The sequence below is a fragment of the Apteryx mantelli genome, chromosome 25, assembly GCF_036417845.1.
Source record: "Apteryx mantelli isolate bAptMan1 chromosome 25, bAptMan1.hap1, whole genome shotgun sequence".
Classification (NCBI taxonomy): Eukaryota; Metazoa; Chordata; class Aves; order Apterygiformes; family Apterygidae; genus Apteryx; species Apteryx mantelli.
In genome coordinates, this window is record NC_090002.1 from 7,845,471 (window position 1) to 7,984,639 (window position 139,169).

A 139,169-nucleotide genomic window follows, 5' to 3' on the forward strand; every position below is an offset into this window, starting at 1 on the left:
GGTTAAGCTGGTAAGAGCCACATCCAGGATCACAAACATACTTACCCCAAGAGACAAGGTACAACCCACGTCAGGGCAGCTCTACCAACGTCCAATGTCCAACGTCCAACAGGAGCAATGCAACATCCTTCTGTCCTTGGCTGTAGGAGCCCTTAGAGCTGCTGAGATTTGCCCGTCCATGCGGCAAGCGGGTAATGGGAGAGAGAGGGTGGTGAGAGGAGGGCAGGGACCCCAGGAGAGCCTTGCTGCTCATGTTCAGGCAGTTGGTCATCAGCACATAAACAACACTGTGGCGCTGGACTGGTACTTCCAGCCTGGGTCAGGCCTATGGCGGCTCAGGAAATCTTCCAGCACTCCCTCCTCCTCCTCCATCTCTCCCATGCATTTGCCTTTCCTCAGACGGATTCTGCAGGAAGCAAAGACCAGTAGGGAAATGCAATGGCCTTCACGCCTCCCCTGTTTGGATCTTGCTGCTGTGGTTGCTGGCTCCCCTGCCCCTCACTGCTCCCACGTCCGGGCAGAAGCACTCGTGGCTCTCCTGCACCTAGCAGGGCCTTTAAGGGATGGGTCGCACAAGACTTTGCCAAGCACTTCAGTGATGCAGGGTCTCTGTACGGTCCTGCCCACCAAATCCACCTCGCCTGCCCCTCTGAGAGCCAAAACAAGCCACTCCACGGTGCTGTTTTTTCCAGCACCCGGCTCCTGTATGCAATGCCCTGGGTGCCCCACAGGAGTAGCTTGAGCTCTCTGAAACCTCCACATTTTATACAGGAGGAGAAATGCCCTTCCTGCTATCTGCTTCTATCTAATCTCTGTATCACTGCACTCAGTCAAAATATTGACACAAGCACAGAGGAGTTTGTGCCCTTTCTCTGGTGAAACTACAGAGCTATTAATATATCTGCTAATGAGCTCCAATGATAAAGAGCTTCTAAGAAACAAGTTTGGATCCCGGGAAAGAGAGGCGTTATCCGAGCTTCCACCTACCAGGGTGTTCGCTGTTGGCTGCGGAAGTTCACTTGTCCCAGGTGCCAAGGGATATATTCCTTTCTGCCACAGACTACAATTTATAATACTCTAATTATTTTTTTTACCTGAGTGAATAGCCTCGCTTCAGGATTTAGGGGTCATTTGGATGTCATGGCTAACCTAATCTGGCCTCACATTTGATTCTGACGTAATCATAGGTCTTTGTTAAACCTTATCCATCTGCAAGGAAGATTATTTGCTTCTTCCATGTATCCCTCATCAGGTTTCCCAGGGGACAACCAGCCCTGTTTCTGGGTCTCTGCAGCTTTATCCTCAACTGATCGGAGTGACCAGTCCGGCCCTGCAAGTACCAGCAGCAGCAAGAGACAGAACAGCCTGTCCCCATGGTGGCTTCAAGGTCACCACATACTGCAAGCAAAGCAATCTCCACTGCCAGGGGCTAACCCTATATTTGCCTGATTAGGTCCTGATAAGCATCTCTCCAGCTTGGCTTAGCAGAGCCTATCAACAAGTGGCGACCGGAGGCAAGAAGTTGTATCACCTCTGTTAATAGACACACAGAGCATTTTCTAGTGTTGCAGCTGCAATAGCGTTTGACAGCACAGAGCAGAACGGGCTTTTTGAGGCATCCTGGTGCCTGGCATCCCTTGGGGAATTCCTGTCCCCAGAGCTGTGAAGAGAGCACTTAGAGCTGTGTAATGGCTACACAGTCGGCATTTAAGACCAATCCCGGTTCCCTTGTGGTACCCCTGTCCCCCACACTGCAACCCACATGGTGTTTCTTACTTGCAAAGCAGAGCTCCTGCAGGAATCAGGCTCAGGACACCCTGTCCCTCTTTCTGTCCTTATGGACAAGGAGGACAGGAACGGGGGTGCAGCTGAGGAAGAGAATTTGGGGGATGGCAGCTGGCTGATTTTCAAGGCACAAAGTCTGCAGCCTCTGGCTGAGTCCCGAAAGCCTTGCAGAGGGGACAGAGCATTCGTCATTGCCACCTTCAAGCACTGCCAAGCATGCATTAAATAACTCACTAAAGATAAAAGCTGAGACTCACTCCCATAGCCTTTAGGGGTTGACAGTATGTCATAACACTTTGCAGGAAACATAAATAAATTGACTTTAGATTTGAACCAGACCAGGGGTAGATTCCCTGCCATTTCTCCATGCTGAGTTCACGGAAATCTGCCCAGAAGCTTATAATGTCACTTACCTTGCTGCAGTGTCCTGGTGAAGGAGCAGTTAAGAGACACACAACCCATCAGTCTGTGCTCAGTCATTACTCAACAAACTCAGGAGAAGGCCAGAGACAATATGGGACACCACAGTTTATTTGCAACAATAGAGGATGAGAACACTTTTACACAGAAACCCCAGAGAGACAGAGAGGCTATACAGGTACAAAGAATGAGATGATTTGTCCACAGAAACCCCATAGGACTCTACGAATGCTCACTAAGGTGTATGTGGCCAGGAGGGCAACCAAATATCTTCTGTTCAGATGCTCCTCCATTCCTCTACGCTGACAGGGCGAAGCCGACGCGGTTGTTAGCCATGTCAAAGACAGAATAATACTGCTTGAGGAAGACATCACCCAGGATCCAGAGCAGCTGCCCATTCTGGGATGGCAGGTAGGTGGCCTCAATCCCAACAGTGCAGTAGCCATTGTCCTGTAAGGGGAAAATAGAGTGAGGTGTCAGATCCCAAAGATATGCCAGGACCCTGCCAGCTGGATTGCGTTTGGGGGGAGCTCAGATAATACATACATTGATGATGTAGGCAGAGGGGTACAGTGGGAACTGAGCTCCGTTGATGATGAAGGTGATGGTGGGCAGGTTCTGGACCTCGTTGCAATCAACTGCATACTGTGGAGAGAGGGTGAAGAGGAGATTATGGCTGTAACAGCACAGAGAGAACAGCACTGACTGGGAGAGGAGAGTGTTAACTACAAACCCTCCAAACAGGGACAACATACACTTTTTATAAAGTCCAGGCAGTGCCACGTCTCCATGTCCCTCCCTTACATGCAAGCAGCCTGCAGCATCATGCTCCTGAGATACCACATGAGTTTTGTAGGATCTGTTCAAACCCAGGATATCTTGCTTTCTATGCAAGCCTCCCCCCTGCTCCTTTCATTTCTCCAAAGCAACCCCAACACTTACACCGTAACTGGTCTCCTGGGCACCCACAGCCTGAAGGAAGTAGGCCATGTACTGCTGGGGCACTGTGAGCAAGAATGTCCCCGTGTCCACGATGGCCTGGCAGCCCTGGCTGCACCAACCCGTCGCTGACTGTCCAATAGCAAATCTAGAAAGAGAAACAGAAGGACATCACTTACAAAAACCCAGTGGCAATTAAACTTTTCTCAGCTGGATCTAAAAGTCCAGGGAGCCTCTGAAATTCAGTGCATCAACTCCTGCTTTGGGCCACGTTTGCTGCAATAGTTCCCAATTTATCTGGAGGACAGCTCTGTAATGCTCTCATTCAGCCTCCAGCACGGTGGGGCTGAGCTGCCTCGAGTGAATCATGCCCATCACACTGATGTGTGGTTGTATGAACGCAACTCACTCATCAATTGCAACCTGCTAGTACGACTCCTGGGTCACTGGTGCCCACATAATCTCTCCAGAGAACAGCTGAGTGTCAATTCCTCCAAGAACGAGCTCTCCCCCATAATCATAGGTAGGCTGGCTGCAAAGACACAGAGCGAGAGCATCAGAGATCAATAATTCAGTGCCATACACATACGTTAGTGAGGGACAAATTCATACGGAACTTGCATGGGGACAGTCAGAGGGAGACTGGCATGCATGGGATGCGCTGAGAGCCAGGCAGGTAGGCATGCACAGGCAGATTTTACCGAGAGAAGTAGAAGCTGAAGATGGGCTCGGTCAGCTGGTTCTGCAGCAGCATGCCCTGCAGAGCGGTGGGCGTTCCTCCCACTGCCAGTGAAGGGTAGGCCATTCCCAGGATCCCGTCAAAATTGGCATAGTAGAAAGGCTGCGTTGGCTCGTCCTCACTGAGCCCAAACTCCTGGTTTGTTACCCTAATGCTCTGGATCTGGAGGGAAAGGAACACCAACTTCAGCCTGTGCTTTCAGGCAAAACTGGAGCAATGATCAGATGTGATGACCAATGCTCTAAAAGACCAAATAAAGCACACTGCAAGGTCACAGCTGGTTAAAACACTGCCAAGCAGCTGGGGAAATTAGCAGGAATCATGCTGATTAAAACAAAGTAAAAAAAACAGCTGGGTAATTTAAGGTGGCAATGACTATCTTATATTGGTTCTACCCAACTCAGGCCCTGGTTTACCCAAGTGTTGTCTGCACAAGACAAGAGATCTGCCCTTAGCCATCCTTCAGGCTCTTTCCATCATGGTATTCAGCTGGTTCTAGGGACACAGCTCCCGCAAAGATGCGGGACTGTGCAGGGTAAGGTGTACTTACTGTTAGAGTGTCATAACCCAGCAGAACTGTCAGTGCGCCGCTCCCGTAAGAGAGGGTGTAGGTCTGACCGTTGTTGGTGAAGGTGGAGGACTGGCTGGGGTTGAACCTTGAGTGACTTGCTACATGAGAGAGAAGACAGCAAGCTCCTAGACATGTTCTCTTCTGACCACGGTATGATTTAACCATCAGTGCTGCACTGATAGCCCTGCCAGGATAACGCTTCTAAAGCGACTTCCCAGGGAGGGAACAAGTCCTGAATAACAGAGCAGGGTGTTTGTCCGCCTTGCAGTTATTTCTAAGATAGTGTTTTTGCATGCAGTTTTATCTCTCTCTCTCAAGGGAACAGCTGTTGTGATCATAACCACATTAGCTACCCAGTGTGAGCAAACCCATCAAGTTAAATCCCCACTGCTCTCTTGCAGTCAGTAAGTCATAATCAAATGAGATCTGCTGGAGACTGGGACAATAGCTCCCTGATTCATAGCTTTGTTTGCTCCTCAGTCTAGCCATGAAATCTTAAACACAGGCATTGTGATTGTCAACACACTGAGGACACTCACAACGGCTGTAGAGTTTGGGACATCTTCATTAGCCAACTGCATAAGGAAAGAGGGATCTGACGTGTATTTCCCAAGAAAGCACCAGACGGGCATTAGCTGATACAGGGGACCAGCTATCCCAGGCAGTATGCAGGATAATTTGGGGTCTGGCACTGCGATTCTCCTCTCGTCTGATCAGAATATGTTGTGTCTCTCAGGGTGTTTTACACAGAACAAGCATCAGCCACTTTCAGCAGCTGGAGGTACTCACTGCAGGCCGACGTCTGGCAGTATATGGACGGCACCCACAGGTTGGAGGAGCCGGTGTCAAAGAGCACCAGGAAGTTCTGTGGAGGGGTCCCAATGCTGATCTCCCCAAAGTAGGAGGACTGCAGAAAAGAGAGGATATCTCTGAGGGTGGAGTGTTGGCCCAAGGATCAGGAACAGAATCAGACTTTTGCCTCCGAGCCCTGTGCCGGGATCCCAATCACACTTCACAGATGCTGGAGAACACCAGGCTGACTCTTACAAATAACAAAGTAGGTGGGAAGGGACTGAATGCAACCCATGCTTTTTTCTCACAAACACAGTAATATTAAATATTCCTTTTGTTCATCTGGCTGTATTTGATTTCTTTTCAAATTTCTCAGTGCTCACAATCCAAAACATACAGACCTTTTCCAGGTACAAGAAGAGAGTGTGCTGCATTTTGTTGCCTTGTGTCACAAAAAATGGTCATGTGGTTTAGCCAGGTCAATCTAAGTGCTGAAGGTTTCTATAGAAATGTATAGCTTTTCTTAGGTAGCTGACTTGGCTGGGGAAAACTTTTCTAAAGTCTGCTCTAGAAGCATAAAAAAGAGCAAAGAAAAGAAATCTCACACTCCTAGTGGCCTATGAGTAAGCAGATTGCTTTAACAGCTGGAAAGAAAGAGGGGAATGAGGGTGTGATGGACAGACAAACAAAGAGAGAAGAACCTGGATTACTTACACCCAGATGGCTGGCCATTGGCTCATACACAACAGAGTCCTCATTGAAGCGATATTTCATGGCTGGATCATACTTAATTTTTTTCAAGTAGTCCTCCAGCACTCCTGCCTTCCTCATTTCCTCCCGTATAGACTTGACTTTCTTCAGCTTGACTCTGCACAGAGCAAAAAAATTTAAAAAGCAGGGAATCAGTAGAACATGTGGACCTTTCCAACTTCTCTCTTCTTTGGGCTCCCCTAAACCCTGTCATGATGGGCTTCCCTCCGCTTGGCTGCTTTGTACTACTCTGGGCAACTTCCCTCCAAGCAAGGAGCACAGCCCGGACTAGGACCGGTGCTGGTGTAGCCATGATGATCCATGAAGATACATGAAGCAAGATTCATAAGGAAAGGCATTAGCCCTGGTTAGAGTTCTGGGGAAGCTGTGCAGCACATGCACCATTAAAAATGCAGCTGGTCTCTATTATCTAAATTCTTCTCACATTTATTCTTGTAGCTTTTGCTCCAGGAAACCCACCTCACAAACCCCTCTGAGAGCTGGAGGCACACCAGGGCCAGGATGAGCCACTTCATGGTTCAGGAGTTGTCCAGTGGTCTGTACACACCGACTCAGAGACTGCAGCAGGCTGTTCTGAAGTCTCCTGCCCAGACTTCCAGGTTTTATACCTGGGAAGCAGTGACTCACTCCCTTATCTGTTGACCTCCATTTTCCATTACTATGATCCATGTCCGCAGCATCAACAGTTTCTTTGTGTTTTGGCCCACGAGGAGTTTGAGAAGTTTGCGTCCTTAGCAGGGCATTAAGATGAGAACAGAGCAACTCACCTCTTTGATAGCAAGAACAAAGTATTAACATCTGATAATAGGCAAATTCTTATCGCAACAAAGAGAGGAGTTACCAAAATGTCAACATACTGTAGCATTATTTATTTCTTCAAAACCTGTTCAATCTTTCCCAAAACAAAGGAACTCCTTCCAAGCTGTGGAAACACGTTGCACTTCTGTCTCCTTTCCAGCCAACCAGTTGGACCAACTTCCGTCTATGAAGATGTTCTAGTGTGAAGCAGAAATAGCTATTAGTTAAAGTTTTTCAAAGACATGTTGCTTTCCTCACCAGAGTACATTGCAAAGAGCTGTAGATGGCTTTTTGCTCCCAGTCCCAGAGGCTTAGCAAGCCAGTGCTTTGCCCAAGAGGTTCATTCTCCTGAAGCTTCCAGCACAGTTTTATCTTCTTGTCTTTTTTTCTCCACTTCTTCATCAGCTTCACAGTCCTTCACTATCCCAGTGCAATGTATTCTCTCCTCCAAGTATGGCTAGTTTCCATATGCTATACAGCTAGATCCTGCCTCTGCTTTCACATGTCTATTTTGGACAAAAATCACATATTTTTCTATTAGTTTTTTTTAACTCTGTGGAGCAATTAATCTTCTTTTTGTCCTGTGTTAAAAGGCAGGTGTTTTGCCTACCTGCATCAGATGACCCACTCCCAAAAAAAGATTTGTGGTGCTGGTGAGCATGCTGCAGTAGTCCTGCTGTCCTTCACACCTGCATGTAAAGACAGGGAAAATTGTTTGTTTTTCTTCTGTGGAAGAAAGAGAACCATAAACACTGAGATTTCCCAAAGTGCCAACAAACACAGAAAACATACCAAAACATTTTCAGTTATAACCTGAACTTTTTCTAGTAATAGGAAAATTGAGGGAGACATTTTCCATTTTCCTCAAAACGTTTTGTATAAACCCATAGTTACAGAAATTCCTATAGAAATATAGCCTGTAGCATGTTACTGTGTGACACAGGAATGTTGTTCATGGACAACCCATTCCCTTAATGCCTTCATTGCCGCTGGATCCAGGGCTTTGGCACAGCATCATGAGCAGTGCCCTGCTCCGTGCAAATCTCAGACCAGGATGGACAACAGCCACTCCTGGCCAGGGGGCTCAGCGCAATTTGCATTTCCACTGAGACCATGGAAGCTGCCGAGTGCTCAGCGCTTTTGGAAACCTGCCCAGAAATGCATAACAGGCAGTTTAAATCAATGTTTTATACCCATTCAGCAATTGTCGAGGGATAATCAGGTTGTGAATCCCACAGCTAAATAACTGCTCTCCATCTCTGCTCAACGAGCTCTGAAGGCAGTTTGACACACAGCCGTTTAATCAGCAGCAATAGCTTTGGAGAGCGCTGATTGCCCCGCACACGCTGACGGGAGGCTAAGGAGGGACCTAAGGTCCATTGAGAACGAAATGAGCTATCTGGAGAAACACAGCACAAAGCCATCAGTGTGCAATGCCACAGATGCTGGGCCAGGAGAAGTCTGTCTGGCTCTCCAGGCAAGCGGGGACAAGCCAACATTATCTAGGAGCCAGTCAGGCCTGGGAAGGGAGCAGGGCAGCAGCCCTTGTGCTAAAGCCTTCTTTGGAGGAGCAGATTGCAGCTGAGCTCAAGGCAGAAACTCCGGTCTCTGCCTCACCTGCGTGATATTTCTGGACACTCACACTGCAGCACGTTCTCCAGGACACCTCCACAAGCTGCAGCAGAGCCTGGCCAAGACAAGCTCCTGCATGAGAGTTGATTCCTCTGCAACCAGCTCCCATACACGACGCCCCAGTGACCTCCTCAGACCTCGTTTAAGCCTCCAATCTGAGCAGCTTGCTTTTTTCCACGTGGGGGAAAAGCCTGTTCTCCATTATCTGCCGATAGCTCAGTGTCACTATCGCTGTGCTCATCCAGTGTCAATGCTTTGCACATATTTTATTCCCTCAGGAGTACTGGGGAGTGTGTGTCCTTTGCTGGATATTGAGACTATAATAAGGCAATTATCTTGTTTGCTAGCAGGACTGATAGAAAGATCAACTTATTAAGATTGGATAAAAGGCAAATTCTGGCTGAAAGCAAAGAGCAGTTATCAAAACGTCAATATTCTGAGTGTTATCTGCAGGTTCCCACAGGGATTCCGGCTTGCCAAAAGACAAAGGAATAAGGTGCCCTCTACAGCACACAGAAACACATTCTACTTTTGTTGCTTTTTGACCCAAAAATTAAATAGCATTTGTATGCTGAGTCATTTAGTTTAAAGGGGAATCAAGAATTTAGAGTTTCTGACATCAAAAATTGTGTGGGCTTGAGCAGAGCAGGATTCAAACAACTTATTTCTCCCCCCAGCTCCAAGCCCCTTTGAGCAGCTACTCACCCAAACAGACCTCTAATGCAGGACTTCTCCTCAGGGCCAAAGCTCTGCTAATTTCCCTTTCTTTGCTTATAGCTTCTTTTCTGTGTTGGTTTAATGCTTTCATCTCACATGCAAACATGCTCCAGTCCAGGGAATCCTGTTTCCTCTGCTCACCTGATAACAGCAGACCCTCTTTACATCCCATGGCCAACTCCTCCACCTCTCCTGGGACACGAGCTGTGCAAAAACAGCAAATGAGATGAGCTGTGAGTAGCAGGTTTCCCTGCCACCTTGAGGGCTTAAACCATCAACTTTCAACACAAGCCAACAAATCCTGTCAAACTAACAGACCAAACAGCCACTGAAGAGGCGGATATTCTACAAAATTCCCATCTCCCCAAACCCACTACCTCTCACAGAGCATTTCACAGGATTAGGAATGGGATCTAAAGGAAGATGAGGCATTCAGCCTCCCCCATAACCCAGAGACTTCTCCCACCTGCAGACACCACTGACCAGTGCAGGCTGGGGAGAAAAGCCTTTTCACAAAGAGATTGCAATCACTCTTAACTCCTCCTAGTCTACTCTAGTCTCTGCTCTACTGACGACAATCCCATAGAGAAGTGACTGGTCCCAACTCTAGGACAACTTACCACCCTGATTCCTGGGCCTTTGCCCCAGTCACAAGATACTGCTATTTATCTCAACAAATGGTAGCATATAACTTAAACGTGAATGTGGGACTGCCAGGAGATTCCCCTGGTCATTAGACAAATCCTGTTGCTCTCACAGCACCACGTCAGCTAAAACCTTCCCTGAAAGTGCCAAATCCCACCTTGCTGTTAGCGAGCAGAAATCTGGGTAAACCCAATTTTCCATGCCCTGTAACTCCCCTTGCATGTGCTGGGAGATGTGCAGATGGAAAGGGGCAAGGGTTATCAGGCTCATGAAAAGGGGAGAGGTGTGAAGTTATTTAGCAAGTGTTTCAAGCCCGAGACATTCCTTTGTATAATATGTGACCACTTTCTATGTGTCTTTTAGCTAAATAACATCCTTGTGCTTAGCTTAACTTTAAGTTTGCTCCTGCTTAGGATAGGCTACTTGCAGTAAGTCTGGCTGTGACATCTGCTTTTACCCTCTGTTTTGTTGAGCATGTTCTGGAGAGGAAACCTGTTGGAGTTTTTCTTGTTCTATTTTGTATCCCCCCTCCAAAAAATCACTTTATCTTATTTTTATGGTGTTTTTATTTCTTTGCAGTTGCTTTTGGAAAGAAACCCATACTTTCATCATACAGATTTCACAGGAGAGAGGCTGTAAATTTTGCAGACATGGAGGAGGGGAAGAAACTCCAGATGCTCTGACACACAGAGGCACGAGGGGCTGTGATGTTAGGTGAGGGGAAGGAGCCGGTTCTGCTTACACAGCAGTGGCAAAGCCCACTTGGTTGTTGCCCAGGTCATAGATGGAGTAGTAAGACCTCAGGAAGACATCCCCAAGAATCCACAGGGGCTGCCCATTCTGGGATGCCAGGTAGGTAGGTTCAATCCCAACGGTGCAGTAGTCGTTCTCGCTCTGTTGAGCAGAAATAATTGTTAAAAAGCTCCAGCTCCAGAGCTCTGGCCACCGCCCACCAGCCATCCACCAGGTATGTGTTACACAGGCACAGCTGTGGCCAGTGCACCCACATCCAGATGGCAGCTCTCCCTTAGCAGGAGAGCTTCCGTGCAAGGCAGATGCCATGGAGAGAGGCACACAGGAGCCGGATGAGCCATGAGATGACATACCTGGAGCACGTAGGCAGAGGGAGGCAAGGGGAAGCTGGTGCCGCTGATGACGAAGATGAGGGTGGGCAAGCTCTCGGTGTCACAGCTAGCCACGTACTAGAGAAAGAGTAAACCACAGCTAGTTTATATCTGGTGCACTTGGTACAGGCACAGTTCAGTGTTTCCCAGGATACGTGACAGGCTCTCAGAAGAAGCTGTGACCCAGGAATAGAACCAGGAATCCAGACATCCAAATTTTATATATTCTGTCATTTCCCCTGCAGAGATTAGGGCAAAACCTGGAAGATTTCCTATGTCCCTCCAATCCCACTGCTGATCGGCATCTGCCTGCCCCAGATGACAGATACATCTCCCATTTCTATTTCATCTTTTGTCCAGCCTGGTCTCCTTACCTGGCCATTGTCATCAGCTTGAGCTCCAATGTACTGCATCAGCTCAGAAAAGATCTGCTGAGGAGCAGTGAGGAGGGAGGTTCCTGTATCAACAATTCCCTGGCAGCCCTGGCTACACCAGTTGCTGGTCTGTTCACCAACAGAGAAACTACAGAAACAGAGAACAAGCTGCAAGTAAAACATGCTCAACTCTGCTGCAGAACGAATGGAGGACAGGGGCACTGTGTATGAGGAATGTCCAAATGCTTCCTACATCTGCACCTTAAAAAGGATGAGTTTCTATGGTTATATGTAGGCAGAGCCAAGAAGAGACCCCAGAGCTCAAACTGTCCAAGATATGAAGTCTCTGAATCATGATCCAGAGTGACTGGACCTGACAGAAAAGTTCTTGTTGTAGCCACAGGTCTAAGAACAGCTAAAGCTGGTACAGAGGAAACAGGAGAAAGTCCCATTTTACCTTTCAATCCCAATCTGCCAGTAGGTAGTCTGGGTGACAGGAGTCCAGGTGATTTGGCCTGTGTACAGGCTGGAGTCAACACCTCCCAAGACAAGCTCACCCCCTTGGCTGCCCTCCTGCCTGCAAGAGAAAAGCACAAGCAAAATACCTGGTTATTTGAGGTGACTGACAGCCACCAACACCAGCCCATTGGAAGGGGATACAAACTAGTAAACAGAAGAGGGAGGGGTAAACACTGAATGAACAGGAGAGCAGGAATGAAGTGTAAACCACCAGGTTCTCCTGAAGGTATTGGAGATCCATGAGGTTTGCAGTAAAAGGGAATAGTCTTGGGAAGCACAAAGGCAACATAAGGTAGAAGGAAAAAGGGGAAGAGCCACGTCCTTACCCACTCAGGTAGAAGCTGAAGATGGGGGCATCAAGCAGGTTTTCCTGCAGCAAGCCCTGCATCACAGTTTGGGCACCCCCAGCAGAAAGGGAAGGGTAGGCCAGACCCAGGATGCCGTCAAACTGAGCATACACAAAGTTGCTGCCAGGCTCAGTCTCACTCAGGCCAAACTCCTGGTTCGCGATGGAAAGGCTCTGGATCTAGGGCACGAAAGAAAGCAGGCACAGTTTATCTGAGTGCAGCACAGGGCATCACTACCCAAGGACAAACAGCGGGTGCACCGGGACAGCCAGGCTATGTACCAGGAGCACTAAGCTGAAATAAGTGCCTGCCTGACCAAAGAAGGGCTTTGCCATCCTACTACTATGCCTGAAAGCCATGTACCACATATATGAAATAAGAGACTTTCCATTACAGCCAAGCAATAGAGCTCCCCCTTTTGCTCACAAGGGAGCATTTTATATTTCTAGAAATGAACAACCCAGGTTTTTCCAGGTACACGCTCTGGACATGCATTTCACAGGCCACGGGATATGGGCAGGTGGCCTTGTTTAGTGCGCTGCTGCTGACCAAAATGCAGAGCAAAGCCAGAGGCGCCCCTTCCTCCGCCAGCTGAAGTGTCACTTACTGCAACAGTGTCGTAGCCAAAAATGCCAGTGAGGCTGCCAGATCCATACTGTATGGAGAAGTACTGATTCTGAGTTGAAAACGTGGAGGACTGGCTGGGGTTGAACATAGTGTGGCTGGCTAAATTGGAAAAGGAAAACAGAAGAGCATGAACTTTCAGCTCATACAAATGAAGGCTGCAGACTCACAGCCAGATGGGGAGACCCTGATCAGAGACCATCTTCAGTGCAAGGAACAGGGGACTCTAATTTGAGCATAATTTGCCATCATCCTCCCTGCACAGGAGTTACTCACTGCAGGCCTCGCTCTGGCAGTACGTGGATGGCACCCACAGGTTGGAGGAGCCAGTGTCGAAGAGCACCAAGAAGTTCTGGGGGGGGGTCCCAATGCTGATCTGCCCATAGTAGGACATCTAGAGGAAAGGGGACATGTTTTTCAATCCCACATTACTCTTTGGCCAACAGCACCGCTAGGTGCACGTGCTACTTCTCAGCCCATGCAACCACCAGCATTACGGGATTGTGGGTTCCCAATGACAGTTCATGGGGCTGGAGGGATTGCCAGTTCAAGCTCTTCCTTGATAATTTAGACATTCTTGCTCTAGGAGATTCAATTAAAATAACAAGGTAAGTTTTGCCTGGTGCACAGCATTTGCTCTCTGCTTGGGTTCTCTAACCAAGAAAAGCAATTGGTGGAAGCCGGGATGGCACAGGCATGTCTGAAGCAGCTGTGTTTATGAACTGTTCACAAGCATGCTCATTCTTTACACAATGCTGCACGAGCTGGTTTCAGAGTATTTCCAAAACAGAGAATATAGCACACAGCTGAACAGCTCCCATCCACATTAAAATAAATATTCCTCTTTTCCTACGCAACTATAAGAACTGCTCCTGAAATAAACAGTTGGGCTCGAAATCTGACATGTAACTTCCCAAATTTCTCTCTCTATTCCTGCTCCATTCCTCCCATCTATACACTTACTTTTCCTCCCTTATTTTTAGCAGCCAGTGGATACTCACATCCATGTTATTAGACAGGGGCTCGTAGGCAGTGGCAAAGTTATTGAAGAACTTGTAGGCAGGGTCATAGTGGCGGTGTTTCTCCAGGTATTTGTGGAGCACACCCTTCTCCTTCATTGTTTCCCTTATGGACTTGCCTTTCAGCAAAGGAACTCTGCATGCATGCAATTAGCAAAAAGTCATCAAATCAGCGTGATATCAAGTGGCTCTTCACTTCTCATCAGACCCCCTAATTTTGACTCCTCCTATTCCTTTTCCATCCTCTTTCCATTCCTCCCCTGCCTGATTATACTCCTGTATACAGATTTTTCCAGTGTGTTGATTTGCAGCAGTTAGGGTGTCTCTAGAGGAATATGGTCTAGTCTGGCTACTGGAAAAGTCCTGTGCTTTGGATCCTGATCCCTTCAACTGATGCAAAATGAGTTTGACCTCAGGCCTACCATGGCCATGACCCTTATTAGCATGACCTCTTTGGGATACAATAAGCAGTATCAGGGAAAGCCAAGAGTAAGGGAAAGACAGTCAGAAATTGCTCAGCGTTAATGTGAAAACCATGACCACTTTCTAAAGCCTAAGCCATAATAGTAATAGTAAGCACTGGTCCAGGACAAAACCTAAGACTCCCAACACACATCTCACATCGCTACTCTTTCTGACTCACCACCATATTGGAAACAACTAAAATGCTCATGTGGTTATTCCATGCTTACCTCAACAACCCCTCAGAGAGGTGGAGGCAGACCAGGACGAGGATCAGCCACTTCATGATGATCTTCTCTTGCAGGCAGTTTCTGAAGAGAGCTCCAGTCACCTTGCTTTTTCCTGGATCCCACGCTGATGCTGGAGCTCTGCAGCAAATCCTTATATACCCAAAGGTGGTCCTCATCTCCTTGCGTCACTACACACTCACATGCCTTAAGTTTATCAATGCATCCATAACATTTACACGAAGTATTTACCCCACAGTGCTAAGGACTATCAAGAAAACTCCAGGTCAAATACAAATACAAATGCTGTTTCATTTTCAAGCTATTCCTTGAACAAAGAAGTTGATAAAAATGACTTGATAAGAGTAACCCAAACCCACAAGAGGGAAGTTCACTACTAACCAACTTCTTTTTGATTTGATAGGGATATCTGTCTTTCTCAAAAGACAAACAAAAGAAAAATTTCATTGCGTTTTCCTGAGATAGGATTGAAAGAATAACACAGGTTATCATCAGTTTTACAATTTCTTCCATTTCCATTCCAGTTCTTACCTCTAGCGCTTTAGAAAGTCATGGAATGACCCCGAAAGAAAGAAACACACAGGCTTGGTTTGGAAAGACACTATACACAAAGGCATGCTCGCTTAGGAAGACAGAGAAGGCCCCATTAGCTGTTCTTAAATTGACTCCTGCTGGGGAAAGAGTTTTCAGGAGGAATTTTTATAAGCCATGGAACTAAATGGCATGTTTTACCAAACAATTAGCCCTCATGTGCTGTAGAGCTTAAAAAAAAAACAAATAAACTCTTTGCACAGAGCTATTGGCAGAGAACCTATGTAAAGGCCCCTGCACCTGGAGTGGATCAGCACAGCTAGCAAGAGTGAAACAGCATCTTGTTCAACGCTGGTTTTAGGAGCTAAAGCACTTCATTCCCACCAGCCCTCAAATTCCATCCCTTCCAAAATATTGCCACAAGTTCCTCATGGTGGAAACAGCATGGCTTAAAGGATGGGTACTCCAGAGAGCATTAATACTCTCACTACATTTAACCTCTATTCATCAAATTGCAAGGAAACTTTGAGTTTTCTCATCCACACTCTTGTAGTCAACTGTAAGCAATGTCTCTGCCCCAAAATGAGGTTCCATGAAAGAGTAAATGATTTCAGAGCCTCAGCTCCTGTATCACACAGGTCAGAAACCCTCATCCAAACCTTTCTGCACCAAGTCCAATTTCCAGCTCAAACAAGCAGCAGGTAGAATTGTCCTGCAAAGATATACCATGGGCAATCAGCCAACAGAGAGGGAAAGATGCCTGTCTGTGCACCCATGCCCGTTTCTTTTTTATTTATTTTTTTAAACCTACTGAACTATTTTTTTATAATTTTTCCTGTTAGCAAAATCAGACTGAATTGCTTCCTTTCCGTTTTCCTCTCCAAACCGTCAACAGTACATTCTTCAGTCTGTCATCATAACTAAGAAACACTCCATCCTGGGATGCACATTTACCTCCATCCGTGGGAGCAGACAGGGGTGCTGGGGGTGATGGAGAAGTAATATGGTTGCACAGAGCTCTCTACACAATCTGCCCTCTTCTCCCTTCCTGTCCCAGGGACCTCAGCAGTTCAGTTTAGGAACACGTCACATGGCAAGCATTCTGTTCTCTGGCTTATCATCAAAAGGACAAACAATATCTTTTCACTCAAATGAAATCTTATCATCAAGGATCAGAATAAACAGTAGAAACTGTTCACCCCCCTGACCAAAACAAGAGAGGAATGGAAAGAACATGATTGACTGGAGATATCAGATGACCAATATTCCCAAACAGACCCAAGTTGTTTTTTATGGAACATGTGTCTCACCTTCAAGGTCCATAAGAGCACAGATAAGGTATCTGGCTGTGCCCAGTCATGATGGGAGATGCACTGCTTACTGTCCACCTGCAAAAACAACATATTCTAGTAAAGAAGTGGAGGTGGAGGACAATGGAAAGAAGTGGGATTTGGGGTGGGGGCAGTACCCAGGGCCCCTGTGCAATGCCTTAAGCACCACATTGGGTAAGCAGGAATAACGCAACCTGACCCAGCACTCATTTGGTGAGTGTCTTAATGCACAAAGATTAAAGTCCCTCAGATTTTCCATCTTGAATAACATAGGCATACTCGTGCTTACCCATTCTGACAGTTTAAGGTGCTTAATTAACACTGTCAAGGTTTCCAGGAACAAAGTGAGGGATAAAATTATCTAAACTGGGTTTTTTGGTGTATACTTTCCCAATCCCATTTTTTAAGATTATTTTGCTCATTTTTGTGTCTTTGCTTAATGCTGAACAAAGATCTTCACTAAACCATCTACGAGAATAGATTAGAGATGTGTAATTTCCTAGAACTCAAGTTGAATAGTATTCGTTTTGTTTCCTTCTTCCTGAAGATCAAGCTCTTGAAATAAAGACAGCCTCAGCTTTGCTTTAAAAACAGTTCTAATACCTAGATTTATTTGCAGAAATCAAAAATATGAGCACTGAAGGCTCAAACAGCAAAAGTCAGGTGGAAAACTCCCAACCTTTTAAAATTAGAGCTCATAATATTTAAGCTATTTTTTGAAAGAAAGAGGAAGGAACCTGATGCAACTTTGAATGGTTGGTCCTTGTTGGGTATAGCATAGCTTACACAGCAGTTATATGCAGGTTTGACCTACTCTGTTCCAATTCACAGATGATAAGATGTTCAAATGCTAAAAATTTACAAAGTGATAGCTGGAAACCAAAGAAACTGACCCTGCAAATCAACCCTCGTCCTTGCCCTCATCAGACTTTCTTTAATGGTGCCTGCTTGACTTGGAACAGCCTCTAAAATCCCACAAGCCAAAAATCTCCCTCTGCACACACAAATTCAAGAATTATTTTGCTTGTGTGGCCATGCTCTTCCTGCCTTTTGGGCATCTCTGTGAGCATAACACAAGAAAGATCCTCACTTTTCTGAGGAGGCAGTCATCATTCGCATTCTGTATCGCGTCTGCTGTTGAGAGACGGCAGAACAGATCCTCGAGGTAAAACCAGTATTAATGCTTCATTACCACTGAGTCTGAATCCTTTACAATATGTCTAATGTAGTGAGACTAGCCAGATAGAAGAGCGCAACCACTGCTCCAGGTAGAATACATAAGGACATAGACTGAGATACACCAATTATTCCTTCAGAGAAGGGAGCCCTGGAAAACAAAGGTTGCAAGCAGTCCAGACTGAAGTGCTCAAGGACAACTCTTCATGAAGACTTCAGGGGCGGAGCAGCAAAACCTGCTGAGGGCTGGGTTTAAAGAGTGAGAGCTGCCTGTGGGATCCAGGATCAAAGGGGGTAAATTGCAGAATGCAAGATGCATGACTTCTGGCCTAGCTATAGAGAGGCCAGGAACCACAGGGCAAGAGAGGGTCTACGTAATCCTATCCAGATCCTGGGAGCTTTCAATTTTAAATAAAAACTAAAATGCACTTTGAAATGTGACGATTTTCTCTTTGCAACATACAGAAAAGACACCATCACCAGATAATCATCATATTCCATTTATTCTGTATACATTCATAGTGCACGTTAATGTAAGACATGAGCACTCCTCGGGTAACATAGCACTGCTATTGTTCTTTGCCTTTAAGGTTACACCCGGATGAAATATAAAGAGGGACTGAATGCATATCCATAGAAACAACCTGAAGAAGCATTTACACAGCACGATCAACCTCTATGGTCAGAGCAACTCTGAATCCCCGGTGGCCAGAGCCCCGAAGCACCTTTGTTTTTCTGCCACATCAGAAATGCTCAGTATCAAAGACACCAGTACAAGTAACAAGGAGAATCACATGGGAGTAGAGTTTGAGATTACACAGTTGCATCTGGGCCTTCCAACTTTAAAATCACCTTCAGTTATGAAGGAAAAACAAATTAGATCCCCTCTTTAGAATTAGCCTTTTCTATACCTTGGCCTGTAAGTGCCAACTTCAAAGCTTTCAGGATTTCCCCTAATGTATTCACTTCTGGTCCTGCTCAGTAACAGGAGTCTAAACCTGTTCTGCTACCTGTGCATGGCATTTCAAGATGAGCCTAGCTTGGTTGAAAAACAAGCTCCCCACAAAGACTGGCTGCACGACCCCACAGAAGCTGTTATTTGAATTACTATGAGGCAACGCATTCATTAACAATCACTCATTAATGATACTTCACAGGGAAGACACCAGCAGAGAGGGCTGAGTAGCATTACGCAGAGGGACAGAGAGAAGACTTTGGCAGAAAATGGCTAAGAGAGCGTACAGCAGTACTACAAAGCCCTGATACAGCACTCTCGCCCCCAGATCAGAAAAGCGTCATAGAAAGGTCAGTACCATTCTCCTGATTTTGCCATGGTGAAACTGAGACGTGGGGACGGGACACGCTCTGCCCACAGCCGCAGAGCAGGCCAGGGCAGAGCCAGAGCAGGATCAGAGGTCGAGAGCGTGAGCGAGAGCTGGTGCAGCACCTCCCCGCCGGCCGTGCTGCACAGACCGCATGCACCTCCCAACGAGAGGTGCGCACATGCAGGTAGCGGCCCTGCTAGCTTGAGACAGGAGTCTGGGAATCAGAGGTATTTAGTCAGTCATTTCTCACTGGAAATAAAGACAGCAACAGCTGAAGCTGGTTTGTTTTTCCTCCCAGTGAGCAGCATGGCTTAGGTAATAAAAATAACACTTAGTACTTCAGTAACAACTAACACGTTCAAACCTCTTTGCAAAAATATCGATGCCTTAAACCTCACAGTTTGGCCTCTCCTTTGCTGTCCTCTCCCTGTAAGGCAGGTACAGCGCACAAATGCTCATATCTTCTCTCCCTAGGAGAAAAAGCAGGCACATAGAATGGGATGAAAGAAGAAACAAAACCCCTTCCACAATAAGAGACAACTGAGAGCCAGGAAATGCTATATCCCTAATAAGAGATTCTTGGAAAAGGAACAGGTAAAAGATCTATTTATGCAATCACCAGGGAAGAAATATCCAGAGAAATACCAGAGGAGAAAGTCCAGCTGATTAATTCAAAAACTCAGACAAGAACCACTTAAAGAGGTTAAGTCAAACTCTCTCTGCACAGCACACAGCTCTTCAATCTTGCAAGCAGGGGAAAGGAGACCAGCAAGGATGCAATCCAGGCTCCAGTGGGGCTACGCAAACCTGCTAAGCAGCCAGGTACAGAACCTGGCAGTTAGGTCCATGCTGCCAGGCCCTCACTGCTATCCAGGCTGGCTTCATGTCACTGCCTAGATCTTTCCTTACAAACCAAAGAAAGTCTCAGCAAACACAACAGCTGAACACTGCTCCTTCTTCCAAGCTACCATTCACAGGCGGAACAGGTCAGCACAAGGGGCAACACTAGCATGAACCATCTGCCTTCCAGAACCAGGCTTGGGAAAGCAACAGATCTCATGGTTTCAGTTCAGCTTCAGGGACTAACTCCAGAGAAAAGGGTTTCAGACATACATTTGCATATTCATTTCCTCCTAGTCAACTGCGTGGCATCAGTTAGATGCACGGAGGCCTGGAGGAATCCCTCAATCTCACCACCAGATGTACGGATGTGACCACAAAGGGTGAGGTATTCTGCTCTGTGGAGGTCATCTTGGTTGTGCGGGGTGTACCATGGCTGAAGGGGAGAGTGACAGTCAATGGTTATCCCTAATTTAATTCCCCATCTAAGAAGTAAGCATGCACATATATAATTAGCATGCATCCATTGGGAAAGTCCAGCATACTCGCATGTAAGGCTCAAAGCAACATCTGTAAGAAAGGAAACCATTATACAGAGACAAAGGCAGAATTATGCGATGGTAAAATGAATTCTAGCCACCTGATGGAATACTCTCTTAAATAGCCAATCGGTCACAGCTGTGACTCTACCAAATTTAGTGGCATTACCCCTTGGGGGAATCTGGCGCACAAAAAGTAAATTAAGCAGGGACATGAAAGAGGAAAGCAATCTTTGGAAAGTGCCATAAAAATACAACACACTTCATAAACATGATTTTCAACCAAAAGAAAATAGTATCAGGAAAAGACTCCGAAGAATTACCAGTAGGAATCACTATTCCTAATGCCTGTTACCCAAATCAAAGAGGAGGGAACTGAAAAAACGAGAAAATACTAATTCAAATGCCCTAGCCCTTTCAACCTGCCACTGATTTTTTCTCCCCGAAACTGTTTCAAGTCTGGCCACTAGAGGAAGCTGTGAGACTGGAGAGCACCGCTCAGGTTTTAATATTAGGGAGAAATCCAAGATAACATCACTTCTGTTCCTGATGCTCCAAGAACTGCTGCCTCAGAGTTCAAACACAACTCCAGACTTTTCTTCCATTTTCACATCACCTGCGAAACTGAGCATCAAGAAGTTTTGAAAGGATCCTGCTCTTGTGAAGTTATCCACAAAAATGAAAAAGTAAGAAAAGCACTGGCACATGAACATGGTGTGTCCCCTGAAAGCCATAAATGATAAGTGGTTCCCTGCATGAGGTCTCCCATTTAATTGCTTTAACATTAATCAAAACAAACCCAATACAAACAGATAGCTGTGACGAGCTTTACGTCCCCTAAGCTTTCTGGGAGCCTGCAATATCTCACGAGCAAAGCCTGCCGAGCCAGCAACACTGCCCCCTCTACTCAAGGCCACAAGGGAGAACAGGAAGCAAAGCAGAAGACAGTGAAGCAAGACTATCAGACTACTATTCCCTGAAAATAGCAAACACAGAAGCAGCCAACACAGGCCCTCCTTTCACCTTACAGATGAGAAAATTTAATTTTTCTTCTCCTTTTTTGAATAGGTGCAGCATGCACTCCTATAAACAGAGTAAGAAATGTCATAAGGGAACAGCGGTAACGTATTTGCTATGTACACACACAGCTATTTCATAGTGGTCTCCTTGTCACTACTGCTTTCTACGTCCTTGTGAGGTAGGGGAGCATTAGCTTCACTGGAAGAAGAAAGGGAGGCACAAGCCAGGCAACATAATTGTCCAGGGGACGTGAAAGTGGTTTGAATGGTCAAGGCCAGCTTTCCCAAATCCAAAGCTAATTTAGAGCCACCTAAACGGGATTCCCCTGGGACACACTGGGAAGCCCAGCCTCTGCTAGGCCTACAGAGAGGAAACATCAGCAGTCAAGCTGTGCTGTCCCAAAGCCCTGAGCTCCCGACAACTACAGACCCTCACACCGGCCTCACCCCGCCGGAGACCCGCAGCAGCCCCGAAGGCCACCAGTGCCCACAGGGAGCAGCCAGTGACACCAAGAAGAGAGGCAGCCCAGGCCTCTCCTACCTTCTCCCTGGACAGGTGAGCAGTCAAGCAGCAGCGGCTTCCTTTGCATTTAACCAACCTGAAAACGTGGCAAAAAGCCTCTTCCATGTGGGTGGGAAAGGGCCCTGACATCTTGCTCCATGTAAACGTCAAACATTTCATCCTTTTTTTCTTTCTGGGGGGAAGAAGGGAATACATATTTTGTATTTCTCAGCTCAGGCAGTAACACTGGAAAGGCAGGCTTATATGGAGGCTCCCAGGGCACTGACCCTTGCTGTCATGTCAGGGTTCCTACTGCTGTCCCAGAGGGTGATACTTAGAGCTCGTAAACTCTTTATTTAAATAGCTTCCTTAAAGTTTAATACAGTTGACTTTTCTTTTTTCAAATAAATAATTTCTTTTTTCACTTCCCTAAACAAAACCTAGATTTAGGGGGATACATTACTTGTCTTTTTTCCATTAAATAAAGTTATTTGGCATACATATAAAAATATATTACTCAGGTTTCCTTTCAGTTATAAAACACATAATGGTTGAGGTGGAGAACAGAATGGAAGACAAGCACAAGGACTTCCCCCAAAAAAGAAAAATCACTGAATTTCAGCACATGGTGCACTTTGGTTTTACACTGCAATAAACAGCAAGCCAAGAAATTTGTGCTCTGCAGACTCAGGCATGGCATTAGTTATATTTTTATCACTTTTCTTAAATGTACAGCACATGTCTTTGCTCCCAGAAAGGTCACATTCCAATATGATACTATAGCACTTCAGAAATCTGGAAATCAAGTTTCTGGACATCAGAATCAGGTTACAACTGGACGATCAGGGAGGAAAGTGAAGAATATGGACAGCAAAAAGGTGGGACTCCAAACGCAGAGCACTTCTGTCTCATAGAAACATCTAACAGTGGCAAAGAGTAACCCAGGAAGGGATTAGGCTGCAGCATGTCGCCAGGCACAGAATGGCAGTGGAACATCCTGCAATGGGAGAGAAGCAGAGACCCTACACAGCACCTCACACGTAGGCCTGACAGCTCAGCTTGTATTCAGCCCTTGTCTCAGTAGATAAACCCACTTCAAAGGCCATAGATTTATCCAAGAGCCCAATTTAGCCCTTCCAAGTCTACAGTTGTATGAAACAAATTGCACATTCAGTCAAAACACTGATCAAATATTTCGCGTGGATTCAGCCAGGCATGTGGGTGTAGGCAACAACTTTGATGTGACTCCAAGCTTGGCTGCTTTGCAGCTCCGCTCACACTCGCATGTCTCCCGTACCATTTCCCACCCACCCTGCGACAGTGAGCCCCAGTTAGCAAGTTTTGGATTCACAGCTGCTCTTTTCCCCCCCTTTGCAGTCCAGCAAAGCCACAAACTCTGTTCCGAGATCTGTTCCCCAACAAAGGTTGTGAGCTGCTGAGAGGACGTGTTTCATACTGGCACCAGCTTTCGCAATTATCAATTGCGATAAATAAACAAACAAATAAATAAATAAGAGAATAAACAAATAAATAAAACAACAAATCAACAGCTGCCAAAAAGAATCTTTAAAAACCAGAACAGGTAACATACTACTGAAGATTTCTAAACCAAGCCTCAAACTTCTCTCTTATTTGCAGTCTTCCCATTCTCTTTTTAAGCAAGGTCTCCTCAGGAAACCAGGTTTATGTGATCACAGTGTCTATGTCCATGTCTGTCTGTCCTCCTCTGTTAATTTCTGGAGATGCCCAATTCCAATCAAATCTGAGAAAGGGACAGAAGAATCAAAGACTTCTATGGGCTTCAGGAAAATAGGCAACAGAGAAGAGGGGAGACAGCAGTAGCGACTTGAGAGGGAGAAAGACTGCACCAGGAGCTCCCATGTCATCAGGGACCAGAGAAACCACAAGGGAAAAAACAGACTTTGGAATGATCCCACTGCAGAGGCTGCTTCCCCTGGAGCTCATCAGGAGTCACAAGGCATGAAATCCCCAAGAAACGAGCTCAATTTGCAGTCAAGCTCCTAAAGCAACTTGCTTTTAGGAACGCTCCTCCACCATGCTACTGCCCTGCCTCTACAGCCAGGCTGTTGGCACCATTCAAGGAGCTGCCAGGAAAGCAGGAGAGTTAGCCCTATTCAAAGTTGTATCCACACAGTGCCAGTTCTACTGCTGGCACCTTCTGCTCCTCTCTCCAGAAAGAAAATTTAACCCTCAAACAACGTCTTCAAAAATCCCACAAGCCTTTAAAAACAAACTACACAGAAAGAGTGGAGAGGGGAAGACTGACAAACAGACTAGCCTTAACATCAGCTGTAGGAGCCATCCCATGACACCAGGTAATGGGGTAAACAGGAAAGCAGAAGGCAATGGCAAATGGAAGTCACACCGGGCAATACACTGAAGGGCAGATACCGAAGCCACAACACAGTGCTTGCACTTGGCATTCCCCCTTACAGAGGCAGGTCAGTGCTGTTATGTCGAGTTTTCCTTGAAGTCCCATCATCTCTTGGCAGGGCCCTTTGCAAATTGGACATGGCTGCTGTCTTTTTTAGGTCAATGACCGCATAGGAGTCCGTCCGGCGGGCTTCGTGGGTGGCAGGAGGTGGGGCATGGGGGACCAGCGGGTTCTGATGTCCCTTGTGCGGCTCAGCCTCCAGCTCCACCTGGATGTAGTTGAGCTGCCGTGGCTGCTCTGGACAGGGCCGGGGGAAGTCGAAGTTGAACACACTGGACATGCAGTTGCGACGAGGCTTTGGCAGGAAGCCACTGAGCCGCAGGCCACTGCCCCTGTGCAGCGCAGTGTTTTCCGAGTTCATGTAGTTCTGCAGAGGATCATCTTCACCAGCCTCAGGGTAGCCATTGGGGGAAGGTGTCAGTCCATCCCCAGTGTCTGTGTCCTCCTCCCCTCGTTGGAGCGGCTGGCACTCCCACACTGGAGGCAGCGATGGCAAGTTCTCATAGTGTAGCAAAGCCGTTCTGCGATGGGAGCAGCCGGTTAAGCCCAGGTCCTCCCGGGTGAGTTTCAAGCGCCCACCTCGGCGGAGAGACGTGCTGCTGGGGGGCAGCAAGCCGTTGACATTCTCATAGACGCACTGGGGTGAAGGACACTCATCCTCACACTCGTTGTTGTTGTTGTTGGGGGCACAGAAGTGCATCCTGCACTCCCGGTGGTGCTGACAGATGCTATCTTGTTTCACCATGTGCCTGTAGGTGGATGTGGGACCTAACACAAACTTAACCTCCCCTGGCTGCAGAAAGACCTGGGGATTGCGGTCTTCTAGAGAGCAGCTGTGGTTCCTATGGGGGAAAGGAGGGTGGACTTCAGGCAAGGAGTGCATACAATGTCGGCCCCTCAGCTCCTGATCACCATTGGCTGTGTTCACGTAGATGTGGGACTGCAAGGAGAGAAGCAGAGGGACAGTGAAAGGAGAAGAGAAGAGAAGAGATGAGAACACAGCAGGTTACAGCAGCTGAGAAAACAACAGGAAAGGGAAAGAGTTGGGTGGTTGATGGAGTAGAAAGAGAGCAAAGAATTTCAGAACTTGAGAAGATTTTGGGAAGCAAAAGGTCATTGGTGGATTTGTGGATTGAAGGAGGGACAAAAAGGAGTCCAACTGTAGAAGATTCAGATCATCTGTTTCATGCTAGATACACATATATGGGACAGAACAAAAAGCAAAGCCACCAGCAAAATATTTTACTGAGCAGTTTACACTGCAGCTATTGCTGAATTCACAGCTACCTAGGTTTACCTGACAACGTTGAGGACCATAGGATCATGTAGGGCAAATCTTAAAATTCTAAAACCAAGAAAAGAGATCTGAACACCAAAAATAAAATGCAGAGTCTCAACTTGGGCACGCATCTGCATATCAATTTAGAGGTTGTAGTAACTGATAGACAGAGCAACATGACCTGGACTCGCATAGAAAATTAAGTGCTGCTGTTAAATAATAGCCAAGGCAATATCAGTGGATTAAGGAAGCCAAGTCAGTCCATCACAATAGAGTGTTTGTTCCAGTGAAGCATGAGAGAGCAGAAGCCTCCAAGACCAAAATGAAGCAAAAGAAACAACGAATGATGAGGTATGAGGATCCCCTGAGCTTTGCTGGAGGAAGAGAAGCCTAGAATTGCACAGGACTGCTAGAGAAACATGCTTGTTGTTCATTGCTTGCAATAAAAGAATTTAGGAGATCCATGTTTACCTGCTCATCAGGCCCAATGAGAGCATGAGTAGAGTCTTCACCCACAGAAGAATGCCTCAGGCTGCTCACGGAGGGGGGGCGAGCTGTGGAATAAGATAGGGTTTCTCCAGGGAAGCTGGGAAATCCATTGGGAAATCCTGGGACAGTGTACCCCAGATCTGGGAGAGAGTTGAGACAGATAACGATTAGAGCATTAATTTGATACAAAATACAGAGGTGGCTGCATTTTCACAATGAGCTGGTCTCTTAAATGCACCCTGGAAGGCAGAATCAGCTTGTCTGGAGAAGTCTTCTACCATGAGGCTCATAGTATACATACAAGGGCTAGGCCCCCTTGTTTAAATTTAAGTCACTCCTAATGGAGGCAGGAATTGAGCAAACCTGAATTCTCCCAGATGTGTTTTCCTTTAGGAACCACCTGATCCTTGTAGGTACTATTTAAAAAGGCCACTTGGCAGAGGTCCAGATGAAAACCAACTGAAGGCTGACAACTTGCTTAACTACTGAAGGGCTTTTTTTTGCCATTTCCTTGGAAACAAAATATCACATTGCAAACAAGTGGGGCCTTAAAAAAACATGCTGCGTGGGACATGCACAGATGCAAAGAGACAGGTCAGCTGCGAGCCAGTACATGGGAGAGACCCATGGGCTGGAAAGGGCAGCTTTCACACAAGCAATTGCAGATATTGCTCATGTCTCTGCATTCCCCCTCTTCTCCCCAGATACTGAAGAAGCCTTACTGTTGGGTGTCTGGGGAGTCCGGGAAATCTCCCGCTCTGTGGGGTGACTGTTCCTGGTGATGACAACAGGCTCTTCCACTACGTTGATACTATTACATTGCATCAGGTCCTGAAGCAAATTAAAGATCTCCTCTGCTCTGGAACACTTAAATGCAAAAATCCCTGCACAGTAACGAAGAAGAGGGTCAAAAGAGCAAAAAAGCAAGCCTGCTTTAACAAGAGTATAATTCTGGGCTATAAATAAACAAGTATGATTGATTTTAACATGTTTAACGCAATCAATCCCTGCAACTCACAGCCACAGGAGAACAACTAACAACTCAGTGGATTAATGAAAGATCAGACATTTCTGTAAGTCGTGAGAATGTTCATCCTTTCATTGGACAGGATAAAAATTTGTTAGGAGGACGTAAATCCTCATGCTTTAAGTCATAAACTGAATAGATATATAAACAGGAAAAGAGTCTCCCTTTTATTATGCAATGACTGGGTAGAAAGTGTCTTGCATCTTTCTTTAAGGCCCATGGCACTAGCCACTAGCCAAAGCAGGACACTAAAGAGAGCTGCCGGGACTTGGTAAGGCAGTTCCTAGACTCCTTACAAACACGCTGACAATTCATAAGGCAATATTTTGTAAGCCACTTTCTATATGCAGCTGCATCCTGATACAACATTCCTGCATAGCATAACCTATTGCTGCAGCAAAGCAAATACGATGCCACAACTACCATCTGAAAAAATGGTGCATTACTAGAAGAAAAAGACCACCTCAATTATCTTACGCGGATTGATCCTACAAGAGCAGAAGTGCGAAAGGGACAAGCTAACTGGTCTTGTTCCATCTCTAATCTTCTATTTTAACTCACTTGGCACCCAGTCCAATTCCCATTGCCAGTGGAAAGTCTTTCCAGTGACCGACGGGAGCTGAATGGGGCCTTGTGGAGTCTGCACCTGAGGGAGGGACAAGAGCACCATATTTCAAAAAAATGTATCAAAATAAACAGTGGCTCCCCAGCTGAGCAGCCCAAACCAGACCTGGTGTGCGCAGAGCTAACCAATCCCAAGCTGGCACGCACACACATGCACAAGAGCCATAGCAACAAGAACAGCATGGCAACAACAGCTCCTACCCCAAAGAAAAATGTTTAAAATACTCCAGCCAAAATATAGCTGTATGTGCCTTATTTAAGATGGGGAGCTGCAGCGGGAAGGAATTCTCCAAATAAAATGAACTGAGCAGAAAAATTTCCTGCAAGGAAAGGAAGAAACTAATCAAAATACGGTGGCATCCATCCGATTTTTGTCTGCATTAAGACTGATGAGTTAGCATGTGTCTACTGAAAGATCTTCTAATATATGAAGAGCAAATAGCTCTGCTTTATCATCACTATCTGGATCTAAACGAAAAAAGCAAGGCAGAATTCTAATTACTGATCTGCATCCTGCAAAGGCAAAACAGACAACCAAAGACGAGCAATTCCCATTGCTGGCAACTGATAAGCACACAATTCCAGGAGAGGAAAACCCCACTTACATAAATATTAAAAAGGAGCATACGGCATTACAGATTTGCGCAGCACTTCACACAGACACTGCACAGTCATGTGCTGCCCTTCTGGATAAGAAGGAGTTTGCAAACACATTAGTAGAATGAAGAAACACAAACTTTTTTTTTTCCCATTGGTCCTATGTGCCAAGAAAATGCTCAGTTTTTTAAAAGCAAGAGAGACAGACTGGTAAAGGGACTAATAGGCACCATAGTAAAATTGAAGTCTATTCCCAGCTCTGTGATGACTTGGCATGTACTCCTGGGTGAGTCACTTCCCTTCTCTACACACAGCATCCCCATGCATAAGATCTGTAAAACATAAAACTCCTTTGCCCCCATGTTACAAGTTGCTGCCAAACAGAAAATACAAAGCATTAAGTAGAACTAGTACTAACTAAGGCAGAGAGAATACACTGAGAAATACAAGAATGTGTTTAAACTACTACTGCTACTGATGTGTATGTGGAAGCTCAGAAATTAGCAAATCCTAAGAGACCTGGAAAAGATGCAGATCATGCCCTTTTACTTTCTCCCTGGAGTTGAAAGATGCTTAATAAAGCTTTAGTCTTGCAAAAAGCACTTTCTAGCTCCTAGAAGAACATCTCCAACAACCCCTCCTACCACAGCTAAACATGCTTAGCTCCAAAGCACGGAGCTGGCAGTATAACTAATATCCTGTCCAACACTAAATATGTCTCATCCAGTTAAAACTTGAACTCAAGCCTGTTGTACCGGTTACCTTATGAGAGCTGATACCCTAGTGAAATGAGACTGCTAGATTTCTGCCCAGGTCCTGAGTCTCAATATTGCTAGCGTTAGTGTTTTAATTGGGAGTATTAACCGTATGCGTAGGCACATTCCCGTATTCTGGGGGAAGAGAGGCTGCAAATGAACGTGCTGATTTGTTAGATTCAGGGACTTGGGAAGACATAAGTGTCAACTCACTCGAGCTTCCTGGGAATGGAAACTGCAGAGCTCCTTCCCCCAGGAAACACAACACTCACCCTGCCCTGTCTGGCAGCGACGTCCGCTCTCAAAGGAGAAGAGGTTGGAGTCATAGCCATAGCGGCGCAAGCAGAGGTAGGGCCACCTGACAGCATCTCGCTTGTGAGTGTGCAAGATGAGCTCCGTCTGCGTCAGTTCCATAATCCCAGATCCCAGCTCGTTACCTTCATCGTCCACGTTCGTTACCTGCAGAGGTGACACTGCTCGCATCAGGAAAATCTGTGCACTTGTACCCAAAAAAGTGTTACAGGTTTAAGCCCACCCACGAAGATACTGTAATTCCCATGGACTCCCCCTTCGTTCACTAAGATGCATTTTTTTCAGTTGAGAGCATGAATTCATTGCTGGCAGAAGGCGCCAAGTCGGCAGCCTTGGAGACTGTACGCTTGGCAGTTCAGCTGATGTCTCTCAACACAGACACTGGAAGACAGCCCTGAGCAATAAGAAATTTCTCTCCAGTTCTCCATTTCCTTGCTAAGGGAGAATCTCAGAGCAGAGGCAATATCTGAGACCTATTTTTCAAGCAAGGTTTCTTAATTAAAAACAAACAAACAAACAAACCAACAACATATTTGCAAATCTCATCACATGAAAGACCTCATGTGAAAGAGCAGACGTTTGCTTTGCCTTCCTGCCTGGTGTCCAGCCCAGGCTGGGCTTTTCTAGTAGTTGTTGATGTCACGGATTCCCCTCTGAGGATGAAAGTCCAATAGGTACCTTAAATTTGGTGGGATGGTTGTCTGGGATGCTGTCCCTGCACAGACAACTGTAGCAGCTCCCCATGACGTCAGCATAAGAGGTAATCCCTGGGAGTGGACACAAAACAGAGGACAATCATATCTTCAAACCATCTCCTCCATCCTCTCAGAACATACAGCATTTACACCCTGTATCCTCCTTAATCACCCTGCACATGGCCCAGTGTGTTTGAATCTCAAACTTTGTTTGCTTTGAAAACTCTTCAGTGTGTTACTCAATTAATGGACATCACATAATATAAGGCTGATTAAGAATAACAGCTCTCAGGTGCTACTTTATTCACTTGTTCATTAATTTGCAATATAGTCTAAGATATTCCATTTCACCCCTTACAGGAGAGCTGTACCAACAAACAGGTATAGCATGAACTTACCCAAAGCACTCCTGTGGGGATTGAATAAAGTTTGTAACTTTTAATCTCACTTGGTTCTTACCATTAGGCAACTGTTTGATCTTTTTGGAGGAGTGGGAAGAAATCCCACTACTGTCCCTCTATCTCCCTTGGGACTTCATGGTAACCAGGCGTTAGAGTCACCCAGAACACAAGGGAAACTGCCCCATCTTCTACCTGACAAGGAGAATACAATCAAACAGATCAACAGATAAAAGACAGAGAATAATAATAGAAATTTGGGGGAGGGTTGTCACTGAATTTCCCTCAAATATCACACGGAAGCAAAGTGTACATTTTTTTAAATTGACTACCAGCATTTAAATGAATATAGAAAATAATTCTGCATAGACCACTCCTAAAACACACAGCACGTCTAATACAGACACCAGGTATGCACATGTGCACTGTTATTGCACAGCTAGTGAAAATTATCCTTCAACACTATTTGTGCCAATTTTCTAGCAAATGAATGTCATTAAGAACTCAGCACAGACACTCACAGGACTTGAAACCATTTGCATCCCAATGGGCAAAGCCTACAAAGTATGTTCAAAAATGTAACTTCTGAAAAACATGCAGTCTATAGCTAAAAAACCCTAAAAATAAGAGACATTTTACTTCTTAACTTTGAGATCCTGTCGAGGAGGGCAGTTTATCAGAGCTATCGTAATACAAACAAAATACTGAATGGCAGATGGCTTTAAAGATGTAAGGAATCACACACATCTGCTGCTTAGGAATGTGAAGACATCTTCATTAGATGGAAGGTCCTTAAGGGTCAGAGAACAAGCAGCCTTAAAAGCAAATGAACACAACAGCTGTTGTATGTTGAACTATGAAAAGGAACAAATGCCAGAAAACAAAAAGAAGCAGCTATCTAGTCTTTTTCAGAGAGTGCAAGCACGCAGGAGTTACAAACGCTAGTAGTAAGAAAAACTGGTATCTCTGATGCAGTTTTAACAAACTTCGCGTCAACTCTAGGGCGCTAGAACCAGCAGCAGATAGTACAACATGATGCCATGCTTTATTTGGCAAGAATAGCTAATGATCTCTCCATCTGAGGCGTGAGAGAATAAAGCCATATGGATAACCAGCCTGGCACTACAACAGTAAGTAAAATGAAAAGGCTATTGGAAATCTCTCACTCTGGCATGCCAGAGTCTGCCTCACCAGTCGCTCCAAATTAAACAGTGAATCACGGAGTTGTATCTGTGCACAAAACCACATTACACAAACTGCCCTCAGACTTCCAGACAGCGCGCAGCCTGACTGCACAGTGTCGTGAAGGGATGGGGCAGAGCTGGCAGTGAACTGACCAAGGGGTCCCACTTCATTTTTGGCATCAAAACACAATCTAAATTACCTTCCATGGCAATTTCATATCACATTGCCTTAACTTTGACCCCTGAAGAATTCCCAACCCTGTCCTAATCCTTCAAAGTCCTCCAGAACCTGACAACTTCCTTTTGAGCAAGTTGGAGGAGCATCGTCCCAAATCAGCTGGCCGCCTGCCTTTTCGCGCACACCAGTCACCCCAATCGTAATAATGCCACACGTTCCCTGCTCAGCAGGGCATCCTGTTCAAGTTGCCCTATTTGTTTTTCTAGGCTCAGTATGGATTTAATCTCAGATGACTTTACAGGCTTTGATCAATAATTTAGCAACAGATTCCTCTCTGTTTCATCTAATCTGGTCACTAGGGGCCTTGTTCTCCACAGTTTCTGTCCTTCCATTCCCACCTTATCAATTCTCTTGGTAAAAAATATCTTGCAGAAAACACATTACCTTTGCCCCCTCTCACTTCTTTATCCCTCTCTCCCTCTGGTGCTTCCTTCGCCCCTCATCTCTCTAACCTGTGAGGGGTTTAGGAAGGAGTGCTGTGGCCTATCCTGAATTGTTATTATGGTTGGAACTGAACAAATGAGAAAAAACATAGCGAGATCCCCAAGGACTCCCTTGGTACTTCCAGCTACTCCTCACTTGAATTATTTTAGCCACATCCCTTTCATACAAATACCGAGAGTCTCAAGACTCCAGTCCCTTGCTCGGTGCTTTCAACACACACCTTTCTGATGGCTGCGTTCACAACTTCAAAGCCTTTACTGCTTGAACCAAACACACTACCAGCACCATATACTTCTCTGAAAGCAAGAGCACATGCCTCCCAAGATCAGTAGTCCCATTCCCCTCCACTGTCTCCCAAGTTACCAGGACCCAAACCTAGATCCTCCTAGACATCTTCACACCCCTCCTCGGCCCACTCTCCAAACCAGAGCTCACCTCTTCCTATTTCATAGCCAGGTTGCTCACTCTCCTTGCAAACCTTCTACGGAGACGCCCTCCACACCTCCAAGCCCGCAGAAGACCCTGCCATGCTTCTGTGCTCAATTATCCTAAAACCTAGCAAAGCAGAAGAGGGTCCGTCTAATCCCAGGTGACCCAGGCACCTGGTCCAAGCACCCCAGTCGCGTGGCACTGTGAGCAAAGCGCACCAGGGGGCAAACCCACGCTGACAGCATTGCACGAGGATTCTTGGCGTGCAAACACATCCGGCTCCCCATGAGCACCCTTCTGATGGCCGGTATCAACAGACCCACTTCCCCCCTCAGCAGCCACCAACATGGGGGGAGGAGGAAAGGGGCTGCAAGCACGCCCTGTCCCGCAAGAGGGGCTGCTGTAAAAGAGAGGGGGGTGTGAGAGCCGGGGGCGAGGAAGGGGCCTGCGCAGCCCCTGGATGGTCAGGGCAAGGGGGCACCAGGACGGGGCCAGGCACTGGGGAGGAGACGGGGGGGGGGCACAGGGCTGTGCGAGGGGGCAGCGGGGAAGGGGATGCGAGGGAGCGATGGGGCAACCGGGGGAGCGCGAGGGGCAATGGGGGCGCACAGGGGGCTGCGCAAGGGGGCAGCTGGGGGCGCGCAGGGGGCAACGGGGGGGCAAGGGGGCAGCTGGGGGTGCGCAGGGGGCAACGGGCAAGGGGACAAGGGGGCGCAGGGCGGCAATGGGGCAATGGGGCAGGGGGGCAATGGGGCAGGATGCCCGGGGAAGACGTGAGCGGGGCCGGGACCAGGACCGGGGGGGAGGCGGGGGGGAGCCAGGCCCGGCGGCCCGGGCGGGGGTCGGTACCTGAGGCGCTGCCCGGCTCCGCCGTCCGGGAACCGAGGGCCGGGCCCGGCGCGCTGCGCCGGCCCCCGCTGCCGGCCGGCCCCGGCCCGGCCCGTGCCCTGCCCGGCCCGCCGGGTCCGGGTCCGGGTCCGGGTCCGGGACCGGGACCGGGACCGGGACCGGGTCCGGGACCGGGACCGGGTCGGGCCCCGCCACCGCCGCTTCCCCCCAGCCCGGGCAGGGGCCCGCCGGGAGCAGCGAGTCCACCGGCCGCCGCCTAGAGCGTCTCCGGCTGGGAGGACCCGGCAAAGCAGGCGCGTGGCCGCTTGGGGGCGCGCGAGGCGCGCGGCGCCCCGGCGGTGGGGGCGGGGCTTGGGCGGGCGGGGGCGGGGCCAGGGCAGGGACTGAGGGGGCGGGGCAAGAGGGGGGCAGTGGGGCAGGAGGGGGTGACAAGGGGGCAGAGGGGGTGCTGGGGTTCCCATGGGGCAGGAGGGGTGCTGGGGGGCAGGAGGGGTCGCTGGGGGGGCTAGTGGGGCAGGAGGGGACGTGGGGCAGGACGGGGTGCAGGGGGGCAGGAAGGATGCTGTGGGGTGGGGGGCGGGAGGGGACGTGGGGCGGGATGGGGTGCAGGGGGGCAGGAAGGATGCTGTGGGGTGGGGGGTGGGAGGGGACGTGGGGCAGGACGGGGTGCAGGGGGGCAGGAAGGATGCTGGGGGGTGGGGGGGCAGAAGGGGACGTGGGGCAGGAGGGTGCCTGCCCCCCGGCCCCCCCCCCCCCCCCCCGTCATCCCAACCCCATGGGAGATGCCCCGTGCGGGGCCGTGGGGCCGGTGGCACGGTGCCTTTCCAGCCCCACACGCGGCGGCTCCCCGGCGTCCAGCTCTCCGCCGACATCGTGGAAGGGGGCTGCCGTGCGAGGCGGGACACAGGAGGAATAACGTGCCGTTTCGGGAGAGCCCGCGTGGTCCCGCTCCTCCCTCTCGCCGCTCGCACCGCCATTTGCAGGCGAGTGCGGTTTGGGGTTCCCGTGCAAAGCCGGGGAGCGCTGCCTTCGCCGACCTGCTCCGCCTTAGCCGCAGCCAAGCGGCAGGGAGGATCGGCAGCCAGCATCCCGCTCCGCTCCGCAGGCACGCGCTTGCCTGGGAGGCCTCGTGCAACTTCCAGGGCGGTGGCTGGGGTCGAGCAGAGCCTGCTCCCGCCCGGGCAGGCTCCGAGCCGCTCGAGCCCCTTTGCCCCGCTGGTCCCGCGAGGCAGATCGGAGCGTCACCGCGGCGCTTTGCTTTCGCCGCGCGCACGGCTGACGGGCAGCACCCGGCGCCCGCTGGAGGGGCCCTGCCGCGCCGGGGTGCAAAGTCCAACGCGGCTGAGACCGGCCCGCCACCAACCCCAAACACGGCGGATTAACTTCCCCGGCGGAGAGCCGGGCCCTTAAAGGCTCCCCAGATGGGATGCTTCCGAGGGGGAGCGGACGGTGGCAGTTTGCAGGGATGCACCCGCTGCTCCTTTTTCCTGCCCGGGTGATTTTGCAGATCGGGAGGATACAAAGCGTTAAAGACCCGTTGCAATAACCCATGCACAGACACCAGCCCCGCACGGCCTCTCCTAGCAGCGCTGCCGCGGGAGCCTGGCCGCGGGAGCGGGCTGGAAAATCCCATGGCGCGTGGAAGCGCAGAAAAACAAGCTACCCTGAAAGGCAGGCTTCGGAAAGCCTGGTAAACGTCGCCCCGATTCCCGCCCCAGCGCAATTGCTGCGGCTGAAGCGGGTCTAAATGGCTTTTGGGAGACACATCAGGTGTTCAGGGCTTGGGAAAAGTAGGACGTCCCGCCTTGCCCCCGGCTAAGCGCTTGGTGCGAGCCCAGCCGAGGGCCCTGCGCCTCCAAACCGGGGCGTAATGACACTTCCCCTCTTTCATGCGGCTCCAGCTCGTTCTGATCTAGGGAGGCAAACAAATCACGGCGGATCATGAAAGCCATCAAAACGGCAACCTGGGGTGAACTGAGCCGCGGATGCAGGGAAGGGCGCGGACGCTCGGAAAATGAGAGGCGCCGAGGAAAACAGATGTCACAGGAAGAGCTCGTTCCCCTCTAGGGTTAACGCGCACCCCCCCTCCGCCAGCCTGCGCTCTTCCCCTCCCTGCCTGCGCTGCCATTCCCTGCCATTGGCTGTCTCTGTAGGTTTAGGCTAAAAAGCCTGTAATTAGGACCCCAGCTGACACAGATCCAGTTTCCTGGGCAGGCAGATTAAAAAAAAAAAATTGTTTCCCTAACTCAGCTTGGATGTTTTCCTTTCGCTTTGCGAAGTTCCCCCCGGCTCGGGCTCCGTTCCCGCGCCTCCGCCGCAGGAGGTAGGGCGAGCCGGGCGTCGAGGGCCGCCGGAGCGCGCGGCGCCGTGGCCGGAGCCGGGCCGGAGCGGGCGGCGGAGCCCACCGCGGCGGCGCAGGTAGGTGAGCCACATGGGCGACTCGAAGCCGGGCGGAAAGGGCTTTTTTTTTGGTCGTTTTGTTTTGTTTTTTTCTCGCGCTGCTGAGGCCGTTTCTCGGGGCAGTTGGAACGGCGGGACACGCTCCGATGGAGCTAGGGTCGTAGAAGAAACTATTGGGAATCAGGGGGAACCGGGCAATTCCCCATCCGGGGATTGTTGCAAACGGGAGGACTAGAGAAGTGGGGGGAAAATTGAATTCGGGAGGGATTTTGGCTGGTTCCTCCGTGGGAAAAATAAACCGGGGGAGCAGAACAGTATCGCTGCCCCCTCCACCCCCGCGGTCTTTGTCTGCAGCAAACGTCTCTTGAAAGCACGAGACGGCGTCTGCTCTATCGCCGCCGGATCTCGGCCGTGCTGGGCTAGCTGGCGGCTCGCGCGCCCCTGAGCACGCAGGTGGATGCACGCGGCGGCAGGGCTTTCCCTCGGCTCCCGCGGCTGGAAAAGCCTCCAGCCGGCGGCTGCACCCCAGCGCGAGAGGTACCCATGGCAGGGGGGGGTTGTCGTGCTGGCAGGGGAGCTGCGGCCGCCTCCGGGACGGAGCCGAAGCCAGGATCAAAACGCGGCGCCGTGGGGGCGGCAGGTCTCGGTTCCCCTTGCGGATATACGAGTGACTGAGTTACAGCGGGTTAATGGGTTACTGCCGCGCCGGGACGGGGCGCCCGGACGTGCCTGCGCTCTCGGGACAGGGGGAGACACAGCGAGAAAAGCCCTTTGCAGCACCGGTGCATCCCCGCGGAGCAAACAGGCCCCGGCGTTGGCCGAGGTCTCCTCGAGCGACGTGGTCCCAAAGCGGGTGCCTGCGCCAGATGGAGACTGCGCTTGCCAGGGCTCGGTCACGTTGCGGGATTAGCTGATCCGGCTCGTCTTACCCCAAAGGGGAGATGCACCTTTACTGTGCTGCATCTCGCTTTGCAAGCACCTTCGCTGCAGCTGCACTGACAGGACCGCTAGCAAAACCAGGGTGAGGCGTTGCATGCACAGCTCCGCGTCCAAAAGCTGCCGGCGATTTTGGGCGCTTGCAACGAGATCTGGCCTTGTCGGTGATGGCGAGCAATCGCGTTCCCTGGCGGTCGCAGAGCTGAGGAGGGTTTGGTGCTGCTGCAGAACAGGCCACAGGTGCCCGAAACTGGGTCTCGTAAAATTGAGAGGTGACTCTGGAAAACCAACGGCTGCAGCAAAGAGGCAGGTTAGACCCGGTCCGAGCTGGGAGCCGGAAACGAGGAGGGTGCGCTGAATGCGAGTGGGCCGGGGCGGCCACGCTGCAAGTTCACGTTGGCACCTTGGCGGCAGAGGGCTGGGAGCCCGCATGGTCCCGCTGCCAGCCGGCGCCGGGGCTGCTCCCGGAAAGCGAACCGAGATTAACATCCCCGTGAATTTAGCCTCTCTGACCCCAGGAACCGCGGCTGCTTCGCCAAGGGCTGTAACTATTGTGGGAAACGCGCTCCGAGCGGCAAAGGAAATCCTCCGGGGCCACGGAGCCGGCAGCGCCCGGAACAGCACCCGGGAGCCCAACAGCCGTCTGCAGCCCGGCGAATGTCGCGAGGGTCCGAGCGCGGCCGCGGGCAGCAGAGCGCGCCGGCACAGCCGGTCCTCGGGGCGCGCGGGGCCGGTCGCGGGCGAGAGCAGGCAGGGCGAGGGGACAGGGAGCGGAGGAGCCCGACCTGTTGGAGCTGCCTGGCTCCTTAGCATGGGAGGCGCTTCCCGCTGTCACCGTCTGCTGCTAATTACAGGGAACCATCGGCAGCCCAGACGGCCGCCGTCCCGCGTAATCGCATCAAGCCGAGCCGGGCTGGGCTCTCCAGCGCGGCCCTGGCGCTTCCCGGCAGCCGTCTCTGCTCTCCCCCAAATTGCCCCACTGGGCTCCCTCCTGGCAGCCCTGGCACAGGGTGGCCCACGTGGCTCCCAGCACAGCTCGCCGTGCTGGGCATCACCGCCGGAGACCCGCTGGGATAGGGGCTGATCCCAGCTTCAAGCAGGACTCCCGCTGGGCGACAGCTCCGGGAACCCCCCGGCGGCGAGGGACCACGGGGGAAGCCGGCTGCGAGCTGCGCTGCGGCAGCGCAGCGTCCGCAGGCTCTAATTAGCCAGATGAGACACGTGCAGCTCGGAGGCTTAATAAACCAGGCGATACCACCCATCTCCCGGCGGAGGGAGAAGCACGTTGCCCACCGGTGCCAAAGACGGTGGCAGCGGAGCTGGGACTGGAGCCGGGCTCACAGAGGCGCTGGCTCAGCATCCCCAGGGACGCCCGCTCCCCTCCTACCCCTGCCCTCCGGACGGCCGTAGAGCGGGGCTCTCTGCCGGTCCCCTAATGCCGGCGGTCCTTCGGCGCATCAGCAAGGCCCGGACCCTCTCCGGGCTGCGGATTCGGTGCTCAGCCCTCTTCCCCCCGCGCCGTGCAGCCCTCCCCAGCCGCAAGGTGCGAAACGTGGCCGGCGCCGAGGAGCAGAACGCCGCCAGCCTCGCAGCCCGCCCGGGCTGACCCCGGCTCTGCCCTCCGCTCGCCGCGGCCGCGGCTGGCAGAGCCTCCGCCAGGGCCCTGGGAGAGGGGCACGAAGCCCTTTTTGTTTCATCCCGCTGACTAGCCAATTTGCAGAGTTAATCATTGACCCAGGTGCACCGCGGGGAGACCTGAGCTGCCGCGGCTGGTCCCGCCGGGGAGGGTCTGGGCCCCAGCTGGAGCAGGAAATCGGGAGCGGGCTGGCATTCGGATGCAAGGTCCAGCGCCCCGGGATGGGGCGTGGGAAGGGGCAGCGGGGCTGGAGGTGGGTGATGCAAAGAGGCACGGTGCCCGGCAGGGGCTCGGACGGGAGGCGTCGAGGCTGGAGCAGCCGGGACGTTGCTGCCGCCGGCCCTGAGAGCAGGGGAAGGGGATGAACCAGAGGCGCAGAAGCAGCATCTCAGCTGCTGGTGCCCGGTTCGCACGTGGGTTGCTGCAGCGTGTCCGGCCACGTGGGACTCGAGGGTGCCCCGTGGCCCTGGGCTTGCCCGGGAGCGGCGGCTCGGCCCCGGCGCCCCCGGCCCCCCCTGCCCGCTCACGGGGCCGGCGCTGGGCCGGCGTCCAGGGCGCCCCAGGAGCCGCCGGATCGTCATCACGCCTTTGTTTTGGAAACCCAAGCGAGGAAGGAAGCGAGCGGCGAGAAAGCGCCGCGCGGGGAGGAGGGGACAGGACGGGACGGGACGGGACGGGATGGGTTTGCAGCGCGCAACCATTAGCCGGGCAAGGTGGTGGCGGCTGGGCGAGCCGGCTGCCCCGGCAGGAACAGCCGCTCCGGGCTGAACAATAGCAGCCCGGGGGGAATAAATTACTTTCCACTGAATTGGGCTAGACCTCGATCTCCTCCCACTGCTCCGCTCGGAGACAGGCCACGAAATCAGGGATTAACCAGGCCAGCAAAGAGCTGGCAGCAGCCAGGGAAAATCTCCCGCTGTGGGAGAGCGAACGGTCGGCACCGGACACCCGGGCACGGAAATCGGGGTGCCCCCCCCACCTGGCTTCACCCCGCCACCATCCCCTTTCCGGTGCCTCCCGCATGGCCGGCAAAGCCGAGCACCTCTCCGGGAGCGTTGCTGCTGAGAGCTCCCGGCATCACCGATAGTCCGGTGCGGGTTTGCTTCCAGCGCTTCCAGGTAGCGGAGTGACCCCAGGAGCCCCTGCACTTCGCTGACGATTCAGCAAAGGCTCTCGAGGCCCCACGGTGGCTCCGAGGATCGTCCCGGCCAGACTTGCCCCGGGGACCCTCCCCGGGATGAGGTGCTGCTCATCCTGCAGCCGGAGCGGGGTCCGTGCCGGGACGCCACGTGTCCTGGCGGCGGACCCCCATCCCGGCCGGCTCCGAGCCCTGTCACCTCTCTCCCCAGCTCATGTCCCCGCCGAGCCCCGCATGGCCCCAGCGAGATGAGCCGCCCCCCTGCGGCACCGCCGCCGGCCTCCCTCCCGCCTCCTCCGACAGCGACTCCGGCTGCGCCCTGGAGGAGTACCCGGAGCCGCCTGCCGAGGTGGGCAGCATCCCGGCCAAGCTGGGGTCACCTCACCCCCCGCTCCGCCTCGGGCACCGTCCCGTCCCGTCCCGGTCTCCCCAGCACCCAGCTCCTCCGCCGGGATGCGTCTTGGAGGAGAAAGGAGGGATCGTGCCGGATGAGTGCTCCCGGCTGGGGGGCACCGCGGGGCTGGGAGCGAGGCCGCTTAATCCCCTGAAAAATCCGCTTGTGTTTCTCTCTCCCGCGCGACGTCCCAAGGTCCCGGTGCGCTTCGCCGCCCGCTCGCCTGAGCCTGCCGCCGCCGGGAGCCGGCTCCGCGCCCGAGCCCTGCTGCAGCAGCTGCCTCCGCAGGACTGCGATGTAAGACGCGCCGGTTAGGGAGCGCAGCCCTTCCCGGGGCGCCAGCGCCCGGGCGCCGCTGCCCTCGCACCCCCTCACCGCGTCCCCGTCCCCGTCCCCGTCCCCGCGCAGGAGCGGTACTGCCCCGGCCTGGCGGAGGAGGAGAGGAAGCAGCTGCAAGCGTTCAGCGCCCGGCGGCGGCAGGAGGCCCTGGGGCAGGGGCTGGCGTGCCCGGTGCCGGGTCCTTGCCACGGGTGCCCCTGCAAGAAGGTGAGATGTCCCCCCCCTGCCACCACCACCCTGGCCCCGGCCAGGGCACCGTCACTGCACGGCCGCCGAGCCCCAAACCCCATCCGTGTCCCTTGGCTTTGCAGTGCGGCCGGAGGCTGAACCAAGGCGACCCGGGGGTTTCGGTGTCCAGGCTGGGCGATCAGCTCTGGCACCCGTCCTGCTTCTGCTGCCACTTCTGCCACCAGCCCCTGGTGGACCTCATCTACTTCCAGCAGGACGGCAGGATCTACTGCGGCCGGCACCATGCCGAGCTCTTCCGGCCCCGCTGCGCCTCCTGCGACCAGGTGGGTGCCAGGCCGGGGAGCAGCCGGGGCTGGGTTCGGCTCGGGTCTGCCGCCTTTGCCAGCTGCTCCCGGGCTGGGCTGGGCTGGGGGGCTGCACATGCAACGGGACCCCCAGGCTGCACATGCAACGGGACCCCCAGGCTGCAAAGCAGTCGGCGGGGGGAAAGGGGGCAGGTGGGAAGGTTTCCTTCCCGCGCCCTGCAGGGACCCCCGGCGCATGAGGGCCGATCCGCAATCTCGGCACAAAAACCCCCCAGCGCGTCGTGAGCGCCGGGGTTGTTTCGGCGGGTGCTTGCAGGGCGGCTCGCTTCCCCCCCCCCCCCCGCCCCCTTTGCAGCTCATCTTCCTGGACGAGTGCATCGAGGCGGAGGGCCGGCGCTGGCACCCCGAGCACTTCTGCTGCCTGGAGTGCGAGGCGCCGCTGCGCGGGCAGCGCTACGTCATGGCGAGCGGCCGGCCCTGCTGCCGCGGCTGCTTCGAGAGCCTCTACGCCGAGCCGTGCCAGGCCTGCGGCGAGCCCATCGGTAGGTCGCGGCGCCCGGCCGAAAGCCCGCAGCCGGGCTTGGGATGCGGGAAGAGCCTCCCGCTCACCGGCCGTCGCCCCGCAGGCGCCGACAGCGAAGCGGCCACGCACCAGGGGCTCCGCTGGCATGCCCGAGCCGCCTGCTTCTGCTGCAGCCTCTGCCGCAAGCCGCTCCGCGGGCAGCCCGTCACCTCCCGCCGCGGCCGGCTCTACTGCTCCGAAGCCTGCGGCCGCGAGCGGGACGCCTCCTCCGCCGCCTCCGACTCCTCCGACTCGGCCTTCGCCTCGGCTCCTTCCCCGGACTCGACGCCCACTTCCCGCGCCGCCCGGAGCGCCTCGCCGGTCCCGGCGCCCGGCGGCTGCCGGCAGCGGCTGCAAGGGGCCGGTAGGGCCGGCGGCGCGGCGGGAGGGAGGCAGGGAAGGGGCGGCAAAGCCGGGTGCTGCCCAGCCCCAGGGAATCTTGCCCGGGGGCTGGAGCACCCGCGCGAGCGTCCTGCCGTCTCCCGCGGGGCGGCTGCAAGCCTTCGCCGCACCCGCAGGCAGCCCCCGCTGCGGCCGGGGGGGAGCGGGGCAGGCTCAGCCCTCTCTCACACCTCCTCGCTCTCCTTCTTCCAGAGCCGGAGCCGTTGCAGGATCAGGCCTCTGTGCATCCTGCCTTCAGGAGCCCGGGTGACCGCGGAGCAGCGCCCACGGAGAGGAGCAGGGATGCTCTGCGCCCGGGCACCCTGGGGCCGCCGCTCGGGCCCCTCTCGGCCCCGCAGCCCAGCACGGGGGGTCCAAGCGGCCCCGGAGCACCGGGCCGCCCGGCTGCAGGGAGCCCTGATCCGAGGACGCCGCAAGGTGACGGGAATCTGCACTTCCAAGGCGGCCTGTCCCCCGCCCGGCACAGCCCGAGGCCAGAGGACATTGAGCTGCAGGATGGCACGGAAGAGGAAGACTCCTGGTGCCCAACCTGCTCTTCATCCTCGGACTCAGACTCGGAAGAGGAGGGCTTCTTCTTCGGGAAGCCCATCCCCAAACCTGGGATGAGCTCCCTGGGCAGGGAGCGCCAGGGCCCGGAGCGGGCCGGGGGCCGGACGGCGAAGCTGTGGGGCAGCAGCAGGCACTGCAGCGTGTCCTAGCCGCGGGGAACGCGGGCGCCGCGCCGGCACTTTGCACCGTATTTAAGCAGAAGGGCAGCAGTCCCGGCCCGGCGCGCTGCCGAGGGGCTTCCTGGCCCAGCACTGCCATCCTGCCGGGTCTTCCCAGCCCCTGGCGGGGTTTGCAATCCCTTGCCAGTGCGGCTTGGAACCAGCCCAACGCTGGTAGGGAGAAGCTGCCGGGATCCCTTCGCTGGCAGAGCGCAGCCTGCAATTCCGGCTGGCCTCTCACGCAATTAAGAACAGGTAAAGCAAGCTCGGGAGCAGCCAGCCGACCGCCCGCGCCGGCGCTGCATCCTTCCGCCCCTGACGCCCGCTGCAGATTTCCCACCCGCGGGAAGAGGTCCTCGAAGGACGCGGCCCCGCACCGGGCGCCTGAACCGCGGGGAGGGCAGGGCAGCGGTGGGGGCGGCGCTGCAGCCGGCTCCGACACCGGTGCTGCAATAAAGCTCGGCCGCGATCCGGGTGCCGGAGAACCGAATGAGTCTGGCCCGTTCCTCCCCGCCCCGGCCGGCTCCGGCGCTCATCCGTGGCCGGAGGCCAGTGCTGGCAGTGCGACAGGGCTGCCCAAAAGGGCATCAGCGCTGGCTGCTGCACGGAGCTCAGGGTGCCCAAGGTGGGGACAGCAGGGACGGGATGGGATGGGAGCAACACCGGAGCAGGGACCATGGAGGGGCAGCGAGTGTCACTGCTGCTTTATTTTTAAAACTTAAAACCTGCCTAAGGACAGACCTCAGCTTTTAATGCAACGTCCACGTGAACAGGAGCGTGGGGAGGACGGAGGGGAGCCCCGCGCAGCCGCTCCCCATCCCGCCGCCCTCCGGCACAATCCGCTCCCGCTCCGCAGGACGGCTGCGGACACGGGTCCGGGGAGGGCTCGTCCCTGCCACGGGACCTGCCTCCCCCATCCCTGTCCCCGTCCCTGTCCCTGTCACCTGCCGGCCCCCCGAGCTGAGCACCCTCCTCTTCCTCCCGCGCCGAGGCGTCCGCGGGGGCTCGGCCCCGGCACCCCGGGACCCTCAGCGGCCGGCGGCGGCCGCGTCGTAGCTGTCGATGAAGTTCTCCAGCTGGCGGAGGTGGTGGCTGCGAGCCTGGCACAGGTTGGCCCGCAGCGCCGGCCCCATCGCCGCCTCCATGGAGGGCTCCTGCTGCAGCAGCATCGTGGCCACGGCGGCGAAGGCCAGGCTGGACCGCTGGTAGGACTGCGGGGCGGCAGCGGCCGGTTCGCGGACGTCGCCGCCCGCCCCGGGACCCCCCCCGCCCCCCCCCGGGGACGCCCAGCGCTCACCAGCTCGATCTCCTCCTTCCTGGCCAGCACGGCGGCTGAGCGGAGGTCTCTGCCGCACGGCGAGGGCGCCGGGAGCGCGGAGCGGCCGCCGCTGGCCGCAGCCTGCGGGATGGGGAAAGAAAGGGTGGGATGCGCTGACGACGAGGAGGACCACGGCGAGGGGACCGGCCGGGATGGGGCCGCTCCATCGGCCGCGGCTTGGCACCCTTCCCTCGTGCCCGGGAGCCGCTCCGAGGCCCCCGCCGGCCGACCCCGCTCCCCCTCGGGCGGTCACTAAGCCTCCGCGCTGCTCTCCTCCTCCGCATCCTCCGTTAAAGCTCCCGTCCTGGGGTCTTTCGCGCTCCAGCACATTTTCCACCCTCGAGTTATTTTTCTGGCCTTTCTCCAAACCGCCTCCAATTTATCAGCATCTCCCAAGTGGCCGATGCTGGGGCGGCCGCAGGTGCCGCATCCGGACACAGCGGCGCTTTGCCCCCGGCCACGGGATCCCACGAGCGGGAAGGGCAGGGAGGAAATCCCCCGTGCCGCTCCCGGGACCGCCGGGCTTATACGAGCCAGGATCGCTGGGCCGCGTCCCACGGGCAGCTCCCGGGGACACCAGGGCAAAGCCTGGAGACCCGGAGATTCCGCCGGGCCAGCAGAGCCGGCTGCCGCTTCCCAGCTCCGTCTCCTCCTTTCCCGCAGGAGGCAGAGCTGAAACGCGGCTACCGCCAGCCCCGTCCGCACGCGGTGGCGCTGCCGAGTGACATTTCGGGGGGAAAAGCTGCTCCTTCGCATCGTGCGAGCGGCGCGGGGCGGGCGGGCGGGAGGGCGGCACCGGAGTCCCTACCGGCTCCGGCTCTCCGGCGCTGGCAGGGCGAAGCCGCCCAGTCCCCAGCGAGGCGCAGACGTCAGAGCCGCCCCGGCCGGGCTCTGCAGCGGCTCCCCGCGGGACCTGCGCGTTTTCGGGTGAGCGAAGGGCCCCAGGAGGGGCCGCGCGGGGGCCAAGCTCCCACCTCCCTGCCCTGGGCTCGAGGTCCGGCAGCGAGGAGGGGACGCGTCGGCTCCTACCAGCTCGCACTCCTCCTCCCTGCTGCTCCCAGCGCTCTCCGGCAGGGCCGGCTCCGTTTCCAAAGCCGTGGGGTCCCGGCCGTGGCCGCCCGCGGCTCCCTGGCTGGCTGCCAGGCATGTGGCAGGGGGAGGCAGGGACGTCTGTCCGTCCTGGGGGAAGACGGACGGGCTGCTAAAATCCCAGGGGAACTGAGAGAGGAGTCAGCGCCTGCAGTCAAACATCCCAGCGCCGCCGCTGCGGGAGAGGGCTGGGAGACAGCGAGGAGAAGCCCAACGTCCCGGAGAAGCGGCGCGCTCATACCGGCTCTGCTCCCGCTGCGCGCTCCTGCTCTGCAGCCTCCGGCACGGCACAGGCATCGGCAGCCTGGCTCTTCCGCGGGGAACCTGCCTGCGCGGGGGGCTCGGGGGTCTCCCGGCTCGGCGGGTGCTGGGGGAAACGGTGCCGGTCAGGGGCACGGCGGCACCGTGCGAGAGCCGCGCGCCCCGGGAGGTGCAAACTCACCGCCTGCTGCCCTTCCCGCGGCTTTTCCGTGCCCCCCGAGCGGCTCTCCCCGGAGCCAGAAGCCGGGGCCTTGGAGGACGGGAGCTTCTCTGCGGAGCAAGGAGCAGAAGCGGAGCGTTAATGCGCTGTGGAGCCGCGGCCGAGGCACGCTGCCTCCCTGCTCCGGAGCGGAGACTCCAGCGCAGCGCCAGCGCCTCCCATCCAGGAGCCGGATGGGGATCGAGGAAGGTCCAATGGGCCCCAAGTTGCTGCCTCAACGGCACAGGGTCCTTCTCCCCCCCTCAAATCCCTCCTGTGGGCTTCAGCTGCCTCCTGCTCCCTCCACCGCATCCCCTCGGGAGCGGCGCTGAGCCCCCGGGCACCCGGAGCCGAGCTGCCCCCGGGCACGAGCACACCCACGGGACAAACCTCTGGAGACGGGGGGACGAGGCGGGCGGTAGCAAGAGGCAAACTTCTCCCGGTGGCGACCCCGAGGGAGATGGCAGCGTTTCCAGCCGAGGCCACGAGGGCGCCAGGGCCGGGCGCCGTGCCAGAAGCCTCCTCGTCTCCTGCAGGACGGACAGGCAGCCCCGGAGGGAAACCGAGGCTGGAGGGGATCTCGCCCGGAGCAGCGCCAAAGGTTATCCAGGTGGGATGAGCAGTTCCCCCGTTGCACCCCGCGCCTCTCGGAGCAGAGCCCCGGCGCCGGCGGCCACCGAGCGGCACGCTGCCCCCCGAGCCCGGCACCTACCCTGGGCCGGCATCAGGCGGCCAGGCGGGAGGCAGCTGCTCTCCAGGGAATTCGGGACAGGCGAAGGAGCCCGGGTGGGACATGGGCGGCGGCAGGGCCTGGCGGAAGGGCGCATTTCAGAGACGCGTCCCCGGGCCCCGTCCTTTCGCCCCCCTCCGCCTCCCCTTTACCGGGTACCAGCCGTCTCCGAAGGCGTCCTCGGCTCCTCGCGGCTCCGTGCCGTAGTCCCAGGGGGCCGGCGGCGCCCAGCTCCCGTCCTCCTCATCGCTCGGGAAGTCGGCAGGGCCGGGGAAGGGCTCGGGCTCCCAGGGCCGGGGCTGCAAGGAGAAACGCCCGCCGGCGAGGACGGCGGGGCCACGGGCTCGCGCGGGGCGGCCGGGTGACCCGCCGCCGTTTTGGGGACGCTTTCCGTAGCGCGGCGGCGGCTACGCGGCGAGTCGAGCTCTGCCGCTGCCCGGGCTCTTAGCTAAGGCTCTAGCTGAAAGCTCTGCAAAACCCTAACGGCGTCAGCTATTCGCGGGAACAGCTCGGTACCCGCTTCCTCCCCGCAGCCGGCGATTTGCACTTTCTGTTGCTTCTTTGGAGAAAGCCAGACGGAGCCGGATGGCCGGCGCACGTTGTCCGAGGATATTTTTTTTTTGCACTTCTGCTTTTGAGACGAGCAATGAGTCAGCCCCTGCTCCCCCGTCCCAGCCGGGACCCCCTTAACAGCACCCCAGAGGGAAACACCTCGGGCTTTGCTCCGTGGCCCCGAGCTCCCTCCGCCTCTCCGGCTCCCGCTGAAGCGCCTGGCTTTGGCCACACCGGGATTTCTAGGCGAAGCTTCCCCAAAGCCTCCCCGCTCGCCCCGGCTTACCGGCTGCCAGCCGCCTCCGGCGCTCCGGCACTCCCGTTCCCAGGGCGGCGGGCACCACGCGTGCCGGGGGCCTCCCGCGCGGGGCGGCAGCGGGGGCGAGGGCTGCGGAGAGGGCACGGAGCGGAGGTGAGCGGGATGGGGCGAACGGGGCCGCGCGGGGACAGGGGGGGGCCGAGGGGGCGCAGAAACCACCTACCTCTCTGGGGAAGGGCGGGAAGCGTCTCCAGCGGGCGTTTCTAGGGAACATCTTGCCCGCGGGATGAACCTGCGGCGGGGAGAGGGCCCCCGCGCGCTCAGCGCCCGGCTCCTAGGAAGGGAGGAAGCGCGAGCGAGCCGGCAGCGCAGGGACGACAGCTGGGGCCGTCGCTGCCCGGCGGGGGCCCATCTGCAGCCGGCCCCCCCCACCCCCCTGTGATATGTGCTAATTTGTTACATCAGCTCGGGAAGTGATTTTACGATGAAAGCAGGCGCTAAGTACGGGCTAAACTACAACATCCTGCAAGGAGAACATGTCCCCCACCTGAGATGATTCCACCGAGCTAGCGAAACTGCAGTGTTAGCTTAGATCACCTAATAAGGCGGTATTGCACAACTGTATTGTGAAATGTGTGCACACGACCTGAAGGTCATCACTCACAACGCCGAGGAAGACTCCAGCCTTCATCCCCACGACCACCAGAGGGCTGCAGAAGACCCCCTAGCAACAGCCGGCGCAACCGCAGAAGTTACAGGAAGTGCCACATACGCCCGGAACTAGAGCCGCATAGAAGGAGACTGTGAGCGGGGGAATTTTGCGCGCCGTTGGTGGAGCAGAGACTCCCCGGCCGCCCAGCGCTGTTTTGCTTACTTGTGACTTGCTCAATTATTTTATTAAATTGGAATTTATGCAGCCCAGTTAGAGTGGTCGTTACGATTTGTCACATTTACCTATAACAGGAGGAAGCGCGAGCGAGCCGGCAGCGCAGGGACGACAGCTGGGGCCGTCGCTGCCCAGCGGGGGCCCGTCTGCAGCCGGCCCCCCCCGCCCCCCTGTTGCATTATGTGAGAAATTTTATGTGTTGAGAAATATAATCACAGGTGTTGGGTAACTGTACGGTCTGATGAACTAGGTAAATGTTAAGCAAATCTTGGCAACAGTAACTGAAGAAATCGTAAATGGGAAACAATCATGTAACTTAGCAATTCTGTTGATTATGTTAGGTAACCAAATACTATAGCAACTATGTTGATTGTATTGAAATAGTATTATATAACCAAGCACTATAAATATTAACCAAGATAAACGGGGATTTGGGATTCTCAGCTTTGAACATGAGTCCCTGAGACCCCGGGCCCTTAATAAAGCACCGCATATAACTGCTTTCGTAGTTACATGTTTCTTTACGGGCAACAGTTTTCTGGCGACCCAGATGGGACAGCGGGAGTAGTGTTGACGGTTCGCTTTCCGATTTTGCTCCGTGCCGGCACCGAGGAATTCTCGGGGAGCCATCGGCTGCGCCCGCTCTGCGCTGCTCCTGACGTCCCAAAGTGGTAAGCCCGAAGGTGCTTTATTATAGTATCTTGGTTGGGTGCCTGCCTATAAGACGTGACGGCGATTCACGCAAGGTTGGGCTAACGAGCTCGAGGTCTGGTCTGTGGAAGCCTAGGCGCTGGCCGTCAGACGGAGCGAAAGCCCCGCAGGTCCAGCACTCACGGACATACGTGGCTATCTCGTGAGTTTGGTTTGGTCTTTTATTTCCCAGCAGAGGCTATCTTTCCGTTTTCTATCCCGTAGATTTAGTGTGTGTGTGTGGAATGAATGTGTAAGACCATGGTAATACCGGACAATTCTCCATTAGGATGTTTGTTGAAACATTGGAAAAGCGCGGGATATTTTCAGAGTATGAGTAAAAAGCCGATTTATAGATTATTGTACGAACTGGTGGCCACAATATGAGTATGATGGACCCCGATGGCCTGAACACGGAAGTTTAGATCCAGGTGTTATAGGTCCATTAATGAGATATTGTCAAGAACTTGAAAAATGGGATGAAGTACCATATGTTGATCTATTTTATGATTTACGTAATCATCCAGGTATGCAGAGAGAATGTGGAATGTTGTTGGTACATCCTGAAAAAGGTAAAACAAAATGTGGAGGATGTGTAGGTAATAAGAAACGTATGACTTGTTTGGCAATACAGAATTCAATAAGAGAGCCAGAGGATGTATCATTTTTAGTATCACCGACGGCCCCTGTGATGTCTGATACAGATGCAGGGGATGATAGTGATACTGATAGTATTAAGGCGGCAAAACCGTCAGAACCAATTAATACCAGAGTGATCCAGATTAAGTTAACACCGAAGGGTTCGCCAGGGCATTCATCATGCCCAAGACAAGCGCAACGAACCCCAATTGCACAGAGAACAAGACAAGGGAGGAAGGAACAAGAGCAAAGCAGTAAAGTATTATTAGCCCCTTTACGAGAGGCAATTTCGGGGACTGATAAGGTATATGTGAAAGTTCCTTTTTCCCCAGGAGATTTAGTAATTTGGAAGCAATCAGCTAGGGATAAATCAGTGTGCGTTTTGCAGACAACAGGGACATTGGAAAAATGAGTGCCCAGTGAAAATGAATTTGGCCCAGCAGACTTCAGTAGGAGGAACACCAATGGCAGAAACAATGATGTTAGGACATTTGGGGCAACATAGTAGCTGACTAAATGATGGATTAAAAGTGACAATGGAAATTGATGGGGAAGAGAAACAATTATTGGTAGATACTGGGGCAACTTATTCTGTTTTAAATACTTGTTTAGGATACGATGATAACTGTGGTAGGAGCTACAGGAAAAACAGAGCAACGGCCCTTTCTGCGGCCATTGCATCTAAATTTTAGGGGTAAAGAATTAGATCATGAGCTTCTCTATGTACCGGATTGTCCTACATCTTTGTTAGGACGAGACTTATTGTCAAGATTTAATGCTAAAATAATATTTGAAAATGGAAAAGCTAAGTTGTAGATACCTGAAGAAGAAATAGCTAGAATATTTATAGTAAAAGAAATAGCTACTACAACAATACCAATAGAGGTAGAAAACGCTGTAGTACCATGGGTATGGGAGACACAAGTACCGGGATTAGCGAAAGCAGCAAAGCCTGTCATAGTAGAATTGAAAGAAGGTGTCCAACCGGTAAGAGTTAGACAATATCCTATACAGTTAGAAGCTAGGAAAGGGGTAGCACCATTAATTGCAAAATTTTTGATGCACAATGTGTTAGAAGAATGTGAATCTGAATATAATACACCAATATTTCCTATAAGAAAACCTAACGGAGATTATAGGTTAGTTCAAGATTTAAGAGCTGTAAATGCAAATCCTTATACATTGTTAACATCTGTGGCAGAACAATTTAAATACTTTTCTGTAATTGATTTAAAAGACGCTTTCTTCTGCATCCCATTGGCATTACAAAGTAGGAAATTATTTGCGTTTGAATGGAAAAATCCGGATACAGGAAGAAAACGACAGCTAACCTGGACCAGGTTACCACAAGGCTTCAAAAATAGTCCTACAATATTTGGGAATCAACTGGCACGAGAACTGGAGGATTGGAAGGAGCAAGGATATTTTCAATTACCATCAAAAGCATACTTATTGTTGCAATATGTGGATGACATTTTCGTGGCGACAGAAAGGTATGAAAACTGCATTACTGTTACAGTTGCGTTAAAATTAACATTGGGAACAAAAATGGAAGTATTTGTGCCCCACATGGTGATTGCAGTTTTGGAACAAAAGGGGGGTCATTGGTTGTCATCCAGTAGAATGTTGAAATATCAAGCAATATTGAGAGAACAGGATGATATATTTTTAAAGATAACAACATGTTTGAATCCCGCTGAATTTTTAGGTAGCAAAATAGAGGAAGGTGAGCTGGAACATGATTGTATCGAGGTGATTGAACAAACTTACGCCAGTAGGGTAGATCTGAAAGATATTCCCCTTGTAAATCCTGATTGGACATTATTCACTGACGGTAGCAGCTTTGTTGAGAATGGAACACGATATTCTGGATATGCTGTGGTTACTAAGCTTGAAGTAATTGAAGCAAAGGCATTAATGCCAGGGACGTCAGCGCAAAAAGCAGAACTGGTCGCTCTAATTCGGGCTTTAATACTGAGTACGGATAAGAGAGTGAATATTTGGACAGATTCTAAATATGCTTTTGGAATAACACATATACATGGAGCTTTGTGGAAGGAAAGAGGATTGTTGACGGCTCAAGGTAGTATTATTAAATATCGAACCGAGATCTTACAGTTATTAGAGGCTGTGGTACTACCTCAACAAGAGGCTGTAATGCATTGTCGAGGACATCAGAGGGATGACAGCGATGTGGCACAAGGAAACATGAAGGCAGACCAGGCAGCCAAAATTGCTGCACGGCGAGTATGGACTGAATTAGCTCTAATACCTACTAAGATTACTCACAGCCTTACGTGCCGCGATCATCTGGAATCGCCCTTTGCCATTGGAGAATCCGGTGCATGATATTCAACCAGGAGACCAAGCGTATGTTCGAAATTGGCAAACGGAGCCTTTAAAGGAACAGCGGCATGGACCTTATTTGGTACTATTGATAACATTTACTGCTGTGAAAGTAGCAGGAATTGATAATTGGATTCATTATACCAGAGTGAAGAAGGTACCATCACAATGGGGGGTAAAAATGGTCACTCCTACAAAACTGAGATTTACATCTTGGTAATACTATGCTGGGTAGGATTAAGTAATGGTTTCGCTCAAATAATACATACATATGCTACTGTACATATAGAAGAACGAATGGATGTAAATTTGACTTGTGATTTTATTGGAGATACGGGAAGTTCAATCCAAGACATTAGTTGCTATTGGCAGAAGAACGAGTCCAAATTGTCAACTGGGTTTACAATCCGATGGGATAGTGATACACGAAGGGGTACTATGATTTTATCATTGCAAAATGTAAGTAAGACAGATGTAGGAAACTACACCTGTATTGTTTGGATTAAAGAGAGTTTTGATTATGGAAAAAGGGCATTAGAGGTTACTGCAAAATCAGAGCCTATGCAGAAAAGAAACAGAGCCAGGAGAGAATTAAAAGATTTGGAAAAAGATGAAATGCAACCAATACAAATAATCCAGGCGCCACAACAGGAAACACAAGAAAATCTAATGCAAAAGAAAGTTAGCTGAAAAACACCCAGTCTGGAACTGTACAAAAGTATACACTTGTGACACCCCGAAAGTGAAGTTACCTTTCCACCTGTGGTCCTTGCATTAAGGACAGGTTGTGCCTGTAGAGGAATTAAATACTTATCGGAATAGAGAAATGTTATACCGGTTGTTAGGACAAACGGAAAGGCTAGCAAGAGTGACTAAAGAAGGATTCAAGGAAATAAACTTACAATTACAGGCAACCACAAAAATGACCCTGTAAAATAGAATGGCATTAGATATGCTGTTACTAAAAGAACATGGAGTATGTGGTTATTTACGAGATAAGATTGATCATTGTTGTGTACATATTCCGAATGTTACAGCCGCAGTAGAACGTGATTTGTCTCAGCTAACACAAATTGAACATGCAACTGAGGAAGAAAGAGAAGAAAGTACCCATAATTGGGTTGCTGCTTTAGCAAAGTCATTTGGATTGAACATCTCTGGTTGGGTAGCATCTTTAATTCAATGGTGTATAATAATTATAATTATTATGTTAGCTATTATGGGAGTGCTGCGTTTGATTCAAAACATTGTTGTTTCGGAACGACAACGGATGGGAAAAATTTTGAAAGCTCTTACTAGGAAGAATCATGAACTACCACCACGATATGAAGATCTTGGGATAAATTCATCATTTTCCCCACCGCAACCACCGCAATCACCCATTCAGACACCATGAATAGGATGATTGAAAATCCTTGCAGTCTGAAGGACTTGAAGCATTTTCAAAAGGGGGGAATTGTTACATTATGTGAGAAATTTTATGTGTTGAGAAATATAATCACAGGTGTTGGGTAACTGTACGGTCTGATGAACTAGGTAAATGTTAAGCAAATCTTGGCAACAGTAACTGAAGAAACCGTAAATGGGAAACAATCATGTAACTTAGCAATTCTGTTGATTATGTTAGGTAACCAAATACTATAGCAACTATGTTGATTGTATTGAAATAGTATTATATAACCAAGCACTATAAATATTAACCAAGATAAACGGGGATTTGGGATTCTCAGCTTTGGACATGAGTCCCTGAGACCCCGGGCCCTTAATAAAGCACCGCATATAACTGCTTTCGTAGTTACGTGTTTCTTTACGGGCAACACCCCTGTTCACCCTTTTGCACGAGGGAGCCTGCTGTCGCGGCGCAGGGACGCGCAGCTCTCCCCGCGCAAACCCGGTGGGTCGAGGCGACCAGCGGCACCGCTCCGCTGTTCTCCTCGGCACGAGCCCGGCTGCAGCAAAGCCAAGAACCGGCCGGGAAAACGCGGGGCGACGGCAGCGCCCGGCGCTCGTGACCCCCAGGCTGCCGCCCGCCCTCGTGACGCTGCCCAGAGTGGTTAATTAACACGCGCGAGCTCAACCCCCGCTGCAACGGCTTAACGAAGAGCAGCGTAGCATGGACCCGAGCTCGCTGCCTGGAGGGTCAGCGGGGAGCAACGCAGGGCTGCGCGGAGGGTAAAAGAGAGAAAACAACCCGTTGACTCCCAGACTTGGCATTTTCTCCCGCGGTTCACTCCCAAGCAGCCCCAGAGAGATCCCTGCCCGGAGGCGCGAAGAGCCGTGACGGCGGCCGGGGACGGAAACCCGCCGCGAGCTACGCGCTCAGCCCTGCCGGGCCCGCAGATGCCACCGACTGCACCTTTTCCGAATCGGAGGCAAACCTATAGCGAGCGGCGGTTCCCAACCCCAGGGAGCTGCCTCGGGGCCTCTCCTGATCGCTCCTCTCCCTACGAGCGACCCAGAGCCCAGCTGCAATATTCTCCTGGCGCTTTTACTCCCGTCTGCAAAGCACCCGTCAACAGGGGAAGCGCCGCCTGCAAGACCCTCAAACTCGGACCCTCGAGACCCTCCCGGCGAGCCCACGCCACGCGGGGACGCGCTGCAGCCACCCCTTCTCCCCCGTCCCTACCTCTGCGGCTCTCCGCGAGCGCTCGGATCCTGCGCTTGCAGGGCAGCACCGACGGTCGCCAGCACATCACAGCGGCCGAGGCACCGAGACCCCTCCGGGGAGCGACGGGGGCTGGAAAATGAGAGAGGGCTGAGCCCAGCGCAGCCCCGCGGAGCCCCAAGGCGCGCGCAGGGACCCGCGGCCCGTGCACGGCTGCAGGTCCGGCAGAGCGGGGGGACCACGCACCCGCGCGGCGCACGGCGCAAGGGAGGGATGGATGCAACCCCCAGGGCGCAGAGCCATTGTGCGTGGGGGGGACCGTGCACCCATGGGGCACAGAGCCACCGTGCAAGTCGCACCCCCCCGCCCGTGCCGCCCAGCGAGGGGCACTTTCCTCGCACCTTTGCAGCTGCTGCTGCTGCTCCGGGGAATAAAAAGTTGGGGAGGCAGCGGAGCAGGACGCGCAGGGGCCCTGCCGCCCACGAGGGAGCCCAGCGCCGGCAGGCACCGCCGGCCATGGGTTTGCCAGCTCCTTTGCACCCAGGCGAGCGGGGCGCCGCGGTGCCGGGCTGCTGGGGTCACCCTGCAGGGAGACGAGAGCTGCCCGGGGGCAACATGCAGCTAAAGCCGCCGGCGTCCAGTCGCCGTCTAACGCTGCAGCCGGCTCTGCGCCCCGCTGGCGGCGTCGCCCCCCTCCAGCAGCCCGGGGCAGAGACCCCACTGCCGCTTCCGAGGGTTTTTCAAGCCGGCTGCCGGTTTGCATCGCTTCGTGGTGCCGCCTGGCACAGCCACCCCGGTTACCTCTGCAGGGGCACCTAGCGCGTCCTCTCCTCGCTCCCCCTTTCTTGCATTTCCGCGAGGGACCGCGCTCCCGGGAGTCAGCGCTGGGCAGATACGGCAGTACTAGGCACGGACGTCTCTCCGAGCCCCGTAACGAGATGCATTGCTCTCCTGGCGCTTAACGAGCATCTGCTCTGCGTCAGGCCTGACAGCGGCGGCAGGTTGTGCAGGGGGCTGGGAGCGCCGCGATAACGAACTGGTCCCAACTGGTCCGGCGAGCAATGCGAACCGCCCGAAACGCGGGGCGTGAAGACGAGTCAGTGACCTTGGAGGGCAGCGGGAGATAAGAGAGAGCGGGGAGGCTCCGGGCGAGCTGGCTGAAGCTGCATGTTAGCACAGGAGGAGATAAGGGAGAAAGCCCAAAGTCTGCAGCGGAGCAAAATCTTTGCAAGCAGGCGGCCGCTGGCTGCTTCTCGGCATCGTTCCCACCGGGCAGACCGCACACAGCTTTCCAGCTGGGCGGTTAATTGTCGTCTCTAATAGCTATAAATCAATTAACTAACTGGGTGGATCAACTAGCTCTTTGGGATTTAGGGGAAAAAAACAACCCAAAAGCTGCAGCATGGGCAAAGCTGGCTGGCATCCCCCTTGGGGGGAAAAGCAGGAGTGATTTTTGCAACTCCAAGCAACTCCATGCAGAGCCGGCCATGCGCGTTGGTCAGCGTTAGCCGCCCGGTCGCGCTCGCACAGGCACCCCGGCAATCGGCTGTTTTTAAGGGGCTCAGACCCCCAGTCCGGCTTGCCCGAGCGCGAGGAAGGGGCTGCAACCACCCATTTTAGGGCTGAAAGAGCAGCGCGGCCGGGCTGCGCGCCCCGATGTGCCCAGCTCCGCCGCACCACCCAGCCGGGGCTCTGCTCTCCGAGTCACCTCCCAGCACGCCGAGGTGCGAATGCGACAGGGGCTGTTTCCGCGGCCCCCGGTGTTTCGTGCTCCCTCGCTCTCTGCGCGTTTTTCTCCCGTCTCCCCCTGCAACCCCGTTGAGCTGCGCACCCTCCTCGGCGGCCACGGTGCAACAGCCCCTTCGCCCCTGGTCTGCGCTTTGCAACGGGGCCCTGCACAAGGCGGAGCTGCTTGCGCGAGGCTCTGCCCCGGGCTTGCACACTGCACAGGGCAGCGCCCGAGGCCACGCTCACGGCAGAGCTCTGCTCCAGCCTTACCCGCTGCGCAAGGGCGGCGCACGAGGCCGTACGAGCCGCACGAGGCCTGGCTCGCGTGTCGCGCGAGGCCGTGCTGCTTGCACCAGGCCACGCTCCCGCCGCGCGGGTTGCACGAGGGGGCTGCGCGAGGCAGCGCCCCCGCTGCCCACCCGCCCTGCACAAGGCGGGGGCACGAGGCTGCGCCCCCGCCTCCCCACGCCGTGCGTGGGTGCTGCACGCGGGCGCTTGCACGAGGACGTTGCACGCGGGCATCGCGCGCGGGCGCTTGCACGAGGACCGCGCGCAGGTGCCGCACGAGGACGCCGCGCGCGGGCGCGCATGCGCGGGGGGGGGTGCAGGGGCGCGGGACCCCACTGCGCACGCGCCCCCCCCCCTCCCCGCGCGCCGGAAGTGACGACGAAGGCGGGCGGCGGGCGGCGGCATGGCGGCGGCGGCGGGCGGGCCGGTGGCGTCGCCGCAGGGGCCGCGCGGGTGGCTGCGGAGCGCCCTGCGCTTCGCCACCGACCGGAGCGACTTCCGCAGGTGGGCGCGGGGCCGGGGCGGCGCGGGGCCGCGGGCGGGGGGGGGCGGCCCGGGGCAGGGCGCGCGGCGCGGCCTCCCCCCGCCTCAGCGCCGGCTTCTCCCGCAGGAACCTGCTGGTGAACCTGGGGCTCTTCGCCGCCGGCGTCTGGGTGGCCCGAAACCTCACGGACATCGACCTCATGGCGCCGCAGCCCGGCGCCTAGCGGCCGCGGTGAGTCCGGCCCGAGCCCCGGCGGGGCTAGAACCTGAGCATGCCGTAAAGATTAGAGCGAGTTCCCTTTTACAAGTTTAACTTGCCGCAGGCTAATTTCATAGACTAGGCTAGAAACAGTATTGCTTAACTCCGTTTAATTGCAGAGCCGGGAAAGAAACGCACCTCTGGGGCAGAAGAGTTTGCCCTCCCTGTAAACGAGGACCAGAAGAGATGCATTTAGCCGTCAAGAGTGCCAATGCCCTCGTGGGGCATCATCTACTCTGGTCTGCCGTAGAGCTGCTACTCACACCTCAAAGCTGTTACTCTTGGAGCAAGGACAAGGGGTGGAAAGGCTTTTGGGTGTGAGAGGGAGAATTTATGTTCAATTCATCCTGCAAGGTACAAGGGGACGCGTTTTCTCATGAATGTGAAGCCCTTGTGCGTGAAATTTTCTTCTGTACTGCCGTCTCACTGTTTAATTAAACATTAAATTTTGGGAAGAATGACATAACTCACTGGAATTTTATTTTTTAATAAGAAACTTCAGCTTACAAAAACAAAGTGTAAAAAGATTAAAGATTTACAAAAATCATAAAAACATGATTTATATTTCACACCTGAAAGAGAAAGGAACAAGTCCAGTCCTGGGTTGTAAGCAGGACACATCAGCTATTTATTTAAAGAAAAAACAAAACTGTAAAAAGCCCTAGGTAAACTCTAACCACCAGAAAGTTACATGGACAATGTTTGGACAAGATAAAGCTGGTACACTTACTGTAAAGGAATTATAGCTGGATATGGGAAGAAGCCATTTGGTGTTGCATAGCATTTTAGTGCCTTGGACTGAAATTACAATGTGCCAGGATCAACTTATAGTCCAGCTGTCAGTGGTGAAGCTGTTCAAGGGACAGTGAAAGCACTATATGAGGCTGACATGGGAGCCGTGTCTTTAACTCAATCAGATATGTTCTACTACAGCTCCCAGAAGATGCTATTTCTAGCGCAGAATAACTTCCCAGCCCTGAGCATTATGGCAGTATGACTGCAGCATGGCTTCAGATTCTTTGGACAGTTATGCACAGGTTTTTAAGATTAAGACATTCTTCTGAAGTAGCACTGCCTCCATATGTTGCAACTTAGAACTGCCCCCTCATCTGAACAAAGGAGAAACTTACTTCATTACTGAGTAGGAAACCAATTTAAAGAATGCTGTTTTCCAAATGGGTATTTTAACATCCTGTAAAGAAACTAAGTTCTGAAGTATGAGTAGTTCAAGTCATGCAGAGACACTTTCTGCAGGAAAAGGGGATTAATTGGAACATTAAGACATATTATAGTTAATCTTAGTTTTGATTTAGAACACTAATCTCCTCCTGAGGCCTGGGTTCAGGCAGGGGGCAGTTCATGCAATTAAGTATGTAAGGCAGCCATAGGTGACTTATTGGATGTTGTCTTAACAAACCTTGACTAAAATAAAAGCTGCTGAACCTGCAATTAGGAGCAGTGCTTCAAGTGCATTTGCACTGAGCTAGAGACAGCTGGACAGATTGCCAGAAACATTCAGTAATTAATTGGATTCTCTCTTGTCACTTGCTGCTGCCTAGGAGTGTCCTTGAAGCAAAGGCAGTCTCATTTATGAGCACAGCATGGCATACATCAGCTTAAGTTGTTAGTGACGTAAGTAGCAGAAACTTGAAACAGAAACTAGAGGCTGTTCTGACTTAAAGCCCCCACAGAAGTCACTGAAAAATCAGGAAACCCGGCCAAGCTCCAGCTTGGATCCTCACCCAAGAAAGCAAATCAGAATGCTACTGTTGTTTTCACAAGGGCTGCAGGGGATTTCATGTTGAAGGAAAACTGTTCATGTTCTGCCCAGCCTCTGCCAACAGTGCCCTTCCAACAATCTCAACTTAGAGCAGGATTAACTTTTTAAAGTGCTGAAGATTAGCTTTAATTCTGCTCTAACTCAAGTCAACAGTGAAGCTTCCAAGGCATTAACAGAAGTTGCGTCTTCCTCCGCAGCAATCTACCCAAGCCTGTCACACTGCAAGGGAGCTTGTCTAGGCAACACTCCCCTCAGAGAAGCTATTTTAACAATCCTGAGCATTTAAAGTAAGTTTGTTTTACGGAAACAGGAAAGGCAGGCTTGTAAAAAAAAGCTTTACTGGAAACAAACGTATCCACTTGTTCCTTTCCTATAAACTACTCAGGTAAACATACAGAAGGCTGTGGCTTAAAGAATTTGTGATTGTTTAACTAAAGCTGAAGTAGGAGAAAAATGGGACTGCGTTCTGTTTCAAATGGGCTCTAGATTGCCAGTGGCAAGTTACTGTAGTCGGCACGTCTGATAAATGACAGAAAACCTTGTTTACACGTGGAAATCTGTGGTTCACCTTGCAGCAGTAAGCATAGGTGCCTTAAGGGCCAGGCCAAGTAACTTCATTTAATAAGTCTTAGAGTGAAGATGACACTTGCAATGAAATGTCATTCCTACATCAGAGGTATTGAGTTATGCAGACTAAACGCTACAGCAATTGTGCAAAAGGGAAGGAGTCACATGGGTGTTTATCCTAACTTGGTGCACTCTTGAGTGGAATTTGAGGCTGACAAGAGCCTGTGGTAGCATTACTTATCTGCATACCTCAAGCTTGCCCATGCTATAATACATTCCTAAACCTTGTCTATCCACAAATGGTGCACGGATTTAATTTTACTAACGCAGTTGTAACAGTACAAATTATCCCCGAAGTACAGATATGGTTATATAAAGAAATAAGGCTAGCCTAAGTGGGCACTTAGCTCTGCCCATGTTGAAGGAATGTGTGTGTTCCTCTTGAGCAGAAGCAACATTCAAAAGCTGCACATTCCCATAATCAGATGCTCATACAGAAAGTGGCTGCAAAGCAGGAACAGAATGAGATAGTGTAGTTAAGGAACGGAGGCTTTTTCCACCCCAGTTTCCACAAAGTTCTAGTTTGACAAGTTTAGGACCCAGCACCCACTGTTTAGTATGGAAAAATCCAATTCCTTCCTGCCACCTCTATTGGAAGTATGTTGCCAAGACTAAAAAATACAGATCAAATCTATGTAAAGTCATTAACTGTATCTTTCCTTTCTCACTTTTAGTTATACAAAGCATTTACAGTGACATTGTGGGCTTTAAGTAGGTAGCTCCTTTTTAAAAAACTTGAGAGTTTTGTATACTGTTCCTTAGGAACCGTAATATTTAATGGAAAAGCACCATTGATTTTGCCAGTATGAAATTACTGATCAGAGAAGTTTTTGCCCCAAAACCACTAGGAGCTTGCTGCTAATGAGACTGCATTTGGATTTTGTCATCTATCTCTGCCTGCAAAATATGCAATCCTCCGATACACAAGGTCCCTTCATCAAACACTTCCTGTGTCCCCTAAACTTAGATCACAGCTTATTGCTGTGGTCAGCTTGGCTTTGTTAACTGGTTGTTTCATTCTTCCCAACTCATTCCCTATCCCCAACCTGTACAAAATCAGTAGTATGGCAGTTCAAGAAGAACCCTAAAGGTACAGCAGTTTGCTGCAACTGCAATGCATTCCGTATCATGCACAAGCTTCAAAACAATAAATAGTTAACAGTGGTTAAAGTCAGTCTTGGGCCCATTGGGCTGGTCATTTCTTTCCTTCTGGAAATGTACATCGCAAACAACGCATTTTTAAGAAGACTTGTTTAAGAACTCTTTTCAAAGTATTTTGGCCCACCGTAAAAAGTTATCCTTGAAACAAGTGGAACCCTTACACACACACACGCACAAAATAAAATAAGCACAATGGAAGGAGTGGCCTAAAGGCATACCCCTAAAATCAACTAAGACAAAGAATCACAAGTTGGTACAGGTAACTAACATATGTAGCTTTTGATCATTTGAACTGTGCTGTGGTTTTACAAATTTAAAAGCTTGCTAGAATGCTTCACATTCCCATCTGCAATAAACAGGTATCAATATTAATGTAATAGACACCAAAAAACCCACTTGATTGAGGTTTTATATTCCCACAGGCAATACATTCCCTACCTAAGTCCTTCCTATCTGATCTCAAACCAGTTGAAGGGATTAGAGACACACAAAAAGGCAGTGTTCAGAGAAGGTGCTTGGATTTTACACCTCACTCTTGAAGCACAGACACTTAGCCACCTTAAGCACCTGTACCTGTTTCATATTAAATTTATGCAGGCATTACCATGGCATGTTTTTACTTACACATGTGGAAGTGTGTGCTACATTGCTAAGCAGAAATCTGTGCAAACACTACCATGGTAAAGGGAACTATATTTTTTACTTCATAAATCAGCAATTATCATTAGATTTATACCAGAAGGTCCTTTCCAAAGCTACTGCTACTCTACCAAAAACCCTGCTGGAGTTTTTATTCCTTGCTCTATGCAGGCTCATTGTACAGAAGGTACATGCTTTGACAGACATCATTTTACTGACCTGACTGGAAGGGGCCTGAGTGACGTAAGAAAATTAAGAAGCCAAATCCAATCTGCCTTTGAACAAATTGTTACTTGAATTCTTACAAATACAGAGATTTCAAACATATAACACTAAAATACTAGCTTCTGAGCTTGCTGGTAAACTTTTTAATTCACATACAGATACAAAATGTAAAAATGTCAGTGATACTGAGAGTACTTGTGAAAACACACAGATCTGTTTGTGGCTTCAGTCATGACAGGGGAATTAAAGACTTTTTTCTCAAACATTTCTGTCCCATGCAAAATGTAACTGGATACAAGGCACCAAATCTAGAGGATCGTAAAAAATTAGTTCACAAAGTTGTATTGGCAAGTATACTAATCTCCCCCTCTTCTCTCTTCCTTACGTAGTTTTCATTCTGCAAAGTATACAGTCAACTTCTGTAGCTCATCCTGGGGTAATCTGGTAACAGCCAAAAGTTTCACTGGTCTCTTCTCTCTCATTGGGATGTAAACAAACATATTCAGGCCCAGGGACTTTACAGTCAATAAAAGAGTTTCTAAATTACCACCAAGACGATATTTATGCTAGAAACCTTGCCTTCTAAAAGCAAAAATAACTTCTGATAGCAAGTCCATAGGACACACTTAATGATTTTACCATTTCCAATTTTATTCCTACACTCAAATAATGTCTGGAAGTCCTGAAGTCGGGGTGGTACTGCCACCCAGAAAAGTTTGACGTCAAGCATTTAGTATGTATTATTCCATTTACTGCCTCATATTGACAACTCCAAAGTCAGACCAAGAATTGCTCTGGTCAGAACTAATGGGGGGGGGGGGGATGGGGAGGGAGGGGAAGAACATCACACACTACCAAAATTGTTTTTTCAGTGCTTTGCAGAGAAACTGTTTTTGCAGTGTGCATAGTTTAATTTGGGAATGTAGGCAGTAAAAGGGTAACACAAAGGCAAATACAGGTAACTAACTTGCTAGTGGAGTAAAGTTGGCTAAAATATTTTCCAGCTACTACAGCAGATGATCATACTGGCCATGAATTTATACATTTAGATTCTTCAATTTTAAAGACACAAACTGAGTAAAGTGTTTAATTATGAGTTGAACAGAATAAGGACATGTTGAGAACAGCCCTTTACCAAAGGCTGCAAATTCATGAGCTTAAGAGTCTGTCAAGTGTACAGTGACTTCCTACACCTTCAGAAGATAACTTGCAAATGCCAAGAACCTACCACTTGCTCTAAGTATCTCTCAAAGCAAGTGACTCCTCGTTACAGGACCAGACTCCCAGCACAGGAGAGAATGAACAGTGGCGACAATTTGGTGCGCTGTTCTCATGGTATTAGATTAGCATTAGTAGCTGCTCCAGAACCCTGCAAGTTTGGTTATGCATGGTACAACAGGGACCTTTTGCAAATAGTCTAATCAAGTCAAGTCTTGGTACAGAGCAAACTTGTTTAAGTTTGTTGCTTGTCTTTTTTTTTTTTTTTTAAATGGGTATTTAGTCTGTTTTAACAGTCCTTAACTGAGAAATTGCAGCTATATACACAGAAACAAATTCTGCTCTCAATTGCACCAAATTAAGGTTCTGATCTTGCAGACACTTCACTTGCAACTCAGCTGCGGCCACTGAAATCCACGCATGAGTTAAGTTACATCATCTGCTTACGTGTTTGCAGAAGCAGCGCCTAAATCTGGAATTATTCTAAATACGCGTCAGTGTATACGCGTCAGAGGGACAAAGTTTGCCTTCTAGGCTACCCTTTGTCAGGCATTCACTTAGGTGGGCTTCACTGCAATTGCAAGTACTATATTCGTCTTATTGACTTGAGGTAAACTTCCAATCAGAATTTCTGGCAAACAGGACACTATAAAACAGTGTCCACCATGGAGGGAACATTGGGCTATGCTTATATAAAGAAGCCTGCAGTAGACAAATATAAACCAAACAGCATAAAAAATGCTATACGCTATCGCTTCCAAATAAAAGCTAAATATTACAGAAACCTCACAGTGTTGGAAAAAGCAAGTTTACTTTGAAGTATAATTAATTCCTTCCCTATCAGGGCAATCATTTTTCTGACTGCAGTATCTCCACATCTCAGCACAACTAGGCTAATGTCACATGGAGAGGCCACTAATGTCAAAAGATGTCAACAGCAAATGCTATGAAATCTGCTTGGGAAATCAGATGCACCAATGGCTAACGGTACACTCCCAGCTCCCCGTTCCCCTCTGCGACCTACTCAATTCAAAGTGACAACTGTATTACTACCTGAATTCAAATGTTAATGCAAAACACTCAGTCAAAAGATGAGCATTCATAGTGAAGAGTCTCAGCTCACTGCAGTAACAACTAATGCTGCATTATGGTTTGCCTTTATATCATGTTTTTATACAAACAGGGCTAGCATGGCTAAGAGATTCAGAAGGTGAACACGCCGTTTGGTAGTCATAGTAAGCCATGACCATCTTTTAGAAAAACATAATCCTCTTAAAGGGTGGATAGGCCTGGAAGGACAGATGCATGGGGAAAAACACCAGTTTTCCCTTCCACCTCAGAGATTACTAAAAAGGCATTGTTAAACACCATTTTTCTTTTAATTTTCCTTTTGAGACATGTAGTCTTCTCAAAGCAAATGCTTTGCTCTAGCAACAAATCTGTCATGCTTGTAAGTAACTGATAATCACAAGTGCTTGATTTTGATTGTTTCATGAATGTCAACTTCTACCTGCGCTGAACCCAAATCAGCCTCCCCTGCACTCACTGGAGTCACACCTACTTTTACTGGATTTTAATTTGGCCTGTTGCATTTTTATTAGTTTTATTTTCTGGTTGCACAAAAAATAAAACTACCTAGTAAATACACAGATACACAGACATTCATAGGAAATCCTTTCAGACCCTGCTACATTTAGAAAACCAAAACCAAAACTTGTCATCAGTTCCCATAGGACTGTTTCAAACTGTCTTGTCTCCCAAAATAAGAGTATATGATTTCAAAATTATATTTAATTGCCAAAAAGATTGCCAAAGTTTTTGTAGGTTCAAAAAGCAGCCTGTTGCTCAGACATACAGGAAACATCTAAGAAAGGACAAGACTGTTGTTTGCTGTGCTCCTCTGTGCATGGCTGAAGTGATTAACGGCAGCCAGAGAAGAAAGTCTGATTTGCCCATATGGCAGGAAATTAAAAGTTGCAGTAGTGACAGTAGAAAGAGAGGAATGGTATTTGGGAAACTTACCTCTTCACCTCTCCAACAATAATGTAGGGTTGTCAGTTTATGTCTGATGGGTAAATGCTGACAAGAATAAAAGGAGAAGAGGGAGGGAGAGAAACACAATTTCAGAACTTCTCTACCTGAAAAGTGAATCAAAATTTTTGAAGAACCTCATACTTTTAGAGGGCTTCACCTTCAACCATTTAAAAAAATCCCATCAAGATTGGAAGAGGTCATGTCTCTTTGCAGTCACATATTCAGATTTGATTAAAATATGAAATGTGAACAACCAAACCTCAAATTATAAAAACATCTGAGATGCAATTGTAGGCTGAGAAGTGACTATACATGGTCAGCTTAGGCCCTATGTTTCTCATATGATTCTAAAATCAAGATTATTACAAATAGATTTTTCTGGTAGACTTCCAAACTCAACATGGAACTTGAGAATTAAACTGGATTTGTTCCTTCAGTAGAAATAAAGACCTCACAGGCTAAATTCTACTCAGTACATCTGTGCAACCTCACTGCCTTCAGTCAGTTTGGGCCATATGCGACACTGGAGTTAAAGAGCATTTCCATTTGTACAGAAGCAGGAACAGAATCCAGCTCTGTCTCCCACTGTTGTGGTATTACTTCCACCCTGTTCCCCTGAGGAAAACAAGCCATACTTGTAAAAGTGCTAGTCTGCCAGTGTAAGTTGCCTCCACACCAACTGCTTCTACTATCAGAGCTGTGCAAGCCAGGGCTCAAACTTCATTAGAGCCCTGACGAGCGAAGCTATGCCAGCAGAAGCCTGCGTTATGGGCTTTGTTTTTACTGCCACTGTAAACAGATATGACTCTGAACACACACACAGGTAAATGCCTGTTTTATCACAGGGTGATTTTTTTTTTTTTTTTAAACACACTTTCTCCAAAGCAGAACTGTTTTTAAATCACATTCCAAGAGAATTTAGCTGCCAATTCAGTTCAGCCTAAGGAATAAACCATCAAGTGTGCATACAGCGCCAATAACACTGAGAAAAAGAGCTGCTGACAAAGATTGTCAGTCATGGGCTTGCCCTCAACTGCTGGCAAAGAGACTGGTATCACAGAGATAGCTGAGGTCTGGGGGAACATTTTCTCTGGTAGAAGATCATTAAAGATTTCTCCAGCGAGAACGGCTTGTAAGACAGCCAAATCCATCTATTCAATCTATTCCGGAAAACATTCGAATAAATACATGGGGAGTGACCGTGTGATTCAAAGCCTGGAAATCTGATTGACAAACAGAATGACAATTAAAGGGGAGGGCACTATACCTGTTCCTTCAGGAGGTTTATCAGCATTACCAGGTACTGAAGGTTTTGGGAAGCCAGTTGAATGCTTCTGTTTCCTGGTTGTGCTCATTGTTACATGCCTTAATCAATTCCTTTTTGATAAAAGATTAATGATACTAAGCATCAAACTTTCTCTCTTTGTTTTGTGGGAACAATTTAACACCTTTAAAAACAAGATTCTGATTACAATCTTATGTGACAGAACCGCACAGCTTGATAGACTTTTCCAGACCCTGGGTGGCAAACATCATGATCTGATCCATTCCTGCAGCGGGCCTTTTTTCCTATAAAGAGGAAAGATGTGAACACCCATGGTTTTAAAAAACTGAGACTGTTGATTGAGTTATAGTGCTTCCCATCATGGGAATGTCAGTCTTCTGTCCTTATCGCTGTTTTTGGACGGCACCTGAGCTTGGAGTTGTTTTTCTGAGATTCCTGCTTTGCCCTGCACTGTTCTTTGAGTGTAAAAAAGAATGTAGGCCTGGGTTTTGCACACCTCCTCCACACTACATACATTCAGTTTGGAGTCATTGCAGTGGACCCAAAAACCTAGGAATCAAAGTGAGAAAGAGGACATCAGTAAGGGAGACATCATTCCTTCTGATTGTATTTTGGAACTGTTCATAGGAGACATCCACAGAGAAACAAGGTTATGCAGGAGAAAAGGCATCTTTACCTTTTCCTTATAGATACTTTGGAAAGGAGTTTCTAATAAGGAAAACGTTTATACTATTTCTGTGCTGTTAACACAGTTTAGAAATATGAAATCATAGTTCAACCAATTGTAAATTTTGGCACAAGAATTTCACTAAGAAAATAAAAATTCCCTGGATATAGCCAATTTGTACCTCTTTCTCCGTAAGTTAGAAGGCAGAATCAATACTAATTTAGCTGCAGAAAGGGACTGCTGGAAATTCATAAAAACCCTGCGGATGTTATTCATGAATAGTCCCTGTCCAGTTTTGAAACACTTTGTTTATCTCATCATCCCAGAGATACTGAAAAAAAAGACACCCAGCTGGAGCAGCTCCACAGAGTTACATAGCATAAGAAAACGAAGCATTCATGCTGTTAACAGCAAGCAATAAAAGGCATCCCGAAGGGCTACAAACCAAAGAGCAGCAACCTGTGGTCTTTGTGCGAAAAAAGAAAACATGCTACTAGCAATACATTCTGGGAAACCGACTACCGAGTATCAGGAACCTTGATTCCGAACAACTTTGATCGTAAAGCTTTACAGTGCACTATGTCTATGGAACAAAGTACGAGCTGCTTGAATTTGCTTCCCCCGTAATAAGGCACACGCACCTCCCTCTGTGTTGTAGCAATATGCTGTGTAGTGTCCTGAGCCAAACCCTTTCCCGTGATGCATCACCACAGCGGAGAGGTCATAGACAAAGGTCTCTTTGTCAAGAGAGGAGAGAGAGTCCCTGCAGCAGTAAGGTTCCATGTTTAATACCTGGTCAAAGAGGACATGGACCCCAATCTTCTCACGGTGATTACGTTCAGACCACCTGCAAACACAAGTGCATGAATAAAAGACTCAGGATGCCTCTTCTTGACAGTGATAGAGGGCTGCGGAAGCGCAGGAACGGAAGACGCACAGAAAACTAGTCACTGCTGAGCAACTTTGAAGAGCTTTCATTGCTAGGGTCAAGCAGGCACTACATAAATATATTTTTGAGATTTATAATGGCCAAACACAAAGAAAGCCAAACATCTATTGTGACAGTCAAACAGTGTTTAAAGTACTCAATTATATAAATATAATCCCCCCACATCTCACAATTGCTTGCACTAACGATTTTAGAAACTTTTCATAATATTTGTAACTTCCTCTGCTACATTTTATTCAATAGGTAAATGCATAATATTGGTTAAGCTATCACAGAGTTCCAACTTCAACAACCTCTTCATTCAACAGATCAGTTCATCCTTCTCATAGCCACTGTTTCAAGTTATCTGCAAATTTAGACAGAAATTATTGAGTATGACTCAAGGGAATCGGCGTTAATTTTTACAGCTTCTTATATTGTGTGTACTAGAGAATGCACTAAGAACAGGCTGCTGATTTTAATTTAAGTTCTGCTCTGAGAAGGTATCAACACATCTGGTTTGGGTAAAATGTTTATACGTGTGCACCTCCCAGAGAGTGAAAGAAATTACTGGCCCACACTAATCAGTTCTTTCCCAAAAAACAGCAGCAATGCAATTGCTAGACACCGTGCAAGGCAACCCACTCACCTGAATCGTTTAAGGTGCAGTCGGAGGACCTGAGGTAGTCTGTAGATCATTAACTGCTTTTTAGCTTCACTCAGAACAAGAGGTTTAGGAGAAGACTTTCGCCGTTTGCCTACCAAAAGAAAAAAATCAAGGCAGAGAATGTTAGGTTGTAGATCATTTGCAGAAGGGGAAAAAAAGCACATTATGAACTCTTTTTTTCTTCCAGTAGCAATAGTCCAGCTCACTGTAAGATGTGCTCATAGAATGGAGACAGAAGTAAACATTACTTAAGCATTCCTTCACAGAGGAGGAATTTCTTGGATCAAGAACAACTTGTTTAAAAATACTTAAACTTTTTTATTTTTGTGATGCTCAGGAACACACAATCAGTTATCAGCTTCAAGCTGCTCCTGCTGACATTTTTGCTCTGAGAAATACAACAGAAATAGTAATAGAGAGCTAGGGCCAAAGACTTTCAGGGTTGTAGGAGTTTCAACAGGTGAACTACCAGCACACAAATAATACCAATTGGATCATAGTTTTCTAAAGCAATATGATGTCATTTATTATATCACTATGATAAAGCTTGTACTAGCAAGCTTCACTAGCTCAAGAACATTAATACAAGTCAGAGGAGAATGCTTTCAGCAAGGTTCCAACTCTAGAAGGAGTTCTGCCTGCCCAAAAAAGAAAAGCAACTGCTAAGCAGAAACTGGAAAAGAGGAAAAAAGGTTCCTCTTCTCAGCGAAAGCCTATTGCTCTTTCCAGGACAGTGAACATACGACTATACCAGGAGGAAGACAGGTGGTTTTCAGAGCTTCCAATAAGAAATGTACCTGTTAATTAGATTTCTGCACCTTACTGCACCAGTTGGGAACAGATGGGTTGCTCCTCCTCTATCATGTCTGACAAGCAGTGCCCCAATAGTTTTTGGCACCTACAAGCAGGCTGGTTGCTTTTCCATAAAATTTTTCATCTGGTTAATGTTTCCTTAGCTATTTAACACTGAAGTAACTGTTAAACTTCGGGCTTTCACCAAGAACCACAGAAAATAGAGTTAAGATGAAAGTTGCACTGAGTCATATTGACACTTTGTGAACATTATTTGTGAATAACAATCTGTTCAAACCGTATTTGGTTTTCCTTCAAGAACTTCCACAAGTTAACAGTTATTTCTTAGCATTTTGGGAAGATGTGTAGTAACAGATTCATTGTAAGCTGACAAACACAGCTCTACAAATATTTGCTATTTCAGCTGCATTGGTTGCAACATAAGTCAAATCATTTGAGTTTTCCTCCAAAATGGACGAACGTTTGCCATAAATACCTGCATGAAACAATTTCAAATTCAGTTTAGGCAAGTAACTTAGCTGCATGATTATACAGAAGGCTAAAGTTATTTTCAGAAATATAATGACCTTATAATCAGACCTACTACAGGAAAGCAGAAGTCATCTTCTAGCTGAGCATAGCAAAACACATGTATTCATGTAAATGGTAATATGTTAATGTGAGACTTCCAAAATAACATCAGTTCATCGCTTCCTGACAAAATGCTTAAAGAAAGATAGAAACCCTAACCTGGCAGCAGACCTTGAGCACTTTGCCTTTGTGGCTTCTGGTTAAAGGATTCAGTCAAGAATAGGCAGCACACAGCATACAGATAACTTGTTAAACATGCACGAAGAGTTTGAGAAAACTGTCCTCTTCTCATCACACGAAGGTTGAATAGCTTTCCCACCATACAGCAGAGATGAGCAAAGCATAAAGGATAAGGTTCCTTCTCTCATCTCTAAATCCAACGCCCCTCACCTCAAATTCTTACTGCAGTTGCCTCTCTCCCCAAAAACACAAGCAGAGAGAGCAGTTCTAAACAGGCTCATATTAAAACCTTAGCAAATTGTGCTGCTGAATGGCAGAGATGATAAAAGAATGACATAGATCCAAACTGGTGCCCAAAGGAGCAGAAGCTATCAACAGGAAGAAACAAAACAGCATGAGCAGTGAGGAGGAACACAGTTTTCATAGGCACATAGGTCACGATACTAATTTTCAAACACACAAAAGGCACATTGGAAACCTCTCATTTGGAAAAAACAGACTGTGCTTCTAAACTGCAAAGATAGCAGCAGCATCTGACTTACTGTTGCATTGGTCGCATGCATATATCCTCCCTTCCAGAGCTTCAGTTTCTGTGAACTTGGCCAACATTTCTGTCAGCATGCACTCTGTCTGGTTAACAGGGACAATCCCTTTCTCAATAGAATGATAGCGCTCGGGAAATTCCAGGGAAAGATCCCAAAAGGGCTCAACGGTGTTGGATTTGTAGTTGCATGTTATACAGGTGACCTGGGAATGAAATGTTTATACACAAATGAAGTTATGTACACGTATACCTCCAGACAGACATTTACATTCACATCCAAATAGCAGGTTCATGCCCAAAAGGCAGTGCAGTTTCATGGACATAAAAATGGTCTGGCAGTCAAGAGAAACACTTAGCTTTCAAACTGGAAATAAGTAGTCTGTCCCAAGCAAATAATTTAAACTTCCTTCTCAGTTCTCCACCAAATGGAGACAATATTCACCTTTATGGGATTCACTTTCTCAGATGAAGAACATTACAGGTATAATACTACTTCAGTTGGCTAACACACACTTTGGAACAGTTTTCTAATACAAAGAATACACATGAGCATTTATCATGCAATCTTCCTTCCTTAGTTTCTCTACTTTGCTTGCATATTTCAAAGTGCTATCTATAGGTCCTTAACTCTTTCATCTGCTAACTGTATAAATATTATTATGAATGGAGAAATTTGAAATGCACTTGTTTTCTCATGTCATCCCAAAGTACTAATAAATAAGATAGTAGAAGAGTTTTAAATTAAACTCAGAGGCAGCAGGTGAGAGCATTTAAGAGGTAACAAAAATCAGAAAGCAAGTTATTTATACTGTATCATAGCAGTGAATAAATTACATTGATTCACAAACATCTTTGAGCTGTTAACAGAGATCTACCACTGAATCTAAAACACTGACCTTAGCCACGGCATATCATCTTCCAGAGCCAAGAGACACAACTGAACAAAGAACATTTAGTTAAGAAGTGCAAAAGAAGTTAATGCAATGTAGAGCTGATTCAAGAGAACCATGACTTTAGCCATTCCTTCCCTGAAAACCCAAAAGCTTTAACTTGAAAATACACTTTGTAATCTTTAAAATGCACATTAATTCTTATGAATGTTAATCTTGGTAAGACCAGCACCGAGAAAGATGATATAAATAGTAATGAGAATGCACACATTATATCCTTGTGGTTTGATCCTGCAAACCCTCAAGCATCTCAAATTATGCACACATTCTTTTCTCTTGGAAAGCAAAAGTAGTTGAGGGCTTTCAGAGACACATTGCGCTCTCAGGATCAGACTTTTGGGGAAAAACATGTTTCAGACAAGGGAACAGCACAAAACTAAGAAACCAAGCAGTGCGACAGGGCTGACACTTTCAACCCTTACAGAAACATATGTTAAACATGCTCGGTGTCTCAAAATGGCTTTCAAATGCCTGAAAAGAAAAAAAAAAACCACCAAAATTGTCACAGACAGCTTGTGCTATAAAGAATAAGATGACTGCCTTCTCTGTCCTTCATCATATTCTTTCTAGCCATGGAAACAAAACCAGAAAAAGACAAAACAGATTACAAAGACACTTTATAAATCTTGTAACAACTTAAAACTGAAGGCCTAGAACTTCTTTACTGGTGCAGATCTCATCCTGCAGTGGCAAAAGTCAACCAATTTATGATACCATTAGACATGTGACAAGTACCGAAAATGCTGACAACCCCCACAGCAATCTAATTGATTTCAGTCTCAGGAGGCACTCCTAAAAAATTCCTTTCACGTATCCGGTGGTTCCTCAAGAAACAGCCTTTGATCCTTGGTGCTAAGAACGCCAATTGATTTCTGTGCAAAACCAGGTTCATACCTGACTGAGTAGCTGCCCGTGAAAAATGGTGTTCACCACCTTCAGGACCTGCTTGGTGAGCTTCCTTTGTGAGAAAGGGATGAGGATCCTGCGTTTCGTTCCTTCCGACTCCAGCTCCTGCTGCACTTTGTCCAACAACTCACATAGGAATTCCTGAGCGTCCTGCTGATCGTAACCTCGAAATGCTGGGATCAGACTCCACACAGAGTGCAGCATGGCAAATGGGGACACGAGGGCCCACTTGCCAGACCACATCACTCTGAAGAGGGTGTGCAATTCATGGCAGAGGGAGATGTGCTTTGAACTTGGTTCCTTGGGTTGTATTAGTTCTAAACTCCTGCTTATTGAGGAGCCACCATTTAAGCCAGCTGGCAAGCTCTGCATGCCATATGATCCTACTTTGTCAGTCTTTCCTGACTCATTAGCAGCAGATCCATTTGCCAATTTACCAGGCGTCCTAGACTTCCCATTCACAGTTTTGGCTAAGAGTTCTTCTGTTTCACAGAGATCAAGTGTCAGAAAACATTCTCTAAATTTCTGGAGGTGACTTAGCACTTGCAGAATAGAATTCATATAACATGTGTTTCCCAGATTCCTTAGACCCGTCACCCCAGGAGTCATCAGAGGCTTACGCCGGATGGAATAAAATTGTTTGAATCTGCTGCTCTGCATCCGCCTTGAGGTAGGGGAAGTGGTTGCCACCTCTCTGAACTTCCTTGGAATCAAGTTCTCTCTGTGCACATGAGACAGCAACCTTGCACTCTTCCTTGGAGGGGTGTTTGCTAGCTCCTCCAGAAGTTGTCTCTTCATCTCCTGCCGCCGCTGCCTCGCTGCTTCCTTCTTTTTCTCCAACTCTTCCATTTGTTTCTTTTGTTCTAATTTTAGCTGGCCTCTGGAGCTCTTATCAAACCAGGTCCGCAGCGCTTTTGTGAGCAAAGATTGGCGCCTGTGCCAGAGAGCTGTAAGCATCTGAGGTTGTCCCTGAGGGGTCCTTTGATGGCTGCACATGTCCTCTCCAAAAGCCATTGATCGCAATGTCCTACCACTTCTTGTTGATGGATCATGTTTTTGACTCCTAATTGCTGACAGAGAACTTCTTAGCAATTTCAGATCACCCTCCGGGTTATCATTCAAAACATAATCTTCACAAAGGTAACAAAAGACATAAAGATCATTAACTTCCATTGCCAATGGATGTCTGGTTTCTTCAAAGTGTTTAAGTGCATGTTCCTCAATGTACCTCCCACAGGCTACGTGGGAGCATTTCAGACAAGCCCAGATAGATTCTGTCGTCTGGCAGTCCACGCAGCGCCACTTCTGGGGGTTCAGGATAGAATGGTCCTGGGCGAGTCGTAGTCGCCCAACATGTTTGCATCTATCCATGTCTTACAGAAGTCTTCGCTGCTTTGACCTTGGAAGGTAAAAGAGAAGGAAAAAAAAAAAAAGAAAGAAAAAAAATCTTAGAGCCATTACACATATTTAAAATGATCTCTTTTGTGCCGGATCTAAAGACCTATAAAGATATAGATGTCACGTCTTGTCAGTTCCAACTGCAATACTTCTTCCACTGACTATATTATTTGTGTGCGCAATTTTTTTTAAAAGCAGTTTTTAGTACCATTGAAAGATATTGGATTGACAAGCTCTGCAGACTAAAACTGTCTATCTGCCTCCTAAGGACAGCCCAGACAGCTGCCAGCGAGCCTTACCCAACCTGGATGACTGGCTTCACAGAGAAAAGATTAATTCAGTCCACACACCCATTTGATCTTTAGCTGCCTTCCTGAAGTTGTTACATACAAAATGAATTTGGAATTGGAATGCATGCTACCAGAAACGAGACTGAGGTTACCAATTTTTCACAGAAGCCACAAAAAATCAGATAATTGTCACAATCAGAACTAGTCTATATGCAATCTGCAAGTCCACAGGCTCTATATCCTACTCTAGATTTCTCCAATTTCCCACACCCTCCCAAACATTTTAATGTTTAAAAAAAATCAGCAGAAAAGAAATGAAATGCATAATGCTGTGTTATAGTAAACCTAATGTAATGTCCGTATTCTTGCAAAATGTGTACATGTTTGCATGAACGCATACATAAACATGAAACGTAATCGATTTACTGAATTTTTATATTGTGACTGAAGAGAAATCAAAGTAGGGACACTAGAATTCTAAAGAGCCAAAAGCTTTCACTTTGTATCCAACGTCCATATGTTTTATAAATGATATTCAGTTGTACAGAGAGCACAAGCAAAACAACATTCCTCATGCCAGCAATGTAGTTTCTTTTGTATAGTCCCTTCAATTTTCTGATACAACTGAAAAAGCCGAGGGCACAGAAACAGCACCCAGATTCATTCACTCACATACACTACTCACTGAGTCATGCTTAAACATTCCTTCCTTCGCGACGTAATGTCCAGGGCCTGAAACATCCCCATTTCAGCCAAAGGAGCCTTGGCAGTTCTTCGAGAATTTAATTACTACTTAAATCTTCATCGTAAGGCAGCACAGCTTCAAAGCCCTAGAGAGAGAATATTCTTGTGATGCACATAAACAAACTAAGAAACCTAGCACGGTTGCTTTTGAACATGATTAATCCCCGCAATGTAAGAGCTACTGCAGCGAACACGTTTATTACAGAGAACAGAATTAGCTGGAAGCCAAAACATGACTGCACCCAGGAACCCCAATACTTGGATGTAAGGAAATGTCAAATGGAAGAGGCACTCCGGAATTTCATTCTTCTGCTTTCATTCTCTGATAATCTATAAATCTGCTGATCACATGTAGCCTCTTCATCGCAAGTCTTTTGTAGTGGACGACCCACCATATGGCAGGGAAAAAAATCTGAGCAAAAGAAAAAACTGAGCAAAAACGTGCATCTCCTGTGATCACTTTAATTTTGGCTGCTTCAATAACTTGGTGAGAGAAGGGAGATGAGATGGGGGAAAAAATCTGTCCTGAATTAAGCTTCATTTCTAGATGATTTTTCAAACAATAAAAATGAAGTAATGAATTGTTGTCAAGTGTGAACCACAACAAAATAAGAACTACAGAGAAAAAAAAAATAGGAAAAACCTGCATTTTGCCAATAGCAGAAAAAACTATAAAAACATATCCGTTGTAATAATCCAAGAAAAGAGTAAATTAACTTGCTTGCGCATCTATGACTATAGTACTTCAATATAATACAAAGTAGTGATAGGAGGGACAGCAGTAATATGCACAAAGCGATTACAGATGTCACAGATCTGGCATATAGAACACTTAGTTAAAGAAAAAAAAAAAATCATTTTATGAGGGGCAGAGTTTAACATAACTAAGGAAATAGCACACTTTCCCAAAGCTTTAAGACAAGCATTGAACAGTTGACTATAAACGGTATGCGGAAAACACATCTGACCAAGCTACGAAAACACATTATTAGTTGTCCTAAAATTATGCAAATTTACTTTAATTACTTTTTTTCCCCAGGGACACTGCTGCTAAAGATGGAACCTGTTAAACAAAAATCAAACCTTTTCTATTCTTTAACTCTCTTCTCTTTTAGATTAAAGCAGGAGAAGTGGCCTCTTCAGAATTCATCTCAATATTGCGATTCTGCAATGCCTAAATAATTATTTTTGTTGCTTATTTGAAACAGTTCTAAAATTTGCTACACCTCCCATTTGGACTACATTCATTCATTCACAAATCCTAGAACCTGGAGAGGCACTTTTGGAAATGCCCAAATAAACAAAAGACTGATTGGGTCCCCTCCTTCCAAGTTGGAAACATTCCTCCCTACCTTTCTCCCACCTTCCTCTCTGACCTTTTTCTCCCCCTTCTTTATTTTTCTGCTCAAGTCTTGATGCAAAATTGTGGAATAATCCTGTCTAGTCTTGGTGAGACCAAGTGGCATAGATTCCAGCTTGAAAGAGTATAGACACTATGGTAACATTGACAGCCTTCATTTACATAAAAGAATACTAATTATGTTGTATCATCAACATCTGTGATTCTGCTCACTGCCATATGCGACAGTGTTGGGAATTTAACCCTTGAGTCTCACCAATGTATCCAAGATTGGTGCCATGTTACAAAAAAAATGGGCCTTATAAATACCATTTTCTAGAGTCTGATTAAACAGCTGCCAAGTGCAGTCACTCACCAGCTCCGCAAGGTCTCAGGACACAGTATTTTCAAAAAGCACTGAATTTATCCTCAATTTCCAAGGGAAAAAAAAAAAAAGAAACAATGCTGATATGCTGCTACTTTCAGCTGGGTAACAGGCTACAAGGAAATCAATCACACACCAGATACAGTGCATTAAAGAATCATGTTTAACAATGAAGTAGGCTGTCAGTATATAAATTATAAGCTTTTTGTCTACTGCTTTTGCTTTTCCTGTGTGGGCCAGCAAGATTTCCTGTTTAAAAAAAGGAAAATAATTTTAACTTTGGTCAGTTAACAAAGCAGCTTTGTTACACCTCAACTCAGTTATTCTCAGTGCAAAAGCATCTTTGATACTGCATGTAATATTCCCCACCTGTTTCTCTTTACATATCTACGGATACTTCCCTTACAGATCTAAGCCCTATGAACAAATATCAAATAAATTAAGCTGCTCCGCAAGTTAGAAATAAGCAGTGCTTATTTAACTCAAACCACTTAAATCATACATCTTTTCAACTTCCTCCTTCTGAAATGGTCCTCAAATAAAATCTCTTACTTTCCATCAGTGTGGTTTTAACGTCAAAACTAAGAAAAAAGAGCAGCCTGCAGACACGTGCAAGCCGTCCGAGCATCTGCATTGCTCACTACCACGTTTTGTAGGCTAGGTTTCCACGCATCTGCCAAGGGTGCAGTCTGGGCTTCAGCCACACACCGCTTTTAAGAACCTCTTCTCCACATTAAAGATGCATGTTACTTACTTATTTTTGACCCCTTCCGTGAAAATTAAAATTGGCACTCTAGTATTGTGCAACACGTACTAAAGGCAGCTGGAGTGTCTGCAGGTTCAGCCCTCCCTTCACACGCAAACAGATTATTAAATCAGTCAGTGAGAGAGAGACATACACAATCAGAGAACAAAATCTCTTCCTCTGTTTTACGTAGGTAAACAAATAGTTGGCCACGACCTACCAGAAAGGATAAAAACAACACACTAACAGGAGAAATTAAAAAGCTATGATTAAAGGAATACACAAATATGAGTCAGAAGCTGTAAACAGTCGCACAAGGGAGAAAACCCTCGCAGAGATTACAGAGCTGGAGATATTTGGGATATTGCAACAACTGAACACAAATTTGCATGGTTGATGTGACAGTTTAAGATGAGCCACATGCAACAAGAGAGTTTAATAGTGGAGAGTTTAATAGTGGAGAATTAACACCTTACATTTTAAGGTCTTAGAAACAAACAAAAAGAACTTTTCTCTTTGCAATTACAGTGTGTGTGCATGCGTGTGTGTGTATATATATATGCAGTTACAGCTGGGTTTATTTCTTGGTTTCGTTTTTTTTCCATCTAGACAGATCTCATTTTAAGAAATATCTATGTAGTTCTGTTTTCCTACCTGCTTGGACTTCTTTTCCAGATAAGGGGTAGGGGGAAGAAAAGGAGAGGAGAAGGAATAACTTAATTGCTCTGCATAGAGAAGAAATACCAGAAGAAGTGTTGAGTTGCATTCCAATACAACAGCAGATGCATTAAAACAGAAATAAAATTATAGGAAATAAAAGGAAAAGCATGAACGCTAGCTTAGCCAACTCTTCACAGACTACCAGTAATATTCCACAGATGATCTGAAAAATTCCCACCTTGCAAATCACTTTTAGTATTTACACACAGAGTCAAATCCTACTTTCCTTAATTGCATGACTCATAATCCTGAAAAAACTTGTGGAACAATTCTATAACAACTCCAAGAACCAAACACAGAAGAAAATTTGGCTCTTGACCCTAAAAGAGTTTTAAAATAAAACACGTGACTATATTATGTTCCTTTGTACCATTGTTACACATTTGGAAACTGATTAAAGACATCTGTACAGAACTGTTGACATTAGCTACTTTCTTTTTCTAAACAAACACGCATGATACAAAAATAAAAGTCTGGGGATCAGGAAAGGTACTAGATTTTTAGCCTTGGAAACTAGATTTATCTTTCCTTTGTTCAAGGGTTGGTTCCAGAACAAATAAGGGTCTGGGATGTTGACACAAAATCCTTTAGCTGCAATCTGGAAATCACCTTTAAAGACAGGTAGGAACCTCAGACTGAATGAACCTTTCATTCATTCATTCCTCTCCTGGGAGTGGCAAAAGTGAAACACAGCAGCATTTCACTTGTCCATTGGGAATCGGCACCACATTAAATACAACACTTACGTTTGCTTTTTTTTATTATTATTATTTTTTTTATTTTCCCCAGAGCATTTTAAAACCAAATGAGAAATATTTCTTTAGATATTCTTGGTTTCCATCAAAACTACCTATCCTACACAAATATACTACATTTGATCAAATAGATTTAAAAATCTTGGATGCAAAAAAGCAAACATGTCCCACCTCCTCTCCCCAAAACAAAACAATTTTCCACATGCAACCTTAGTTTTATAGTAGAATTTCTAGTCTGCTGCAAATACCTAAGAATGCCAATAAAGGGATATCAGAGAGAAAAGAGATCTAAGAATTCCATGCATCTACTCAAAAACATTGTTCATCTGATTATTTTCACCTACCCACTTGTGAGGAACCAATTATTCAACCATATTTCTAATGAAAACATGTAATCTGAGCAACACACATTCACAACTGGGTTACTTGTGAAAAATCTCAGTTACAGCCTGTTCACATTCCTAAGAACAAATACAGCACGAGGATAATTTTTGTCACTGCCCTCTACAAAACGTAACAGAGCAGTACGTGCTTCCTCTCTTGGGGAAAAGGAGCAAGGACGCTTTCTGTTTTAACTCTGCTGAACGGACTACATAGTTCTGTTTTCTCATTCATAGGAAAATAGTGAGGAAGCGGGGCCTGAAAAGGCCAGGCTCTTCTGGGTGACAGTAGTCACTTCACTGTAGAAATTGATCTAGACTCTTGTCTTTGGACTTCTTTTGCTTCAGATGTTGGTTTGTAAACCATCTTCTGTTGTAGTCATTTATATTTACCTTAAACATTATGGTGTGAGCAGTATAATTTGTGCTTCATCTTTTATTCTGCCCACCTTGTTTTTAATTGTTCAATTAACAAATAATTTAGGATGGTAATGGATGGCAGCTGAATGGGTTAGACAAGAGATTGAACTAATCTGTCATGGTACAACAAACAAGATGATCAGATAGCTATATAACCAGAAGACGTCGGGGAAAAAAAATCCCACTCGCAACATTCATGTTCCTTTGCTAGCAAAAGACTTCCATGTTGTTAGTCATAGTAAAATTCATACACTGTATTTGGATCTCAAAGCTACTAGTAGTCACAGCTTTTCAAATGAAAACACTTGTGTCATTGATATTCTGCTAGAGAAAAGGAAGGGCTACACATATGAACAAGGATCACAACCACATCACCTGAGCAGACATCATCTGCCCTTAAGGTCACTGCACTGTCCACAGCTATGAACTCAGTAACTGGGCAAGCGGCTACTCACTTTGGAAAATACAAAACAAGCTCTCTTTCAGCTTCTCTTTCTCCAAAGGACAATCAGTTGGGCAGGGCAGAGATGGGTTTCTTCCTTCACTCCTCTAGTTCAAATCCTGCTGGTTTTAGACTTTCAAATGCATCTCTAAAAAGTAACAATAGCCCTAGAGATTTTTAAAATTATACTGAAAGCATATTTGCTTAAGAACTGTCAGCTTTATATCCTAGAATTGCTGGATTCTCTCTATCCAAGATGACGTACTATCAAGTTAATTACAGGCAAATTAACAGAACTGAAGAAAAAAAAAAAGGAAAACACACTAGGAAAAGTTATACATGGTTAGGAATACAGTGATTCTTTGAAAAGGCAAGCAAAGCAACAAATTAAATAGCTGCTGTGAATAAGTGAATAAACCGCATCTTAAAAGATAGACGAGTAAGGGCCCTGACTAGGGCTGCCCCGAGTCTTTAGCTGTGAGAGCAAAAGCGGTCGCCGATCTCACTTTGCTCCTGCCCAGCCCGCTCCTCGGCTGAGATGGCTGCTCTGCCGGCAGGAAGGGCCCAGCGGGATGGGTGTCCATCCCTGAGCTGACCATTTTGAGCCTGGTGCGTTACTGTAAGCCACCACTGACTTCATTTCACATTAACATACCCAGCCATCAGCTGCAAGGGCAGCAACCCTGGCAGAAGAGCGGCAACCTCTCCAGCCAACCCGACTCAAGGCAGTCGCAAAAATCCTTCGTCTTTGAATCCTTCAGAGCTTACGAAATTCTGAAACATCCCACTCACGTCACACACATGTATCCCTGGAAGGTGGCCAGTGCCTTGCAAGAGTTGCAACAAGCTCAAAAATTTTAAACTGGTTTCAGCCTTTCAATACAGACGCTGCAGGAGCCCGCTGGACCAACACACACCACCATGTACTCAACACGCTGTTCAAGTTCGAACCTATAATCACAAGGGAGCTCGACTAGAATGCGACTTTGCCGCCAACTTCCACAATGAGCTCTGTTTTATTAACTCCTTTAAGTTAACTGTAATTTTGTCAATGTTAAACTGTTTCTGAGCATTCGTACTGTGCTGTAAAAATTTGCTCTAGGCTCCAACCCAGCATTTTGGGAATCAATTTTCAAAGAAATATTCAGTCATTGTAAAAAAAAAAAAAAAAGCCCACTCAGAAGTACGGGGACTGAAAAACTCCTATTTACTGCACTAGCATCCTAGGTGGAAGTAAACGCTACTTCCGCAGGACTTAGTCCCTTCTGTGAATCATCTGGGGAAGCTAAAGTTGATGGATGTTGGTACATAATCTGATTTTTCAATACAAATGAAAAGCACAGACACCACAATGTAATGAATACAGTTAACTTCAAACATTTCACACTCCACAACAAAAAGAACAAGGCTCCAATGGGTTCCAATTTGTCCATATTGCCAACCCAGCCACAAGAATTGATCATCCTCCTCGAGAAGTTCACATAATTTTAGGGGGAAAACCAGCAATGAGGATAAGCATTTGCTTCACATTTTACATTGGCTGACTCAGTTTTGTCCTGAACCCTCCAGAACAGAGAGGGTAAGATCCGAACACCACAATGCATGGGACATAAAACCTATCAAATACAGAGTAGCTAAAAAGAGCATCAGAACGCACCCATTCTGTGCCCATTGTACCCCAGCTTCAACTCACCAACTGACTGCACCTGTGGAACATATATATCATTTATAGGTACTGTCTGGTAACAATGTAACCACTAAATCAATCAGACAAATTATTAAGGTAGAATACCATCCAGTGCTCAGAGCTGCCTCAAAGGAGGAGCAAGGATGAAAAAACACTTGCTTTTTCCTAAAACTCTGGAGTTTTGAGTACTTAAAAAAAAAAAAAAAAAAGTTCCCCAGTTCCCATTCCTAACGCTAGTAAATGCCTTGGAATAGATATAATTACCTTATCCTGTCTTTTTTCGCTGTTACAACTCACTGTACTTGGTGAACTGGTTTAGGTATACTAGCCAAAACAACCATTTTGCAGATATAAACTGTGTCTTCACCTGAAAACTGCTGACAAACTCTAAGAAGTTTAGAAAATACACTCAACTCTTTTTGTTTTATTAGAATAAATTTATGACTAAAACAAACAAAAGACTTCACAATGCCTGTGTCCTCAAAGAGCAATAATTCATACCTACAGGCCAACAAATAGTTTCAAACATGCATGTGTCTTCTATCTACATTCTTTCCCGAAGAAGCTTCTGCTAAACTAGAGATTGAACTTAGTAACCACTAGGAACTTATCTCGCAGTTTATAGTTTGAAAATAATCACAAAAAGGCAAACAGAAGTGAATTTCTTTAGTTCACAAGCCTTTTTAATAGAGCTCTCCTTAAGAACTAGCCAATTTACCCTGCAATTCAGATTCTCTATCCACACAAGTTTAAGGCTGAAAGTATTTAAAATTAAAATATTTTAAAGATGAAATATGAAGACTCCTATTAAGCCAAATAAACTGTTTCTTGTTGAAATTCAAGAGATAAATAAGCAACTAAAACCTCAGTTAATGCCCTGAGCTACCTGTATTTTCAATGGTAAGACCGCATTTTGAACGTAGCTTTAAGAATAGCTTTTCAGTGTGCAATAAACCAACACTTTTTATTCTTTAGGGTCACCATAAAACAAAACCAAAAGATACATGTCCTACAGTTCCCTGAAAATGTGGGAACTGACTATATAACGGTCCTGGATGTTAAAAAGCATTATTAAAATGCTATATACTTCCTAGTTCGTGGCCTTCTGGAAGTTAATGATTCTTCATTTATTTCAACATATAAAATCTCCCCTCTCTTGCTTTTCATAGGCTTCCGAGGCTTTATTTTTGGTTTGGCTTTTTGAAGTGTTAATAAGCAGGGAAACATGATACGGATACTGTATAAAAGAGGTATTCACTTTACATTAAAACAATTCACAGTATTTCCTCTAGTCCAGTGAAAGAGTCAAAAAGGGAAAGAGTCAATGCAGTAATTCCACTGGTACTTACATCTGTATAAGGCTGAAGCAATTACAGGAAATATCTACAATTTGAATTATCAGAATCAAACATGAAAAAATGTTTTACATTAGAACAGTCTGAAAGTAGATGTTAACTGCCCAATATAAAAATAGTAATTTCACTTTATGAGTCAAGCAACCAGTATTATAGAATCCATGAATTCACAATGAATTCTATTTCCATAATTGTGACAACATCAGATAGTGATATGCCATAGTGTTTTAAATTTTTCTACATGTTTGCCCCCTGAACATCACTCCTGGCAGTGATTTTTTTTTTTTTTTCCAGAGCAGACAATAACAGAGTTAAGTGATGTAAAATTAGTGGCACTGACTCCAAGTCAACAGAACTATATAAGTTTTCACCGTATGGAAAACTAGATGACAGCTTTTACTTTTCCACCATCCCCAAACTTTCAGGATTCATAGAGAAGCTGGTATTTTTTTTGCTTCCTTTCACACTTACCACTGCCCAGTTCAGCAAGTATTCAAGTTTAGTGAGACTGCTGAAATGGATAGAGTACGTGCTTATGTATTCACGGGTCAGGACCTGTGCACAAGTGAACAAGGCAGTTTAAGAATAATTAACAAGGTACAAGTTAAACTAAACAAACCATGTTATATTTCAACATGGCCTAATGAAGAAGGAATAGAGGGGATGAACAGCCATTCCTTCATGTCCCCACTTTCCCTACAGCATTACATTTTTTTAAACATGGCCTACTATGATTGAACCAAAGAACTATGTGCTTTTTTAGTATGCAGAAAGCATTATTTCTTCATGATAACATCAGCAAAATTAAACATAACTTTCTTCTACTAGCAAAGATCTTAAAGTCAGAACCAGTTACATTTCGACCTGTACTGGGAAAATATCTTGCTTCCATCCCTAAACATTTACAAAAACTGATAATTGCTTCTTACTGTAATAGTAAAATATATACAATTTAAATGATAAAAAGACCCAACACAAAACCCCTTCATTTCACAGGTATGAGATGAAGTTTTATAGCTACGGCACATCAGAGAATTGTCTTGGTATTGCTCACACACACAAAACCAATGGCTGCAGCAGAGATCAATTTAACAGCCCTGGTATTCAGAAGCAGCCTAACAGTCTCTTTGAGAATTTCTTTGTGATAGACACAAAGACGGATTATACGAGAGAGTGAATACTTGGTAAGTTATGGGTAGTTCTCTGCTGTTTTTCCTCCTCCATTTTAATTCATATTCATCTTGGCAAAATCTTAGGCAGACTATTAACTAATCTAAAACAACCTCACAGCTGATACAACATATAAAGCAATCAGTCAAATGAACATGTCAGTGCCATCTACTGAAGCAATAAAGAACAAGACAACCCCAGCATGCTGTGGCTTATTATCTTCACAGCTATAATGAATAGGCAAATAGTATTAACTATAAGTACAGTATTCCACAGTCACATTGTCACATTTTGCTCTGCTTTAAGCATGAAAGGTTCCTTCTGTATGTTTGAGACGCAGAGATTAAAACAAGACAAAAAAAAAAAGGAGGGTTTCAAAACATCTCTCCATCATTTTCTTTTCCTTCACTTGCCAATCAACTACTACTAGTCTTTTAAAATCCTAAGCGAGTGAAACAGAACAGCAGCTAGAAATTTTTTGTATAGTTTTTAAAGAAATGCTGTTAACTTAAAAATGAAGTAAATTACAGTACCCAATTTATCTGAAGGCAAAAAGGATTTCAGGTTTTTTATTTGTCCAACAAATAAAAACAAGACAACAGTCCCAGATGTTCAGTAGTCATCAGTGCTTATTTGTAAAGGATCTGTAAACACGTCCACATCCCAGTACAGGAGGCTGCTGCCGCTTCCTCAATTTGAAAAGAAGCCAACGATCTGACCCGGCCTTCACTTTGACTGCTGGGTCTGACCCAAGGTCTTCGCGGTTTTCTTATCAAGAAAGAATTAGAGAGAGAGATTTACGTGTCCTCCTGCTCTGCTTCAGCCCATGTTCCTGTTCTGCACATAGAAAAAAAAAATCTATACAGCTAACACTCCTTCTCCTAGATGGGCAAAATGAGATGGAGAGGCATTAACACAACTAAGCAGCACATTTTCAATCTCAGCCTTGCATATGTCCAGTCTACCTGCTCACACACACAAGTTTTGAGCCTCTATCTGCCAGTACATAAGAAAATGTCACTTGTTCACAAGCACTTTTTTTTTTCTTCCTGATGGAATTACTCTTCATTTGCATATTATGAATCCTGTTCTGGCTGAAAATCTTTTCTATAAATTACAGGCAATATCTGCTATTGTCCTCACCACAACACGTCAACATACCAGAACAAGGTAGGAGACAAGGTGCCTGATTTGCAAAATATTAGCTTGTTAATCTTCTTTAAGAATTTAAGATCAACTGAGGTCCAATTCTATAGCATCTGTTTTTTTAATAAATTATCCTACTAAGAGGTTAGAGTTCATCACATCAATTTGTCTCGAGATGACAAAAGGACAAGAATGGACAGAAAGCGGGAGAAGTGAATTTGGTTTTGATGTCACAATCCTGTGTCTCAAAAAGCTGTTCCTAAACCCATCTAATTTTATAATAAATGGCAAATCATTTTCCTTCTTCACTGACTCACTCATTTCTACAGCATCCAAAACCACAGGTCAGGTAGCCAGGCTATAAAATCAGCCTTAAAAGTTCCGAAAAAGAACACAGAAAAATTTAAAGTAGATTTTTTTTCAGTCTACCTTTAAAAAACTATACCTATTTTTATTCTCTATCATGAATATTACATTTTCTCAAAATAAAGTAATGACTGTGAGAAGGATCTTCATCCTCTCTCACATTCAGGTGTATTAACTATTCTTAGTTAAATAGATTTGCTTCTAGTCTTAGTCTGATGACAGATTAACTCATGACTGGTAGGATTATAGATTTACCTCTGAAACTAAATCACTTTTGAATCCGAGTTATAACTGTTAGTTCTTTAAAGCTTAGTTGAACAGCTTTTGGTATTTCCTTTGTATTTTTGAAAGAATGATTAAGCATCATGAAATCCAATCTAAGAGCTCTTCCTAAAAATGCCAGTACAGCTGATTTGTCTTTGTTTTGGGGAAAAAGTCCAAGTAAAATTCTGCTGGTCTTTAAAAAAAAAAAAAAAAAAAAAAGAGAACAGTATTTTAAGTCTAGAATACTTGCCCTTAAAATTATTTTTTTTTTTGAGTTTGTGTGGCTTTTAATCACATTGAAGAAAAACTTTGCTGTTTTCCTCAGAGAGAAAAAGCTATCCAGATCAACCTGCTCCTTGCTACTCAGCATGGTGCTTTTGTTCCCTTTACATCTCTAGCTGCAAAAGACACGACCAATTCTATAGAGACTGAAAGTGAAGCGCCTGCACGCAGCAACAAGCTAATGATTCTTCTCTACTGAAGACACCAAGTATACAGTTAAGCATTGCTTATTTTTAGATGAAATATAAAATATTCCATATAACGACATATAAAATTTTAGTGCCGTCAGCAAGTCATTTTTTTCTTTAGAGATCACTACACATGCCAACAAAGCAATGTGGAAGAAGCTATTAAGCAGCTATCTAAACAGAATCATTATTTCAGTTTCCTCCTTCCCTGGCATTCCCTGCAGTGACATTAGTAAGGAAAGTGAGAGGTGTCCTTCCATATACTTTTGGTTTGGGGGAGAGGGTGGAGATATTTAGCCATCACTCCCTTAGTTTAATTAGAACAGGAGCCAGCTTGGTTCAAAGAGCTGCCTTAACTCATTGCTTTTGCCTTCTACGTTTCCATGATAAGAGACTTGGGATAGCAAGCACGGAAAAAGTTTCCCCTAAAAGGCAAAAAAGACGACAACTCTGTAACTACTGAGGGTGGACACTGGATGGAAAAGCTGGAGACATCCCTCCTCCAGAAGTGTGATGCCATAATTATATGGTTTAGTTGCGCCCTGACGAGCTACAGACAACAGGTCTTCTAGGGTTCCCAGCCCACACACAGTAAACCACTGATCTATACCCCAGTCAGATGATAGGGTTTTTATTATTATTATTATTAAATAAAGGACAATTCAAGTTTTGGTTAATTCATCATTAAGAACTCCTCTGACTCATACTAAGCCAGTTGCAATTTCCAAATTGGAACATACCATTTCTCACTGTTCCTTAATGATTGAAAAAAAACCTAAAAACCCCAAAGTTGACAGTGTCCTAGCAACACATCTATAGATACACACACAAACATACAGACGTACATACACTAGAGAAACTAATGACCATATTTCAAAGAGGATTAAATGCATTTTCACCTGTTCTGAGGTCCCATTCATGATCAAACCTTAAAGCACTACATATTTCTGCTGTCTTCAGGCAGAGATGATCGCTATTCTCCTGTAATCGCTTTGCCAGGCTTTCTCCTGTAAAGCTCTCATTCTCTGCTATGGCAATATGGGATAAGGGTCTTGAAATTTTGGAAAACTGGACCCAAAGCAGCAACTTCCCCTGCTTTATACTTAAGGTGCGTGACTACTTCCTTCAACAAACATTTTCCAAAGCTTATGATTTGTCAAAAACTTGTTCAAGACAGCTTCAGCATTAAGCTTTGGTTTGTCTGTTTACATCAGCTCTCCGACCTACTCCTCCACCCAGAAAGCTCACCAACTATTGGCAAGTATGGAAAAACACAGTGAAGATAAAAGCAAACCCCAGTTAGTCACAGAAGCCAATAGCTCCTCATTTGACTAAATTAAACAAATCTGCATGCAGGGGGAGAAAAAAAGGCATTCATGCCAAACTGTATTTGCTAAAGCGCAGGGTATGAAAAAATTATTTGCTCTTATAGACCACAGCTCAATATTTATGTAGATAATGCTCAAGCTAGAAGTCAGTCACAAATCTATACAATTTTCTTAATACACACAGCACTTGTCATTCAGTTGGAATGCTTTTAACATGCAATATAACGTGAAATTCTAAACTACCTAAAACTAGTCGGTAAAGTTAGCTTCAGAACTAGTTGAGAGAACAACCCAGTCTCATCACGCCCAAAGAGTGAAAGGATTTAATATACAATACAGTTTTGCTATTTGAATAAAAGGAAAGCACATTTGTCTTGAACTTTTTGGAATGGATTCAGGGTTAGAGCTATTGATCCCTTCCAGGAGCCCATGGAACAAAGCAGTAGTAGGACAGAAACACAAGCCAGCATTGACTGCCCTTCTTAAGACACTCTTTTAGTATTTCTAACTAAAAGCTACTTGTCACTTCATCTGCATATCCACCTATACAGGCTGCAAAGATCCTTGTTCCATACCATTTTTATTTAAAGTTCAAAACCTTGAATTGTCTTCAGAGGCTTTTCATTGCATGTGTGAGAGAGAGAACGTAATTATAGGACAGTATTTCTTAATCAAATCTAAGCCGCCCACTGAAAGTGAATGGGAAAATATGGTTGCAAGGCAATGCTTCTCAATCAAATGGACGGATTTGCCTTTCAAAGTGAATAAGGGAATGTGGCTGTGGTCACCATTTCTTAATCAGCTCAGCTGATGTCCTATAGAAGGTCTCAATGGAAGAACACAGCTGTGGCCCATAACTCTTGACTTGATCTTCCATGGTTTGACTGAAAAGACTGAAAAGAACATAAATGCACTAAAGCTTTTCTCCTCTAAATTGGTTCTTTCAAAACTGTCAGTGGGTTCACCCAGAGAAAAAACTTTCTTTTTCAGCACACTTGGTTAGAGCTTGAGTGTAAAAGTTTTCATTATATATACTACAGACTGAGATTTACTATAATACATCAAACTACTATTATTTTCACTTAAAGACAGAGATTGAGCATGTTATTTATCAATTCCAATCTTCTACAGAGATTCCTATGTCTGAATATGTGTTTTTTCTTTAGTTAAAGCATCTTTTCGCATTTCAGTTAGGAAAGCTACAAAGCATCCAAAAAGCATGGTTTGGTCAGGGTTTTTTTTAAGAGTACATTTGTTACACAAGACACATTTCAAATGCACTGATACTAACTCTGAGCTATCAGATCCACATATTTCAACTTTCTGTCTGCATTTGAAAATACGGTCGAATTATACAGCCAAGGTAGCGAGACAAGAGAGCGAGCATGCGTGTGTTGCGGGGAGGAAAGAGGATAGACTAAAAAGGGCTTCTGTGTTTAAATTGCTGTATATATTTTTTCTTCCACTTTTTCACTAAAGTTCTTAAAAGGTCAGACTTCTCCGTGAATTGCATCATAATTACTTAATTAAGGAGACTTAGCTAGTGAGTCTTCTTTAAAAGACCTTTTACACTCAAGGTGTGCCCCCAACAAGTTTGCCATTTTCTCAGTTTTCATACTGATCTTTGACTGCGGTGGATAGGAGGTGTCATGGTTAATATATGCTCATTACCACCTAGTGAGCAAAAGCTGATTAACAACACTTAGCACAAAGCAGCCAAGTTTATTTTGGTGCTACCTATTCTATGCAGAGTAAAGATATTAAATCACTTGGTAACACTGTAGCAAAAAGTACAGTTTTCCTTAAAAAGCAACAGAATGCAGCATAATAGAATGCATTTTAATTTGCCTTTTGCTCTATATTGTGTGATATGAAATACTGCAAATACACAAATAACTACACACAGAGCATTTAAAACTTATTTCACTGGGACACGGGCAAATGTAAGAATCCCCAAATCTGTTTTTACCTACTTTTCCTTTACTCCCACTTTAATCTTTTCTGGTTCAGTAATGTATCGTAGCTGCTCCACAGCACTGTTGCCAGTTACATGAAGCCTGCATGCTGGGGCCACAATTCAGTGGCTTGCAAGGTACATATGACTCAGGAGACTTGCATTAGCCATCTTTGATCTAAACTGTTATAAAAACAAAAGCGAGGAGAGTTAGCATTAGCATACACAAAGATATGAACAAGCAACCAGTACATTCTCATCTATAAATTGAATTAAAAAATATATTAGTTTCTGTTAAAGAATTAGTTGAAGCTGCTTAACACTGCTCATGCGCTCCAATGCAACAATTTGTTAAGGTTTTCATACTAATGAGGATAGTCTTCCATTCACTAGGGCAGGAGAGCAGGGGGGGCTTTTTTCTATACAACACACCCACATCAACTCAACAGTTTGTTCATTGTGGTTAAGTGTTTAGGAAAGGTGAAGTGTGGATACACAGAGTGATTAACAGTAGGCTGCTGAGACCAGAACATCTCCAAAGGTTTCATTCCCCAAACGGGGGGGGGGGGAATCCCTGATGAAATATTCAGGATGAAAACCACAAAAGTCGTTAAACAAAGTGAGAAACTTTCAGTGTCTCTCATCCACTAGAGAGAATCCTTGTAAAGATGTTATGCTCAGTATTAAAGTATCAGGTAGACTATCTTTCAGAGTGTATAAGACAATACAGCTCAAATTAAGCTGTTGCTAATGAGCTAGTGTATCTTCCTCTCCCATTTGATCTTAATTACTGTACAGGCAAAGTCTTCAAACATCTTAGTATCTTTCTATTCATTTCTAAAGAACAATTTTAAAACAAAAACCTTAGTTTTGTTTTGACTCATAGTTTAGGTGAGCTTCAGAAACCCTTTTACACATCCCCAAATCAAAAAAATGCATGCAAAGGGATTCACATATATCGTACAGGAGAGAAGCTGAATTTTGTACTTCCATGCTGGCTGCCTAGCTATTCTAACCCTATCAGCTAACATCTTCTAATGCCCGAGAAAACAGCTACATTTCACTTAGAGGCCCAAGAAAAGTCCTAAGAAATTTCAGTGTAGAAATAGTTATTAATAAAAAAAAAAAGCAGCCCAATAAAAATAGAATCCTAAAAGACCCACTCAGGCATTTATACCCCCTTTGCCATTAGTGATATTTCTTGCAGCTCATTCTTAGATGCTCAAACAATAATTATTAAAAAACAATTAACAAATAAGTGCATTTTAGCCCTGAAGAAAACAAGCTGCGATGCCTGATGAGGACAGAGATGAATTCCAAACATGCAAACATCAAATGAAGGATTATCATTAGTGGGAAGGAATCCACTACAGCAAGAAACTGAACTCAAGACCTTCACATCCAGAAGCAGAAAGGCTATTTACCAAACTAAATGCAAATCTTCTTTTTTGTCAGCAGTATTCCTACGATTAACAATATAATATACAAAAGATATATGCATTGCACAGGCTGTTCCCTTTGAGTTCACCAATCCAAGTACTAATCAGACCAAGTGTTGTTTCATTTTGCAAGCCACAGCACATGAGGCTTATTCGCGATTTATCCATTCTTACAGGCCTCCAACATGTCTTGTCATCCACAACATTTTGTACATGTAATCTGAATCTCCACAATAACTGCAGTGACAGATTCATTAGTAATGATTAATCTTCAGACACAAAACAGCTAAGTAAATCTGCAATGTTACATTACTAGTTTTAACACTCTATAAACCATTGCATACATGACTATCATTGAGCCATGATCTTGTATAAATAAATTCTGTAAAACAAATAGAACTTGCACAAGACCAAGAAATACTCCAGACCTGAAATGCTGCCAATTTCAAAACATCCTTTTCACTGGAAGTCAACTAGTATTAACCCTAAGAACGATTAGGGCAAAAATAAACAAGTGTTTACAGTTTGCAGCATCATGTTTGAACGCATGCCTAGCTCAGAGACATTAAATACTGTTCACAGTTGGCATGTAATTGTCATATACTTGCACCTATGCTATTTTCAAAGCAATTAAAGAACACCACAAGCTTTTGTTGCCTTTTGTTTTTAAATCACACCAGTATGTTTGACAATTGTTAAACAACAGCAACCCCCAAATTTAGCTAGTCAGCTCAAACAGCAGCAGAAATTCAGTGAGGAACACCAGCATTGTATTTACAGCTAGCTGCATGCAGGGTGCATTTCCAACCACTGCTACAGGAGTTACACTCATTTATGCCCAGGGTGAGTTTAATCCATACCGTTCACGCACATGGAGAATTTTTATATTCATGATTCCATCCGTTCACTGATTTATCTGCTCTCATCCTCTCCGGTCCCGCTCCCAATCCTCACTGTTCCTTTCAATCCTTCTTCCTATCCCCGTTCCCACATCTCGTTTGTGCTGTTTCCTTTTCTCGAGAAGTAGCTCAGATCTCTTATCCACCGACAGTCCTCATTCCTCCTCCCTTCCCAATGCCTTATTTTTGCTTCCAATCTCACCCCTATCACACCTTTTAATCCGCGCTCCCTATTTTTTGCCTTGTTCACGTGAGAACGATTGATGCTACTTTAAGGGAAGCTCCGGCTGAAGTCAATTAGAGTTTGTCTCAGCTAAGGGGTAAGCAGTGCATATCGGATCTTTCCCTGCAAGCTCGTCAGGTTCCAGCAAGCATCTTCTCTGAAGCAGCACTATATAAAAGGACCAAATTTTGCAAAATTGCACCCAAGACAGCTCAGTGACTTCAACAGCTTGCAGGATCCTTCTCTGATTAAAACTACAAGCGAAAAGTAAAGACTCGTTTCACCTACATATTTCAAAATAACTGGGCACTTTCATTGTATCTGTCAATATTCTTCCACTAACTATATTTGGAGATTAGGAACTACTTTGATGCGCAAATCACACTTGCTTTTGCTGTGCACTATTTCATGTAACACTCTTAGCAAGTACGTTTCTTGAGATTAACAGCTTTTCTAGGATTTACTCATGTTTGTATGGGTTCATACACACGAGCAGTTATTGGGGGGGAGGGAGAGACAGGGAAGAGCATTTGCAGGAGGAGATTCAAATTGCTATCATTCCCCCTGCTTCGAATTATGTTTAAAAAGCAATTTAAAAGTCTACTTTGCTTCTCGAGGCTGATACTAATGATCAAGAGATCTAAACACAAGATATCCTTAGTCTTTTCCAACCCTGTAAATTTCTGTCTTTGGGAAGATACAGGCAATACCAGAGAAGGCATAAAAAAATATAAGGCTTCAAAAAAAAAAAAAAATCAGTTAACACTGGTGCTTCTAAACTCATTTTTCTTTCTTCCACTCTTCCTCCTCTCCAACCCATTCTGCCTTTCCAAAACGCATTCGCGTTTTCAAGCAATTTTTTTTTTTAAATCAAAGAAAATGCCTTGCTCTCCTCCACCGTACAGAGTAAAAACCGTACTAAGTTACCACAATTTGCAGAATTCACGTCAAGCCCCGCGACTCGCAGGGGTGTCACCAGGATCGCGGGCAGGATGAGACCCCCGGGAGGTCCGCTACGCCATGCCCCTCGCAACACCGTATCCCTCCCCGGTACCGCGGCTTTGCCCAAAAGCGGACACTTATTTTACCTACCCAAACCGGTAACGGGCTGCCTGGAGGGAGGCGGGGGGGCGAGGGGGGGGTGCGAGCGCGCTGCCGAAACACCCCCAAATCCGCAGAGCATCACCCCGCAACGAGCAAGCGGCAGCACCGGCGCAGCGCGGAGCCGCCGGGCCGGGGAGGGGGGGAGGGGGGGGGGTCCCGGGCCGGCTCCCCCCGCGCCGCACAAAGGGGAAGTTGCGGAGCCGGCGGCGAGCGCCGAGGGCAGCGCGGGGCTCCCGCCCGCAGACAAAGGCGGCCGCGCCGCGGCCCCCGGCCGGCCCTCGCCGAGGCCCCGAGGGGAAGGGGGGGCCTCAACACCCCCCCCCCGGGACCCACACAGGGGAGCCCCCCTGGGGGGGGGGGGAAGGACCCTCCTCAGACACCCCCCAAGGGAGCCCCCCTGGGGGGGGGGGGAAGGACCCTCCTCAGACACCCCCCAAAGGAGCCCCTCGGGAGGGGGGGGGGGGAAGGACCCTCACAACCCCCCCCTCAGAAAGGTCCCCGCCGGGAAGGGGGGGGGGGGGCAAGGACCCTTCTCAGCCCGCCTCCCCCAAAGGTGCCGCTCTGGGGGGCGAGGACCCCTCTCAGCCCCCCCCAAAGGCGCCCCGCCGCCGGGGGTGTGTGTGAAGGGGTCTTCTCCCCCCCCCCACAAGTGTGCCCTTCGGAGGGGGGGGTTCTCTCAGCCCCCCCCCCCGGCTGCCCCTTGGAGAGGAGCGGACCCCTCTCACCTCCCCTCACAGGGCTGCCCTGGGGGGGGGGGGGCGGACCCCTCTCACCGGTGTCCCGCGCGGGTGGGGGGGGGGGAGGACACGGACTCCTCTCACCCCCCCCCCCGGTGCCCCCCTCACGCCCCCCGCCAAGGCGCGGCGGCGACCCCCCCCCTCCCCTAGGGGGCGGTAGAGGGTCCGCCCACCCTAGCCCCCGCGGGAGGGGGAGGCCCCCCCCCTCCCGGGCCGCCCCCCCCCCAACGGCCCCTTTATTTACCGCCATCATCAGCACGCGCGAGCTGTCACCGAGCGCGAGACACCCCAACCGGCGCCCGCCACGCCCCCTCCCCGCCCATTGGCCGCCCGCCTCGCCCCGCCCTGCCTCGCCATTGGCTGGAGAGCACGCCACACAATGCTCGTCCCTTCCTCCCTCCCCCTCCCGCCCCGGCCGTTCTACACCCCATTCACGGGCTCTGCTTACGCGAATTCCGTAAGGCGCGAGGGTAGCGGCAACGAGCGAAACCTGCTCCCGTCCCTGACGCTAACGGCGCGGTTCGCGCACCGCCGGACGTCGTTTGCGCAGCCTACGCCGAGGAAGGAGAGGGGCTCTGGTGGAGCTTACGACCTTTGCGTAGCCGCTAGGGAGAGCTCTTCAATGGCTTACGGCTGAGTAGAGGGAGGGCAGCGTTGAGGGGCGGGGACTGCCTGGGCCCTGCCCCGGACGGTGACGTAGAGAGGCTTTGTGAATCCCAGGCTGAAGTTTGGTTGAGCCACAGGAGGGTAAATAAGGATGTTTCGGAGACAAAGAGACTCTTAAAGGGGCAGCGCGGGAGGCGGCGTGTCACCGCAGGGGCCGGGGGGGCCACGGGAGGTGACAGGGCCCCTGAGGTGACTGGGGCTGGGTGACATCCCACAGGGCCAGGAGGTGACTACGGGGGCGGGGGGAGGACACCCCACAGGGCCAGGAGGTGACAGGGCCCCCGAGGTGACTATGGGGGAGGGGGCGACACCCCACAGGGCCCAGGAGGTGACAGGGCCTCTGAGGTGACTACGGGGGGGGGAATGACACCCCACAGGGCCAGGAGGTGACAGGGCCTCTGAGGTGACTATGGGGGGGGATGACACCCCACAGGGCCCAGGAGGTGACAGGGCCTCTGAGGTGACTACAGGGGGGGGATGACACCCCACAGGGCCCAGGAGGTGACAGGGCCCCTGAGGTGACTATGGGGGGGGGGAATGACACCCCACAGGGCCCAGGAGGTGACAGTGAGCCAGCAGGGCCCCAGAAAGCAGCAATCGCACACCCGCTGCTGCCCATCACCAGGCCCTACAAAGGTCCCCACGAGCTGGCCATTGCTCAAAGGCCTCAGGACGAAACGTTGTTCCCCAGGGTGCAGGAGCCACTGTGAAGGAACAGCAACTCGTCATATCAGGGACAAAGGGACATCATCACAGAAGCCGGGAGATGAAGCCCGTTCTCCACAGGGGACAGCCACACTGTGGCTGTGACAGCGCCGGGACAACTCACCTCTCGACAGCCCGCAGGAGGTAACCGTCGAGGACCTGCCGGGGAACAAGCGGTCCTGCTCTCTGGGCTGCACCGAGTCAGGGCGACGCTGCAAGCAAGCAGTCGTGGACTGTGCAGCACCGATGACACGAACCACAGGTCAGTGGTGTCACAGTAGCCACCACTGTCCTAGGGCATGCCCCAGGCATGTCACAAGAAATCCGTGCAGCACCCGCTACACAGGCTTTTGGCTATAATAGCCCCTGCCAAAGCATGGCAACAGGAAGACACCACTTCTCCTGATGTGCTGGGATCAGGATGACAGTCCACAACAAATGAGACACGATTCCTTTGCACAGGGATAAAAAAGTGCCTCCCCCCCTCTCCCCCCAGTGCCCTCTCAGCCCCATTAAGTTTTGAGGCAGAGCACTGCAATTTGTTGCAGCAGGTATGAGCCTGCTTTCTTCCGCAAAGGCACAATGACACCCCACAGTTGTGGCCTCCTCACAAGCTGCTTTGAGGCAGCATGGTCACCCTTGTGTTACAGAGGAGCTAGAAAGCAGCCTTCCCACAAATTCCACTTCCTACTAACTTCGTTATCCTTTCTGTACACCTCCCCTTTCTGACGAATGCCTGGTCTGTTTTGAATCCCTACCTGCACAAAAATCCATACTGTCATGCACTTCTGAACTCTTCAACAGCTCCCCGCTGGATTGAGCCCTCAGTCTGTAACGGCTGCTAAGAATTAAAAACAAGGCCTTTATGTCCTTACTGCCTTTGTAAAGCTTAGCGGGGTGCAGCTGCTACCTTAGTGCTTCCTCATAAAAATGCCACAGCACGAAACAAAGCAGAACCCCACAGGATCCCCAGTGTGGTATTGAGACTAGGAATCTCTCTCTGCCACTGAAATGGTGTATGACCCTGGTAACATTACTTAACCTCTGCTTAGCTTGGGGGCGGGGGGGAAGGAAGGGGGCAGGGGGAGCTATAATACTGCAAGGGTGAGACCCACATCCCCAAGGCCCCTAATTCCCTCTAGGTCAGGCTTCAACAACACTGCCAGTGATTTTGAGAACTGCAGAAGCACGGGGGGGGAGGAAAAAAAAAAAGCTCCACATAGAGGAATACAGCTTGGCAACCTTTCCCTTTGGATTTTATATTCACAGGGAAAACACTGGGGAGCAGCAAGAAAACAACCTTCCAGACCATGCCTTGACAGGCAAAATTAGGGTGGTTTTCAATTACGCTGGCTCAATCCATTAGCGTAACACGATTGAAAGCCCCCTGAAGACTTGTTAAGATGCAGACCAGCGTGTTTGAAGCCACGTTAACCTGCCATATTGATGCTAGGGGGGGCAGAAAGGGGGATAAGATTGAAAAACAGTCATTTTCTCCATCAAGAAAGTAAAAAGCCCCAGAGTAAAGCCCCTTGTGTGGGGCAGGTGATGCCCTCATTTACAGAATGCAATTACATCAACAGACATTTTTGCTAAGACATAAGGGCTAAACCCTATCCGTCCTTACACGCGTGGAAACTTACTGACGTCAATGGCTGTAATGGTGTAATTGAAGGCAGAATGTAGCTCAAGGGGTCCTGTTTTATTACTCTAGGAACAGTACAATGTATTAATAAGAGAACAGAAGTCCCCAGAGTTCCCAGCACACATTTTATATTTTTAAGACACGTGACTGGAGTTTTGACATCTCTGGTTACAGAATGCTTCTTTTGGGAATTAATAAAGCATTAGCCACATTCACCATGACCAATCTGGTCATTAAAAGGAATATTTTTTTAACCTTAAGATATAAAAAGGGAAACAGGACAGAAATAACTATTTCTACAAAGATTAGAGTTTGTTTTCATAAGTTTTCCCAGGCACATTTAACCATGTGTAAGGATATCAGGTCAGATTCTCCAACCATCACTAAAATTAACAGTCTCATTGAAGTCAGTGTGCAAGTTATGAACTTGAGCTAAGAGGTGCAAAATCCCAGTATGTTCAGTATGCTGGAATTTCTAATACACTTATTGTGCATTATGCCATTTATTATGGTTCATTAGCCAGGTCTTTCTGGACGTGGTACTGATTAAATTTATTAAATGCCCACACTAAAAGCTCTAGGCACTCTAACAGTTAATTAGGTTTACAGGCATAAAAGATAATCACAAAGAAATCATATCTAAATAACTAGTTCTCTGCCAGTTAGCAAATCAAGGTAACACAACAGCTTCTTCTTCCCCTGCTACTTCAGGAGGAGAAATCTATTTTGGTGAACATTTCTGTTTTGCTTGCTCTTCAAATTCTTCAAGACTTATGTATAGGCAAGGGACCAACAATATTTTTTGAGAGGAAGATGCACACTGCTTCTGCACCAGGTACCCACTGTCCTCCTTGCAAATCTCCCTTCCTAAAAGCATCTTTATACCTTCTCCACATCCTCCCTTTTTGTCCAGGACATAGGCTGGGGAGTTGGAACCCTGCTAAGGCCCTTGGCACAGCCTTCCCAGGAAACGCAAAGGAAGTTCAGCACAAAGATTAGTGGCAGAACGAGAGTGTTTCCTCTTGTTCTGAGAGCAAGGGGAGGAGGGGAGAAAAAAAGAAAAAGAAAAAAAAAAGAAAGAAAGAAAACATTACAGCTACAAGCCAGGCAGATACTGAACATGTAAAACCAAGGGGACAGATGGCTCAAAAGGGATCTCATTTCCCTGGTTTTCCTGCTGTAAAAATAAATCACCACTGAAAAATATTCAAGCAATATCACATAGTTAAGCCTTATAATAAATCTTTAGCTCTTATTCCTCAAATCCTTCCTTACTCAGTAAATCTGCTGAAGTCACCAGGATTCCTCAGGTGAGAAATGATGTACAAGGATGGGACATTTATTAGATACCTTTCAAAGAGTGAGATAAAGCAGCTGGTATTCGGTTTCAATGCATGAGAGGGCTTCTGCCAGACTTATTTATTTATCACTAGGCTTCACTGGAACCGTGTGAGAGGTAGAAGATTTTAATACTCCCATCAGATGCAAAAGATTAAGGCAAGCTAAGAACATACCCATAAAATGAATGCAAGAATTCCTGTAGATTTTGCCACAGGGAAATTAGTTTGCTTCAGGGGTATAAAGCTCTTGAACCAAATCAAAGATAAAACTCTGCTAAACAATTGTTTCCACGCAACAGAAAATCTCAAAAGCAAAACACAACAACACAAACAACGCAAAACAGCACAACACTTGCTGTGCAGAAAGACTCCATCTCCTCACAAAAATACAGCTTTTATTTTGGTGGAAAATAACAAGATGCTTTCACATGGATATCTAAAAATCTCTCTCATGTAGCGGTTTGCAGTCAAGGAAACTCTACCCTTGCATGTATTTGGCTGGAATTTCTCCCTTTTCCTCCTTCTGCAAGCAAACAATAATCCCCTGCATGAAGCACTGCACTTAGAACCATCACAGCCATGGGTCGATCACAGACATGCTCAGAAAAAGAGGAGAACAACAAGAAATATGCCTAGCATTCAAGACCTTTGCTTTGAAACAGGGGAAAGAGATTAAAAACAAACAAAAAACAAACCCCCAAATCCAACCAAACAAAACCTTGGGCTGGCTCCAGTGCTGCTTTTTGGAGAGACTCCTGATCCACGTGGGCAGGCAGGAAAGAGGATGCAGTTCCTTTAAACAGGGCTCCAGGCAGTACTTTCATCTGATTCCTGCCACGGGCACCTGCTGCTGCTTGCGGATCTTGTTGAACAGCTCCATGTACTGCACCATGGTGTCCGCCGGGCTGTAGATGCTGTCGTGCTTGGTGCCAAACACGGACGGGATGCCAGGAGTGTGGCTCCCCATGAAGCTCTGCATGAACTCTATGAGCAGGTTCCAGCAGTCGTTGGCTATCACGCAGGGGCAGTACTCAACCTGGCAACAGAAACCAGAGCGCTCAAACTCACAGCAGGGGCCATAATCACACAGGCAACAACGCAACTTCCCTTTGCCTTGCTAAAGATGCACATTTAGTCAATGCCTTAAAGTCGAGAGACCAACTTCTCAGTGCTGTGGTTACAGATGGATATATAATAATTCTCACAAAAACAGCTGAGAGGAGAACATGTAGCATAAAACAACAGAGGGATGGACAAATGTAAATGAACAGGATGTGCTGGGAACAAACCAGGAATCCCTTCAGAAGGGAAGAAAGGGGAAGGTAAAACACACCCTGTAAGTTCACTGCCCATATTAAATGCCCAGGAGAGGAGGTCTCAGGACTTTGGTTCAAATGTCACATTAATGTTACCACATTGAAAAGCAAATGTCATTCCCACACAAGCTGGTAGGCTGACGACTCACATGTGTGGCAGTGACATCTTTCAGGCGTGTGTTGAAAACTTTGGGATTTAAGGATTTGCAGTCTCTTATTAGATTGGAGTCTGGTCCCAAATCAGGAGTGGGTCCTAATGCAAACCCTGAAAAAAACTACTAAATCAAAACAGAAGCAACCAGACCACCTGGCAAATCTGGTCCTGAACTCAAGTTTAGAGTAAAAGAAGCTTCTGCTTAACCCCAGATTAATAGGAATGCTGACACTACTAAAACATCTGTGTTTGTTCAACTGAAGAAAAAATAAACCATTTCTCAATCCCCATCACTGCTGGCTAGTAACACCTGCCTGAGTAGATCCAGTATGATTATTAATTATGCATCAGGTAATAGCATTTGTGTTTAGAAAGTGGTAGGCTCTCTGACCTTTAAGCATCTAATTCTCAGCTGTCTTAAAGAGTGTTAAGCTTCAATGTATCTAGATATCCGAAGTCTGACCTACTCTGCCTTGCCCTTCCCACACCAGCTTCTTGTCTTATTCTGAGAGTCTTTTCAGCCCAGGTGAAGCTTGTCCACAGCTCACGAGCCTTTGAGTCGCACATCCATTCCGCCAAATGTCTCCCCAAACGCCTTCATAGCTCCTCCCACGACCCTTCATATGCACTGAGGGATCTCTCTTCAGAGCGTGCAGGCTTTTCTTCAGCCCAGCTTCCACCCTGTGAATACCCGATGGCAGCTGGCATGATACGACTGGTGCTCTCAAGCCTAATCAGCAGTCAGGCTGCTGAGCAGAAACAGCGGAAGCTGTTTGATGACAGGCTTTGAGCCCACGCTGCACCCCACAGCGCAGCAATCCAGGTCAGCACGCCATGGGGTCGGACTGACGCCTGCGATGCAAAGCTCTCTGAAGAGGAGAGACCATCTTTACGCCACGCGCACGCAGAACCTAGGGCAGGAGGACCCTGCTCTCCGCTGGGCTGCCTAAGCCCACCCATTGTCTGCTCGAGAAGGGGAAAGAAAGCAAAACCCAAATCAGCATTAAATTATCAGCTAAAGAGGTTGTTTTGCTCCCCTTGGTATGTGTAATAACCTGAATTGTGCTACTAGTGTTGTGCGTCAGGACTTTAAGCGTCTTTTTAGTTTGATGGCATCCCTTCAGGGTTTTGTTTATTGACACTTCAATGACAGGCTTTTCCACAGCTGCAGCTGAGCCCCAAAGTATCTGTCTGAATTAAACCTTGCCATGAAAAAAGAGATAAATACCCTGTCTTCCACATACATGAATACATCTAGTACAAACTGACAGCAACTAGTATACAAGTTCACATTTGAGAGGCTGGCCTATAGGCCAGGCAGGCAATACACAGAAGGAAGAAGGGCTCAAGATTTCTAGTCTAGCTCCTAATATGGGATTTCTCTATCTGTAGTTGTATTTTATATCCTTCAAAGACGATCCTTACCTCCACGGATATCCCACGGGCACTGGGCCCCATTGTAACCGTGCCCACCTTCACCAAGAAGTCACAGTACTGGTAGCGGGTACCCCGGCTCTCTATCTTGTTCGCCTTGGCATTTTGGAAGAAGCCTTTCAGCTTCACCATAAGGATGTCAAAGTTGGCATCTGCTATGAGGCAGGGACCATTTTCAAAGAGAGCGAAACAGCTGAGGGGATATTCGGAGTTGTGCATCACGTACATCAGCTTGCCTGTCTGCCCTGAAACAAGAGCAATGGTATCTGGGCTGTAAAAACAACAGTTCTGTGCTTGTACGTGCTTTAAAGAAAGAAGCATCTCTGTTTTCCCTTTGTCCTCCTTGCTGCTTCAATTCCAGGATCCTTGTATTAGTCACACACACTTTATGGTATCTGAGTGTTCAGGAGATTAGTTTTAAACCCTAAGAGGGAAATATAACCTAAGAAAAAAAAAAGTCCTATGCAGCCACTCCTTGCCGAAGGACAAGATGGCAGAGCAACTCAAGGGCCAGGTGGTGACTTGGATGTTAGATCCCCAGCGGACTGCGAGGGTCAGCAGAGAGCACCCGTTCCCCTCCCAGAACTTGGGGCTGTCCTCTTCAGCCCTGCAGTAAGGGGAGAAAAGCTGGGCTTTGCCTCATCTCCCAGTCACTGACCAGCCCTGCAGAGCTAGCAACGGAAGGAGGTGCCTGGGCACGTTCTGGAAAACAGGGCATCCAGAGAGGACGTGCCTGGCTTGTACGGTGATTAAGAAGTGGAAGCGGATTCTCATTTATCCGAGTCAGTTAAAAAAGCCTTTCAGCAGATGCGGTTGTGTGAGTTCCAGCTGCAGCAAAAAGCCCCTCTCATAGCTTCAGCCCTGCAGGCACATCAGCAAAACCCAACAGCAGCGCAGCCGAAGTGGCACCCCAGCTGCACCAACCTGCCCGGGAAACCGGCTGAGCAGAGCCACAAGGCTGGAAAGGCTCGGTGCTGACCTCTGCAGCCGCAGACACGCTGGAGGGAAGTTCACACCGGTTTTTAAATGCTGTTAGAACCCACACACTTGGGAGGGAGAAGGAGAGGAGAACAGTCCCCTCAGGTGAGCAGATCAGGTCACATCTTTCCGCTCTCCCATTAGGCCCTGTGATGTCCAGAGGGAACGCTGAGTCCTCTGAGCACATCCCCTGGGTCATTTCACACCTCAGAAATTCCCCTAGAGCTGCTCGCCACCGCCTGCCTGCCCTGGGGAGCCCGCGCTCTTCCCCGCTACCACCTCCAGCCTGCAGGTCTGCTGCCGCCTCCTGCCCTCGCTCGCTCACCCTCCCGGAGAAGGGCAGAGCGGGCGACAGCAGCAGGATGCTCTCAGAAGACTCCTGCACCCAGCAGTCACATCCTCCCCTGTGCAAAACGCAGCCTCCAAAACAACTCACCAGAAGTCAGGCTTTAAGAAGCCTTAGGGAAAAAAATGCTGCCAAACTGGCAGCTGGTTTTTGACCATTTATCTTATTCCACACACACACAAAAGATACCCTACGCAGCTGCTGATATTCCAGTAAGAATCCTTAAGCGTTCACCACTCAACACAGCTATCCTCAGTGCAGGAAAGGGCAATCGTGGGGCACGCGTGTAATGGAGAAAATAGCATTAGTGAGACACAGCGGGCTCCGAAACGGAACGGCGCATTTAGTTGTTCAACGTGCCTGTCATGGGGCAGCCCACGGCACGCAGCACCCAGCCGCGGGGCCAGCAGAGCTGTCGGACTGACCTTCCCCAGCTCTCGGAGGACGATACGCAGGGGCGCTACGTCTCCCAAAGTTGTTCATCTGAGAGGGGTAGATGGGAACGGCAGCACGAATCTTTCAAGGCTTTTACAAGCAGTGAGTCAACTGCCTGTTCTCCGCAAGAGCTCAACGCAATAAATAAAATGAGGACAACTTGCGGAAAAAGCCTCGACTCCGTGGCAGAGCCCAGGATAGAACCGCGATCTCACACGTACCGGACACTTGTTCCGCAGGGCACCTGGCCGTTGCCACGGCCAGATTTCACCCCCAGCACGCTAGGCACGAGATGAAAGCAGAGACCGGGAAACGCTCGCGGGAGAAGAGAAGCCTCCAGGGTGGCCCTGGACGGGAGCCCGCAACCGCCTCCCTCCCTCGTACGGCGACGGGTCCCGGCGGGCGGCGCGGGGCCGGCGCTGACCTTGGTTGCCCATGGTGGAGGCGGCGGTGTGGTAGGTCTCGCAGTCCACGCAGAAGGTGCCCTGCTTCTCGGCGCCCAGCAGCTCCAGCTTCCTCGTGAGGATCTCCACCGTCTGCTGCACGCTCTTGCCCTCCGCCACCGGCACCTGCGCCACGCTGCGGGGGGAGGCGTCGGCGGGAGGCCTGGCCCTGCTGCCGCGGCCCTGAGCCGGGGGGGGGGGGGGGGACCTGCTGCATCCCCCCCCCCGTGACAGCACCCACGGTGGGGGGGGGACCTTCTGCCACGGCCTCCTCGTGATGGCACCCACGGGGGACCCTCCACGATGGGCCCCCGCGATGGCGCTTCGGGGGGGGGGGGGGACCCTCCACCACAGCCCCCTCCCACGGGAATACCCACGGGGGGGGGGGGACCCCGATGTGCCCCCCGTGACAGCGCCCACGGGGCGGGGGGACCCTCCACCGTGGCCCCCCCCCCCCACAAGAGCACCTACGGGGGGGGGACCCCAATGCTGCCCCCCATGACAACACCCACGGGGAGGGGGGGGACACCGCAGCTCCCCGGTGGGGGGGAAACTTCCACCCGCTCCCCCATAACGCCGCCACGGGGGGGGGGACCCGCCGCGACGCCCCCCCCCCCGCCTTACCACGTGACCCCCATGGCGGGCGCCGCGGCGGCCCGGCAGCGCCGCTGCTACGCGGGGCCGCGGGCGGGGCGGAAGTGACGTCGAGAGCGGGGGGCGGTGCCGCGCAGCCGCGCCGCGCGCAGTCGTCTCGCCCCGCCCCTCCGCCTCGCGGTGCGGCGCCGCGGCCGCGCTCCGTCCGCCGCCATGCCGAAGGCGCGACGCGGCCCCGCGGCCGCCCGGGCCCAGGCGCAGGCGCAGCCCCGCGAGCGGGCGCTGCCGCTGGCCGAGCAGATCCTGCGGGCGGCGGCGCCGCGGCCCACGGCGCGGGCGAAGCGGCGCGACGCGGAGGAGGAGGATGATGGCGGCGGCGGCGGCTACGTGGACTCGCGGCTGTCGCGGCGGATCCTGGAGCAGGCGCGGCGGCAGCAGGAGGAGCTGGAGGCCGAGCACGGCCCCGGCGCGCCCGCCGCGGCCCTGGGTGAGGGGGCCGGGGGAGAGGGGGGGGGTGGAGGCCCGGCGGGGCCCCGCGCTGACCAGGCCCCGTTTCGCGCAGGCCCCGCGGCGCCCGGCCCGGACAGCGCCGAGGAGGAGGAGGAGGAGGAGGAGGAAGAGTGGCCCTCGCTGGAGCAGGCCGCGGCGGCGCGGTGGTGCCCGGAGGTGGCCGTGGACCCCGAGGACGAGAAGGCCATCGAGATGTTCATGAACAAGAACCCGCCGCTGAGGTGGGCCGCGGCCTCGCAGCCCCCCCAGGCCAGGGGTTCACCCCCCACCGGGGGCCGCGCGCCGTGCCGAGCCGAGCCGCCGCCTGACTCCTTTCCCTTCTCTCCCCCCGCCCCAGGCGCACGCTAGCAGACATCATCATGGAGAAGATCACGGAGAAGCAGACGGAGGTGGAGACGGCGATGTCGGAAGCGACGGGCTGCCCCATGCCTCAGCTCGACCCCCGCGTCCTGGAGGTCTACAGGGGTGTGCGAGAGGTAAGGGCGAAGCAGCTCCGCTCCGTGCAGCGAGGCTGCCGGGGAAGCTGCACCACGGGAGCCTGCAGCGCTCGCCTGGCAATAGTCGCTGCAGGGCCCTTCTTACCCTGTGCTGGTAGTAGGTGCTGCGATTAGGACGTTCAAGGAGAGAAGCTCAGCTGGGGGTGAATTGGCATATTCATGAGCAAAGTCACTAATTCCCTTGCAGTGAGACACCCTGGGAAGCCTGAGAGAAACCCCCCACCAGAGACGGGAGGGTGGGGTGATTAGTTAGCGTGGCTCCGACAGTGCTGCTCTTTGTCTTCAAATAAATTAACTGCAGTTTATATAGTATCATTCACTGAAGGTCCCAGAGAGTTTCTGAATGACTGAAGCTCAAGGTCGTGAAACAAATCCTGACAAATCCCAGTGGTCCTGCTGTCAGTTCCCATATATCACTGCCAGGCTTGCATCCATTTCTTTTCTTTTTTTAAAAGGTGCTGTCCAAATACAGGAGTGGCAAACTCCCCAAGGCATTTAAAATCATTCCTGCCTTATCCAACTGGGAGCAGATCCTCTACATCACAGAGCCAGAGACATGGACAGCAGCTGCCATGTACCAAGCAACCAGGTAAGATTGTGTCTGGGAATTGCTGATTTGGGGTTTTTTGCTTTGTCTTTCTGCAAGCTAATACCAGATATGCAAAACGCCCATCTGCGTCCTGCTTTCCCACCCCTTCACCTGCCCAGGTAGAGGGAGCAGTGGGGCATCCCATAGCTGATGCCCTGGCTCAGGTGTCTTAAGGGAACTACCTGCAATTACGCACTCCCAGGACCTCGCTCCAGAGACGGACAGATCACCCCTTGCTTTGTGCTTCGCTTTTCCCAGGATATTTTCATCCAACCTGAAAGAAAGGATGGCCCAGAGGTTCTACAACCTGGTGCTGCTGCCTCGGGTCAGGGATGACATTGCTGAGTACAAGCGCCTCAACTTTCACCTCTACATGGCTTTGAAGAAGGCTTTGTTCAAGCCGGGAGCCTGGTTCAAAGGTAGAGACTCCCCGCAGGGTGGTGGTTTGTGCATACGAGCCTTGCGTTCTGCAGCAGCTGGGAAGCTCGGCCGGGGCACGTGTTGCACACTTGCCTTTGGCCTCGTAACAGCACGCCGTGCTGCACGCGGTGCGATGGCTCTTGACGTGCCTGCAGCAGCGCCAGGGGTCGGTGGGAAGGAGGAGGGCGGAGAAGAAGCAAAAGAGATGTAGAGACGCCCTTGGGCCCATTTGCACCGTTCTGTACTGAAAGGTGATGAGTACTGGCGGGTTACTCTGTGCCGCCAGAAAACACTGGCAGATACTTTGTTTCTTTTGGAGATCAGTGGAATGATACAAAGTGTTTGGAGCCTGATTTCTGTATTGTTGGGCAACCCGAGAGTGGTTGATGCTAGATACATGGCAAAGAGGGTGGAAAGAGATGCTGACACTCCTGTAACATAAAGCGATGGAGAAAGCGATGGAGGAACCGCTAATTTCCTGGGGTCAGATGCATCCTGAGAGAGGAGAAGGCAGCTCTGCCCGCTGTGTTTAAGGTCAGCGGTGTCTAACGCTTCGCCCCCACACAGGGATCCTCATCCCCCTGTGCGAGTCGGGGACCTGCACGCTGCGGGAAGCCATCATCATCGGCAGCATCCTCACCAAGTGCTCCATCCCCGTCCTTCACTCCAGGTAACGCGGCAGCCAGGCCCTGCTGCCATGGGGTGCTGAGAAGCATGGGCAGGGGGAACGGTTCTCCCTTTGGGATGCCGGAGCGATGCCGTGGATCTGTCCCTAGGCCTCTCAGAGACGGGGAAGGTTCGCCTGGCTCTGCATCCTGTGTGCAGGTTCAAGGCTGCCTGCAGCGCTGGGGCGTCATCTGTGTGTCTGGGATCCAGCAGGGGCAGGGCACAAGGGACAAGCTGGCCTGGGAGAAAGGGAGCCCTCATCCAGCCGTGTCGCGGGTGCCCCGTAGCTCTTGTTTGGCCCGCGGGTGCTGAGGTGCCGCCGTGCCTGCCCTCACCTCGGTGCTCCCTCCATGCCCACAGCGCGGCCATGCTGAAGATCGCCGAGATGCAGTACAGCGGCGCCAACAGCATCTTCCTCCGCCTGCTCATTGACAAGAAGTACGCGCTGCCCTTCCGTGTGGTGGATGCGCTCGTCTTCCACTTCCTGGCCTTCCGCACGGACCAGCGGGTCCTGCCTGTCCTGTGGCACCAGAGCTTCCTGGCCTTCGCCCAACGCTACAAGGAGGACCTGTCCTCGGAGCAGAAAGAGGCCTTGCTCGAGCTGCTCAAATTCCACTGCCACCCACAGATCTCGCCGGAGATCCGGAGGGAACTGATGAACTCCAAGACACGGGATGTGGAGGGGCAGCAGCCGGTGGCCATGGAGTGAGCAGGAAGAGGTGGGGAGGAAGGGAAAAGCTGTAGCCCTGACCTGCCCCCAGGGCTTGCCAACTGGCCGAGGACATTAGTGGATGCAGCTGGGAGCTCAGTTCATGAGCAAAGCTGTTGGAAGGTGCATGGGAGCTTCCATCTCTGGGATCCTGCTGCTCCAAGCCGGGCACTGGGAGCAGGCTGTGTCCGGTGACCCAGACTGCGTTCCTTATGCTGCTTGTTGTGTGACAGGGCAGTCCCCTGTCCCACACTGGAGTCCAGTGGCCACCAGTACCCAGGAGAACTGGAGGGTTTGGCCTGTTCCCGTTTTGGAGAATAAAGCCTGAGCTGTGTCCATCAGTCCAAGGGTGGTTCTGCCCCGTGGGCAGACCTCTGTCAGCTGCGCCCACAGCGTGGCACTGCCTTGTCCCGGTGCTGCCATGTCCCATCCACCTTGGCCTGTCCCCAGCAGGTGGCAGAGCAAAGCCATGAGCCGGAGGCTTCGCGCTGATCCGAGCGCCGGAGCTGCATGTGCTGTCCCAGCTGCGATGGGAGAAAAGGGCCCGCCGCATCCCCGCGTCCTTCCCTGCGCCCTGCTGCAGGGGGGCTCAGCCAGCAGCGGGGAGGGGGCTCCTGCCTGCGCTGTGCCCCGCGCAGCCCCAGCGCCGTTGTTGGGCGAGGGAGGGGAGAGCGTCTCCGTCCTGCAGCAGGGAAGGCAAGGTGGGAAAGGGCTGGGACCCTCCGGCAGAAACGCAGAGGGGCAGCGAGGCGCAAGGGGGTCCCTCCAGGCTGCTCCCCGAGCAGGGGGAGGGAGAGGCCACAAATCCAGCCCAGTTACCCCCTGCAGGCTGCAGGGGAGGTGTTGGGGGGGGGGGGGGCAGCTTCCAGCTGGCAGAGAGCAATGAGCCAGGGAGCAGGCTGGGGCATGGGGCAGCCTCAACTGCCCCCGGTTCCTTTACCGCTCCCTGCGGTGGGTCCCTTACTGGATGCCCCAGGGCCTGGGCCTCCTTCTGCAACCTTGTTCCCCAGCCAGTGACCTCGTCCCTCTCCCTACCACCATCCTTCCTCCAAAGTGCCCCCCAGCCCCCTTCTCCAGTGAAGGGGGTGGTTTTTTGAAGCACTCGCCTCCCCAGTGCCCCGTTCTCTGCCACCGTGGGTTTATTCCTCAGCAAGGTTTGTAAAGAGCCTCTGGGGCTGCTTTCCTCAGCTGCCCAGCAGGACTCTGCCTGCCTGCACCTGTGTTTCACCTCCACTGGAAAACCCAGCTGGGTTTTTCCTCCTCTCGGCCCATGAGGTTCTGCCCTTACATGGGGCATTGCTAAGGGCCCTGGGCAATGCTGTGATGGTGCGAGGCCTGCTCGCTTGGAAGCACCTGGCCTTGCCCCTGAAACCAGCACAAAGTCCTGCTGGCAAGAGCCAAGCGGAAAAGCCCCTGCAGCTCCCTCTGGCAGCAGTATCTTGCCTGTGCTGAGAACGGCCTCTTGGCTTTGCTGCTCTCAAGAGCTGGCACTTTCTCCAGTGACAACCGAGCTACAGCGGGAGCAGAAGCCATGTGAAACAAAAAGTGACACGCAAAGCCCAGCTGCTGCGGGCTGGCTGCACACCACAGTGCACCGTGCATTTTACCTGGCTTCCTGATTTTATCTCCTTTAACGAAGCCAGAAGCTGATGAGGGAGAGAGATATCCTGGGCTGTCGCGCAGCACATCCAGCCTGCTCTTGCCATCCTGCAGCACAGCCAGCGCGGTTGCACCGCGTCGATCTGTAGAGGGAGGCTTCAAAGGCAGCCGGGGTGCGAAGGCATCGGCTCCTCTCCGGCAGCCGCGAGGCCTGCTCCGTGCGTGCGGGCACCTTGCCCACAGGAAGGCGTTCAGTGCAGCGCTGGCTGCATCTGGGCCTTTTTCACGTTCATCCACCACCATCTGTGAACTGCACCAGGGCTTCAGCAGCCCTGTGAGGAAGCACAAGCAACACCTACCTCGGAGGCGCGAAGCTAAGGCCTCGCTAAGCCTCTGGCAGGTGCTGTAGTGTCTCCTTTGGTTCACTCGCCTCCACATCTCAGCAGGGTTGAAGCTGGCTGATGGCATCTTCTTGGCTCCCCCACTGTTGCTCTGCTCTCCACAACCGTGCTCGTTCCTGACTGCAACACTTCCACTACTTCCCTCTCTCCCGCAGCCTTTCCTCGAGCTCCTGCACGCTGCCCCCCCCCCCCCCCCCGGCTCATTCCCACTTTATCCTGCTCCTGTGCCATGGGAAACACCAGGCTGGAGGCCTTCAGGCCCAGCCTGCTCCCCACAGCTCGCAGATATCCCAGGGCAGAGGCAGCAGCTCTGCACAGGAGCAGGAGAGCGAGAGTCTTCATCGTACCTGGGCTGCCCCAGGCACAACACAGAACAACTTTCAAAGGGAAAAACCTTGATGCATTAATATTTGTTTAAAATACTTTATTGCAACATCATATGACCCTCTGATTCTCCCAGCAGCGGGACTCTTGCATGTGAACACCAAACCAGTTTACTCTTAAATTAAAAACTCATTTTATATATATATTTCTTTCCTTTTGTATAGACAGGTTCTGCACCCCCCCACCCTTCCTGCTAGCAGGAGTCAGTGCCAGATGGCTCTTTTTGACAAATCATGCTAGTGGAAGAAGAGCAGCCCCAGCTTTCTCCACCAGATAAGACTTTTGTTTCCAGTGGCATCAAAAAAGGAATATTTCCACATCCCCCACAGGAGGACAACAGCCACAGATCCATGTGTCCAGAGGTCACCAAGCAGCAATAGTCTGCCTCCCATCCCTGCAGAGTCTCTGACTTCTCTTTGTTAATACAATACTACAATTTAATGGTCCTCTCTTAGAAAAGCAGCATTATTTTTTTTAAAACACTTTTATAAAAACTAACAGACAGGATCAACAACAACACGACAAAAACGCAATCACTTTTCAACTGAAGTGTGCAGTGGATTTTCCACCCTATGAGGATACAACTCGAACCCACATGAATACGCAAAACAGCCCCTTCCTCAATGTGATCCGAGATCCCTGCCTTGGAGGAGCGAAGATGCATTTCAGACGATAGCAGCACATTCAAATGTATTTCTTAAAATCAAGTCTGATGTCTGACCTACCTAAAAAAAACAACCAGCTTCCAAGTGAGAGTCCCCATTGCCCAGGGAGCTAAGGAAGGGGACAAAAGGCGATAAAGGCACTCTTTTGGAAAGGGAGGAGACCAGCATCTGGGCCCCACAGCAAGAAAATGCAAGTCTTCCTCCCTCCCTATTTCCCAGCAGTTAACAATAAATTAAGCAGCCTCAGTGGGGCAGCGGAAATCCAAGGCGATTTACAGTGGTTTGCGCTCCAGAGCTGCGCTGTCCCCGCTGCGCCCAAACCTCATCCGAGAGGCTGCTCCCTGAGGCGAGAACTTCTCCTCTTTTACTGTCCACACAGATAGGGGGCACTTCCCCAAAGCAAGCCAAAAACCCGCAAATCCCAAATCTAATGGCAACAGGAAACAAGCCACACGTTTCTCCTCCAAGCAGAAGCAGCCATGCCATTCACTCCCCTAGGAGCCATAACTATCCGGTACTAAGCAATTAGGACCAAGGGATCAACAAGTGCCCGCTCTCTCCTTCTGGACACTTGTTTCTCTCTTGTGAGCCAAGCAGTCCCGTAGTACCCCAGCCTGGGAGAAGGAGGTGGAGGGTTATAGACATTTTGGTTGTGTAAGCCAAGGTGAGAGGCTCCCTATATGCGTTTGATGGCCCACACAGGGCTGGAAGTGATCATGGTAACAGTACCGAGGAGACAGCAAACAGTGGCCACCCGGGCTAAGAGGAACGCAAACTGAGAAACTTTTTACAACTTCATTTTGGATTCTGCATCCCCTCCCCAGCTATTCTTGCGTCCCACCACCATGAAAACGGTCGCCTCATCCCTGCCACCTGCAGAAGCCAGCAAGCAGTGCAGGCAGCGAGCTGTGGCAGCTGGCCTCCTGCATCCACCTCGATGGCTCGTCATGAAGGTCCCCTAAACACCTTTCTGCTGTCCCTCTCCAGCATTACAGGAGTAGAGATGGACAAGCATGGAGCCCTCTCTCTGTGCACCTAGCAAGAAGACCAAATCCTCAGCAGGCTTCAAATAGATGGGGTTAATGGATGGGTAGGTGGAAGCCAAAGACCTTTCGGTGTCCAGGGCAAGGTCCTGTTCTCACGGGGCTGGGCAGCTCTCGGGAAGGGGAGGCTGGTCACAGGTTGATGTCTGTGACATCTGTAGGCGTGCCGGTGGGTTGGCTGGCAGAGTAAGCAGCAGTCTTGGTGGCTCTGTATTCCTGTTGGCTTTGGGACACCTGTTTCAGGCTCTCGGCTAAGGCCGCCTCAATCTGCTCCTGACAGGCTTTCAGCCAGTCCTGTGGGAGAGGAAACAAGACAAGAGGCCTCAGTTCTTCTCTGTCGTTCAGAGGTGAGAGCGCCTTATAAATAGCTCTGAACAGCTGCTGGACTATGTCTCCGGCCCCTGGAGCATCTAAGCACACAGAGGACAAAGAAGTCTTTTTCTTACAAGAAGCATCTCCAACTCTGCTATGCTTCAGGCCCCTCCCAAGGAGAAGGCTCTGCTCTGGCTCTCTTTGGCTTCCCTGCTCTGCTGCATTCTTGCAAAAAACAACATTGCTGTCCATCAGAGCCCGGCAGAGCTTCCCAAAGCATCACAGTATTCACTTGGAGGCAACGTGATTTCAGCATCACAGCAGTCAGCTGCTACTGATGACCGAAAGGAGAGAGCAGAACAGCTCTGTGCAGGCCAGTATCAACCTTTCTGGCCTGGGCTTCCTAGATCCACGTGAAGGCCTGCTCTTACAGCAGGCACACATGCTCGTGGGGACCTCAGGGTCCCCCCTGCCTCCCTGCAGGCTCCCCATCTGAGGTCTTCTTGGAGCTCTGCATGGTCGTGCGTCTCTGTGGTCACCCAGCCACTGTGGAGAGAAGCTGTGCGCAGCTCCGAGTCCTCCCGTCCCTGCCCACATCCAAGCAGATGGCCAAGATGAACCTCTGCTGGGTGCCCTGGCTCACACATGCGCTCACACACTCCGAGTCACTCGCTTGGCTTGGGGATCTTGAACGCAGCCCCGCACAGCCCCAATACTGCACCTCCGAGCAGGCAGAGGGTCCCTCCCAGACCCCAGGCACCCCCCAGCCAGGCGCTCCTGGTGACGCTCCCCGCCGTCGACGCTCTGCATCATTACGAGAATAGCTCTGCAGCTGAGCAGCTTCTCACACGGTTCCTACCCTCCCGCTCTTCCCTCGGGGAGCCCCACATGACTCACTCGCGCCTCCCCGGGGCCCAGGGAAGCCAGGGCTGAGGGGACACGCAAGCCCCACAAACAGGAAGACGCAGAGGACCGCGAGCAGTGGCCTATTGCTTATAATAAAGACAAAACCCTCCTCCCCCCCCAGCTATAAACAGAGGAGGAAACTCCTCCAACTCGACACTAGAGAGCCGTGACGCATCGAGCACTGCGGGAGGCCTCTCGCCGTCTTGAAAAGGGCACAGCTCAGCCCAGCGCACCGCTGCGGCTGGGGTTCGCCGAGGGGGAAAGGTGGCATTTCGCTCCTCGAGGCTGGACCCGAGCCGGACGCTGCGGGGCCGCGTCTGCTCGCTGGATGCTGTCACATATCGAAATCTCTTACCAGGAATCCACCGCCGGTTCTTAGAAACTGACAGAGGATGTGGCGAGCAAAAATAGCAACGCCCACCTCCCCTTCCCGGAGCCATTTCCAGTAAGCAGAGCCTCTCACCCTTCTACCCGCAGCGAGCTCGCTGCAGGGCCTCGCGCCCCGGCCGGCCCAGGGCTCGCCGCAGCGAGGGGCGGAGGGGGACAGCGCGCGAGCCGAGGCTGCGGGGAGGAGGGGGGGCCCCGGGGTCCCTGCCTCAGGTTCGGCACGATTTAATGGGAACTGCCACCGCGTCACGGCCTCTCCGCGCTGACCCTAGCGGGAGCCGAGAGAAGCACGTGTCTAAAGAGCTGCAGCCAGGCTCTCTGTAGGCAGTTTCAACGGAGATGTTAAAAGCCAGCTTGGCCACGTGGAGCCGGGCTCCTCCGCTTGCTAGAGGAACCTCGGGGCTCGCTGGGGCGGCACCTGTCCTGCAGAGCCGTTGTGCCTCGGGGCTCTCCAAGACGCGCTGGGAAGCCAGCGGGGCCTGGACCTCCCTACAAGGGAGCAAGAACTGGCCCAGAGCAGTCCCAAGTCACACCTGGAACTCGGGCACAACCAGCAGGGAAGCAGCCCCAGTTTGGTGGCGCTTCGGCATTCCCAGGCTGAGCCTCGACAGCTGTAGGAAGGGGGTCACTCCTTGCTGAACCGAAGGGGAAACTGAGTCACACCAGGGAAACCGCAAGGCCTGTTTAGGCAGAGAATCAACACCGCAGCCAAATGCGGGAGGCCGAGGCCAGGCGCTTCCCCGGGCAGCCCTGCTCCCACGGACGCATACCCGAGGCTTCCTTCCGTCCAAGGAGCCGCCTCGGCCCTGCCGGGGGCAGGGGCTGTTGTACAGCACCTTGCACACGGGTGGGCTGCGGGGGCAGGAAGGACGCCCTCTTCCGGCTGCTGCGGGGAACGACCCAAGAGCAGCAGGGCTGGAGGAAGAGGAGGGAGGGAGGGAGGAAGGTGGGCTGGAGGGCAGCGGGGCCCTGGTTTCGGCTCCCCTCCCTGCTTCCCACCTGTTCCTCTGCTGGCTCCGACCCGCTCTGCTCCCAGGGTAGGTTTCAGCCCCTGCCCCATTCACCGCAGCAGCTTGAGAGCAGCTGGCTGCACCGACTCACTCTTTAAAAGGGCTTAAACAAAAAATAAATAAGAAGTGGTACAAATAAAACAGGACGCCTCCTGCCGCATCCCCTCTCTGCCCAGACAATGCCAGGTCCCAGCCTCCCCCCGCTGCGGCACAGACGCGTCTCTTCCAATTCCCGACGCTGCTGTCAGGGGACTGTAACTAACCCCGCGCCCGGCTGCCGGCATCAGCGCTCGGGCAGAAGAAAAGATCAAAAGGGGCCTTGGCAGAATAAAGGCTCCCGATTTCCTCCCTGCAGCAGGAGCAACCTGGAGACTGGGAGTCTGACTGGGTCCCCCTTCCCCAGTCGGAGGGCAGAAGAGGGGCAGGCAGATCCCCGTCGTCAACCCGCATCCCCAGCCAAGCCCCTGTGCCAGCGTCCTGAGACGCCCCGGTCCCCGGCCCCCTTCCCACCCAAGTCTGGGCACCTGTAACCAGACACCGGCTGAGATTAGCAGATGCTGAGCCCGGTTTCCCCCTCTGCCCCATCCCACCGTGTCAACCCGATCCTGCTAACACCTGTCTGCTCAGGCAACAGACGCTTCCCTTTGTGGCTCTTTTCAAAGGCCTCCCGAGCTCTCCCCGCTCTGCGCAGACAGCGGTCGGGGCCGTCGCACGGCTCGGTGGCCGGGGAGCCGACTGCAGCCTGCAGCCATCAGACGCTTGCTACAGGCTGGACGGCGCGGCAGGTAGAAGCAGAAGAGAGGGGGCTTGGAGACATCCTCTCGCGGCTACCTCAGCCGGTTGCTGCCAACTAGGGAAGAGCCACAGTCCCCAGGTCCAGCTGGGAGCAAGGCAGAATAATCCAGGGGGGAATTCATCCTGCATTGCCACTCTGGGCAACAAGCACATGGGTTCGCCCTCCCCCTGCTCACAGGCTCAGCCCCTCCAAGTCTCCCACACTCAACTTGCTGCTGCTGCTCCTCACAAGGTTATGATGGACTCTGTGTAATGCTCCTGCTTTGCCTTCGGTCCATGGCTGGATCCTGGCCTCTGAACAGGGCACAGCAACAGGCCTGACCAAGGTTTTCACCCCAGGATCCCATCACTGCATTTAGAGATGCTCACTAATCTCTAGGCACTGTTCAAACCCAGGTCAGCATCGTTACAAACAACTTCCCCCCCACCACCCCCGCAAGAAGAACAAGCTGCAGAAAGAGGAAAGGCTTGTGCTGGATCCAGTACTAGAACCGCTTCGCTGTTCCCCAGCGAACACTCACCACCTCTGTGCCAGTAATGCTGGCCAGCAGCTCGGTGATCGCCTCTCCGGTGAAATCATTAACAGAGACCGTCAGGCCGTGTATCGCTGCTCCAATACTGCCTGTTGCAATCATGGACGGTGGGTATATAGCAAAAGTGTAATCTAGAGTCAGGACAGGAATACAAGAGGCAAAAATAACAAGCTGTTAGCAAGGATGTGTGCGCACTATGAGTTCTTGGGACTGTGGTTTCCCTGGAAAACTAGTGAGGGTCAGATAGAGGGTCTCTGGCATAGTGGGCAGAAATGGAGTGAAGCAACGGGAAACAGGCTGTGTATCAGAGTTGCAAGCTCCATTAAGCTACTTCTCTGGGCTTGTCTCACCAAAAGAAGCCCTGAAGATGATGTTGCTCTAGTGACTTAGAGTGAGGCTGATAAAAGCTCAGATTCAATCTGCCTTTACCCTGGACACCCTTGCAAAACATGACCTCCTGCTCCACAGTCACAGCCTGCAGAGCAAGAGTGGTGGCATGGCTGCTCTTTCCTGGCTTCTCCCAGGCACCCATGAAGTGCCACTAGCCCCATTCTCCCATTTTGTCATAGACAGAAAACAAGTCACTGAGCAGCAACATGCTCCGATTTAAATGAAGGCAAACGTTCAGCTCCCCAAAAAGCCAGGTCACTGAAGACTGGCCCAAGGTTGCCCAGCCAGCCTGACTCAAGCCCAGGCTCCCCTGCCTGTAGTCACCAGCCCATCCTTCCCAGCATCCTGGCAGGACTGTTCCAGCAGAAAGAGGCACATACCTGTGGCACACAAGGCAATAAAGGTCTGCGCATGTTTCTTCACCAGCTCCATCTTGTCCTTTGGCAGTGGGAGGTGGTGGAGGATGTGAGCCAAGAAATCATTTGCTATCACTGACACGAGGTCCCACTTTAGCTTCTCCAGGACTAGAACCTCCCAGTCCTGCACGGTCAGAGAGAGAAAGACAGCACGTTACTCAGCCGGCCTAGGTCAGCCAGAAACACTCACCAGATCCAAGGGCAGATAAGCACAGAGCTTCTCTGGGCCAGGAAAACAGTGCAATCCATGAGACAGGGCAGAAGGAAAAGAGGGAATGTCCCTGCTCTGTGACTATGGCACAAATCCAACCTTGAGCAGTTGCAAAGCTTGGAGTAAAGATCAAAAGAGGAAGCGATAAATCTGGTTTCTCCTTTCCAAGGTGCAGTCGGATTAGCCTTCAATACTCCTCTGCTTTGCAAGGCTGCTGCAACAGCCCACATAAGAAAAAACAGACCAAGCAGCAGCGGGCATGCTGTTCCCATACTCTTTCTCCACTCCCAAAAAGGAGAGGCAGATGGCTGCAGCAGGTCCACACTCCCAGGAGCAATACAGCTTGGAGCCAACCGAGATGTGCTCCTCTAGCCATTACAGCAAAGGGAACACAGAAGCTCCCCTCTCTGTGCCGCTCTGAGCCGCTCGGCGCAGGGGCTGCCTCCTACAGCAGCTCTGTGGCTAGTGAAATGCAGGAGGCAGGATCTGCTCTGCAGCCAACCCCTTCGCAGAAGAAGCTGAACCAAGGGAAGGTGGGGGAACACAACTGAGCTTTCAGGGCTGCATCCAAACAGCACAAGCTCCTGTATGTCATTAGCAACGACATCTGGGATCCCCGACAAGCTCGGGGCCGCGACTAGGTGCTGAGCAAGGTGGTGTTCAGCCCAACAGACAGCAGACACCGGGCACACAGCCCTCAAGAGGACAGCACCTTCTAGCCCCAGGCTGGCAAACTGGCACAGCATTTCCCACTCATCACACCTCTTCTCTGCCAAGAGAGCTTCTAGCCATGTTCAGCAGAGCATCCCCAGCAGTTTCTCAGAAAGGGAGAAGAACCACATTCACATCCACCTCTCCCAGTGACCTACAAGCAATGGCTCACTGCTGCTCCCGAGACAGGTGCCAGGTGGCTGCAGATGTCTGTCCCGCATCGTGCTGTTCTGCCTACACATCTAACAGATATTTCTGTAGTGTTCTCCCCTAGCTGGTCTCTGTGCAAGCTGGGGAACAGATGGCAGGAAAGGCCCAAGTGCCCCCACTGATTTCAGATGGGGCTAGGGCTGCTCCTCTCATCTGCTCAGGCTCTTGCAGGCTCTTTGAATTCTGGGCATTAGTCCCAAATCCAGCAAGGAAACCGAAGCGTGGAGCAGTCAAGGGCAAGCATTTGGCAGAGTCACCAGCTAAAGCCCAGAAGTCCTGACGCAGTTTGCACAGGCCTGTAGCAAAACACTTGTCAGGGGAAGTATAGGAAAGGACAGCCCCACAATTAGAGCTTTACCACAGGACTGGGGACCTCTGCAGTCAGTTCCCCACCCCACCATGAATCTCAAGGCATAAGTGACTTAGCTAGGGTAAGAGTTTGAAGCAAACTCACTTAGAGGCCACAGGCTGACTGGTCTCACTGGGCTAGGCGGCTTTGATATTATGTCTGGGTACGACTGCAGCACTGACAGAGCGGTCTCAGGAGAGGCAAGAGAACAGCATGTTTCCAGGATCATTTCCCTTCCCATCCAAGTAGGAATGTTATAGGCAGCCCACACCCAGCGCTCGAGTCGCTCTGCCGGTCCCAATTCCCCCATGTCCCAAGCCGTGCTCAAGATCTCCGGCTTCTGTGCCTGGGGCCAAGGCCCTCGGCTTCTCTCCAGCCTCGATCTCTGGATAAGCAGTAAATCTGGTTTTGGCATCAAGGTCCAGGCGTGCCACTGACACCGCAGAGGACACCCCACGTGCCACCTCCCCACTGGTATGGGGTGACGCGCCCCTGCCTTGCAGACGTGCAGGGACAGGAAAACACGCTGCAGGGGCTGAGCATCCCTCAGCTACGGCTTTGGAAGGAAGCTGAACTGGGATTTTTAATCAGACCCCTCCATATCAAGGCCTAGTCCAACCCAGCAGAATGTCTTTCTTTTTTCAAGTAGCCTAAAATTACAAGGTCAGTTCTGCCCACAGAGGTGCTGAAGGGGTGCTAAAACAGACAGATTTGAAGAAGTGAGATTGATTTTTCATAAGGGCAGGTCTCCATTTTCTCTCTCTTTTTTTAAACCCACTCTTTCCCCTTACACAACAAAACCAGTTTTGAGTTGCTTAAATGAACAGCATTGCTCAACCTGTTCCAAATCCCCCACTAGGCCAAACGCACTGTTTGCCACTTCACAGCCTGTACTTTTCCAACCAGTAAGCGGTATTTTGCTCTAACACAGTTGCTAGCCTCCCATATGGATGGCCAGCCTGCTTTCTCCCCTCCTAGTCCTTCTATATTTCTAAGCCAGATTCACAGGGTAAAAAACAAAAAGAAACCTAGCAATAAACTCTAGGCCCTCAGGATCACAGCATGGGTCATTTAGGGTGCCTGATACAACAGGGTGATTGGAATAGAGGGGAAGAGAAGGAGATGAGGCATGGATAAAAAGAGAAAAAGACAGCGTTAGCCATTGCTTAAACTGAAGTAACACTGCAAGGTGACGCAATGGAAGACCCATGGGAGGTGGAGAGCTCTGTACATTGTCCCTACCTGTCACTAAGCTGAAACCCACCAAGGGGAGCAGCAACCAGCAGTCTCGCCAAGAAGGCTGGCTGCTTGCCCACGCGCCAGCCCAGCTTCTTGGGAACAGGGGCACAAGTCCCTGCTGGCACATTCAGCAGTCACTGCTCCGGGGGCGAGTGGCTGGGACACCTGGAGCCTGACCTGTCCGCATAGGCTGGGAGCACGGCCCTTTTGAAAGCCCAAAGACAAGGTTACAGTAAGGACTTTGGATGTGCTTCTTGAGCAGCCATCTCTAAATGGATCGCTACACCTGAGAGGGGAGCTCCCGAGCACAGAGGAGACACCAACCCAGCATCGCCTGGGCTCTTGTTCCTCACATTTCCTCCCAGAGCTGCGAGCCAGCTCCTGGGCATCACCAGAGACACGTGGTGTCCACACTGGATCGGTGTGGCAGAGCCAGTCCCCATCAGGACCGGTTTTGCCAGATGACGACCCAGCTGCGAGACCTCACCTGGGACATGCTGGCTCATACTGCGGCAGCACTGATCCACGACCACAGCCCGTCCATTTGCAACACACAGACACGGCCCTTTTTCAGCTACTACAGAGGTTCACCATGTTCTTGAAAAACCTTGTTACGACAGGCCCGATCCTGAGACTCAGCCAGCACTAGAGATGCCTGCTGAAGGCGACAGGAGCTGAGGATCGTCACCAGCTCACAGGGTTTCGCCCAGGGAAGCCTCTCTCCTGCCAAACAGCCCTGCTCCTCGCTTCGCTCCTGCTCACCCCTGGGACTCGCCACTCTCCGCGCGGCACGTCAGAATCTCTGAATCACTTTATCTGTGGAAGAAGCAGAACAAAAGGCTGCAAGAGACAGGCAAGCAAGTTTGCGACAGCAGCACCACTCTGTGTGGCAAACATCCCTTTCCTGGCATTTTGTTTTGCACCTAATTGAATCAGTCTCTGCCAGGCTAATGAAGGAGAGGAAAAAAAGTGGAAAATGCTCCTTTGTTTCTTCAGCCTGCGGAGCCCACCCTCCTGTTGCAAGGGCTGCAAGCTGCCAACGCTGCCCAACAAGAATCCCATCAGGTCCCTCTGCTGCAAGATCCCCCAGCGCAGGGCTCCCCATGCTAGGCCAGGGTACCTAGCAGTAGAAACTGCACTCTAGCTGAGCTTCCTCACCGCAGGCTTGTTCCCTTGATCTCTCCCGGCTGCATGCCACATGACTTAAAAATAAATGAATAAAAAAGCAGCAACCACCATTCCCCATTGCCTCCCCTGCTCTTACAAGGTGATCTCAGAGCACAGTCCTCTTGCCACGAAATAGCCTCCTGTCCCCTGCCTGCTGTCTCTGCCCCCTCTCATGCAGGCAGCCCAGTCACAAGCAGAGATGGTTTTACTAAATTCGTAGCTCTGCAAACTCAGACTGGGATGTGACAGACACACTGGCTTTTCTCCTTGTCGCGTAGTGACACTCTGTAAATCAAGTTCTGCCCTCACCCACACCTCCATCATGGCTACAAGGAGACTGTGTAAACGTATCTGTCAAGGCTGCACAGGGAGCAGAGAACCCAGCTCCCTCCCTGCAGCAGCCCCGTCTCTGCAGGAGAAAAGGAAGTTGTGCTTGATTTTGTCACTCGAGTTGATAAGGTGCCATTTTACACTATCACAGACTTGATGAGACACCAGCGAAGCAGGAGCAGGCTGCGCTCTGTCGTGCTTGTGAGCTGACTCAAAAGGAGGGTGGAAAGAATTGCCGATGTTGCTGTTGGCCACCCACCCCACCCAGCAGCTGAGACAGAGCTACAGAAATGAGCAGCCATGAAAGTCCTTCTGCAGAGAAGAAACTTGGGGTAAACGGTTGTTTCCAACCCCTGACCAGACCTCAAGGCTAGATGTCAAGCGTAAAGATGTCAACTTCAAATGTGGCAATGGTCGTAACCATTTCACCTATGCAACAAGCAGAAGCCAAAACACACGCAGTGAGCAACTGGAAGTCAATGCTCTACCCCAAGTGAACACCCCTGTTCCCTAACTAAGCTGTTACCCCTTTTTCTTATTTATATTCCTCATCACCTGCTGTCACTACTGCTCCCTCCTTTATCTGCCTAATGGCCTGATCCTGCTTAAGGTCTTAGTTAGGAAATATCTAGCAGTTTGCAAAACTGACCTCTCGATCAAAAATCTCAGGGGCAAGACAACGTATTAGGGACAAACCAGGTAGCTGCCAACAAGCCAAAGATGAAGGTGACCTACAACAACTGCTCTCCCCAACCCTCACTCCTCAAGCAGCTGAACACCCTCTTGCACAGGCCAGAAAAGCCTCTATGAAAAAAGGAAAGGTAGGTTAGATAACGCCCTCGACGGAAATCCAACTTCCTCCAAATGGACAAGTCCCTTGTTGCATCATTTCCTTCTCCCCAGAATAACTTCATCAAGATTTTGTTTTAAATGTGCCCTTTCTAGACTGCTGAGCTGGTGCCAAGCATCCCTTCAAGAGAAGGAAGCAAACCTGCTGGGAAAGTGAGCCAGCTTCCTCTAAAAGGCCTGGAAGGACAAGCTGGGAGTTGAAATGGCACTGATCCATGAGAAGAGGCCAAGATGTACCATTGTCCAAACCTTAATGAAGAAGCTCCCCTTCCCCTCCCCACCCTTTTCCACTGCAAGATTGTGAAAGAAGAGAAGTAACATTACCACAATTAGCACAGAGGAGGAAAACAGCAGCTCACCCTGGTTTTGTAATCAGGACATTAACTCTTGTTGGGTCCCAAAGTGAAGACAAACCTTTCAAGTATCTTCAGATGTTACCTCTGCTCCCTCCTTACACCAGACAGCAAAGGGACAGCGAGGTGGGACCTGCTCCAAAGCTAAGCATCTACAAAAAGCAAGTCTTGTGGTGGGCTGGGAAATACCACCTCCAGATCACAGCCTACAGAGCATCTCCTCCCCAGGTGATTGCTGGAAGAGTCCTCCTCCGACCCTCCCACTTCATGTCTCATTTAGGGCTGTGCCTGGTCCGGTATGCCTTCTGCTCCATCGTTTGGCTAGCACCAATCACCGCTCTCTCCACAGCTTCAAGCTAACAGGATGCTGACTGCTCATGACCATTGCTTTGGGAAAGAGAAAAGGATCTTATTTGCCTGAAAAGCCATCTTTTCAGCCCTTTCGGAAAGGGCTTTTGGCCCCCAAGATGAAGTCATTCTTGTTCACTTCAACTGCATTATTCTGAAGCACAATGATGAGAGAGATGCATGCTAACCCTTTGGCTTTGCTTCATGTTGCACTGAGAGTATCGCAAGAGCCTAGCGGGGGAAGAAGAAAAAAAAAAAAATAGAGAAAGAGCTCCAGTACTGGAGACCGGCACAATCACAAATGAGCAACCAGTGGCAGAGCGCGCTTTATTCCTTCGTATCCACTGCAGCGTTAGCAGGAGGGAGGAGGGAAGACGCATGTTGTGGTGCTGGTTAGCCAGGGCTTCCTGTTGACAAACCTCGAAGAAAAGACTCAGAGTGAGGAGGCATTAGCATTTCAGTGCAAGAGTGAAGAAAAGCCTTTGGGATGGTACTTCCTTCCATGTAAGAAAATATGCTCTGCCAACTACCCACCTGCAAATCTCTAACTGCTCTCCTTTGGAAAGTGCCTGTTACAAAAAAGCTTAAAATTCATCTTGAGGGGGGAAAAAAAATAAACCCACACACAATGGGGGGGGGGGGCCTTCCCTCCCCCCCCCCCAAATCCAAATAAATCAGAATGAAGTACAATTGAGCCAATCCAAGATCCACGGAAAATGCACACAACGTGCCTACCGAGTACCATTCTCATGGCCAAAGACCCAGACTGCAGAAACCATTAGACTTTGCAGTGATGTCCACTAATTTGCACCCAGAAAAGCAAGTGACTGCAGGGATCATCACAGCAGGATTCCCTTTTAAGTCTGGATCAGAGAGGGAGACAGAGGTGAAGCATGGGAGCAAGTTCATCCTACTGCAACCCATGTTCCTGTTGGGTAGCACAGCTTATTCATCACTCTGCAGGGACAGAAGCTGACACTGGCCCACGGACATGCATTTTGATCAGCCTCGCTCTCGGGAGGGTGTATAGAGCCCTGCCCTCGCCTTTGAAATGTGGCCCATTTGCCTGCAAAAAGGCTGGTAAGTACCTTCTGCTCAGCTTGCTGCCTCTGCAACGTCCCAAACTTTTGCTGGCCCAGCAGAAACATGAATGCTAACCAAGTCCCCCCATTTTTTTCCCCCCTCTCCCACCAAATGTGACTCATTATCTCATGCATAAACTATTAGTGGATAAGAAGGTGCTCTCAGGGATGGGGTTTTACCAAAAGCAGGACAAAACCTTTGCAGGCACAGTTTGTGCCAGCCTCCAGCAGAAGGTCTTGCAGCAGGACTGCACCTCAGGATCCAGAGAAGCAACAAGCACTTATTTCCTGTGGATTCCTGTCCCTGGCCATTTTTCAGGGTAATAATCCATCTACTTTTTCCATGAATCCTACTTAGACAACAGCCACCTACAAATAACTACAGGGAGAACAGTACAGAGGTGAGGGGATTTTCCCCAGCCTCTGTTGGCACTTGGAAAAACCATGTTCATACTAGAGTTCCCCAATGATCAGAACTGCCTTCCGATTCACACCTGAAAGTTTTGTGGGTTCATTCCCCACCCTGGGGACAAATTACACTCAGATCTTCTCACCCACCCCCAGCTCAAAGAAAAATATATATGTGTATATATATTTAATAAGGCGATGACTAACCCTGAGAAATTCTAATAGACAAACCGTCTCCAGGGATGTTTGTTACTTGAAGTGAGGTGACTGTTTCCTCCCGAGGGCTCTGTGATCTAACAGCTCGGAAGGCCCCCAAGAAAAGGGGTTCTCCAATTTCCTCCTCCATTGGCAAAGTTGAACTCAGAGGTTTGGATCTTTTCTTTGCTTTGAATAGCTTTTATAGGACACCAAAAGAAGAAAAAGCTTTGCCTTTCAAAGCCTACACAGCTGCTGCCTCAGTGTCCAATTGGGTGAGTGGCCCTGGTTTAACTCAAAGCCTCATAGCAGGACCTGGGCAGCAGCAAGTTCCCAGCTATTTCCAGCCCGTTTCTACAGGCCCCATCACCTTGGCAGCACTGTCAGCCTTGATAGCATAACCCAGTAAGCTGAATTCTGGGTCACGAAAGCTCCCACCCATTTTTCTGGTTACTCTCCACTTAACGCTTCATTTTCCTGCTGATGTGGAAACACAGCTCCCACGTCATGCCTAGAAACAGAGTCCTCGGCAGCAGGGGCAAGGCAGAGGCGCCCGCCGGCAGCCCCAGCCCCCCGCCGCGTGCTCGGCCGGGTGTGCAGACAGGCGCCTTTGTTCTCCAGAGCTGTCACTCGAGAGCGAGCCGGCGCACGGGAGCGAGCCCAGCGTGGCAGCTCTGCGCTGGGAACCAGCGCTTAAGGCGCAGGGAGCTCTCTCGTTAACTTTGAGGCGACGCTGCTGCTTCCCAGCACGGGGAGCGAGGGCCTGCACGGGATGAAAAGGTCTCCAACGACAGGCAGCAACATCCACCGGGGCAAGGAAGAGAGAAGGCTGGTTGGGGAACACAGAGGAAGGCGTTTGGAGAAACAGGAGAAAAAGCAGGAGGAGATACGAACACAGGTATGTTGCCAAGTAGCAGCATGTAGAAGATAAGAGCCGGGGAGGGGGCGGAGGACTCCGAGACAGGGGTGGTTACCAGGAGCTGCTGAGGCGTGATGGAATTGTCTGTGTAAATGCAGAGTTTCTCCACTGTCAGGGGCATGGTCTCGCGCAGCTTGGAAGCCAGGAGCATGCAGACGGCTCCCAGAAGCTGCAAGTGACTTTTTCGCACAGACACTGAAGACAGGTAGCGATCCACGTAATTCATGGCCAAGGGGAAGACCTCTTCTTCGCACTTCTGCTCCTCACACACCTGACAAAACCCAATTACAAGAAAAGGAAGTTTTAATCGGTGCAGGACTCCCCGGATCCTGCCTGCACCGCAACTTCAAAGCTTCTGGTCACAATGGTGTTTCACACTTATCTGAAGGGCTTTGATATCACCTCCGCGCCAAGGAGTAAATTAGCTGCAGGTGTAAATCTACGACTTCAGTGGAATTACACTAGCAGAAAATTTGACCAGAGTCTTAAGACTTCATTTTCCTGTGGAAAGCAGCAAAAGTGGTATGTAGTTAGAGCACGCAGGCAAGCTAAGACTAAAATTGCTTTTACTTGCCCCTGTTTTTTAAACTTCCCCTGTTGGGGATGTCTACAGTCAGACAACCAGCAAAGCTGATCGTTTTCTGCTCCGTGGGTACTCAGCACCTCTAGAGAAAGTTATCATTTCCAGCATATCTCCAGCCAGAGACCTAATAATTGCAGGAGCCATCGTCACTTCTGACAATTCCACCTTAAGTGGCCCAGAGACACAAGAAGAATCAATGGCTGAGTCCAGAAGTCTTTCTTCCCCCTCCTCTTTCTCAACCACATTTGTACCACAGCCATAAACAGAATCCAGGAGTTCTCAATTTCAGCCCTCTGTTCTAATCTCTCAACCGGTATCAAAGCCCTGGTCATATTTACTTCCTTCTTTCATGCAGCCATAAGAATATTGGGGTTTCTCTTCCTACAGCAGCAGACACCACCATTCTCTTTGAAACAGTAATTCTGCCTTTTCCTTGCACAGACTGCCATAAACCCTAGAACAGAGACTTTTTCTAAAAAGAGAATAAACTCCTTAGCACAAAGCTGACTTTTTTTTTGTGCATTTTTCCTTTCTTCTTCCACAGTTTTTAAAGAGAAAGACAAGTCAGTTTTAGGTGCAAGTTCTGGTGCCTTAGAGTTCAAGGTGAACCTGGCCTGATTTGAATGGGTCAAACATGCGGCCCCGTGGCTGTGACTAAGTAACACAAGCCTCCAGTTTTGCTTTGTGCACAATCCTCACAACTGCTTAGTATCATTTACTTTTCGACTGCCTTTAGAGCTTCGCAGGAGCAGGCTCCAAAGCAGCACTTATCTAACTAACCTTCTCAGAAAGGGAATTGCAGAAAGAGACCAATGATAACAGGGAAACCCTTTAAAACAGCAAGTTGTTCTGTTATTTCTTTTGATAGAACCGGGCAGCTTCCTGCAACAACGGCTGGGATAGAGAGCAGGAGCCAGGCTCAATCCAAACATCATTGCAGAATCTGTTATTTCTTTTTCTATGGAGACCGTTCACTCCGACCATTTCAGAAAGGGGCCCGTGAGATTTCCCTCGCTGAACTATTTCCCACAGAGAGCTATGTTCATTTTTAACTTAGGGAAGTAAATGGCAGCGGTATTATTTTCCTCCTTTAACCAGGCATTTTCAGCCCCATTCAGGAAACTCAAGTCTCTGGACTCCCTAGTGTGCAGCAGAACACTCTGGCAGCAATTTTGGGTAGCAGGGTGGGAACAGAGGGTCCGACAGTGATGTGGCAGCAACTTACGGGGGGGGGGGGGGAAAAGAGGGTGAGCACAAGCTGCTGGATTCAAAGGGGGCTGCTCCTCCCACAGGGGGAATCACATCTTCTAGCCCAACCAACACTCATCGGTAGGACCCCACTGCAGACGGCCTCCTCGCAGCCACCTCCAGACCCCTCCACGTGCAGCCTCCCCTTCTCCCCAGCGATATACCCCCCCCCATACCAGAGCCCTGACCTCCAGCACACACTCATCCCAGAGACCTCGGGCTCTCCTGCCCCCAGGACCTCTCCCCTGGGCTGTCCCTTGCCCCCCCGCATGAGATGACCCCACTGAAAGCCTCCCCCAGTGAGCGTGGGATGCGCACCCCTTCCCTCCTTTACTCCACGCCACCACCAGCTCTCTCCTGCCGGAGCAGCACAGCTCACACTTGCAGCAGGGACGAAAGGGCAAGAAAAAGAGCCGGTGGCCGGACGCAGAGCTGGATTTTGAGGCGGGAGAGGAGGAAGAAGCGGGGACGCGGCTGGGGGTGGGGTGGGGTCCCGTACCTCCAGCATCCAAAAAGCCAGCATCTTCCGCATGTAGGGCTTGATCTCCTTCTGCACGCACTGGAAGTAGGAAGCGCGGGGACTGTAACGCTCCTCCTGGCTCAGCAGGTTCTGCAGCACCCGCCGGTCCCCCAGGAGCCGCGGGTCCCGCCCGGCCCTGGGCACACAGGGGACCCCTTCCACGCAGAGCAGCTCCATGTGCCCGGAGCCCGCGGCGAGGAAGGGGGAGCGGAGCGGAGCGGGGCAGGGGCCGGAGCCGGGGCCGGGGCGAGGCGAGGCGGCGGGCAGCGCGGAGCCAGGCAGCCAGCCCGCCGGCTCGGCTCGGCTGCGGGGCGCCGGGAAGTCGCCGCGCTCCGAAGGGGCGGGACCCGCCGCCCGCACTGCCGCGCCGCGCCGAGCCGAGCCCAACGCGGGCGGCCGCCGCGCTCCGAGGGGGCGGGGCCCGCGCCGCCCTCCGCCAATCCGCGGGCCGCACTGCAGCGCGCTGCCGGACGCGGGAGGCCGCCGCGTTCCGAGGGGGCGGGGCCAGGGCCGCCCCGCCCCCGCTCCGGCGCGCCGGCGCGCCGGCAGCACGTGGGGCGGCCGCGGGTGCGCTGCCATGTTGGAGGAAGCGGGGGTGGGGAGGGGGGGCTGGCGCCGGGCGCCCCCCAGTATCGCCTCGTCTCTCAGCAATCACCCACCGACCTCTTCTTTCGTCCCGTTTATTTCCAGGGGCGCTCCCATGTGACCAGGCGGTGCCAAGCTGTCAGAAGAGCCAGTTGTGTCCCCAGGGCACGGCCACCCAGACCGAAAGGGACAGTCCTGGGATTGACAGGAAGGTTTCCACCTCCAGCTACCTCTTCTTTCAACTTCGGTATTTAGTTTTTTGGGTTTTTTCATGCCCAGAATCCTTCAAGGCTATGAAAATAATCAGCTGTGTGCATACCCTGAGCAGGTCCATACTGAGCCTGCTTTCTTCCAAAAGTTACCCTCACGCTATTACTGGCGGGCTCTGCTGAAGATAGCAACCTCAGTGTCTGCGGAGATAAGGGTTTTACAGGCATTGCTGTTTTTTCAAATAATTGACAATAGTTTGGAAATACTAGCCTTTGCAAATTGTATACTGAACAGCTGTTGACTCTTCCATTTTTTCAGGGAAAACACAGTCTTTCAAATAAGTTTGTACTGTGACTTCCACAGCATAGTAACCATCTCAAATGGGAACACTAGGTACAGCTCTAATGGACACGATAACTAAGAATTGGCCCTGTAATGCCAGGTAAGGAGCACGGTGCCAGTGGGACTGAGGTGGCTCACTGCAGGTCCAGAAGTACACGCTTAGGATTTGCTCTGGACTGGTACCTGAGCCCACCTCTCGTTGCTGTAACTGCTTTCTGGTATGGGGATTAAAGGCAACTGGATATAATTCTGGCCACATTGCTCTCTAATGCGTTACTGGCTACAGAAATTGGGAAGTCCTAACTTTGTTAGTCAACTCAGTTCAGTCAGGCTTTTCTTCTTTGAATATTCTTGAGAGTACATCTTACATGCCCAGCTTCCAGTTTCCAAAACTTCTTAATGTCTTCTTTTAAAAATATTTTATTTTCCAAGCAGAGCACGGAATTGCTCCCACTTGCTGGATTACTTGTGTGTCAGATGTGAAGACTTACAGTTGCTTTTTATCAACAGAAGACCAGGAAGAGTCAGAAAACAGTCTATAAGATGTACAACAAATTCTATGATTGGAAGACCGGGGTAATGGATGCACATTTTTTGTTTGCACATTAAATATTCCTCATTGAATTGAAAACATACTGAAGAAATTTTAGGTCGGGAAGTCCATTTTTACGAAAGTTCATACAAGTTGTGAAAGGGAATGTGTCTGAATAGGATGACTGGGCCATATAACCCTCTTTGTCACTGGGATGGTGCTGTACTGTGGCAATTGAAGCAGCAGTGGAAGCAAATGATTAATTATAAATGCTCAATGTGGGAAATACCTTCTAGATTATCTATTTCTCTCACTGCTAGTTTTCATTATTCCCTGCCAGTTTTGACTGCCTTATCGTCTGGAATGAAGCATCTCAGTAGTACACACACTCCTGTAATACTTCTTTGCTCGGGGCAATATATTCCATTTAATAGTGCTGTGTTACTGGGCAAAGACCATTTTGGGTGTACTGAGAATGATAAAGGAATCAGACTGAGATAAGTCGAAATTCAACTCAAAGCAACAATCCCTATCTGGAATCCTAGGAGAGAAGGCTATTCGTGTTCAGAATGGAATGGAGAAATGGAATTTGTAAAAATTGAGGACTTTTGGGATCCAGTATCTTATAAAGAGGATGCAACTGGAACATCTCTGATGAGTTCTGCTGGAGTACTCCTCAGTATATACACTTGTATCCATTTCTGAGTTGAGAAACAAAGACCCGAAGGAGTTAGCGACCGAGTGATCTGCCATGTAAGTTACTCCTCCTACAAGTCACTTGTGTGTGTGCCATTTCAACACATCTGGTACTTTTTTATATTTTCAGTCATCTAAAACAGTCTTTTAATCAAGAACAAACATACATAGTTAATATTCAAGCATAAACAAGACAAGACTGAAGTCTTTGTTCTCTGTGTTCAGGTGTTGGGTTTTTTTTGAAAATGAAAAAAGTCTTTTTGATCAGAGGTTTAGAAGTTCAAAATACTACTTGTGACAGTGGATGCAAAGGTCACGTATATAACACACTCAATACATTTCACACACTGGAATCTTATTTCTACACTTGTACAGATGGCTTTCATTTTCTGCGAGGTATATAGTTCATTGCCCATTAGATCTCTTTCCCTCTCCTGACCTTTCTTTAATCAGCTAGAATACTGGCTGGGTAGACATGCTCTAGCTACATATTCTTAATGATGCCATCATCATTGATTTGTTGTGCTGAATGGTGATAATGAACTGAAGAAAAAGGAAGAGCTCGATCCCGTTCCTGATTTAAAATGAAGAAAGGGGAAATTTTTTAGGTGAGATGGGATTCCCAAATCCATTTCCCAACTAACTTTCTTTCAGCTTCCAAACAAATCTTCTAGTTGTGGAGGGAAGAAATAATTGAAGAATCTATGGGAGAGATTTCTGTGGACCAGGCAGCTGGTTTTAATCTGGGTTGACCTCCCCTACTTCTCTCCCCCACTCTTTCATTGTGAGCAGCATCCCCCACTTTGTACAAGGACAGCAAAGGGCCTCATGTCCCACATTTTTAGTAAAAATAGACAGCAGCTATTTTCTTTAATCAGGCAAAGGGAAACCACAGCACTGGGTTCTTGATCCCTCTGGTTTCTGGGCTGTGTCTTTTGAAATTGAAAGTTTCAGGCCCTGTTCCAGACTTGATGGTCTTTCTCCCATTTCCCAGAGTCGGCGCGGTGGTTCTGACACAGCCCGTTCGGCTGAAGCCGGACTCAGTGGCAACCATAGGCCATAGGACACGAGGGGGAAAATGAAGCCTGTTGCATAAGAAAGTGTTCCTTCCAGATGATGACTTGGCAGAACTGGTGCTTCTGCAAGCCACATTATCAGGCTAGAAAGGCAAATTACAGACTGCAGGCATCCTGAAAACCTATTGTGTGGGTGTGCAGAGGGAAAAGAGAAAATTCCAGGAAAACCAAATTTTGGTCCCTGTTGTCCATAGATAGTCAACTTCCTGGCTTTGGCAGTAGACAGCACAGCAATATTAAAAAAGGAAATTCCTTCAGAGTGAAAATAAGAAAACCTGATGGTTTCTAGGCTTCCAGGATCTCAGACCAGCAATGTTATTCTTTGCTGAATCATAAAAGGGGCTCATTTTTTTGGTATGATGATGATGAATTTAAAAGAGTCACCAGCAGCTGGAGCTTTTAAAGGAGCAATGTGGATGCAGGTCTGATTCTCAGCTGATGGTCAGCTGGTATCAGGCTTAGGCTTGTATCAAGGTTAAAGCCATTTATCAGACTGGTTATTCAACAGGGCCGTTTCTGTAAGCTCTTCTCTAAAATAAGGCTTCAGCTGGCAATGTCACTTTGCATCAGCAGTGGGCCTGGCCCTAGAGGATGTCAGCAAAGGGTCAGTATCTTTTCTACACTGCTTTCTGATGTTGTATATTTTATAGCTGTGTTTCACACAATTTTGATCTACCATGAGCTAAGCCATCTTCTGCCTTGGTCATATTGCAACTACAGCATCATCAGTGACATCAAAATAAAACTGCTTAACATACATGAAGGACCTGAAAATGAAATCCAATGAGCAAGTAACTATATAATTTGGTGTAGGAAATCCCCCAAATAAAATGAAAAACAGGTACCATTTTGTGCATGTGAGAGAAAGCGAAGACAATATTTCACCCTTGCTGTTTTAGAGTTTCAAAGCACTTCACAAATCTTTAACTGTTCTATTTCACATCCAGTTTCCCCTAAAGCAGAGAGATATTGCAGCCATTCCCAGCAGGAAAGAATAAGGGCTCTGGCACACAAGGGCTAGCAAATCGTGCTCTGGTAGTTTGGTGTCGCTGTCTGTGGATGCCAGAAGTCCTTGCCCCTTTAGAAGGTGGTGGCTCGGCTTACGGACCGTCAGACACACATGAGCTGCTGATAAAGACGGACTGGTATGAGCAGGTCAGGCTGTGGAGCACACGCCTTCACGTGCTGCGCTGCAGCAGCAGGGCAGATGGCTGCAGGGAGACGGCACGTCGGCCCATCGCAGACGTTGGCTTTAGCGCGCATGAATCAGAGCCTGCAGGCACAGGGAGTTAAGTCACCTTCCCAGACTCATTCAGTCATTCCCTGGTTCTGCGGGCAGGAGAGTCGAGGAGTTCCTGGTCCTGGTCCCATGCCTGAACACAAGACAACTGTCTCCCCCCATAGCTGGTTCTCTCTCTTTTCTCATATCTTATTCATTCTTTACTTAGAAAAATACTTCCATTGACTTGAAGGGAAGTTTGGTTGAGTGCAAGTTCAGCACTGCAGGATTTGACCCAGGGGATATGTTTCCTAATAGCTTTCCTATTACTGGCAACCACTGCATTCCCTTTCCTCGGACTTGGGCAGACTTTTGAGTACGACTGATTAGTTCAGAGTGATATCATCCGAACGCTGAATCTCAGCACGCTTAGATGTATCCAGTTATGATATATGTGAACGTTCTGAGGAAGCTTGCTGCTTCAAAGGTCAAAACACAGCTTTTCTACTAACGTAATAAATATCCTTGTTAGAGCGGCTCTTGGTACAGTTTGGACCAATTGTCTATTTAAAGCAAAATAAAAGTGTGAGTGCTGATACTGCTTGGGTTTATGCTATATCCAGCACATTTATATCTGAGTGTGCCTGCTCCTGGGATACGTATCAGTTTAATAATATTAGTTCCTTAACTAAGATTTTTAAAGGAAAGCAATCATTGGATGTAGAGGAGTCCTTAGCTTAAGTAGATTGCAGGACAGAACGAAAAAGTGATTGGAAAGAGGTGTGAACGGAGGCAAGAGACGTTTATACATAAGGACTTAGCAAGTAATTCACTATGTCTTCTGGAAAAATCATTTAGAAGAAAATTTCCAAAAGTGGCTATGGCTTTGGAGTATCTTCATTTCTGAGCACTTGAGCCAGATTTGACTCCAGTGTAGCCTGGCCAGTTTGCACCAGCTAATAATTTGGGCCAACAGAGATTTAAATGTAGTTTCACCTGACTTTTTATGAAAAGCATTAGAACAATTTTGTCTTTATCTGTCATTTTAGCAGCTGTTTTTCTGCCTTAGTTCCCTTTTCCTAACGAAATCTAAAATTAAGTCACATTTTCATTGACTCAAACTTGTACCATAGTCAGCCATCCCCAGGTGAATGTTCAGTTTTGTTCCCAAATCAGGCATTTTAGAAACCAGCCCAATTCAGCTGGTAAAGACAGAAAGAAAGATTGTAGAAAAAAATGCAAAGCTGAAACCAATAAATTTCAAAAAGCAAACTGCGCTTGGAAAGCCCCCGGTAGAGATATATTTAGTTCATTTCAGGGGATTATCTGTGGTTGCCAATTTATGCAAATTGTTTAAAAAAACTGCCCTAAAATTTTACATATAAAATACTTCTTTTTTACAACACCCTTCCCTTGTCCATCCTTCCTGCCCTCTCCTGCCCTGCCCAGAATTGATCTTGTTGCCTACGTCTTGTGCACCCTATTTTGTAGATTAGTTGCGTGTTTGGGTTTTTCTAAGAATTTTTGGTTGCACGATATTTTTTCATTTGATGTGGCAACCCCAGTGCCTAGCACCTGTTTGCCAGTGCAAACTGCCAGTCAGAGCCAGCTCAAAGCTTCTTAGCAGTGTGGGCAAAAAGGGAATTTGCGATGGCTGTAGCTAAGAAAGCACCAGTCGTACCGGGTGAAGTGATGAGGAAGGAGGGATGGAACAGCTGGAACAGGAGCAGGGAGAAGGGAAAAGCCTGGAAAGCTGAGCTCGGTGCTCCTGCTGCAAGAAGTTGCAGGGACTATCTGCTATTAAACTGTTTGCAGTGCATCCTGCCTCTGTGTCCCAACCCTTTGCTGCGTGGGAGCAGCCAGCCAGATTTTCCAGGATCCTGCCTAAGTAAAGTGGGCAGCTAAATCACTGCAGTAGGGCTGGAGCCGGCAAGCATTCAGGAGGCAATGGAGTCTGCCAAACTGAGCGCTGGACTGACAGTCGGGACAGCTAGATTTTATTCTTGACTTGGCCTAGTGTTCAACAGGGATAGGCACTGGGCAGGTCTCTGCACAAGTCTGGATTTCCAGGCTGGGTCTTGGTCCCCTTTATGGGAGCAAAGAGCAGCACGTGCAGGACGGGGTGCTGCTGCCCAAGCGATGGGGTGGAAAGGGTGCTTGGAGGGGTTGCGCTACCTGCTGCCTGGTGCTGAGCTGGAAACTCTGTGGACAACCTCTGAGCCGGGGCCAGCGATGGGAAAGCAGGAATCTCATGAGATCAGGGGAGTCTGTGCTAGATCTGGTTCCTCAGCGGGAGGGTTTTGTGTAGAAGAGAGGACTATGCTGTGTGTATGTGTGTCAGGGAGAGAGTTTTGGGGGGAGAAGAAAGAAAACAATTGATACCCCACTCACTTCCCCCACTTATGGTGCACCTGGCTTGCTGGTTCCCTTCCAGCACGGGCCGACTATACACTGCAAGAGCTCTGAACTAGAGGCAAACCCTTCCAGGCGAGAAACCTTTACCATGAGCTTGCTGGCTACACTTGGTTCACCCTTGGTGTAACTGAAAGAAAACATCTTGTATCGACACTGCATCAGCCTGCCAGAATATGCCCACACAGCCAGTGTGCGCAGGGCTGTGCCGTTGTCACGTCCAAGCTCACCAAACATCCATCAGGAGTACCTGCAAGTGCAGGGCACCCTGCGTACGCTCCCGGGACGATCATGCCCTGCACGTCCGTGCTATCCAAGCTCCCCTTCACACAACCGGGCAGGGCTCATGTGAGTGGGGCTCTGTTTCCTTGCGTCCTGCTTGCCAAAACATGTCCCATACTTGGCTCTTGCACAACCCAACATGGACACTTTAAGATTGAGCTGCAGCCTGGAAAACTGCTAGTGATATGGACAGAAAGTGCAAGGCTGGGAGTCTACGTCTGCTGCTGCGTCTGCTCTTCCCTTCGCAGGGGAAAAGTGGGGTCTGAATTTTACTTGCTGGCTGCAAAATTTGTGGCAGGGGGGATTTTTGACAGCACAGTGGGGTTATTAGCAGCTGCTGTGTCTGTGCATACTTGGACTTTCTGTGCATGGCAGACCCTCAACTCTGAAACCCTGGGGACAGTCCCAAGAGTCCAGCATCTTTGCTGTCAACCTGGCTGTACCACAGTAAGTCAATGCATACATACTGTTTGTGTCCTTCTCTATTCTAGGCAGCGAAAAAGGACGCTCACCCCTCCAGTTCAAATTGTCGATCCAAAGGAGGAAAATAACCTGGCACTTCTTTAAGGACCTACAAACCACAGTGACTTAAGTAGGGGGGGAAGGAGAATGTCACACCCCTGTTTTAGTTAGTGGAAATAAAATGCAATCCACACCATAGCACAGGCTATAGCTAGAAGATAACCTCCAGCTTCTAAGGCAAGTCTCCTTCTCTAAGTATTAGACCATGCTCCAAAAGAACACCTTTCCCTGAAGACGCAAATGTCACTGTATTGCTTGTGATCCTCATATCCAGTTATCTCTGTCTATCTCAATAGATTCATACAGAACAAATCCTTTGAGATGCTAGTATCCATAATAAAATATGAATGTATTTCTCCCAGCAGTTCTGGTAGTTATATATTATGTATGTATGCCTGTGCATTCATATCCTCAGTAATTAGTGACATTAACAACATACTAATGAGATACACTCCGTAAAAGGCATACATACCACTGGACTAGCAGTATTCCCACTGTATGTGGGCAGAGCTTTGGTGGACTGAGTCCGGCATTACCTGATATGTTAACCACTGCAGCCCTAAGCTTCTGCTTTGCATTTGCTCCGAGCCTTACAACCTAGGAGTCACTGCTCCTACCTGTCCACCCTTCCCTCTCACAGCATCACAGCAAGAAGATATTTATCCCCTCCAAAGCCATCATAAGGTGAAACCATAGTGGTTTGCATGGCTGTGCTGAGCTGGAAGAATTGGTAGTGTGTCCTATTCAGCCATTCCTACTACAGAGCCAGGCCTTAGCCACCCCAGCTGTACCCGCCACCAAAAGCAAGTCAAACACCCCAAACCGGGCACCCGGGAAACAGTAACCTGCTGCTGCACTGCACCCTCGTCCTCCCCTCCCCTCGATCCCAGTTAGCAGCTTGCACTCATGCCCAGTACGCGTGAGGCAGAATTACTGTCATTCTCACTTGACTACAAGAGCCTGGGCAAAAGAAATTCAGATCTACTGCAATGCAACACCAAAGTGAGACTCCTAGCAGGATATTGTCTGTAGCAATTAAAATATGAGCTTCCTTCCCTCTGTGAACTGACAAACAAATAGGTTCCTGCAATCAGGCATGAGTGCTTCTGAATTTATTTTTGTAGCTCTACAGCATTTTTTATAAGGTGAGCTGGCAGACCATGTCCCCAAAACAATTGTTAATGTCTGGATGGTGAAGGGCCTGCTGCATGTGTCGGGGGCTGGGCCCAGACCTCTTCCAGGAGTGGAAGACCTGAAAGCAGGCTTTTGGGGATATGCTGTACCCTAAGTGGCTGCTGACACAAGAATTAACGTATGCTATATGGTCTGCACTAAAGAACTCATCATTGCTGCCAGTATTTTGAAACTGCCCCAGCATCAGCAGCTGGAGGAAGCACTGAAGGAGAAAAGATCAGGGGATGGTAGTGCTTAGTAGACCTGCAAAGGAATGAAGGAGCATCACCGCTTATAGACGAGGAAACGGCGGCAGGGAGCACTGAAATGATTTGCTCCTCATTGCCCACCAGATAAGTGCCAGGCCTAGACAGAGAGCCTGCAATTTCCAAGTCCTTGTGTGCCGCTCTGTCTGCCCAAGGCAGGGCTCAGAGCTGGCCCGGCTGCAGTTGAACAGGGCACGGGCACAACCAAGGCTCACTCAGGCATGTTCTCGTGTGCTTAGTGTTGTGACGCAGCTCGCTCGCTCTCCATGCATCGATCCGTATGGCACTCACTTGCACATATTTTCCACTGCTCTGCAATGCAGGGCTGTAAAGATGCTGAGCACTCTCTCGCTCCTCTCTGGGTGATTTCCCAAAGCCCCGCAAACACGGGGACCTTCCAAAAAAACCCACCATTGTTGATGCCTCTTCACCTCTTCAGCAGAGGAGCCTCCCTGCCCTGTGCCCATCTTCCCAGCGCCTGTCCAGACACAGAGCAATGATAAGTGCAGAACTGCTGAACTGCCCCATCATCAGAGCTGCTGATTATCTGCACAGCTCGGGACAGGCAGCAGTGAGCCTGGTGCTTGCCAGGCCTGCTAGGAACTGTAATTACCATAAAAATGTCCCCTCCTTCCTAATATATTTGAGCCAAAGCCCATTGCAATCAGCAGAAAGATGCTGGCCCAGCAGCTTTAGAAGAGGCTGGAGATGCTGGAACTGGCGATGCTCTGTTTTGGACCTGTACAGTGTTCGCACAGCCGGATAAATGGCTGTCACAGGGGCACTGCAGGGATTATTTAGCAGTGCCAGAGGATGTGATCTCTCTGGAAAGGAATGGTCCTTTCCATCCGAAAACCTATGATGGAATCACAGGAACATGTGACATAGACGAACACATGAGGAACGTGGGGACACGGAAACGCAGGTCATCACGGCCCAGCGGGTGCAGGGCTGTGTTGGCTTTGCTGTTTGCTGACCTGGAATGCCCCTGCCTTTGTTCTGCAAGTGTGAATTTTGAACAGAGATCTCTGGAGTCTCTCCTTTGGCTTTTCCTCAGCCTGTGTTTTGGACTGGCTCCTCAGTTACAGCCTGGTCTCCTGGCCAACCTGAACTTGTTACTGTGACCCTAGAGAGAAGAAAAGGAGTGATACCGCCTATACCACCCAATGCTCCAGGGCAAGCAGGAGAGAACTGAGAGGCTGGAGAGTTGCAAACAGCAGGTGAAAGAAGCATGCAGAGAATTGGGCAAAGCAAGCAAGATGAACTGCATTACTCTGTTCATCCTGTGACAAACGTGTAAAGCTCAGCTGGCAAGATGACAGGAGGAAATGGCCCCATCAGATTCAGCCAAGGAACTTTCATTTCCCAGGCTGAGCTCGGAGTGGCCCACACAATGGAAAGCAGAGTGACTTGTTTCTCCTCCCACCTGAGCTCCAGGGGCTTCTTGCATTCAGAAAGGGCAAACATCGGATTGGCAAGAAATTCTGACTTCTCAGCCCAGGCAGAGACAGAAACTGGGAAGACGCATGCATGCTTAGAGAGCCAGAGAGAGCCAGAAGAGGGAGCAGGAAAGAAATAATCAAAGCTAGATCAAGGGTTAAATTCTCAAAGGCGCTCAGCAGCCAGCGGATCCCTTTGGTCTCAAGGCAGTGGTGGAAGAAGCAGGGTCTGGATTATTCTCAGTGACAACAGAGCTTTTTTAGAAACCTGCTCCCTCCCTTTCCGTGTCCAAGATGAAGATTTCACAGAGGCATGATTCTGTTTGATTTAAAGGTATAATCCTGTGGTCATCAATGTAATGCACAGTTCTGGTTTTCTGACCAGAGGCTTCAAGAGACTCACTGCCCTCCCTTAAAGCAGCCATCTGGGAATGCACACCAGCCCCAGGGCACTCAAATGACTTGGCCATCGTCTTCTGGAGGAGCTGGTCTCTCAGTTGCGTGCTGGAGTGGTCTTGCCCTGTTCGGCAGCTGACAGGCCATCCATCCTCATAGCACAAAATGTGAGGGTAGAGATGGGGGAGGTGGTAGAGCCAGCCTTTCAGCAACAGTTCGAGCACTCAGGAGAGACAGTCAAACACATGACACAGCAGCTCCATTCCTGGGAAACAGTGACTGAGGAGTTCAGCTCCCATCTTCATCCCAGCAAGGCTGCGGAGTGCAGTCAGTTTATAGTCGCCTCAAAGAGTTACCAAAAGACCCCAGGCTTTCCGTGCCAGAAAAGGATGAACTCCTGATTGCTACAGATCAGGAAAGAATAGGAGGCTTGACAGGGATATAATCAATTTCAAAGCGGTGGGAGAAGACAATAAAGAGACCTCACAGCTACTTAAATCTGTTCTATGCTCTGCAATTCAAAGGCATTAGCCAAGGAAACCAGAGTGACTCCAGGCTGAAGGTCCCTTTGAGGAAAGAGCTGCTGAAAGAGGACTCATCTCCCTGCCTTATCCTGGGAGTGGCCTCTTGGGAAATGCTGGGGTGACCCTGGGACATGAGAGAGGACAAAACACAACCCTCCTTCAGCACCCACTTGGGAAAGATGTTTCCTCCTCATGGTCTGTGCGCAGCGAATAGCCAGGCAACAAGGAGACCCACCGGTGCCGTCACCACCCTGCGGAGGCCCGAGGCTCCCCTGTGAAATCCGTTGGCTCGCCTGGCTCTGCTGAAGGGCATCAATGCATCACTTGCTATTTTGGACAGACCCCCTTTCCTGTGGTCACGCTCCAGGGCTGAAGAGTTGTACGCAGATTTGCAGTTACCACTTGGTTGCCTGGTTCAAGATGCAGCTGTTTGGTCACTCGGGGGAATCAGGCAGTCCTCTCTCATACGCACAGGATTAGCAGGTAGCTCCCTTGTACCCAAGGAAAGGAAGAGGCAACGTACTGCTGCATAAAGCACAGCCGAATACAGAAGGGCTTAATTTTGGAACAAAAACTGTGACGAGCTCAGTGGAGGCAGGAGCAGATTCTGCTTGAAAAAAACCCTCT

General features: G+C 49.6%; 8 protein-coding genes across 14 annotated transcripts; 2 read left to right on the plus strand and 6 right to left on the minus strand.

The window, feature by feature from the left end:
- Positions 1-2,307: 2,307 nt before the first annotated feature.
- Positions 2,308-9,330, minus strand: LOC106494352 (pepsin B-like). The gene is given in 11 exon segments (XM_067310745.1): positions 2,308-2,655; positions 2,752-2,850; positions 3,148-3,292; positions 3,554-3,676; positions 3,846-4,045; positions 4,434-4,552; positions 5,244-5,361; positions 5,961-6,114; positions 6,875-7,321; positions 7,426-7,504; positions 9,153-9,330. Coding segments are annotated over 9 exon segments (1,119 nt in total). The 5' UTR covers positions 6,883-7,321; positions 7,426-7,504; positions 9,153-9,330; the 3' UTR covers positions 2,308-2,502.
- Positions 9,331-10,371: 1,041 nt separating this feature from the next.
- Positions 10,372-14,564, minus strand: LOC106494353 (gastricsin). Of its 2 annotated transcripts, XM_067310742.1 has the most exons (9): positions 14,509-14,564; positions 13,799-13,952; positions 13,074-13,191; positions 12,781-12,899; positions 12,153-12,352; positions 11,765-11,884; positions 11,308-11,455; positions 10,916-11,011; positions 10,372-10,703 (listed from the first exon to the last, which is right to left on the minus strand). In XM_067310742.1, the coding sequence occupies exons 1-9, from the start codon at positions 14,562-14,564 to the stop codon at positions 10,548-10,550; spliced, it is 1,167 nt and encodes a 388-aa protein (XP_067166843.1). In that variant the 3' UTR covers positions 10,372-10,547. The 2 variants fall into 2 exon arrangements, with proteins under 2 accessions (XP_067166843.1, XP_067166845.1); XM_067310744.1 differs by lacking the exon at positions 11,308-11,455.
- An 8,781-nt stretch (positions 14,565-23,345) lies between these two features.
- Positions 23,346-33,626, minus strand: FRS3 (fibroblast growth factor receptor substrate 3). The gene is made up of 7 exons (XM_067310741.1): positions 33,565-33,626; positions 30,482-30,615; positions 30,006-30,094; positions 29,288-29,474; positions 26,735-26,896; positions 25,995-26,152; positions 23,346-25,184 (listed from the first exon to the last, which is right to left on the minus strand). Exons 3-7 carry the CDS (start codon positions 30,069-30,071, stop codon positions 24,240-24,242), a joined length of 1,518 nt encoding a protein of 505 aa, XP_067166842.1. The 5' UTR covers positions 30,072-30,094; positions 30,482-30,615; positions 33,565-33,626; the 3' UTR covers positions 23,346-24,239.
- Positions 33,627-35,569: 1,943 nt separating this feature from the next.
- On the plus strand, positions 35,570-43,086 carry PRICKLE4 (prickle planar cell polarity protein 4). Of its 2 annotated transcripts, none has more exons than XM_067310525.1 (8): positions 35,570-35,982; positions 39,886-40,023; positions 40,264-40,365; positions 40,477-40,614; positions 40,719-40,919; positions 41,257-41,443; positions 41,528-41,827; positions 42,058-43,086. In XM_067310525.1, the coding sequence occupies exons 2-8, from the start codon at positions 39,889-39,891 to the stop codon at positions 42,561-42,563; spliced, it is 1,569 nt and encodes a 522-aa protein (XP_067166626.1). In that variant the 5' UTR covers positions 35,570-35,982; positions 39,886-39,888; the 3' UTR covers positions 42,564-43,086. The 2 variants fall into 2 exon arrangements, with proteins under 2 accessions (XP_067166626.1, XP_067166625.1); XM_067310524.1 differs by lacking the exon at positions 35,570-35,982 and adding an exon at positions 36,294-36,501.
- A 14,289-nt stretch (positions 43,087-57,375) lies between these two features.
- On the minus strand, positions 57,376-94,572 carry USP49 (ubiquitin specific peptidase 49). Of its 5 annotated transcripts, XM_067310820.1 has the most exons (10): positions 94,103-94,135; positions 89,476-89,639; positions 74,472-74,616; positions 72,087-73,497; positions 70,241-70,445; positions 68,118-68,226; positions 67,182-67,387; positions 65,856-66,422; positions 64,577-64,633; positions 57,376-61,813 (listed from the first exon to the last, which is right to left on the minus strand). In XM_067310820.1, exons 4-8 carry the CDS (start codon positions 73,467-73,469, stop codon positions 66,232-66,234), a joined length of 2,094 nt encoding a protein of 697 aa, XP_067166921.1. In that variant the 5' UTR covers positions 73,470-73,497; positions 74,472-74,616; positions 89,476-89,639; positions 94,103-94,135; the 3' UTR covers positions 57,376-61,813; positions 64,577-64,633; positions 65,856-66,231. The 5 variants fall into 5 exon arrangements, with proteins under 5 accessions (XP_067166921.1, XP_067166922.1, XP_013797469.2 ...); XM_067310821.1 differs by lacking the exons at positions 89,476-89,639; positions 94,103-94,135 and adding an exon at positions 94,307-94,572 and having other exon boundaries at positions 57,376-61,777; XM_013942015.2 differs by lacking the exons at positions 89,476-89,639; positions 94,103-94,135 and adding an exon at positions 94,307-94,572.
- Positions 94,573-98,592: 4,020 nt separating this feature from the next.
- MED20 (mediator complex subunit 20) lies at positions 98,593-104,029 on the minus strand. Its single transcript, XM_067310567.1, has 4 exons — positions 103,945-104,029; positions 103,302-103,456; positions 101,110-101,363; positions 98,593-99,250 (listed from the first exon to the last, which is right to left on the minus strand). The coding sequence occupies exons 1-4, from the start codon at positions 103,956-103,958 to the stop codon at positions 99,035-99,037; spliced, it is 639 nt and encodes a 212-aa protein (XP_067166668.1). The 5' UTR covers positions 103,959-104,029; the 3' UTR covers positions 98,593-99,034.
- Positions 104,030-104,098: 69 nt separating this feature from the next.
- BYSL (bystin like) lies at positions 104,099-107,646 on the plus strand. The gene is made up of 7 exons (XM_067310663.1): positions 104,099-104,401; positions 104,477-104,645; positions 104,762-104,900; positions 105,377-105,510; positions 105,769-105,929; positions 106,498-106,600; positions 106,957-107,646. Exons 1-7 carry the CDS (start codon positions 104,128-104,130, stop codon positions 107,303-107,305), a joined length of 1,329 nt encoding a protein of 442 aa, XP_067166764.1. The 5' UTR covers positions 104,099-104,127; the 3' UTR covers positions 107,306-107,646.
- Positions 107,647-109,714: 2,068 nt separating this feature from the next.
- CCND3 (cyclin D3) lies at positions 109,715-127,098 on the minus strand. Its single transcript, XM_067310462.1, has 5 exons — positions 126,848-127,098; positions 124,573-124,788; positions 116,111-116,270; positions 115,329-115,471; positions 109,715-111,691 (listed from the first exon to the last, which is right to left on the minus strand). Exons 1-5 carry the CDS (start codon positions 127,043-127,045, stop codon positions 111,530-111,532), a joined length of 879 nt encoding a protein of 292 aa, XP_067166563.1. The 5' UTR covers positions 127,046-127,098; the 3' UTR covers positions 109,715-111,529.
- Between the last annotated feature and the right edge of the window lie 12,071 nt (positions 127,099-139,169).

What these genes read in the sequence shown, in the direction of transcription:
- CCND3 (XM_067310462.1), bottom strand. Translation starts at nt 127,045, where the DNA reads ATGGAGCTGCTCTGCGTGGAAGGGGTCCCCTGTGTGCCCAGGGCCGGG. An exon ending in TATTGCCTTGTGTGCCACAG is followed by an intron (nt 115,472 to 116,110) that starts GTATGTGCCTCT and finishes TCCTGACTCTAG; the next exon opens with ATTACACTTTTGCTATATAC. An exon ending in GCATTACTGGCACAGAGGTG is followed by an intron (nt 111,692 to 115,328) that starts GTGAGTGTTCGC and finishes CCTCTCCCACAG; the next exon opens with GACTGGCTGAAAGCCTGTCA.
- USP49 (XM_067310821.1), bottom strand. Translation starts at nt 73,469, where the DNA reads ATGGATAGATGCAAACATGTTGGGCGACTACGACTCGCCCAGGACCAT. An exon ending in ACGGGCAGCTACTCAGTCAG is followed by an intron (nt 70,446 to 72,086) that starts GTATGAACCTGG and finishes TTTCATTCCCAG; the next exon opens with GTCACCTGTATAACATGCAA. An exon ending in TTGCTACAACACAGAGGGAG is followed by an intron (nt 66,423 to 67,181) that starts GTGCGTGTGCCT and finishes TTTGATTCCTAG; the next exon opens with GTTTTTGGGTCCACTGCAAT.
- LOC106494353 (XM_067310742.1), bottom strand. Translation starts at nt 14,564, where the DNA reads ATGAAGTGGCTGATCCTCGTCCTGGTCTGCCTCCACCTCTCTGAGGGG. An exon ending in CTCTCTGAGGGGTTGTTGAG is followed by an intron (nt 13,953 to 14,508) that starts GTAAGCATGGAA and finishes GCATGCATGCAG; the next exon opens with AGTTCCTTTGCTGAAAGGCA. An exon ending in TTCAGCTTCTACCTGAGTGG is followed by an intron (nt 11,885 to 12,152) that starts GTAAGGACGTGG and finishes TTTCTCTTGCAG; the next exon opens with GCAGGAGGGCAGCCAAGGGG.
- PRICKLE4 (XM_067310525.1), top strand. Translation starts at nt 39,889, where the DNA reads ATGTCCCCGCCGAGCCCCGCATGGCCCCAGCGAGATGAGCCGCCCCCC. An exon ending in TGCCTCCGCAGGACTGCGAT is followed by an intron (nt 40,366 to 40,476) that starts GTAAGACGCGCC and finishes GTCCCCGCGCAG; the next exon opens with GAGCGGTACTGCCCCGGCCT. An exon ending in ACGGGTGCCCCTGCAAGAAG is followed by an intron (nt 40,615 to 40,718) that starts GTGAGATGTCCC and finishes TTGGCTTTGCAG; the next exon opens with TGCGGCCGGAGGCTGAACCA.
- MED20 (XM_067310567.1), bottom strand. An exon ending in CTCCACCATGGGCAACCAAG is followed by an intron (nt 101,364 to 103,301) that starts GTCAGCGCCGGC and finishes CTCTTGTTTCAG; the next exon opens with GGCAGACAGGCAAGCTGATG. An exon ending in CCCGTGGGATATCCGTGGAG is followed by an intron (nt 99,251 to 101,109) that starts GTAAGGATCGTC and finishes TTCTGTTGCCAG; the next exon opens with GTTGAGTACTGCCCCTGCGT.
- BYSL (XM_067310663.1), top strand. Translation starts at nt 104,128, where the DNA reads ATGCCGAAGGCGCGACGCGGCCCCGCGGCCGCCCGGGCCCAGGCGCAG. An exon ending in TCTACAGGGGTGTGCGAGAG is followed by an intron (nt 104,901 to 105,376) that starts GTAAGGGCGAAG and finishes TTTTTTTAAAAG; the next exon opens with GTGCTGTCCAAATACAGGAG. An exon ending in GCCGGGAGCCTGGTTCAAAG is followed by an intron (nt 105,930 to 106,497) that starts GTAGAGACTCCC and finishes GCCCCCACACAG; the next exon opens with GGATCCTCATCCCCCTGTGC.
- FRS3 (XM_067310741.1), bottom strand. Translation starts at nt 30,071, where the DNA reads ATGGGGAGCTGCTACAGTTGTCTGTGCAGGGACAGCATCCCAGACAAC. An exon ending in TCGCTGCCAGACAGGGCAGG is followed by an intron (nt 26,897 to 29,287) that starts GTGAGTGTTGTG and finishes GTTACTGTGCAG; the next exon opens with GGATTTTTGCATTTAAGTGT. An exon ending in GACTCCCCAGACACCCAACA is followed by an intron (nt 26,153 to 26,734) that starts GTAAGGCTTCTT and finishes ACTCTCTCCCAG; the next exon opens with ATCTGGGGTACACTGTCCCA.